This window comes from Artemia sp. Qi Xiang Cuo, chromosome 14, assembly GCF_049724085.1.
Source record: "Artemia sp. Qi Xiang Cuo chromosome 14, ASM4972408v1, whole genome shotgun sequence".
In the NCBI taxonomy this organism is placed as follows: domain Eukaryota; kingdom Metazoa; phylum Arthropoda; class Branchiopoda; order Anostraca; family Artemiidae; genus Artemia; species Artemia sp. Qi Xiang Cuo.
Window position 1 is genome coordinate 3262634 of NC_142807.1, and position 130684 is coordinate 3393317.

Sequence of the window (130684 nt, forward strand, 5' to 3'; positions counted from 1 at the left end):
ATTACGCATTTGGGGTTAACTTGACCAACTACAGCCCCTGGGGAAAGGTCTGTAATCATGATGTTTGCCCATTGTTAATGTATAGCATTTATTATTGGGAAGTATACCGAACCTTTTTTTTGGGGGTGGATAAATTTCTTCTTGGGGATTTTCCACGGGGAGAATTTTCTGTGGGGAGAGAATTTTCCGGGGCTTAATTCTCCTTTGGGAATTTTACACTCCGCAAATTTGCCAGAAGTCCTATACAAAATTATTTTGATTTGTCTAACTTTCTAATTGTCAACTCAGTTTGTATGCCCCCTGGGCATAACTTAAAACCTTTGCCCTGAGGGTTTTGGGGGATTGTCCTCCTCAAATCATATTTTCTATCTGTAAATCAACTACGCTGAACAAAATGGCTATCTCAAAATTTTGATTGGATGTGTTTGGGGGAGTTAGGGGTGTGGGGGGGGGGCTAGTTGCCCTCCAATCACTTTCGACGATTAAAAATGGCACTAGCCCTTTGAATTTTGAAGTTTCTACGACAATGCTTTCTATAAAAACCTTATATGCCCCCAGGGCATAACTTAAAACCCTTACCCTGAGGGTTGGGGGGAGTGTCCTTCTCAAAAACATATTTTCTATCTGGAAATCAACTAGCCTACGCTAAACAAAATGGCTAATTCAAAATTTTGATTGGATGCGTTTGGGTGAATGATGGACGTGGGGAAGGGGTTAGTTGCCCTCCAATCACTTTAACCATTAAAAAGGGCGCTAGCCCTTTGAATTTCCAATCAAATGAGGCCCTTTTGAAGTTTCTATGACCACGCCTTCTATAAAAACCTTATATGCTCCCAGGGCATAGCTTAAAACCCTTGCCCTCAGGGTGTCGGGGGAGTGTCCTCCTCAAAAACATATTTTCTATCTGGAAATCCACTAGCCTACGCTGAACAAAATGGCTATCTCAAAATTTTGATTGGATGTTTTGGGGAATGATGGGCGTGGGGGGGGGGGCTAGGTGCCCTCAGATCACTTCCAATCAAATGAGCCTGTTTTGAAGTTTTTACGACAACGCCTTCTATAAAAACCTTATATGCCCCCAGGGCATAACTTAAAACCCTTGCCCTGAGGGTTGTGGGGAAGTGTTCTCCTCAAAAACATATTTTCTATCTGGAAATAAATTACGCTGAACAAAATGGCTATTTAAAAATTTTTATTGGATTGTTTGGTGTAAAGATGGGCGTGGGGGGGGGCTATTTGCCCTCAGATCACTATTGACTATGAAAAAGGGCACTAGCCCTTTGAATTTCCGATTGAATTTGCCTGTTTTGAAGTTTCTACGACAACGCCTTCTATAAAAGCCTCATATGCCCCCAGGGCATAACTTAAAACCCTTGTCCTGAGGGTTGTGGGGGAGTGTCCTCCTCAAAAACCTATTTTCTATCTAGAAATCAACTACGTTCAGTGGCGTAAATTCAGAAAAATTCTGGGGGGGGGCAAACTTACCCCCTCACGCCACCTCACGGAAGAAAATTTGCAAATTTTCACTTTAACTTTGTGAGGACACTACAAAACTATGTTGATTATATTCTGTTAAAAAAAAAGTAAAAAAAAAAAGAAAAAAAGTTTGAATTGGTGAAAGTTTCTAATTCAGAGTGAGTTGACTGCTTGGAAAGAGCATTTCCTGCCGCGAAGTAGTGGATATTTCTGAAATATTATTAAAAATTGTATTATCCCTTATATTGGACCTCTTAGACTCCTTTTTAGGGAAGCAAATTACTTAAAAACAAATATTGTGCTGTGAAGGGTTTAAGCCAAAAAAGAAAATTTAGAATTAGGAAATGTCATTTTGTTTTGTTAAGAATTGAATTGAGTGAAGGCCTAGAACAGGGTTTTCTGGCGCGAAGCGCAGTGGCAGAAATGAAAAAAAAACTTGGGGAGGGGCAAATTGTCTCAATAGGCAGCCTCAAGTGGGTTGAATTAGCAAAAATCCAAGGGAGGGGGAAATCAAGCCAAATTAAGCGGTAGCCAACTTAAAATTCTTTGGATAACAAAGTTTAGAACACAATTCAATTAGATATACAAAAATTCAAGTACATAAACATAATTAAGCAAATAAATCATAAATTTGTTTGCATTACGACTGAAGTATCCAGAGAGAGCCACTATTCTAATGGGAAACGTCGTTGCTTCAGGGAAGCAAACTTGTCGACGGCAATGTTATAATCTATCTTTTTCGCTTTTTCCGGCTGGGTTGCTATAACTAACAAATCGCTAAGTCGCTCATCAGTCATGGTTGTTCTGAAATATGTCTTAACCCTCTTAAGCGTTGAAAAAAATCTCTCGTTAGAGGCAGTTGAAACGGGGAGCGTCAAAGCAATTCCGAAAGCTTCCGAGATGACAGCAAAGGCGTCTTTTTTCATGTAGAGGTAGGCAAGAGCTTTTGATGGGCATTCTGGTTTCATCCTTTGTAAATAAGATTTTGCCAAGGCTATCTCCGACTCAAACTTCAACTCGTTTACTAATAATGTAGGAAAGTCACGTACAAAGTCTTGTATTAGACGTGCATCCAGGAACTTCAGTGAACTTGGCTCAAACGCTTCTAAGCCTTGGATTACTGGGGAGTTTTCACCAAACCTTTGTCTCAGCTCCGAAGTTACTCGGTCGACTATGAAGTATAAAATGTCCGACCTATAAGTTTGAAAAATGTTACGATCCTCTTCTGTTCGATTTCTTGCTCTGGCACCGACAGTGGTTTCGACGTAAAAATTGAGAAGGCGTCTGCTTATAGCAACCGAGCGTCTAGGCTTTTCTATTTGGATTGAGTGCTGCTTGCATAAGCTTTTCGTTGCTTCAACCATCTTAAACCAACGCTCTTCAGATCGAAGCTCTAGAACCTGTTGTTGAACTGCTTGAAGCAGAGAATTTACGCCTGAAAGAACGAGGCTCTTGGACTGGAGTTGTCAGGATGCAATATCTATCGGACCAAGGATATTGCTCATTATTTCAAGAATGAGCAAGAATTTGGCATCAATTGTTGCCAGCAACCCAGAAGCTTCAGCACAGTCCTCTGTTGAATTGTCTTCATCCGAAATAACCCTTAGTGTTTCGAGAATAGCACCTAAACGTATCCGGATCTTCTGAATTGAGGAAAACCAATAGCACCATCGAGTGTTGGCTAACCGCTCGAGCTCAATCTTCTTTTCTCCGCGTTCTTGTTGGGTCGAAGGAAAAGCTCGTGACGTGGCGTACTTCGGCTGAGAAAGTCATATAATGCCTGAATGCAAGAAAAGAAGTTTCTAACCTCCGAACAAGAAGCTATTGACTGCACAAGCACAAGATTTAGGCGATGGGCGTGACAATGAATATACCTTGCTTGTGGTGCGAATCCTTTAAAAAAAGCCTGAACACCAGTACATGCACCGCCCATGACGCTCGCACCATCATAGCATTAAGCCACACAGGTGCTCCAATCCAGTCCGTGCTTTTCAACAAGATCCTTGATTTCATTAGCAACGTATGCTGCATCTAATTGTTCAAGATGTGTACTTCCGAATGTCTCCTCGCGGATGATAGCATTACTATCAATAAACCGAATAATTAAACCAAGCTGCTCTTTTTTCTACAGATCTTTCGTTGCATCTGCGCAGATTGCCCAATATTTCTTAATAGAGCATCTTGTTTGTTCTCGCAAGAGGTCAACCAGTATGCGCTTATAAGACTATTTTGGTAGTCGGGACTCAAATAGCTTCCATACTGACGTTTTAGTTTTTGCTGAAGATCCGGGTTTCCCTCTGTCATCATTTCTAGTATTTCTATAAAATTACCTCGATTGTGTGAGTCGTCGTGTTCATCATGACCTCGAAATGGGAGCACTTGGCGTGCTAGGGCACAGGCCACTTCTGCAAGTGTGACTATATACAGGCGATTTTCCGCTATGGCTTCCTTCCGATTTGAATCGAGAGTTGTAGCTATTGACTCAGATGTGCCACACTCAATTGCTTTATATTTGGTCCAGCTGCGATTTGCTTCGTTATGAGCTTCTGAAGCCTCGTGTTTTTCAATCCTTTCGAATAGCTTTTTCCAGTTATTCATTCCTGTGTCGACAAACACTACGTTATCAGAAGTATTTCCATGATTTCTTGTTAAAGAAAAGTGCTGAGAGCAAAAGCAGTAAATGGCGTTTTCTTTAATAGAGTATTCTACCCATGTTTTTTCCTCATAGGCTATACCAGAAAAACGGCGACCGCTTGTTTTAGAGTATTCGGCTAGCTTTGGCTGGTTGGGTGCCTCCCTCTTATGGTGGGAGGTGTCAAGATTGCCTCTCAATATCGTATCCGATGCATCGGCTACACTTCCACCCTAGAAAAAAATCCAGTGCTTTCGCTTTTAAACGTTTTAACTTTATTCAGAGACCGTTAGCTCTGAAAGAATTGTTCTCTTAAATAGGTGTCTAGGAGACATAAGGAATAATAGACTTTCTTAGTGAAATATTTCTAGAATTTCCAACGCTCCCCAGCAAAAAATGCTGTTTTCAAGCCATTTACTTCCATTTATACAGAAGCTTTCGCCACTCTAAACCTTTTTTCTGTCGGTACAGTTTTGCTTTTGTTGTAAAACTTTCGTAGTGCTCGCCTCCCCCCCACCCAAAAAAAAGTGATAGTGACGCCCCTGCTCCTAGCGTCTAATTAGCTTTTCTGCTACCGTTTAGTGTTATGTATTGGAATTTTGCCCTTAATAGTTTTCGTTTTTGTTATTTCATGATTAATAACATGGTGGTCTATTAAATAGGGTGCCTTTTCTCTCATTTATATTAATAACTTTATTTCCACCAAAATCGACGATAGCATACAAATATCTTTCGACTGATCATTTAATACGCTCTAGCATCTTCTGCATGTTTAAGCGCCTCCAACTGTTCAAATTCTCAGTTTTTAGAATTCGGTAAAATACTCTAAGCTAGTCAACTGAAATTTTAAAGGGTTAAAACATATATATCGTTTTTTGTCAGTTTAAGTACGAGTAGAATTTCGTAAATTAAACGATAACATAATCCGAATAAGAAACTTAGCAACTCAATATAACAAAATTCTCGTACTTATCTAGTTTATCAGCAAAATCTAGGAGGGCAAGTCGTAAATTTTGTTTTGGATGAAGCACGCTGACGTGAAGCGAATGCCTTGCAATAACAGCCGATTTAACTTTAAAAAGTAGAACTTTGTCACGAAGCAGCAATTTTTATTTATACTAAAACTGTCAAATCAAATGTATTTTAGCTCTTTTTCATTCCCTTTTTGCGCCATACCCAGTTTCTAGGCTGAGAATATAATAAGAGGTATAAATAATGGTGAGCGGCCGCCTAGCAAAAATGGCTGGGCCTTAGGAAAGCATTTAATGCCTTTTCATTCTCTTAAGCCCTTCCACAACTCGTTGCCATAAATTATGTCTGATAAATCCGGCTTTTGTCCCTCTAGTAATGTCTTAAGTCATAGCCTGCCCCCCCCCTCCTTGACTGACACCTCTATATATAAAAGTTTGTGTTATATGCTCGGTTATATGTTTTTCCCCACAAAATTTGCGATTTATACATTATTCCAAAGTTGTAGCGCGAAATTAAGATCTTACTTCTGTAGGCTAAACTTTAGTTCGCATGGAATTTATTGCATGAAGCAAAGGCTATTAGTTTATATTAGTCAAACCATAAATGGCAAAATTACACACCTCATTTGGGCCAGCTTCTGTTACTGCCTCGGTTGCTGCTACACTATCCACCTATATAGCTTTTTTAGCCGGTTGACTAGGTTTAAAAATATCGATTATTTTTCTCTGACTCATCGCACACTCTTATTCAACAAATGAATTCATGCAATACTATCTTTACTTGACAATGCTAGAGAAAACACGAGGCTCCGGGTTACACGTCATTTCGTATAAGATTTTATATTCGATAAAATTTGTATTTTTTATTCGGAGGAAGGATAAATAAGGGTATAATCTAAAAAAATCTGGGGGGGGGGGGGCAAAATCAGGTCGGGGGGGGGGGGCAAAACGAGGTCTTGGGGGGGGGGGGCAACTAGCCCCCTGCCCCATAGCAATTTACGCCCCTGACTACGTTGAACAAAATGGTTATCTCACAATTTTGATTGCTTGTGTTTGGGGGAAAAATGGGCGTGGGGGGGGGGGGCTAGTTGCCCTCCAATCCCTTTCGACTATTAAAAAGGGCAATAGCCCTTTGAATTTCCAATCGAATGAGCCTTTTTTGAAGTTTCTACGACAACGCCTTCTATAAAAACCTTATATGCCCCCAGGGCATAACCGAAAACCCTCGCCCTGAGTGTTGTGGGGGAGTGTCCTCCGCAAAAACATATTTTCTATCTAGAAATCAACTACGTTGAACAAAATGGCTATCTCACAATTTTGATTGGATTTGTTTGGGGGAATGATGGGCGTGAGGGGGGGGGGCTAGTTGCCCTCCAATCACTTTCGACTATTGAAAAGGGCACTAGCCTTTTGAATTTCCAATCGAATGAGCCTAATTTGAAGTTTCTACGACAACACCTTCAGTAAAAAACCTTATATGCCCCCAGGGAATAACTTAAAACTCTGGCTCTGAGGATTTTGGGGGGAGTTTTCTTCTCAAAAACATATCTTATATGCGGAAATAAAATATGTTGCACAAAATGACTATTTCAAAATTTTGATTGGATGTTTTTGGGGGAATTAGGGGCGTGGGGGGGCTAGTTGCCCTCTAATGAGTTTTGACTATTAAGAAGGGCACTTGCCGTTTGAATTTTCAATCGAATTAGCCTTTTTTGAACTTTCTACGACAACACCTTCTAAAAAAACCTTATATGTCCCCAGGGCATAACTTAAAACCCTTGCCCTGAGGGTTTTGGGGGAGTGTCCTCCTCAAAAATATATTTTCTATCAGGAAATCATAATAGGAATCTGCCTATGATAAGAAGAAACCGACGACGACGGTGACGGCAACGTTCTTCTGTTCAAAAGACACAATCACGATGAAATTTCCTACGTCGCCGCACTTCCCAGCAAGTTATTGTCTATTCCTGGGACTAGTGTGAATGCAGAAACCATTTTTGGTGTTAGGTCTGATAGTAACTATTATAGTGACGTAGAAAAGAAATGGCCTCAGTCCATACAGATTGGATAAGTTGATTTTCGTTCATGATAACTCAAGCCAGATCCTGCAGTTCTAATATACTTCTAAAGTTTGCTTGAAGGAATCTGTTTGAAGTTTTGTATATAGTAATTTTCGAGGAATAAAAATAATGCTTATTTTGATTATTAATTCTGTTACAAAAACATAGCTCTTAGATATTTCAACTATTCTGCAAGGATTCTGAAATGCCACAGCCATTTCGTTTTCACCAGATTTCTACTTCTCTTGATGAATAATGAAGAAGACCAGCGTCCAGCCAGCGACTCGCAAAGTTTCTACCTCATGAATAAGTAGAATATCTTGTAAATAAAAATTGGATTTGAGGAATACTGAAATCTATTCTATAAATCATATACAACAACTTTCTATATAAACCTTATATGCCTCCCGGGCATAACTTACAACCCTTGCACTGACGGCTCTGAGAGAGTTATCATCCTAAAAGACCTAATTTCCAGAACTTTCAACTATGTTGAACAAAATGGATATCTCAAAATTTTGATTGGATGTGTTTTGGAAAATGGTGGTCGTGAGAGGGGCGTTAGTCGCTCTCCAATCACTTTGAACTATTAAAAAAGGCAATAGCCCTTTCAATTTCCAATTGAATGAGCTCTTTTGAAGTTTCTACGACAACGCTTTCAATAAAAACTTTATATGCCCCCAGGGCATAACTTAGAACCTTTGCACTGAGGGCTCTGAGGGAGTTATCATCCTAAAAGACAAAATTTCCAGAACTTTCAACTACTTTGAACAAAATCCATATCTGAAAATTTTAATTCGATGTGTTTGGAAAAATGGCGGGCGTGAGAGGGGCGTTAGTCGCTATCCAATCACTTTCAACTATTAAAAAACGCACTAGCCCTATCAATTTTCAATTGAATGAGCCCTTTTGAAGTTTCTACGACAACGCTTTAAATAAAAACTTTATATGCCCCAAGGGCATAACTTACAACTCTTGCCCTGAGGGCTGTGGGGGGAGGGGTTGTTACCCTTAATGACATAATTTTCAAAACTTTCAACCCCGTTGAATAAAATGGATACATCATAATGTTGATTAGCTGCGTTTTGGGGAATGATGGGCATGGGGGGGACTAGTTGCCCCTCCTATCACTTTTTACTATTAAAAAGGGCACTAGCCCTTTGAATTTCCAATCGAATGAGACCCTTTTGAAGTTTCTACGACAACGCCTTCTATAAAAACCTGATATGCCCCCAGGGCATAACTTAAAACCCTTGCCCTGAGGGCTCTGGGGGAGTGTCCTCCACAAAAACATATTTTCTATCTGAAAATCAACTACGTTCAACAAAATGGCTATCTCAAAATTTTGATTGGATGTGTTTGGAGAAATGATGGGCGTGGGGGGGGGGGATGCTAGTTGCCCTCCAATCACTTTTTACTATTCAAAATGGCACTAACCCTTTGAATTTCCAATCGAATGAGCCTTTTTTGAAGTTTCTACGACAACGCCCTTCTATAAAAACCTTTTATGCCCCCTGGGCATAACTTAAAAATCTTACCCTGAGGGTTGTGGAGGAGTGTCCTCCTCAAAAACACTTTTTATATCTGGAAATCAGCTACGCTGAACAAAATGGCTATCTCAAAATTTGGATTGGATGTGTTTGGGAGAATTATGGGCGTGGGGGGATAGTTACCCTCCAATCCCTTTCGACTATTAAAAAGGGTACTAGCCCTTCGAATGAGCCTGTTTTGAAGTTTCAACGACAACACCTTCTATAAAAACCTGATATGCCCCCAGGCCATAACTTACAACCCTTGCTCTGAGGGTTGTGGGGGAGTGTCCTCCTCAAAAACATATTTTCTATCTGGAACAAAATGGCTATCTCAAAATTTTGATGGGATGTGTTTGGGGGAATGATGGGCGTGGGGGGGGCTAGCTGCCCTTCAATCACTTTCGACTATTAAAAAAGGCACTAGCCACTCCAATTTCCAGTCGAATGAGCCCTTTTTTAAGTTTCTACGACAACTGATTCGATACGAATACCCGGGTATGGAGAAAAAAACAAAAAAAAACACATTTTTTTATATATTGATTGGATGTGTTTGTTGAAAAGATGGGCGTGAGAGGGGGGTTATTTGCCTTCAAATCACTTTCGACTATTAAAAAGGGCACTAGCCCTTTGAATTTCTAATCGAATGAGCCTGTTTTGAAGTTTCTACAACAACGCCTTCTATAAAAGCCTTATATGCCCCCAGGGCATAACTTGAAACCCTTGCCCTGAGGGTTGTGGGGGAGTTTCCTCCTCAAAAACATATTTTCTATCTGAAAATCAACTACGCTGAACAAAATGGCTATCTAAAATATTGATTGGATGTGTTTGGAAAAAAGATGGGCGTGAGAGGGGGGTTAGTTGCCTTAAAATCACTATTGACTATTAAAAAGGGTACTAGCCCTTTGAATTTCCAATCGAATAAGCCCTTTTTCAAGTTTCTACGACAAAGCTTTCAATAAAAACCTTATATGACCCCAGGGCATAACTTATAACCCTTGCCCTGAAGACTGTGGGGAGGGTGACCTGCTCAAAGATATAATTTCCTGAACTTTGAACTGCGTGGAACAAAATGGCTATCTGAAAATCTTTATTGGATGTGTTTGAGGAAATCTTGGGCGTGGAAGGGGTGTTAGTTGCTTTCCAATCACTTTCGACTATTAAAAAAGGCCATAGCCATTTCAATTTCCAATCGAATAAGCCCTTTTTGAAGTTTCTACGACAACGTGTTATATAAAAACCTTATATGCCCTCTGGGCATAATTTAAGACCCTTGCCCTGAGGGCTGTGGGTGGGGGGGGGGGGGGTTGTCATCTTCAAAGACCTAATTTCAACTACGCTGAACAAAATGGCTATCTAAAAGATTGATTTGATGTGTTTGGAGAAAAGATGGGCGTGAGAGGGTGGTTAGTTGCCTTCAAATCACTTTCGACGAATAAAAAGGGCACCAGCCCTTTGAATTTCCAATCGAATGAGCCCTTTTTCAAGTGTCTACTACAGACATTTCTACGAAAACCTTATATAACCCCATGGCATAATTTATAATCCTTGCCCTGAAGACTGTAGGGGGGGTGTCCTGCTCAAAGCTATAATTTCCTGCACTTTGAACTGCGTGGAACATAATGGCTATCTCAAAATCTTTATTGGATGTGTTTGGGGAAATCTTGGGCGTGGAAGGGGTGTTAGTTGCTTTCCAATCACTTTCGACTATTAAAAAGGGCCATAGCCATTTCAATTTCCAATCGAATAAGCCCTTTTTGAAGTTTTTACGACAACGTGTTATATGAAAACCTTATATGCCCTCTGGGCATAATTTAAGACCCTTGCCCTGAGGGCTGTGGGTGGGGGGGTTGTCATCTTCAAAGACCTAATTTCAACTACACTGAACAGAATGGCTAACTAATGGCTATATATATATATATATATATATATATATATATATATATATATATATATATATATATATATATATATATAAATTGTCGTAAAAAGTAAACCCGCTGCCTCCTCAATTGCTGACCAGATGAAAAAGTTCCAACCTGGCCTTTTAGCCTCTGTTAAATCTCCCGCCTTCATCGGTGTAATAAAAGGCGTTCTGACAGAAATGAATGAAAAAGATCTAGAGAAAATTATTCCAAAGTGTGTCAAAGCTTTGCAGTGTGGCAAGTCACGCGTCTACAAGATTTATTTTGAACAACGGAGTGATCTCGATTCTTTTCTGAAAAATTCTGTGAAGGTGGGTTACGAAAAGTTAACTGTCCAGAATTTCATATTCATACCTAGACGGTGTTTCAGATGCCATCAACGAGGACATCTTGCTGTTGATTGTAAGAATGCAGAACTGTGCTCTCGATGTGGTTCCTCGGAGCATTCTTCCACAAGGGATAATCCAAGTGTTCGGAACTTGTTTTGCATTACATGTAAAGAGTTTAATCACACATGTTACAGTATCAAATGCCCTGGCAACGCTCAAACCCATAAATGGGCAGCTAAGTAGATAAATGGATATTCGTTTTCTCTCTTGGAACATTAATGGTGGTCTTATAAAAAAAAAAACCTGTTATTGAAAATATACTTCATAATCATGATATTCTTTGTGTGCAGGAACATTTCATGACCAACCACAGCCTTAGTTTACTTGACATTAGTGCCACTTTCAAAACTTTCTCGGGTCCAGCTAAACGTAGTGCTTCTAAAGGCAGAGCTTCTGGTGGTATTGCTACATATGTAGCATCGAATCTTAATTCTAGTGTTTTCTTTTCTTCTGATAGTTTTTTAGCTGTTCGAGTAGTTGAGTGCGTAATAATAAATGTGTATTTACCCACAGTTTACAAAGATGAAGATTCGGAGACAGATTTTGCTTTAGCAGTTAGTAAACTTAGCTCTTGTCTTTGTGATGTCCTTAAACTGAAAATCCCGTGTTTGATCGTAGGTGATTTTAATTGTGATTTAAATTGCAGGTTGTCTTCAGCTTCTATCCATGCTTCTTTACTATTAGGAATATTTGGTGATGATTTTAAAGTTCAACAGAAATCTGCTCAGTTTACTTACATTCATTCTTCCTCTTGCACATCTAACCTCGACCATGTTGTGTCATATAACCTTGATATACCTTGTGTTGAGGTAGTTTCCAATTTTCAAGTTTCAGACCATCTTCCTATTGCTTCTAGTTTCAAACGAGAAGCTTCTCAGATTCCAGTGTTACAGGCTTATACTGTTCACCGGCACAGGTGGTATACTTCTCACGATTGGAATAAAATTGACAAATCTCAGTACATCGAGATTTCAGATAGTATCCTAAACAAGATCCGAGTTCCATTTCATCTTCTGCAAAAGTCTTCTAATAAAGACATTAATGAGGTTAGATTAACTCTTGATATATATTCCGCAGAAATCTGCCATGCACTTTTGTGTGCTGAAAAAAGGGCAGTTCCTCTAAAAAAAATACGTGTTGGTACCCAAGTTCCCGGGTGGTCAGAAAATCTAGCGTTGTCTAAAGCTTGTAACCATGCTAAGTTTTGGTATAAATTATGGAGAGATCGCCTATGCCCCCGTCAAGGAATAGTCAATGAATTGAGAAAAATCACAAAAAAACATTCTGCTAAGGAACTTGCCCTTCATCAATCTAAAATGCAGACACTTTATTCCGAGAAGGTCAGGAATTCACCTGATCTTCTGTGAAAGCTATTACCCCATACTATCTCCTCCAATTTGCCAGACCCGAATGACATTCCTTTGTCCGAGTGGATATCCCATTTTTCAAATGAATTTTCTGAGCCTGATCCTGTTTTAGAGTCACAATTTTGTGAGGAGCTGTGCAAATTCATTGATGAGTCTACTGACCTTGATTTTGTTGTTACTTGTGACGCTGTTATAAAAGCCATTTCCCAACTTAAAAGAAAGCGTCTTGTGGGATAGATAAGGTGAGCACTCTACACATCATTAATGGAAGTTATCTATTGGTGCGTCACCTCAGCCTTCTCTTGCAAATGATATTTGTTACAGGTATTGTTCCATCCTCGTTCTGCATTGGTGATCTGTCTCCGATTCCCAAAAAAGGAAATCTGAGCTGCAATGTTCCTCTTTCCGTCCCATCACCGTATCTACTACGACATGCAAACTTTTCGAGCTTCTTTTTCTTGATGAGTTAAGACAAAAATGTTACGTTCCCCCATATCAGTTCGGTTTTCAGGCTTATCTTGGCTGTTCTCATGCTCTTACAGCAGTTTTTACTGCCCTCGCCGACGCTGAATCTTCGGGAGAAAGTATTATCCTTGCCGGACATGACGTTAGACGAGCGTTCGATTCCTTAATTCATTCGTCCATGCTTCTTCATATGGCAAGGCGAGGCGTAAACCGATCAGTTGTCCGTGTTCTCAGGGATTTATATAGGAGCCTAAAAGTGCGTTTAAAACTTCCATCCCGTTTTCCCTGCAGTCGGCTCTTCATCCTTCCCTATATAATTGCATTAATTGTCGTGTGAGGCCAAACTCTTCGATTCCCTCGAATATGCTTGTGAATCTTCAATACCCCATCCTCGTTAAGAAAGGGACTAGACAGGGAGCTATCACTTCCCCTACCCTGTTCAATAATAGTGTCCTGGAAGCGCAGGCAAAGTGTCTTCCTTCATGCATTCTTGGGAGAATAGATATGTCTCTTATTTGTTATGCTGATGACATCCTGAATCTCAGCCGTACGATCCAGCGCATTGAGCAGAATTTCAAAATCCTCAAAGATGAATATTCAAAAATCGGTCTGTCTTTTAATCCTGAGAAATCCGAAGTAATCCTTTTCAATTGGCAAAACCCCTCTACTTCTCTTATAAATATGGACGGTTCTCTTGTTAAACCCTCAGACCATATTACATACCTGGGCCTCCCAATTGGCACATCTATAGGCCACACACGTTGTTTGCTGATTTCTCACGTTGAGCGAAAAATTAGCATTTCTTACGCTGTAATCGTAAAAAGCAAACTACGTTTCAACCGTTATATTCTAGCATCCATTTATAACGCCACAGCCCTTCCTCATCTGCTTTACATTGCTCCTTTCTGGAGATTCTTTACAGTTACAGATAAAAAGCACCTACGATCAATCTTCTTCAGATTTGCTAAATATCTTTTAAATTTGCCCCCTTGGACAAGGAACCGTAAAATTATTCATTTGTATAAGCTAGCTGACCCTAATATTAGCATTAATAAATCTCTATCCCGTTTTCAAAGTAAGTTTAATCATCCATGGTCAACAATTTGTTCACAATAGTTTTTTTTATATTAATGTAATTCACATAGTTACTTTTCGTATTAATGTAATGAAGAGTTTTCTTTTGTAATGTGTTTGAATTTTTAATGTGTGGTTGTGTCCTTCTTTTTCTTTTTTTTTTTCTTTTTTTTTTTTTTAGTGATTAATCCGTATATTTTACCTTTTGTACCTTTTTTTTACGGGCAATAAATGAATAATAATAATAATAATAATAATATATATATATATATATATATATATATATATATATATATATATATATATATATAAATAGTAATTTGGTTGTTGTGAATGAACCACTGTCGACCAGTGTACATAGGCAAGTTACCCGCTTAAAAACAAACTTGACACAGATATTGGCTGTGAAATCTGTTTGCTTTCTCATCATTGCAAATGATTATCCCATTAATGAGAATGTTACCTCTATTTACTATGCGAGCGAGGGAATTGGGTATTTTTTCATCGTAATATTTGAATGATTGTCTGTTAGCACTAACTGATCACTGTGTGAAAGAATGCTTACACTCATGACAGTGTAGTTAAAACAGAAACAGATGAATGTTTTTTTTCATGGGGAAAATTAGATTGCTCTGAAAATGAGCAATTTGTTGATTATTCAAAAAACTAACAAAAAAGTAATATTTTTAGGACCATAACATTAAGGGTAACTTTTTATTTAAAACGCAACAAAAATGTTATGAACGTTGCCTCTGAGGTAGCCCTGGCTCGGTATTGCTGCTACTACTAATAACCCAGTGTAGCACCAAGCAGCATGAGGCCAACGCAGCTACGCAAACTCCTTCTCTGTCCAATCTATTCATAGCCTCCCTATTTACACCCTCCCAGGAAGTTCCTATTTCCCTTAATTCTTTGCTATGACATCCTCCCACCCCTTACGAGGAAGACCCACTTTTCGTTTAGCCCTAGACGGTTGGCCAAAAAGGACAATCTTTGGTAATCTTTCATATTTCATCCGCAGAACTAGCCCTAGCATCTCAACCTTTCTCTTATTATAGGCCTAAAAAGCGGGATTGAACAACACTTTTCGTAAGGCCTATTGTTTGAGACGATATCAGTCAGTCAGGTACCCAAAGCAATCCGTTGGCAATTTCTCCGGAAAATATCTAGCAAATTTTTCTCCGTTTTTCAGAGCGCCCACGCTTCAGAACCCTACTTGACCACTGTTCTTCTTCTTCTAATTCGCAGCAGGCGGGCTATTCAGTTGATACTATTTAGCCCTCTTCTTTTTGCTTCACTCTGTGGGCTACAGAGCTACTTTCTTGGTTGTCTCTTATTTATTAGATATTCTCAGATGTCTTTCAGTAGATCTTTTGACTCAAGGAGTTCAAATATAAGATGATAGATATCGATTTCTGTGCTCAGTGTGCAGGTATAGTTGGCTAGGCTAGGCTCTTGGCTGATAATGAGATTTTGTGGTGTTTGAAGCATTTTAACAGTTTACAAAGCAAGGTATTTTGTGCAGACGTCAGCATATTACATTCAAATAGGCAATGGTCAATTGTTTCATTATTCATATTACAATGCCTGCAAAGAGGGGACAGGGGAGTTGAACCACTTGAATTAGAAAAATTATATGAGAATGCAAGGAAATTTAGTCCATTTGTTCCAGAACGAATTCTATGATAAATTTTAGAAAGATACTTATTGGGATAGGGGGAAAGGATATTATTAATCTTATTAAAATTAATATCTGATATACTCCATCGGTAAATATCTCTAATTGGGATTGGTCTCCCACTTGGCTGGTCAATATTTATAGCATTTTTTGATATTTCATCAACCTGATGATTACCACTTATGCCAGAGTGGCTGGGAATGTACTGAAAATAAGTTTTTATGCCACTTGAAGCAAGATTATCAATAATACTGAGACAATGATAAGTGTCAATGTCCAATTTATATTGAGGAGCTGAGTCCAGCAACTCAAGGCTTGATAGAGAGTCGGAATATATGATAATATTATTTGAATTTGCAATCAAAGGTTGGTTTTCTTTAAGGTGTTCGAATGCCATGATTATGGCATTTAACTCAGCAGACATTATAGATAAATTATTATATAATCTCTCACCCATTGCAATTTTCAGGTGAGGAAGGAAAACACCACTGGCAACCTTCTCAGTCAGTTTTGATTCTCCACAATTGACCTACAAATTGTGTCATTAAATTTTTTGAACAAAATTTACATAAATAAAATTGGTAGTCTATGTACTGACCACTTTGCTATAGTTTGCTCCCTAAATGAACCTGCTGAAACTTTATCTCATACCTCCAAATATATCAACACTAAAGCAAATTGGTCTATGTTCCAAAATAAGCTAAATGATGAAATTACAAGTTTCACCCAAAGTGCATGCATTTCTAACACAACAGGTGACACACATGCTGAAGCCCTGACATCTTTACTAATAAGTACAGCTAATCATGCTATCCCCAGGACAACACCTAAGAAAACATTCCCTAAACAAATTCCTAAAGCATGGTGGACAAATGAGTGCCTAAATAAATGGAGGATAAAAAAGGCAGCTAGGAAAGAATTCATAAAAAAAACCATCACCTACTACATATTTAAAAAAATTACAAGCAGAATCTAATCTAAAAAGGATTATAATAGATGCTAAATATAAATACTGGAATAATTTTGCAAATAATCTCTCCAGAGAAACGCATGCCAATTATACATTAAGTCATAAGCCACTGTAACCTTGGTTCGTAGACTTATCTTCCTGTTCTTCCAAATTTTTTTCGAATATGAATAAAAACACCCTTGGCTAGTGCATTTTTAATATCTTCACTGTACCCACCGTCTTTGCTTATAATACTACCTAGCTAAGTGAAGTCGTCCACCTGATCGATGTTCTCGTTACCCAAAATCACCTTTCCATCTTCACTTATTCCTAGCCTTAGTGACTTAGTAACCTTAAAATTAATTTTCAAACCTATTCTTGCACCCTGGACTCGCAAAACCTCCAAAAGTTCAGTCATTTTACTAATACTTTCATCTAGGATGCTTAAGTCACCAGTATAATCTAATTCCAGGAGACTTTTTCTTCCCAATTGATTCAGTGTTCTCCCATTGTCTTTGCTGTGCTCATTAAGACAAAGTCCATAAAAATGCACCATATAAATGGTGATAGAACGCAGCCCAACTTAATCCCTGATTTATTACGAAACTAGCTACTAGCCTTATTTCCTAACTTCACCATTCCTAATTTCACAATTACTGTTATTTTTTCGCTAACCTCAGGCTTCTACGTATTGCTGGGGCACATGCTAATGTGTAAAAAAATAATAATAATATCCTTTTGTTTAAACTAAGCAGTATAGGGTGCTATGGAATGACATCTCCCTTCTTATTGTACAAAAACGTTTCTGACATTTATTTAAAATTCCTTTCCCTAAATTGATTTACTTCATATTTAAACAGTATTTAGTACAATGTACAGCATATATACAGTGTGAATCAGCTATTCTAAATGAGGGGCAGTGGGTCATTTTGTAAGCGGGGGATTAGGCACATACCTCAAAGAGTGTATTTCAGTGTCCAATTATCCTAACTCCCATTGAGCCTTCAGATAAATATAGAACGAAATTGGAGGAAGGGTGAAGGGAAGTAGCATTTGATATCTAATCCCTATTAATTCACAGGAATATTTTCTATATGCACTTTTATTATTGATGCTAGAGGAGCGGGAGATAATTGTGCCCCTCCCATTGTGAGTTTTTTTTTCTACGTAGCATAAAATATAACATTCACCTGACTACCGGCACAGAGATGGAAAAGGCGAGGTGGGCGTCATGAGCCTCGTCAGGATATTTCTAGGAGGAGGGGGGTGTTGACAAGTGCTACTATGAACGTTAATCTCATTGATTTAAAATGGTTACAATTTTTTTCCTATTTTTATGGTAAGTTTCCATATATTTAGGCAAATTTACACAATATATATAAATATTAGAGAACCCTATTTTTCAGGTCGCAAAGGCTTCAGTGGCATAAAAGATCGAAAGTCACGTAGAATTTTTACTCGTATTAGCAATAATACTCCCTTTCCGTCCATTCAAAATTCTGTAGTAAAAATATTATTTGGCTTATTCAACAAAGCTGCTGTTTATTGAAAATTGTGACTAGAAATTCAAATTTTATGAGCAACTTTTAATTACAATCCAAAATTTTAATTCTTAAGTAGAAATGATATATATACAATATATACGTTAATTGATATATACAACTTAACTTCAATAAATCGAAGGTTTATGGGGACCGGTAGATGACATAGTATTTTGATTAGGGCTGGAGATGATTTGAAAAGCGGTCAGAAATCAAATAAAAAACCACAGTTTTTTTTCAACTGAAGGCAACATTAAAACTTGAACGAACAGAAATTATTCCGTACATATGTGGGCATGTCTCCTGCTTAACCCCTCACACTTTACATTAAAGTTTTAATTTCTGAGCCAACTATATATGAACGACTTCTCAAACACAAAGGCCGTTGAATTTGAATGAGAAGTATTTTTCAAGAACTTTAAGAATTTAGCGTAATGAGCAGTGTATGGAGGAGGGGGCAACCCCCTCATATACGCGGTAATTTCTGGTTATTTTTAAGTGTAAATGCTGCTCCTTACCTTAAGTTGAAAAAAAACTTGTTTTTATTTATTTACTATGGGATATAAAGAAGATGCTTTGTTCAAAATGTGAACAGTTTGAGATTTTAGGAGTAAGAGCTATTGGTTTCATGCATTGTTCTTTACATTCCACTGTTGGGGTTATGCCTATGAAAACGTTGGGAAAAATTAACTGTTAATTAAATTACGGATGTTTGATTTACTAAGGATAGTTAGTAGTGATGCTTAATTATGATTTTAGTCGAGTACTTCAGACTTTCATTAAATAATTGTTGGAGCACATCGCCAAACAATAGCACGCAAGGACCAGATTCCAGAATATATATTTTCTTTAAAATAAATTCAAAAGTGTGTTACAACTTGTAAGAAAGATAGAGTCAAAATACAAGAACAACATAGTTGTGCCATTCATATTCATTTTGAATTGTTTCTTAAATCACAACATGAAAGAAGGTAAGATGTTTCTTCGTTACCTACAGTTTTCCTTTTCCTAGATTTAGATGGCGCTTCTATGTAAAATATTCATCGTAATTATCAATTAGCATTGCCTGAAAGAGGTAGGCAATGGTACTATTTCCTTAATTATGATGTCAATTTGTTGTAAAAGCTCGTGCTGATATTGCTCAATATATCTTGGGCTTCTAGTATATAGATCTTATTGCAGTCCAGTTTCTTTGTCTAAGGATTACAGGAATACTTGTCAGATATGGCACTATATATCTCTTGGTTTTTGTAGCCTTTATTATCCTTTAGTGATATTATGCAGTAAGTTAAATAAAAGTTGGTATTGCTAACCTGTGAGATTTGTATAGGCTATCTTCTCTAGGTAAATATAGCCCTATCTACTGTAGGCTAGTTATTATAGACTAAGAGCCTTGATGTAATTGCATTGATGCGGAATGCAATGATGTAAAGGAAAAATATGTTATTAGGGTTATAAATCAGATCATAAGGAGGGTGGGGGGAGGGTGTATGTTCATAGTTATGGGAAAAAGATAAGTAGGCTAAGTATTTGTGATGGTTTTATAGTAGGGCTAGTCTTAGAGTATTTTAGGGATGCCTTTAAACAGTTCCTATTCCTAAGCTCTCACCCAAACAGGTCTACCAAACAGACTTGTTTTGACTTTGATATAGTTCTTGCTGAGGGGCTTCTTGCTATCTTGGAAAGTAGTTAGAAAGGTGACTGAAACTTTCAAGAACAAATTCAGGGTCTAAAATAAACCCTAGGAAAGAGTTATCAAGCAACTAGGCCTATATCCGCCCTTTTGTTATTTGGGTGGCATAGAAAATTGTATATATGACATGCTATTGCCTATTAAAATTTATATAAGAAATTGCTTACCTTAATTTTGGATATTTAGGCTAGCCTATTGATTCTAGCTTTTGAGGTAAAGTTCTACCAAAGCATATTTTTGAGTTAGCCTGGACTAAAGTGAATACACCATTTGATGCCTTTTTTTATGCTGATTATGAATATAATAATCATTTCTGTTGGAAATGAATTTCAGCCCCCCCTTCCCCTATATATGCCAATTCAGAGTTAGATTAAGTAGGGTATATATAGGGGGGGGGAACTGAAATTCATTTCCAATAGAAATGATTATTATATTCGTAATCAGCATAAAAAAAGGCATCAAATGCTGTATTCACTTTACTCCTAACTCAATAATATGATTTGGTAGAACTTTACCACTTTTGAAAATACAATTCCATTATTTTAGAATTTCAATCCATATCATGGCATTTTCTTTAAATTTAAGGAATAGATTTACAAAACTATGAAACTTCATAAATTAAGATTAAATAAGGTATGAGGTTCAAACTCTTTCATTGTACCTCATTTGGCAGCAGATTTATTTCTCAAGGTTTTACTTTTATAGGATAAAGATTATAAAAGGTCAGTGTCCTTTGGAGAGGGAAAGAATTGGATAATTTTTTGTTATTTATATTATTGACTTATGACTGAAGTAAACATACTATTCAATGCTTTTTTTATGCTCTTTCCATATGTAAAAATCATTTTTGTCAAAAATGTATTTTACCCCCCACCCCTAGCCTATATACCAATTCTGGGTATATATTTGCACGTTAGGGGGGTGGGGGGAAAGTTTAAACTTAACTCTCATTTACATCAGAAATAGAATTTCACCCATGGCTTGCAAAATTGTTGCAAAATTCTTCTCTTTCTCAGCAGCCTAAAATATAAGAGCAAGTGGAGTACACTTTATAATTGTCAAGTAAATAGTTGGTTATACATGGTAATACATACACAGTTAAAACACTACACTTTAAAACCTGTAGTTTCCCATCTGTCATAGAATTCTGGCATTTAAATCCACACACTTTTTCTTAATTGGTTCACTAGATTGTCCTGCATTTGCTTGAATCACAACAGCCCTGTTAAGTGCTTGCTTGCACTTGAGGATGTCCAAGAACTTCCAAAGGCTAGGGTGATGAGCTGAAACTGAAGACTGCAATCTTCTATGATAACCCTCAACATTGTTGTTTATCCTGGGGAGTTCATCTTTCACTCTGTTGAATATATTCCAGACATGGGGTGGAAAGTTACAAGGCCCAATCAGCCCAAACACATTGTTCGTAAGTTTTACTACAACAGCTGTGAATTGTTGCTTGGCTTAGATCAGAACCAGGATGATCCAGATTTTGGATTGTCTCCAGAAGAAAGGTTGAAAAGAACCTTTCTTCAGACAGAGTGTGTACCTGTCCCAAGCTCTGAGCATGTTGCAGAAATAGTTGGAAGAAATCATAAGACACTTACCTGCAGATATGTTGACCAAAGACTGGGTTATGATCTGCTGCAGGGTTTCAAGCATCTCTGGTGCTTTCCTCTTCATCTGGTTCCAGTTCCTGTACTTGATAGTTAGACTGGTTGAGAGTATGTGAATGTTTGTTTAAACACCCAACCAAAGCACCATCCTCCACCTTGATCTTTGCCTTGCACTCACCTTGCCTTTCCTTCATCTGTTGTCTGAACTTGCATTCAAAACTGACTGCTCTAGCTGCTAAGTCTTTCAGTTTTGTGTAAACAAACCCTTTGAAGGCAATCTTGTCCACTCCATCCATTGATTTGAAATATTCCATTATTTTACTAAACTTTGTGTACTTCTGATGTGACACAAAAAAAAATGAACTGACCAGGTATGGCACAGCTTGGGAGCCTAAAGAGCTTTTGAATGGAATAATCCAGGGTGTTTAACTGTTAAGACATATTAATTATGGGATTTAATTAAGAAGATTAAGAGATTGAATTAAGAGATTTCAATTTCAGTCTCAAGGTCTCACAGACCTTGTGGAGCTAGGAGGGTCAGAATCTCCTACAGGGGGGAAATCTCCTAGACCCAAGTGGGACATAACCCAAAATTGGATAGAAACCACTGCTTGTTACAAAGTGACAAAAAAATGAACATAACACTTGTAATAACAAAGCAAAAAGTTAACAATAAACAGAGAAGACAATATACCATACTAAAACCATAAATGTTACAGTCCCATAAGCCTGTCACATTACAAAATGACAAAAAAGCTAGAGCCAACAGTTCTAGAAACAAAACAAAAGCTTAATAATAAACACAAAAATGGGCCCCTGTAACTCCACATATCATCATCTCAAAATTTGAAGATAACCTTTTTATCAAAGTTGGTTAAAAGGTAACAAAATGTACCTTCTGGGACAACATGACAAGTGCAGCTTCAGGGGGGAAGCCATAAATTATTCAAATAGCCTATAAAACAGAGGTGCCATTGATACATTTTAACATAAAATACTCCAGACTTAGGAGAGAAACTTTAGTATCACTCCTTATTTGTAATAATTTAAGTTTGGTTTCATTGTCCATTGTAATTTTTTTTTTTTAGGTTTCACATCTTATATAAGATAATTTCTGCTTCTTTCAAGCTTTAAATCTGTTCCCTACTTTTCAGGGAAAACTTTTTGTTTCAATTTAATATAATTAAAATCGAAATTCTGCCTGTCCATCATGTTTTTAATTCTTTCCTTTTTTTTTTTACTTTTACACCAGAACAAAGATAAAAGATTTCCTTTTGCAAAAGGGCATAATAAGTCAATTTTACTTTAAGGAAGTAAGAGAAATATCTGAACTTTTAACTATTCTTCACTATTTTGTTATGCCAAGCCAAAGATATAAGACAACCATTTTTTTTTTTTTTTTTTTTTTTTTTTTTTTTGCATAGGACTGAACTTATTATTATTATTATTATTATTATTTATTTTTAACCCACACTATACAGAGGTACAATACGTGGAGTATCACGAGGAAAAACACAAAAAATGCGACACAAGACAATATATAAATCAAAAATTACCAAATAACAGCATAACACATAATAACTTAAAAGAAACGAGAGCAAAAAAAATAAAATAATAACGTGAAAGGAGGGGGAAAAGAGGAAAAAAAAAAAAAAAAAACTGACAACATGCAGAATCTAATAAGCAGGCATTAATATTATCATTATTGGATTTTTACTCACTCTTTACAAATCTAAATTGTAGAATGACCAAACAGAGAAAAACAACTAAACAAAAAAAAGAAAAAGAAAAATAACTTACGACTGAAAAAACCTGATAAGGTGATGGTGCGGAGAAAAACGGATGCAAGCAGTATTTGAAAGTTTTCTGTGTAGTGCTTCCAGTTTTTCATTAATATTAGGAACAAGAAATTTATTAATAATTACCCGGTTTTTGGTCCAAGGTGGAAGAAACAACAAAAATTTACAAAATCTAAAATAATTAATCCAGATTTTTTTTAACTCAGTTTTCTTCAGAAGGAGAAAAAAGGGAGAAAAAAGGGATTTAAAAACTTAATTTTCCAAAAAAGTGCAGCAGAGGCCTCATATTTTTTTCTTGCTCATTGCCTTTTTTCTCTCTTATTGCTTTAGGCTGGGCCAAAGATATAATATGTATATTTTTTATAATGCATTTTTTAAAAAAGGTACAATTGTTCAAGAAAGCTAACATGTCCTTCAACAAGTTAGCAGGATCCCTACTAAGTGTTGTAAGGTGTTTTAGTACAAATTTGTAACAAGCAAAAATGGCATGACTGTCAACCCATGTCCTTCTCATGTGTCTGGCTTCTTGCAATTTGTCTCTTACTGTTATTAGACCTTAATTTGAATTTTTTTTTTGCATTTTTGTCTGTAGATGTGTGACAATAAACATAAATTACATGAAAACCTAAAAAACTATTTTGTATTATATGAGGGTTTTTGGTCTTGTCTTTTGCTCTAATAAGAGTAAAGAAGTCAGAAAAGGTTATCTTCTTTAATAAGTGACCTTAAATGCTCAGTTTGTCAATATTTCATACTGTGAAATATAAATAAATTCAACATACCTCTTGAATACTAAAAATCCCATTAAACACTTCTTAAAGCTACTGCTAAACAGACATTGAATTGTCAAACCCTGTGGTCCATCATGCAGACAATAAACAAATATAAATTCAATCTTGAAAAAAAAACCCTAAATATATGCTGAATTATACTGAAAATCATTCAAGTAAATCAGTTCCAGGTATGAACAGAGTTCCAAAGCTGCTAATAGCAGAATTTGACAGATTTCCAGAAGCTGCTGACACTTTAGCAGCACAACTTGTGTTTTGACTGCTTTTCTTTGAGCCAAAAGTATTTATATATTAAAAAATTGTATTTTTAGACAAAATTTCCAAACAAATTTGAAAACTGCCAAGTAGTATTGCTACTTTACTACCCCACTTTTTTCATGACAGATTGGTACTATGTTCTAAATCATAAAATATACCATTTGTATGGCTATTTGTAGATTGGGCCTAGCCTTGTGGCTTGTGATATAAACAGTAAACTAAAATTGACCTGAATTTGAGAGAAAATAGGACAACACTAGACCCAAAATGCAAACTAAAAAGCAAACACTAAAAACTGGAATTAATTATAGTAACACTGAGTCTTTTAAGTAAATTTATATATTTTTCAGAAATAGTATGACTAGCTATTATCAGGACAGTATTCATGGTGGTTCAGCTCAGTCATTGCAGATGTATGGAAGTGTTTATAGTAAAAGTTCAGCAAATGTGCCATACACAAATGGTAACCATGAAAATAAACATGGAGTTGTTGGCAATAATCTGAACAGTGATAGTTCATCAAAAGAGCAAGTGACTCAAGATGAAACTCCAGAAATTGACATTACAATCAGTAATGTAGTGTGTAGTTACAGTGTGAAATGTCATTTGAACCTCAAGTCCATTGCTATGACTGGATTCAATGTTGAATTTAGGAGAGAAAATGCTGTAAGTTTGTTTTGTTTTATTATTATCATAGTATTGTGTTGATGAATTTAGTTAGTTTCAATCAATGACTCCCCAAACTAACAAAATGAGTAAAGCCAGAATTTGCCTTCAGAGAAATTAAAAAATAATGGTCCAGAAGGACAATTTCATGTCATTTTAGACCTTGCCCCTGGAAAAATCATCTGATAAAAAAAACCTTTATACTCATTGAAATGCAGGGAAACATTTTACTTGTTTTTGTTGTTTCAGTAACAATGTTTGGAGGGCAATCTTGTTATTTTCTTGGGAGGGAGGGAAGGGGGCATTGAGCCACTCCTAATTCTTGTGGAATGAAATTAAAATGTGGAAACATTTTACTAAGATAGTGAAACAAAATTTAGCCTGTAATCTGGGTATTTCAGGACCTCTTAAAAAACCCTTTTCAATGGAAAACAAAGCAGGTTAAAGACAAATGCATTTTCTCAATAAGGAACTTAACATCCCATTATTCAATTAAATGGTGCTTATACAACCACACAGTTGTTCTTGATCTGTTGTAAAACCAGTTTCTCTGTGTGCACTTTGAGATAATTAGCTTAGCATTCAAGTTGGTTAGTTCAGCCTAGGTATTTAACATAATGCATTCTGGGCAGCCTGCTTTCCATAATTCTCTGTTGTAGTTTCTAATATTTTGTTACTAAAGTATTATAATTTCATTGTATTTTGGTATATTTCATTATGATTAACCTAACTTCACTTCTTGAGTGTGGTTGCTGTAATACACATGTACCAATTAAATACTTACAATCAGCCACAGGTAGTGTGTAAGATGTAAGTTACCACTGGGTATACTTAACTGGTAATGGTAAGTTTTAGGTCAAACTTACTGGTAAGTTTCACAAATGGTAAGTTGTTTTAGATGAACAAAAATTTTCTCAATTGAAACAAATCCATCCCTAAGAGAGCTGCCACTTCAATAAAATCTACTGAAAAAAATTTCATTCATAAGATTCAGTGCATGAGTCATACCCTTTTGAGCTTATGTTGATATTGCTCTGTTGGACTACCTCTTTGTCACTTCCTATATGAGTAAAAAAGAAAGAAAAAAAGGGATATGTGATGAGTCAGTCAGTCTGAATAAATAAGATGTTCATAGCAGAGGTCAATTTAATTTGGTGAGTTTTTGACTTGACTATTTTTTAACTGGCTATCTTTATCTATAGAATAAATTATCAGTGAATTATATATCCAGCTAAAATGTAGGTAGCAAGGCCTATTAATAAAAAAATATTCCTGTCCAATCTCTTCTAATCTAGCATTGCATTGGTGACATAACAACTAGGGCCCAAACATAAATCTTTCCCATCATCCCACTAGATTTTTAATTATTTCTGGATGAAGCATCATTATAAGGAGGTTTCCACAAAATCAAATTGAATCTTGTCTTTGGAATCTTAGTTTTCAAATCGATACTTGGTCCTGGTTTTTGCCTTTTTATCTTATTTTACAATATTAGTCAAGCCCACCTCAGTGTCTTTAGTTATTTGCCATGCTCTCTATCCATCCATCACTGCATATGTTTATGAAATGCTTCTCATGATTTATTGCATTCATTAGTATTGGGTAAAAAAACGCACATATTATTTTTGATTTGTTAAACTGCTATTGTTACCAGCTTTTATTCTGCTTGGTGCAAGTTAACCTAGAAAAGTGTTCTTTTTGTTATTTTTATCATGTAAGTTTTCTTCTATAAAGGCTATGCAATTAAGGTATCAAAAAGGAAGGTTTGGTATATAGGATTTATGAGTGTAAAATTATTGCAGCCTAGGTAAGATTACATGGTGGGTAAAACCATGCGGTTTTGAATAAATTGCAGAGTTTAATGCATGGATTTGAGCCAGAAAAAAGTCTAGCAATGCACAAAACGCTGCGTGTTTTTGAACAATTACCTATTCATTACAGATTTTAATGTTTCCAGCAGGACTTCCACTATCCCCGAATTTTCTGGGGTTTCCCCGAAATCTATGTGTCTCCCCCCCCCCAAAAAAAAAAAAAATTGGTTCCCTGATTCAAAAAATTCATTACGTCAGTATTGGCGTTAGATCAATCAAATATTCACTGGTTTGAATGTTGGATATGGGCTACTGGGTCTACAGAGTTTGTGGGCAGTTTTAGTATGTAACTAGGTAATCTTAGTCAAGTAATAAAACACAAGAAAACATGGTTTTCTTTAGGCTATTTATTTTGAAAGTGTAAATATTCTAAGTAGTTAACAAAAATAAAATTGGTGTCAGGTTTTCTTAAGATGTAGCTATGCAATGGGCTTTTAGCACACAGATTCAAGCAAAATGAAAAAAGGCAATGTGTTTCTGCTACATATTTGAAACTAAGTCAAGGTTTTAAGGTGTCGATTTTGAATGATCCAAGGACCTACATGATTGTCAACGTAAAAATATTCAAAGTATTTGTACAATTTGCATGGCAAAAAAATTTTTCAATTGCTTCTAATTTAGCTTAGATTTTTTATCATGAGTTCTGACCTTAGTCAGATATGCCATGGGATATAAATTAAACTGTTTCCCATCCTTTCAGACATTGTCATCTGTAGCCTAAGAGATGCCACAAAAGCAAGAACCTGTCAACAAAGAGTGGCTATATAAAGAAATCATTGTTAATGGTAATCATGTTACCAAAGCTTTTTGCAAGAATGGTGGTTGTTCATTCGTCAAAAATACTTGTTGCCAAAAGCATCACCTTTTGCAATGTGAAGAGGCACCAATTGATATCCATGAATATTATGATGCACAGAAACAATTCATCCATAAGAAATTTGCTGCTGCAACACAGAAGCACAAGAAGAAGGAGTTGCATGAAAGAGGCAATGGTGCAGAATCTGAAGATGTCAGTACTGATTCCAACAATTCAGACAAATGTGGCTTTAATCAAGTTCCAGTACTTTCAAATGCTTTGGCTGGAACAACATTGCTTCCCACTACCTCTAGGTCTACTGTTCCAACTCCCCTTGTTCATTCAAATTCCCTTATGTAACCAATGTGGCATGGCAACCAAAACTTGCCTGTATCTAAAAAGCGACAATAGAACAACAGGAAGCCTACAACAAAGCTTGGGCTTGTGCATTTTATGCATGCAATATACCATTTGCTGTCGTCGAAAATGAATATTTTGCAGAGGCAATAAGAGCTACGAATCCAGCTATGAACAAAAATTTCGGATCACAAAGTGCAAATAAAGTACTTTGAATGCTTTACTGAAAGCATGCTTGACATTAAACTGGAAATTCAGAACTACAAAACAACCAAAACACTTTGTTCCAATGGATGGACAAATATTAGATGGGAACCCATTGTTAACTGTGTCCTTGTCACTGACAAAGCTCTCTTCCATGGATCAATAGAAACTGGTGACAAGCAGCACACTGCGCATTTTGTAGCTGATCAACTGGAACTAGCTGCTAAAATTTGGTGCCCTGCTATGACTGAAGGCAGGAATGCAATGATAGGGATTCACGCCATTTGCCTTGATAATCCTAGTGTAAATATACTTGCTACCTCGTTATTGAAACAAAAATATCCCTACCTTCAACCCTTGAGGGCACCCCTCGCATTTTGAATCTACTTGTCTAAGATACTATGAAAAGCTTAGACCAATGTGTCAATAATATCTTTAAGGTCATCTCATTTGTCAGGTCTCATCACATGGCTCAAGTTGTCCTTAACAAAAAGCAGATTGCACTTCTTGGCAAAATTATCAGCCCAGAACTACCTATCCAAACTCACTGGGGAACTATCTACCGATATATGCGCTTCATGAAAAGTTCATGGGAACTTTGCAGTCTGTGTCAATCAATAGAAGGTGTGATATAAATGGGGGTATTCAGGATATCAGAAAAGCGCTTTTGATGATATGAAACAGGATCAATTAACAGCCTTTCTGAAATTCTTGAAGCCAATTTCACTTGGCTGCCCACTTCTTTGAAGGAGAGGAAGCTCTTGCTGTGTGTGTCGTCCTGTACTTCAATTTGTTGCAGCATCATTTCCAGGAGACTGCACCGTTGTTGCCAGTCTCAAAGGCCAAGGAAAGGAAAATCCACAAGTACCTAGCAAATAGGATTTTGCATATGATCCCCCCTGGCTGCAGCTACTCTACTTGATCTGCTTTTTGGTGCAAACTCATTGGTACAGGATTAGTTTACGGATGCAGTAAGTCAAATCAATGAGCTTGCTAAATTTTCCTACCAATTTCGGAAGGATGGTGATTCATTTAACAATAGATCTGAAGCTGACTTTGTTTGGGTCTTGAACCCAAAACTCTGTAGCTACATATTCAGAAGTAGCCTATTGTCCAAATCATTATCCTTTGAGACTGCAAAAGCTGTTGAATTGGCAGCTTGTTGGTGGTTTTTTTTTTTTTTTTTTTTTTTTTTTTTTTTTTGTCAAGTTGGTGCTTACGGGGGTGGCTGTAAAAATCTCAACAATTTCTGTTACTGTAGCCTCCTGCGACAGACTCTGGTCAATTTATGGACTAGTACAGACCCATTGTAGAAACCACACAACGACCAAACAGCGGCATGAAACAGCAACCAAAATTCTAATGGTTCGTCAGTCCACTCAATAGCAAAAAAAAAAATGAGCATTGCCGTGCCGCTTAAATAATGCCTGGAAATCGACGTGAAAGGCCGGAAGGGATTTTCCCGCTACCATCATGTCTTTTTATCAATTAAATAAAAAAAAGTTTTTTAACTGAAAGTAAGGAGTGACATTAAAACTTAAAAACGAACGGAAATTATTCCGTATATGAATGGGCTGTCCTCCACAACACCTCGCTGTTTACGCTAAAGTATTTTATTGTTTTAAAAAATAAAGTTGTTAAACGGAGTCAAACTTTAGCGTAAAGAGCGAAACGTTAAGGAGTGGACAGGCTCTTTTCACGGGTGGAACAGTTTATGTTCGTTTGTAGTTTTAATGTCACTACTTTCTTCTTATTAAAAAAAACTTTTTTTTTTTATTTAATTTCTGAACGTTTTTGAATTAATGCGGCTTTTATTTTGGCTCACCGGACATGAATAATCTCAAACGAAATTTGCATATTAATTTTACTTTTTTTTGGGGTAAATGGCTTTCTCGAAATTTTGTTCTGACGGAACTTACGTAACGAACTTCTATATTCGTATATTTTTATTGCGTATATTAGGGGGTTCTTTTCCTAGTCAATACTTCGCTCTTTATGCTAAAGTTCAAATTTTGTTCCAATTCTTTAAGAATGACCCCTCAATCACAAAGGCGGTTAATTAGAATAAATAGCTCTGATGAAAGCTAAAACAAAACCTTAGCGTAAAGAGCGAGGTAATGACTAGGGAGCGAACCCAATCACATACGTAATAATTTCTGTTCGTTTTAAGTTTTGATGTTGCTCCTTACTTTCAGTTTAATTTTTTTTTTTTTTATTACTTAATTCCTGATCGCTTTTTTTAAATAATGCTGGGAAATACGGCGCCCCCTTCATAGCAATGTTCCTTCCCACATGGAAAGATCCTCCCACCTAACCCCCCCCCTAACTACCAGAAAAAATCCCCCTGAAAACTTATGTATATTTCCCAATAACCAATACTATATGTAAACATTGGGCAAAGTTCATAACTTGCAGACCTTCCCCTGGGGATTGTGGGGGATTAAGTCATCCTCAAAGACATAGTTAATGTATTTTTCGACCATGCTGAACAAAATGGCGGTCTCAAAATTTTGGTCCGGTCACTTTGGGAAAAAATGAGCGTTGGAGGGGTCCTAGTCGACCTCCATTTTTTTGGGTCACTTAAAAAGGGCACCAGAACTTACAATGTCCGTTCGAATGAGTCCTCCTGCGATATTCTTAGGACCACTGGTTCGATACGATCACCCATGGAAAAAAGAAAGAAAAATAAATGAACACGCATCCGTGATCTTTCTTCTGGCAAAAAAACAAAAACAAAATTCCATATTTTTGCAGATAAGAGCTTGAAACTTCTATAGCAGGGTTTTCTGATACGCTGAATCTGATGCTGGGATTTTCATTAGAGTTCTATGACTTTTAGGGGGTGTTTTTCCCTTTTTGCGAAAATCAGGCAAATTTTCTGAGGCGCGTAACTTTTGATGGACAAGACTAAACTTGATAAAACTTATATATTTGAAATCAGCATTAAATCAGCATTTGATGCTTTTGATGTATCTATTGGTATCAAAATTCCTTTTTTTAAAGTTCGGTTACTATTGAGCCGGGTCGCTCCTTACTTACAGTTCGTTACCACGAACTGTTTGATAGTTCACTGCCACGTGATAGTGGAGATGGTCTGGTGGAAGATGATCTGCCAGACACAGTGTTTGAAGATGCACCAGATGAGGAGGAGGAGCAGGAACTGCAGCAGCTCTAGCTTATCTCTTATTATCTCTTATAAAGAATTGGTTGAAGCCTAAAATGCAATTTGGGTACTGGTGCATCATGCGGGCATCGCTATATACAGTATCAAAGAAACCAGTCACGAAACCCGTCAAACTGCTATTTCATTAGCAGACAACGGGTGATTTGCTAGATAAATTGATGGCAAAGCGTGGTTTCTCAATATTTAAACGATTGTTTTTTGGGGTTTAGGAGGGAGAAAGGTACCTAGGTTAGGTTACGTCATTAATTAGTGCTACGCTTTACTCCCCCCCCCCCCTAATATGCAAGTATATAGTCCAAGTTTGTTTCTAAACTATTAAATATTCATCCTATTTTATTTCATTGCATTAACCAAACTTGACTTCTTCGCAGTGCCCGCATAATGCACCAGTACCTGCAATTTTTTTTTATAATTCTTCCCCTGTGTAAACGAAATAGGAAATAAAGAAATAAAATGATGCAAAAATATTATTTTTTCTTATCAATCTGTGAGAGAAGAGAGAATATTGTCTTTTAAATTCATGAGTATTTGAAACTTACCATTTATGCGGTAACTTACGGTAACAGGGATGTATGAATCTTGATTTGGCTTCTAATACAGGATTTTTTTTTTCATCTGGATTTGAATCTGGAATAGTCTTTTGAATGCTAGTGTAAACTTAGATTTCAAACTCAATATCACAAATCTGATTTAGTTTCAGAACCAATTCCCTATATTAAAAAAAACAGGCTAATTTTCAAGTATTTGTATAGTTTGTAATTAGAAATCTATCAACCACCTAGTCATCATTCCATGGTTTCCAAAACTGATTGGTATACCTGATACCATTTGAGACACCTGGATCTAAATTATTTGCAGAGAGTAGGGGATTTGGATTCATCTTCAACTCAGGATTTGAACTCGTCCAAGCTTGGATTCATGCATCTCTTGTGTTAAAAAATTATTCCGTATATGAAAGGTGCTGCCCCTCCTCAACGCCTCGCTCTTTACGCTAAAGTTTTTTGTTGTTTAAAAAAAATAGTTGTGAGAAAGTCAAATAGCGTAAAGAGCGAGGCGTTGAGGAGGGGACAGCACCTTTCATATACGGAATAATTTCTGTTCGTTTTAAGTTTTAACGTCGTTCCTTACTTTCACCTAAAAAAAAACTTGTTTTTTTTATTTAATTTTTGAACGTTTCTGAATTAATGCAGCTTTTGATTTTGGTTAACCGTGCATGAATAATTAAAAAAAAATCTGCATATTAATGTTACTTTTATTTGGTTAAATGGCTTTCTCGAAAGTTGTTTAATTTTATTTACGAACGTTCTTATTAGTAATAAATATACGTGACTTACGAATTAACTTACGTAACGAACTTCCATATTCATAGATTTTTAATACGTATATTAGGGGGTTTGCCCCCTAGTCAATACCCTGCTCTTTAAGCTATAGTTCGATTTTGTTCTAATTCTTTAAAAAATGACCCCTTATTCACAAGGGCCGGTAATTAGAATAAATAACTCTTATGAAAGTACAAATAAAAATCTGGCTTAAAGAGCGAGGTATTGACTAGGGGGTGAACAAAATCATATGCGTAATATTTTCTGTTCTTTTTAAGTTTTGATGTTGCTTCTTACTTTCAGTTGAAAAACTTGTTTTTTTTAAAATTTAATTTCTGATCTTTTTCTTTAATAATGATGGGAAATCCCTTTCATAGCAATGTCCCTTCCCCCATGAAAACTTCCTTCGTGGAAAGATCCTCCCATATAACCCCCGACCTCCCCCCCCACCTACCTGAAAAACTCCCCCCTGAAAACGTCTATATACTTCCCAATAACCAATACTATATGTTAACATTGGGTAAAGTTCATAACTTTCAGCCCTCCCCCCGGGGACTTCGGGGAATTCCTAAAAGTCATCCTAAAAGACATAGTTATTATATTTTCTACCATGCTGAAGAAAATGGTTATCTCAAAATTTTGATCGGGTGACTTTGGGAAAAAATGAGCGTGGGAGGGGGCCTAGTTGCCCTCCATTTTTTTGGTCACTTAAAAAGGGCACTAGAACTTTTATTTCCGTTCCAATGAGCCCTCCCAAGATATTCTAGGACCACTGGGTCGATACGATCACCCCTGGGGTAAAAAGACGAAAAAAACAAATAAACACACATCCGTGTTCTTTCTTCTGGGAAAAAATGCAAAATTCCACATTTTTGTAAATAGGTGCTTGAAACCTCTACAGTAGGGTTCTCTGATACGCTGAATATGATGGTGTGATTTTCATTAAGGTTCTATAACTTTTAGGGGTCTTTCCCCTTTTTTTCCAAAATCAGCCAAATTTTTTCAGGAGCGTAACTTTCGATGGGCAAGACTAAACCTGATGAAACTTATATATTTGAAATCAGCATTAAAATCTGATTCTTTTGATGTATCGTTTTTTAGAGTTTCGGTTACCATTGAGCCAGGTCGCTCCTTACTTACAGTTCGTTACCACGAACTGTTTGATGACCAGCAAACCATTATAGCCTATATAATTGATATCTCTGTCTTATATTATTGCTTATTATGTAAATTAATATCTCTGTCTTATATCAAACTCAGCACAAGATAGACAACCTGGTATTGAGCATTGGTACTTTTTTTGGTTGTCCCATTTAATGATTTTTGTTAGAAGTCTTCTCTAGCTTACTGCTGAATCTGATTTACTTACTGATTTTGTCCATTGAATTTTGAATTAGCAATTTGGTTGAAGTGATGAAAGACTTGAAAGTCATTAGCTAATTAGAGTAAAGCCAAGAAAGATAGTCCCTGTGAGAGGCAAATCTGGCGTAACTTTCAGTGTTGTGTAAAAATGATTCTTTTTACTTCTTTATGATAGTTTATCATCCAACCTAGGGTAGAATTAAGGTAGATGGGTATACAGTAAGGGTAATTCAAATAGTCTTTCAGTTGTCTGAGCCTTTTGAAGGTAATTGGAGACCAAAAAATGATTCATAGATTGGAATCTTAATTGTTGTATTAAAATATGTTTTGCATTTCTATTAAATGTAGCTTGATATTTAGAGTTAAGCTATGACTGTTGCTGTAACTGGTCTTTTTTCTTCCATAGATTGCACCCTTTACCTCTCCCCAGCCCTGTTAAGAGACCCTTAGAATCTTTCATAAGTAAAGAAAATTCATATGGTAGTTTAAAAAATGTGGCAGAATGAAAAAAAGAAGGAATCCTTATATTACTATTTTATCTAGAATTACTGTCTCAAAATTAGGCACACAATTTAAACTCAATTTGATTCTGATTTTAATGGGAATAAAATGTTATCCCTTGACTGCAAACACAATTGTTGGGTAACCTTGAGAGGTGGTGCCCATTGACGAAGTTATGGCCTATCAAATCAACAAATCATTGCACTGGATTTTTAAACTTAGAAAATACCCATCAAGGAAATTGTATCCTTGCAAAGCAACCCATTAGTACACTAGATTTAAAAACCTAAAAAAAAAAAAATAGTATTACTGTGCAATTTAGAATTAGTATGTTTCTAATGTCTGGGGAATAAAATGTATATTGTCATTGTCTACAGACAAAATTGCTGGGTGACCTTGAGCGGTGTTGCCAAATGAGTATATCATAGTGTAGTAAAAGACACGCCATTGGACTGGATTTAGTTCCATTATAAGTTGCTTCCCCATTTTAGTGTAGTATTCTCGGGTGTCAATTTATAATGAGTTATAGATAGTAGGCCAGAGATCACTTATGCAGTATGCCAGGTCTTGTTAATATGTGTGCATCATCTAGTGTTGAAAACTATGTAATGACCAAGTTGGGTATAGGTTGGCACAAAATCTACATTCAACTTGAGGTCCTAGGGACTTCCAGTTGTAATCCATTCTTATACAGGAGAAGTGTTATGTGTAGGCGAGAGAAGGAGTTGTTGGTTGCCAAATTGTACTGGTGGAATTTAGCTTTTCTTGGGGCCCTAATGGTGTCAAGGATTTAAACAATTTGAAAACACAATAGGGCCGTTCTTTTGCACTAAGATCTTACATCTAAGATCTCGTATCTTTCTGCAAAGATTTCCGTTCTTTTAACTCATCTTTTTTATAATATCTTACAGCTCACTGATCTTAACAAAAAGTGTGAACGACGCCATCTTTCTGCCATATATAACAATGATGAGAGAACTTTGATGATATACTCATCATTGTTCTTAGACCGCTGATCAGAGCAGAATGATGAAAGACGTTTGCAAAAGAACGCTATAAGATGTAAGATCTTAGTGCTAAGATTTCACTTTTAAGCGTTCTTTGTCAAAAGACGTAAGATCTTAGCACAAAGATGAGTAAAATAACGGCCCTAATACAACCTGGAAAGACAAAGGCACATTACAATGTTTTGAACTGGATTGGTTTGGAGATTTGAAACCTTGTTTTAGTAGGCTGATGTCCATCACAGGGAGATTTTACTTAAACCAAAATTTTGCCAATGCTAATTTAAGGCAGTCAGAATTTTTCATCCAATCTAAAAACTGTATAAAAATCTAATTGACTCGATTTAGCACCAGTTAAATCCTGGTATTAGTGAAATCTCATATTGAATAGGCTTTTAGGAGACAAGAAATTAGGTAACAGAAAATTCAGTTATCCAAATATGAAGGTTAAAGCTTCTAGACAGGGAGTAGAATCAGAATGAAAAAAGAAACCTCCAAGTTTTTTTTTTTTAAGTTAAAAGTGTTTTAAGGGGATTTGATACCGTATAAATCATTTTGCGAGTCTCAGTGGCTGACTGTTTTAAAGACAAAGGACCCCTCAGCAAGTTTTCCCAGCACCACAGAGAATTCCAAAGCAGTTGTGGTAAAAATTGATAGGGGGTCCTAAGTGTGTCAATAGTTCGAAAAGCAAACGAAAGGCTAGTTTAAAATAAAGGAAACTTATAATCTATTACTAATTTTTAAGCAAAGCGATGTGTATTCGCTGTACATAGAGCATATGTAATATGCATCTTGTGTCAGCAAAGTTTTCAATTATGGCGGTTAGCCCAAGAGGGAACTCAAAGCTGTTAAATTACTCAAATTATGCAGGTATGCCACAATATTTTTAGGGACTGCCTTTTCCTGAACTTTAAAAGATAATTCTTACTCCATTAATTGGAAAACAAAAAATCATCCTTTCTAAGTATGTAAGATTTAAGAGAAGCGGGAACTTCTTGGGAGAGTGTAAACAGGGAAGCTATGAATAGATTGGGATGGAAGAGGAGTGCGCGTAGCTCTGTTGGCCTCATGCAGTTTGGTGCTGCAATGAGTTGTTAGTAGTAGTGGTAGCAATGATGTAAGTTTCATGAAGTCTGAATATCTCTATCTGCAGTACAAAACAGAAGAAGTTGAATGGTTTTTCTAAGACTTCCGGGAAAGTAGGTGTCAGCTTTTAGTTCCCTGTCGTTTATTTGGATCTCTTATCCTAGCTTTACAAGTTATTACAAAACCACCCAATCAAGTCTAAATAGTTTGGCCACACAAATTAAAATAGTTTATGATGGACTGGATGAGGTGATCTTTTAAGGTATTGAATCTCCTTAATGATAGAATTCTAGGGGTATGTAAATGCCCTAACAAGGGGAAGGTATCATTCATAGGGGTATGTGGAACCAACTGACTCAGACAGTAATGACTCAGTCGCAAAAATTTATGCACTGTTAAAGGAACAAATGTTTTCAATGAACAGAGTGTGTAATTGTTGCAGATCAAAAATGGAACAAAAAGAGAAGCACTGGAATCTTTTAGAAAATTAGTTACCTTGCTGTAAATCAGGGAGACTAGTTACCTTGCTGTAAATCTGGGAGACTAAGTTAAGATAACAAGGAAAAGCAAGAGATTTTCATATAAATTTTTGCAGGGGCTCATTTGGAAGCATGTCTTCTATTTAAAAACATGCTTTTATGGCTGCAGGTTTCTGCATGTTTTAGTGTCACATGCGTTATTTCAGAAATGGAAGGAGAAATCAATCGTTTGGTTAAATAGATTTTTTACGTGTAGAAATCTTCATGTGCAGAATGTCAGCTCTATAGCCCTTAACTCGAAGAGATGTGTCCTCTCTGTTTTTCAATTCTTATTGTGAACTTATATTTGTTTGACTAAAAACCGAATTGAAAACTTGAATAATTTTTTGTTCAAAAGTATATCTTAAGTTCTACAAACTTGTGTCACTCAGAATTTGATAGTAACAAGTGGTGATGCTAATGTGTCGAAACATATTATGACATACAAAAATGGAGATTTAAACTTTCTGTCGAAAGTAAATTTTAATTTCTACAGTCTTTTATCCTAAAAATTCAGTTTCATAAGTCATTGTGCCACTGATAAAAATGAATTACTTCAAGAATAAATCAAGACGGAGGTTCGAACACATGTTATTTAGATTTGTGTTGTCTATAGACTAGGATTTATAGAACCTTGGCTCTAACCCCCTCCCCCTCTTCATGACTAAGGGGCATGGTGTATGCAGGTTCAAGCCTGAAAAGAAATGGAAAGTGAAAAATTGTGTTGTTCGTGTTGTTATGGACTCTTTTTTTTTCTGAGCATCCAAACCAGTTTTGTTCAGTTTGTGTTATCGGAAATATCACATGAGTAATATGTTACTTTTTGGGGCTTCATTTTAAATTGTGAGAGAAAGTGCAATATTGCTTGAGACGTCTGAAGCATATCGACTGTGTTATGTTCTTTTTTTAGGAAGAGACATTTAATTAAGTTTTTAGAATTAAGAGCTTCTTTCATTCTTATCAATTTTCTATGGTCGACTGGACCGCCGTTAGAATCTCTGGACATGGGAGTAGTATATTTTGGGTTCTGGTAAAAGAAGGGTCGAACCAATTTTTAGAGTGGTGAGGAGTCATAATCCCGGAAGTGGCTGCATAGTAAAGAACGAGGCATTTACATAGTATGTTGACCACACTCAAGAAGTGAAGTTAGGTTAATCATAATGAAATATACCAAAATCTGATGAAAATTTAATACTTTAGTAACAAAATAATGGAAACTACAACAGAGAATTATGGAAAGCAAGCCGCCCAGAACGTATTATATTAAATACATAACCTAACCAACTCTAGGCATGAATAAACAACTATTGTAGGCACGAATACATAATGAGTCGGAGGTAATAGTCTCGAGACTGTCTGTGTAGGATTTCGACTCTTTTTGATAGAAGAGCATCGCCAAGTGCTGAAAACCATGTTGTGACCAAGATGGGGCCAGGATTCCACAAAGCCTCCATTCATGGAGGTCCGAGGGACTTCTTGCTGTCCGCGTCTAAGGCGTCTTAAGCACTTTGGTGTAGACTTGAGAAGATGTGTGATCCCCGTCCTGCACTGGTATCCGGGATCATTGCTTTTCCTGAGGCGAAAATAATTTGAATGATTTAAAGAACATGAAAATTGGAACTTGGAATGTTACGACGTTAAAAAATGACTATCGTATCGACATTTTGACTGACGAATTCAGACGATTCGAGCTGGACTTATTAGGGGTTTCAGAAACTCATATCCCAGGGGTAGGAAGCATGCAATTAGGTGCTATAGAATTTGTTTACTCATGTAGGAAGGATGTGGTACATAGACAGGGTGTAGGGCTCATGATGAATAAGGAAGCTGCTAAGTCTTGTTTAGGCTGGGAAGGTATCTAATAACAAAAGACTAATTGCTCATTCTATGACTAAAAAGCTCAGGGTATCAGCTATATTAGTATATTCACCCGTAGAACCGACTAACCGAGATACTAATGATTAAGATGAATTTTACTTACAGTTACAGGAGCAAATAGACAGGGTCCCAGGTAGAAATATGATGTTATTACTGGGAGATTTTAACGCCCAGGTTGGCAGAAATGGGGATATATGGTATCCTAGCCTAGGTAAATTTGGTGTAGGAAAGATAACAGTAATGAATACAGAGTTTTGTAATTTTGTAGGTATAACAATCTAGTTATAACCAATACGGTGTTTGATCATAAAATGGCTCATAAGTTAACATGGTATTCACGTGATGGTAAGACAACAAACCTTATTGATTATGTTATAGTAAACCGAAGACTGGCAGGATAAATACAAGATACTAGGGTATATAGGAGTGCCGTTATTGATGTTAAAAGTAAAGATCACCATTTAGTAGTGTCAAGGGTTAATTTAAAGCTGAAATATCGGAAGGGTAACTACCTCCCGGGAAGTTATGATGTTGGTAGACTCCAGGATGCGAATTTGAGAGAAACTTTCCAGGAACAGTTGAATACTAAACTCTAGAGTTTAAAAATTGATAATGTAGAAGATGGTTGGAATAACTTTAGACCAATAATTTGTAAAGTTGCAGAAGGTGCATTAGGGAAGAAAGATAGAACTACAGCTGAGAATATTAGTCAAAAAGCTTCAAGTTTAATAGAAAGAAGAAAGGACTTGTGCAAGAATTATCTGAGTGATAGATCATATGAAAACAAAAGGAATGTAAAGAAAGTGGAGAAAGCATTAAAATATGAACTCAGGAGATGTGAAGTGGAGGCCATAGATAAAATTGCCGAGGATCTGGAAGATGCAGTTAGGCGGCATAATAGTAAAATATTGTACTGACATATTGAGAGTTAACAAATTGAGAGGGAGTAGTCAATCCGGACTTGGCCCAGTTAAAGATAGGAATGGGGCCGCAATTAGTGATAAGGAAAGAACTAAAGAGAGAAGGGCAGATCGTTTTGAGAATTTGCTAAACTGAGATAAAGTTACAGGGAAACAAATAGAAGAAAATGAAAATCTTTTTGAGTCCTTTTACGAGCACGGAGATTTGTTTTGTAAGGAAGGATTAGCGACAGTACTAAAAGGATTAAAAAGTAATAAGGCTCCAGATGCTGATAGAGGGCTAAATGCGTATCTTAAATACGGTGGCTCTGAGGTTAGAAATAAGTTACTGAAGATTATGAATATGATTTTTGAAAAGGGGGAAGTACCTAACGATTTTAGAAAAACCTTAATTAAGCCACTTTATAAGAAAGGTAATAAGAGTGAGTGTGGTAATTATTGAGGCACTAGTCTGGTCTCTGTAGGTAGCAAATTACTTAATAATATGATACCTTTTAGACTGACAGATGCCGTAGACAAAGTTTTAAAAAAAGAACAGTGTGGTTTTAGAAAAGGTAGAGGAAGTGTCGACCAAACTTTTACTCATAGGCTAATAATTAAGAAGTGCCTGAGTTTTCAAACACTTTTGGTCCTCAGTTTTATAGATTATGAGCAAGCGTTCGATTCTGTTGATAGAAGAGCTTTAGTAAAGGTTTTATCCTTGTAGGGTATACCAGACAAATACATTAAAGTGATTAGTGCTATGTACGAGAATAACAATGCTACGGTTAAGGTAGGAAATGAGGTTAGCAGTTGGTTTTATATTAAATCAGTAGTTAAGCAGGGTTGTGTTCTATCCTCCTTTATATGGATTATTTTGCTAGAATTGGTTTGAAAATTAATGTGAGGAAGACTAAATCACTAAGGCTAGGAATAAGTGAAGATGAAAAGGTGACGTTGGGTAATGAAAAGATTGATCAGGTGGGCAGCTTCAAAACGTTGGTAGTATTATTAGTAAAGATGGTGGGAGCAGTGAAGATGTTAAAAATAGAATAGCCAATGCTCAGGATGTTTTTCCAGAGTTAAAAAAAGTTTGGAAGAATAGGAAGATAAGTCCGCAAATCAAGATTAGAATATTAGAAGCTACAGTGATGACAGTGGTCAAATTGGGAGCTCAGAAAAGCGGATGAAGATTTGCTAGATGTTTTCCAGATGTTTTCCAGAAACATTTGTTTGACTTTACTTGGGATACTTAAGCTTTGTAAAAGAGTCGAGCTTAGAAGTTCGTGTTAGGTTAGGACCTCCTTTTTTTCCTATTTCATCATAATGCCTCATAATGTCTTTTTCCACTTTTTCTTTGTATAGAGAAATACAATACAATTTGAAATTGTGGTGGTGTTTCAAGGGAGTTCTTTGGGGAGGGTTCAAGACTGGAAAATAATGTGCCTTTAGCTCTAAACGTTCAAATCGTTCTGGATAATCCTCCTGTATACAGTTATTGAACCTTAAGGTATAGATTAGAAGTTTTTTTGACGAAATTGATAAGAGTTCCAAATAGGGATAGGTCCTTTTATTAGACAGTGAAACAAAAATACAAACAAAGACTCTAAATATTTTGGTGACACAGTTGGTCATCATCAACAGTAGAGTTACTAACATATCCAAATTAAAACAAACTGTATTTATACTAAACAAAATAATCACTTCAGGGCCATAGTAATTTACTTGTCCATTGACTTAAAAAGTTCACTAACTGTTCTTGAGTTTTGTAATACTGTGTTGAATAAAGGTGGTACAATTTTCTTCAAAGTTGTTGGTCAAAGCAGGTTACCAGTCCATTGACTTAAAAAGTTCACTAACTGTTCTTGAATTCTGCAATACTGCGTTGAACATTCTTCTAATTAAAAATGAAATAATGTTGAATTTATAGGTGCTAAATTTATCATTTTATTCTTCTAATCGCAAGTGAATTGTTGCTGATTCTAAAGTTCGTCTGTCATCCCCATATATACGACGTTGTTGAATTCTGTAATACTGCGTTGAAGTTTTTTGGAGTAGGAAAGGTCTGATTCTTAGAGGATGAATCCCAGATCCAATCATCTTGATTTTATAATACTTCGATGAGGCCAATTTCTTATGAAAAGGTGTCATTGGAATATCTTTCTGGGTGGAGAGCCTCTCTCCCCTTCTGTACGAGCGGTTATGAGTATAGTGATTGATCTTGTAAACCATGTAATAGTTTAAATATATTTCACACAAGCTCATATAGCCTAGAGCAATAGAAGCAAGAACTTTTTAATTCTTTATTAATTTTAACATCGCAATGGGAAAGATCCAGCACTGTAGTGTTGTTTTTCATGGCCTGTATAAAAAAGCCTTTTGTCTCCAGTAAAACTGACTTATTTTTAGTTTACCTCTATTTATTAACGCTATTAGTATCGTGTCAAATTAAGCTTGAGAAATGCAATTTAAATTAAGAAATGAAATGTTAGGTTCGAACTTAATGAACTGTGAAATGTACTCATATTTGATGCTCAGTTTTTCCTAATTTTTGTTAGGTTAGTTACAATTTGATAGCATACGCACTAAAAATGGGAGTATTCGTGCATTAAACGTACTCTTTTATATACTGCTAAAGAAGTCAAGTTTGGTTAATGCTAATGAAATTATCTCTTATTTCTTATTATCTCTTATAAATAATTATCTGAAGCCTAAAATGCAATTTGGTACTGGTGCATCATGCGGGCATCGCTATATACAGTATCAAAGAAACCAGTCACGAAACCCGTCGAACTGCTATTTCATTAGCAGACAACGGGTGATTTTCTAGATAACTTGATGGCAAAGCGTGGTTTCTCAATATTTAAATGATTTTTTTTTGGGGTTTAGGAGGGAGAAAGGTACCTAGGTTAGGTTAGCTTACGTCATTAATTAGTGCTACGCTTTACTCCCCCCCCCCTAATGTGCAAATATATAGTCCAAGTTCGTTTCTAAACTATTAAATATTCATCCTATTTTATTTTATTAGCATTAACCAAACTTGACTTCTTCGCGGTGCCCGCATAATGCACCAGTACCTGCAATTTTTTCATAATTCTTCCCCTGTGTAAACGAAGCAGGAAATAAAGAAATAAAATGATGCAAAAATATTATTGTTTCTTATCAATCTGTGAGAGAAGAGAGAATATTGTCTATTAAATTCATGAGTATTTGAAACTTACCATTTATGCGGTAACTTACGGTAACAGGGATGTATGCATCTTGATTTGGCTTCTAATACAGGATTTTTTTTTATTCTGGATTTGAATCTGGAATAAATTCTTTTGAATGCTAGTGTAAACTTAGATTTCAAACTCAATATAATTTAGCCAGGGATGTATGAATCTTGATTTGGCTACTAATACAGTTTTTTTTCATCTGGATTTGAGTCTGGAATAGTCTTTTGAATGCTAGTGTAAGCTTTGATTTCAAACTCAATATAATTTAGCCAGGGATGTATGAATTTTGATTTGGCTTCTAATGCAGTTTTTTTTTTCATCTGGATTTGGATCTGGAATGAAGTCTTTTGAATGCCAGTGTAAACTTAGATTTCAAACTCAATATTACAAATCTGATGTAGTAGATCTGATAGAACAAAAAAAACAAAAAAAAAACATGCTAATTTTCAAGTATTTGTATAGTTTGTAATTAGAAATCTATCAACCACCTAGTCATCATTCCATGGTTTCCAAAACTGATACCATTTGATACCAAGATACCATATGGTCTTAAGAAGGTATACCTGATACCATTTGAGGCATCTGGATCTAAATTATTTGCAGAGAGTAGGAGATTTGGTTTCATATTCAACTCAGGATTTGAACGTCCAAGCTTGGATTCATGCCTCTCTTGTTTAAAAAAAAATTAAATAAGAAAAAAGTTTTTTTTAACTGAAAGTAAGGAACGACGTTAAAACTTAAAACGAACAGAAATTATTCCGTATATGAAAGGTGCCGTCCCCTCCTCAACGCCTCGCTCTTTACGCTAAAGCTTTTTATTGTTTAAAAAAAATAGAGTTGTGAGAAAGTCAAATAGCGTAAAGAGCGAGGCGTTGAGGAGGGGACAGCACCTTTCATATACGGAATAATTTCTGTTCGTTTTAAGTTTTAACGTCGTTCCTTACTTTCAGTTAAAAAAACTTGTTTTTTTTTATTTAATTTTTGAACATTTTTGAATTAATGCAGGTTTTGATTTTGGCTCACCGTGCATCAATCATTAAAAAAATAGTGCATATTAATTTTACATTTATTTGGTTCAATCGCTTTCTCGAAAGTTCCTTAATTCTATTTACGAGCGTTCTTATTAGTAATAAATATACGTCACTTACGAATTAACCCACTTAACGAGCCTCTTTATTCACAGATTTGTAATACATAGACTAGGGGATTTACCCCCTAGTTAATACCATGCTAATTACGCTAAAGTAAGAATTCTTTTCTAATTCTTAAAAAATGACCTCTTAATCACAATGGCCTGTAATTATAATAAATAGCTCCTATTAAAGTACTAAAAAATCGAGCAAGGTATTGCCTAAGGGGTGAACCCAATCATATGCGTAATATTTTCTGTCGTTTTAGGTTTTGATGTTGCTCCTTACTTTCAGTTGAAAAACTTGTTTTTTATTTAATTTCTGATCTTTTTTTTTAATAATGCTGGGAAATCTGGCGCCCCCTTCATAGCAATGTCCCTTCCCTCATGAAAACTTCCTTCATGGAAAGATCCTCCCATATAACCCCCGACCCCCCCCCCACCTACCAGAAAAAATCCCCCCTGAAAACGTCTGTATACTTCCCAATAACCAATACTATATGTTAACATTGGGTAAAGTTCATAACTTTCAGCCCTCCCCCCGGGGACTTCCTAAAGGTCATCCTAAAAGACATAGTTATCATATCTTCTACCATGCTGAACAAAATGGCTATCTCAAAATTTTGATCGGATTACTTTGGGGAAAAATGAGCGTGGGAGGGGGTCTACTTGCCATTTATTTTTTTCGGCCACTTAAAAAGAGCACTAAACTTTGAAATTTCGTTCTAATGAGCCCTACCATGATGTTCTAGGACCACTGAGTCGATACGATCACCCCTGGGGAAAAAACAACAAATAAATACGCATCCGTGTTCTTTCTTCTGGCAAAAAATACAAAATTCCACATTTTTGTAAATAGGTGCTTGAAACCTCTACAGTAGGGTTCTCTGATACGCTGAATATGATGGTGTGATTTTCATTAAGGTTCTATAACTTTTTGGGGTCTTTCCCCCCTTTTTTCTATAATCAGCCAAATTTTCTCAGGTGTGTAATTTTTTACATATAGACCATAATGACCAGCAAACCATTATAGCCTATATAATTGATATCTCTGTCTTATATTATTGCTAATTATGTAAATTAATATCTTTGTCTTATATCAAACTCAGCACAAGATAGACAACCTGAGGTATTGAGCATTGGTACTTTTTTTTGGTTGTCCCATTTAATTTTTTTTTGTTGGAAGCCTTCTCTACTGCTGAATCTGATTTACTTACTGATTTTGTCCATTGAATTTTGAATTAGCAACGTGGTTGAAGTGATGAAAGACTTTCCATTAGCTAATTAGAGTAAAGCCAAGAAAGATAGTCCCTGTGAGAGGCAAATCTGGCGTAACTTTCAGTGTTGTGTAAAAATGATTCTTTTTACTTCTTTATGATAGTCTATCATCCAACCTAGGGTAGAATTAAGGTAGATGGGTATACAGTAAGGGTAATTCAAATAGTCTTTCAGTTGTCTGAGCCTTTTGAAGGTAAGCGGAGACCAAAAAATTATTCATAGGTCGGAATCTTAATTGTTGTATTAAAATATGTTTTGCATATCTATTAAATGTAGCTTGATATTTAGAGTTAAGCTATGACTGTTGTTGTAACTGGTCTTTTTCTTCCATAGATTGCACCCTTTACCTCTCCCCAGCCCTGTTAAGAGACCTTTAAAATCTTTCATAAGTAAAGAAAATTGATATGGTAGTTTAAAAATGGGGCAGAATGAAAAAAAGAATGAATCCTTATATTACTATTTTATCTAGAATTACTGTCTCAAAATTAGGCACACAATTTAAACTCAATTTGATTCTGATTTTAATGGGAATAAAATGTTATCCCTTGACTGCAAACACAATTGTTGGGTAACCTCGAGAGGTGGTGCCCATTGACGAAGTTATGGCCTATCAAATCAACAAATCATTGCACTGGATTTTTAAACTTAGAAAATACCCATCAAGGAAATTGTCCTTGCAAAGCAACCCATTAGTACACTAGATTTAAAAACCTAAAAAAAATAGTATTACTGTGCAATTTAAGAATTAGTAATGCAAATTTAGAAGAATTCTTAAGAATTTAAGAATGCAAATTTAGAATTAGTATGTTTCTAATGTCTGGGGAATAAAATGTATATTGTCATTGTCTACAGACAAAATTGCTGGGTGACCTTGAGCGGTGTTGCCAAATGAGTATATCATAGTGTAGTAAAAGACACGCCATTGGACTGGATTTAGTTCCATTATAAGTTGCTTCCCCATTTTAGTGTAGTATTCTCGGGTGTCAATTTATAATGAGTTATAGATAGTAGGCCAGAGATCACTTATGCAGTATGCCAGGTCTTGTTAATATGTGGGCATCATCTAGTGTTGAAAACTATGTAGTGAACAAGTTGGGCATAGGTTGGGACAAAATCTACATTCAACTTGAGGTCCTAGGGACTTCCAGTTGTAATCCATTCTTATACAGGAGAAGTGTTATGTGTAGGCGAGAGAAGGAGTTGTTGGTTGCAAAATTGTACTGGTGGAATTTAGATTTTCTTGGGGCCCTAATGGTGTCAAGGATTTAAACAATTTGAAAACACAATAGGGCCGTTCTTTTGCACTAAGATCTTACATCTAAGATCTCGTTTCTTTCTGCAAAGATTTCCGTTCTTTTAACTCATCTTTGTTCTAAGATCTTACAGCTCACTGATCTTAACAAATAGTGTGAACGACGCCATCTTTCTGCCATATATAACAATGATGAGAGAACTTTGATGATATACTCATCATTGTTCTTAGGCCGCTGATCAGAGTAGAATGATGAAAGACGTTTGCAAAAGAACGCTATAAGATGTAAGATCTTAGTGCTTAGATTTCACTTTTAAGCGTTCTTTGTCAAAAGATGTAAGATCTTAGCACAAATATGAGTAAAAGAACGGCCCTAATACAACCTGGAAAGACAAAGGCACATTACAATGTTTTGAACTGGATTGGTTTGGAGATTTGAAACCTTGTTTTAGTAGGCTGATGTCCATCACAGGGAGATTTTACTTAAACCAAAATTTTGCCAATGCTAATTTAAGGCAGTCAGAATTTTTCATCCAATCTAAAAACTGTATAAAAATCTAATTGACTCGATTTAGCACCAGTTAAATCCAGGTATTAGTGAAATCTCATATTGAATAGGCTTTTAGGAGACAAGAAATCAGGTAACAGAAAATTCAGTTATCCAAATATGAAGGTTAAAGCTTCTAGACAGGGAGTAGAATCAGAATGAAAAAAGAAACCTCCAAGTTTTTTTTTTAAGTTAAAAGTGTTTTAAGGGGATTTGATACCGTATAAATCATTTTGCGAGTCTCAGTGGCTGACTGTTTTAAAGACAAAGGACCCCTCAGCAAGTTTTCCCAGCACCACAGAGAATTCCAAAGCAGTTGTGGTAAAAATTGATAGGGAGTCCTAAGTGTGTCAATAGTTCAAAAAGCAAACGAAAGGCTAGTTTAAAATAAAGGAAACTTATAATACTATTACTAATTTTTAAGCAAAGCGATGTGTATTCGCTGTACATAGAGCATATGTAATATGCATCTTGTGTCAGCAAAGTTTTCAATTATGGCGGTTAGCCCAAGAGGGAACTCAAAGCTGTTAAATTACTCAAATTATGCAGGTATGCCACAATATTTTTAGGGACTGCCCTTTCCTGAACTTTAAAAGATAATTCTTACTCCATTAATTGGAAAACAAAAAATCATCCTTTCTAAGTATGTAAGATTTTAGGGAAGCGGGAACTTCTTGGGAGAGTGTAAACAGGGAAGCTATGAATAGATTGGGATGGAAGAGGAGTGCGCGTAGCTCTGTTGGCCTCATACAGTTTGGTGCTGCAATGAGTTGTTAGTAGTAGTGGTAGCAATGATGTAAGTTTCATGAAGTCTGAATATCTCTATCTGCAGTACAAAACAGAAGAAGTTGAATGGTTTTTCTAAGACTTCCGGGAAAGTAGGTGTCAGCTTTTAGTTCCCTGTCGTTTATTTGGATCTCTTATCCTAGCTTTACAAGTTATTACAAAACCACCCAATCAAGTCTAAATAGTTTGGCCACACAAATTAAAATAATTTATGATGGACTGGATGAGGTGATCCTTTAAGGTATTGAATCTCCTTAATGATAGAATTCTAGTTGCATATTTAATGCCCTAACAAGGGGAAGGTATCATTCATAGGGGTATGTGGAACCAACTGACTCAGACAGTAATGACTCAGTCGCAAAAATTTATGCACTGTTAAAGGAACAAATGTTTTCAATGAACAGAGTGTGTAATTGTTGCAGATCAAAAATGGAACAAAAAGAGAAGCACTGGAATCTGTTAGAAAATTAGTTACCTTGCTGTAAATCTGGGAGACTAGTTACCTTGCTGTAAATCTGGAAGACTAAGTTAAGATAACAAGGAAAAGCAAGAGATTTTCATATAAATTTTTGCAAGGGCTCATTTGGAAGCATGTCTTCTATTTAAAAACATGCTTTTATGGCTGCAGGTTTCTGCATGTTTTAGTGTCACATGCGTTATTTCAGAAATGGAAGGAGAAATCAATCGTTTGGTTAAATAGATTTTTTACGTGTGCAGAATGTCAGCTCTATAGCCCTTAACTCGAAGAGATGTGTCCTCTCTGTTTTTCAATTCTTATTGTGAACTTATATTTGTTTGACTAAAAACCGAATTGAAAACTTGAATAATTTTTTGTTCAAAAGTATATCTTAAGTTCTACAAACTTGTGTCACTCAGAATTTGATAGTAACAAGTGGTGATGCTAATGTGTCGAAACATATTATGATATATAAAAATGGAGATTTAAACTTTCTGTCGAAAGTAAATTTTAATTTCTACAGTCTTTTATCCTAAAAATTTAGTTTCATAAGTCATTGTGCCACTGATAAAAATGAATTACTTCAAGAATAAATCAAGACGGAGGTTCGAACACATGTTATTTAGATTTGTGTTGTCTATAGACTAGGATTTATAGAACCTTGGCTCTAACCCCCTCCCCCTCTTCATGACTAAGGGGCATGGTGTATGCAGGTTCAAGCCTGAAAAGAAATGGAAAGTGAAAAATTGTGTTGTTCGTGTTGTTATGGACTCTTTTTTTTTCTGAGCATCCAAACCAGTTTTGTTCAGTTTGTGTTATCGGAAATATCACATGAGTAATATGTTACTTTTTGGGGCTTCATTTTAAATTGTGAGAGAAAGTGCAATATTGCTTGAGACGTCTGAAGCATATCGACTGTGTTATGTTCTTTTTTTAGGAAGAGACATTTAATTCAGTTTTTAGAATTAAGAGCTTATTTCATTCTTATCAATTTTCTATGGTCGACTGGACCGCCGTTAGAATCTCTGGACATGGGAGTAGTATATTTTGGGTTCTGGTAAAAGAAGGGTCGAACCAATTTTTAGAGTGGTGAGGAGTCATAATCCCGGAAGTGGCTGCATAGTAAAGAACGAGGCACTTACATAGTATGTTGACCACACTCAAGAAGTGAAGTTAGATTTATCATATTGAAATATGCCCGAATATGATGAAAATTTAATACTTTAGTAACAAAATAATGGAAACTACAACAGAGAATTATGGAAAGCAAGCCGCCCAGAACGTATTATATTAAATACCTAACCTAATCAACTCTAGGCATGAATAAACAACTATTGTAGGCACGAATACATAATGAGTCGGAGGTAATAGTCTCGAGACTGTCTGTGTAGGATTTCGACTCTTTTTGATAGAAGAGCATCGCCAAGTGCTGAAAACCATGTTGTGACCAAGATGGGGCCAGGATTCCACAAAGCCTCCATTCATGGAGGTCCCAGGGACTTCGTGCTGTCCGGTTCTAAGCCGTCTTAAGCACTTCGGTGTAGACTTGAGAAGATGTGTGACCCCCGTCCTGCACTGGTATCCGGGATCATTGCTTTTCCTGAGGCCAAAATAATTTCAATGTTTTATAGAATATGAAAATTGGAACTTGGAATGTTACGACGTTAAAAAATGACTATCGTATCGACATTTTGACTGACGAATTCAGACGATTCGAACTGGATTTATTAGGAGTTTCAGAAACTCATATCCCAGGGGTAGGAAGCATGAAATTAGGTGCTATAGAATTTGTTTACTCATGTAGGAAGGATGTGGTACATAGACAGGGTGTAGGGCTCATGATGAATAAGGAAGCTTCTAAGTCTTGTTTAGGCTGGGAAGGTATTAATAATAGAATACTAATTGCTCATTCCATGACTAAAAAGTTCAGGGTATCAGCTATATTAGTATATTCACCCGTAGAACCGACTAACCGAGATACTAATGATTAAGATGAATTTGACTTATAGCTACAAGAGCAAATAGACTGGGTCCTAGGTCGAAATAAGATGTTTTTACTGGGAGATTTTAACGCCCAGGTTGGCAGAAATGGGGATATATGGTATCCTAGCCTAGGTAAATTTGGTGTAGGAAAGATAACAGTAATGAATACAGAGTTTTGTAATTTTGTAGGTATAACAATCTAGTTATAACCAATATGGTGTTTGATCATAAAATGGCTCATAAGTTAACATGGTATTCACGTGATGGTAAGACAGCAAACCTTATTGATTATGTTATAGTAAACCGAAGACTGGCAGGATCAATACATGATACTAGGGTATATAGGAGTGCCCTTATTTATGTTAAAAGTAAAGATCACCATTTAGTAGTGTCAAGGGTTAATTTAAAGTTGAAATATCGGAAGGGTAACTACTTCCCGGGAAGTTATGATGTTGGTAGACTCCAGGACGAGAATTTGAGAGAAACTTTGCAGGAACAGTTGAATGCTAAACTTTAGAGTTTAAATTTTGATAATGTGGAAGATGGTTGGAATAATTTTAGAAAAATAATTTGTAAAGCTGCTGAAGGTGTCTTAGGGAAGAAAGATAGAACTACAGCTAAGAATATTAGTGAAAAAGCTTTATGTTTAATAGAAAGGAGAAAGGACTTGTGCAAGAATTATCTGAGTGATAGATCATATGAAAACAAAAGGAATGTAAAGAAAGTGCAGAAAGCATTAAAATATGAACTCAGGAGATGTGAAGTGGAGGCCATAGATAAAATTGCCGAGGATCTGGAAGATGCAGTTAGGCGGCATAATAGTAAAATATTGTACTGACATATTGAGAGTTAACAAATAGAGAGGGAGTAGTCAATGCGGAATTGTCACACTTAAAACAAAATTGGGGCCATAACTAGCGAAAAGGAAAGCACTAAAGAGAAATGGGCCGAACATTTTGATAGTTTGCTTAACTGAGAGAATTTCACGAAAAGATACAGAGTAAAATGAAGATGTTTGTGATACCTGGTTTGTGACGTAAGTTTTATTTCGTGATGAAGAATTAGCGACAATATTGAAAGGATTAAAAAAAATAAGGGTCTAGATGATGATAGTGTGGTAAACGAGTTTCTTAAATATGGTGGCTCTGAGGTTAGAAATAAGTTACTGAAGATTATGAATATGATTTTTGAAAAGGAGGAAGTACCTAACGATTTTATAAAAACCTTAATTAAGCCACTTTATAAGAAAGGTAATAAAAGTGAGTGTGGTAATTATCGAGGCATTAGTCTGGTCTCTTTAGGTAGTAAATTACTTAGTAATATGATACTTTTTAGACTGACAGATGCCGTAGACAAAGTTTTAAGAGAAGAACAGTGTGGTTTTAGAAAAGATAGAGGATGTGTCGACCAAACTTTCACTCTTAAGCTAATAATTCAAAAGTGCCTGAGTTATCAAAAACCTTTGGTCCTCAGTTTTATAGATTATGAGCAAGCGTTCGATTCTGTTGATAGAAGAGCTTTAGTAAAGGTTTTTTCCTTGTATGGTATACCAGACAAATACATTAAAGTGATTAGTGCTATGTACGAGAATAACACTGCTGCGGTTAAGGTAGGAAATGAGGTTAGCAGTTGGTTTTATATTAAATCAGTAGTTAAGCAGGGTTGTGTTCTATCCTCCTTTATATGGATTATTTTGCTAGAATTGGTTTGAAAATTAATGTGAGGAAGACTAAATCACTAATTCTAGGAATAAGTGAAGATGAAAAGGTGACGTTGGGTAATGAAAAGATTGATCAGGTGGGCAGCTTCAAAACGTTGGTAGTATTATTAGTAAAGATGGTGGGAGCAGTGAAGATGTTAAAAATAGAATAGCCAATGCTCAGGATGTTTTTCCAGAGTTAAAAAAAAGTTTGGAAGAATAGGAAGATAAGTCCGCAAATCAAGATTAGAATATTAGAAGCTACAGTGATGACAGTGGTCAAATTGGGAGCTCAGAAAAGCGGATGAAGATTTGCTAGATGTTTTCCAGAGAAATTGCTTAAGGATTGTTCTGGGTACCCGGCTGACTGACCGTATTTCAGACAATAGGCTATACGAAAAATGTGGTTCAATATCGCTCTCTAGGGCTATAATGAAAGAAAGGTTGATGTGGTTAGGGCACGTTGCGCGGATGAAGGATGACAGATTGTCAAAGATTGTTCTTTTCGGCTAAATGGAAAGCAGGTCGTCCCCGTCTGGGGTGGGAGGACGTCATAAAGAAAGATTTAAAGGAAATGAGAACTTCGTGGGTGGGTGTAAAAAGGGAGGCTTTGAATAGATTGGGGAGGAGGCGGAGCGTGCGTAGCTGTGTTGGCCTCAGGCGGCTTGGTGCTTCGGTGAGTTGTTAGTAGTAGTAGTAATCAACTCTATATATTAAATACTTAATTAAAATATACCTGTATAGTAGTTTATCTCAATCAGGCTAAGCTGATTATCACCGAGTGGACGCAGAGAAACCAATTTTAAGCAAATCAAGAACAACAGTGTGGTTGATATAACACGTAAGTACTAAGAACGATTTAGGGGCTGTAGTAATCGAAATTTAAGTATCCACATTCTGGAAGAAGTATATATTGACGAAAATAGTTGTATTTTTCCATTGAGAAAAGTAACAATTATTGTTGTACGCTTTGCACTTAAATTTTTGCTGCATTAAAACAAAGTGTATGTTCCTGATAAGGGAGTGAAAACTTGGTTAAAGGATGTGGGGCTTTAAATGAAAATGTTCTATTAGGAAACACCTTAACATTTGTTTGACTTTACTTGGGATACTTAAGCTTTGTAAAAGAGTCGAGCTTAGAAGTTCGTGTTAGGTTAGGACCTCCTTTTTTTCCTATTTCATCATAATGCCTCATAATGTCTTTTTCCACTTTTTCTTTGTATAGAGAAATACAATACAATTTGAAATTGTGGTGGTGTTTCAAGGGAGTTCTTTGGGGAGGGTTCAAGACTGGAAAATAATGTGCCTTTAGCTCTAAACGTTCAAATCGTTCTGGATAATCCTCCTGTATACAGTTATTGAACCTTAAGGTATAGATTAGAAGTTTTTTTGACGAAATTGATAAGAGTTCCAAATAGGGATAGGTCTTTTTATTAGACAGTGAAACAAAAATATAAACAAAGACTCTAAATATTTCGATGACACAGTCGGTCACCATCATCAGTAGAGTTACTAACATATCCAAATTAAAACAAACTGTATTTATACTAAACAAAATAATCACTTCAGGGTCATCGTAAGTTACCTGTTCATTGACTTAACAAGTTCACTAACTGTTCCTGAGTTTTGCCATGCTGTGTTTAATAAAGGGGGCACAATTTCCTTAAAAGCTTTTGATCAAAGCAAGTTACCGGTCCATTGACTTAGAAAGTGCACCAACTGTTTTTGAATTCTGTAATATTGCGTCGAACATTCTTCTAATTAAAAATGAAATAATGTTGAATTTATAGGTGCTAAATTTATCATTTTATTCTTCTAATCGCAAGTGAATTGTTGCTGATTCTAAAGTTCGTCTGTCATCCCCATATATACGACGTTGTTGAATTCTGTAATACTGCGTTGAAGTTTTTTGGAGTAGGAAAGGTCTGATTCTTAGAGGATGAATCCCAGATCCAATCATCTTGATTTTATAATACTTCGATGAGGCCAATTTCTTATGAAAAGCTGTCATTGGAATATCTTAATGGGTGGAGAGCCTCTCTCCCCTTCTGTACGAGCGGTTATGAGTATAGTGATTGATCTTGTAAACCATGTAATAGTTTAAATATATTTCACACAAGCTCATATAGCCTAGAGCAATAGAAGCAACAACTTTTTAATTCTTTATTAATTTTAACATCGCAATGGGAAAGATCCAGCACTGTAGTGTTGTTTTTCATGGCCTGTATAAAAAAGCCTTTTGTCTCCAGTAAAACTGACTTATTTTTAGTTTACCTCTATTTATTAACGCTATTAGTATCGTGTCAAATGAAGCTTGAGAAATGCAATTTAAATTAAGAAATGAAATGTTAGGTTCGAACTTAATGAACTGTGAAATGTACTCATATTTGATGCTCAGTTTTTCCTAATTTTTGTTAGGTTAGTTACAATTTGATAGCATACGCACTAAAAATGGGGGTATTCGTGCATTAAACGTAATCTTTTATATACTGCTAAAGAAGTCAAGTTTGGTTAATGCTAATGAAATAAAATAAAATAGGATGAATATATAATAGTTTAGAAACAAATTTGGGCTATATATTTGCACATTAGGGGAGGTGGGGTGGGGGGGGGGGTAACGCATACCATACATTAAATACGTAACCTAATCTAGGTATCTCCCCCCCCCCCCAAACCCTAAAAAACAACAGTTTAAATATCGTATACGCAATGAAAACTACTCTTTGTATTCCAATTCTTAATATCGATGTCTCGAAATAACCAGTCAGGCGGGTATCTGTCCCGGTATCTGTAGCATCTCCAATTTGACATTCCATATGCAGTATATAAAAGAGTACGTTTAATGCACTTGTACCAAAATGCAAGGCCGTACCCAGGGGGGGAGGTTTACCCGGTTTGAACCCCCCCCCCCCGAAATTTTTTGACCGACTCGAAAATAAGTCGAAAATTAGTAAAACCTTGGTAAAAATCAGTAAAATTAGTCAAAAACTGAGTCAAAAATTAGTAACCCCCCAAAAAAAGTCAAACATTAGTAAAACCCCCCTGAACAAAAATCCTGGATACGGCCCTGCCAAAATGGGTTTCCTATTAGACCATGAAATGAATAAATAGTACTTTGAAGGGGAATTTGACGTAAAACAAAAATTGTTTGATATGAATAAAGGTCATAACTTTGTAGTTTTGTGAAAGTATTGGTTGTTGAAGCACGGCTAAATGTATGATGTTCTTGCCACACATCCAACTCTGGACTATAATATAGTCCCAAGACAAAATTACAAAAACAAAAGGAGGTGAATTGTGAATTGGTTATCTAAACTCAAGGACTAAACATGTTTGTTTTAAAGCTTTTTATTTTTATCATTTCAACCTGCAATATTTACGGAAATAAGTATAAGGATTCGTGGGTGCAAACTAGGTTTAACCTTTAGAGTGGTGTATCAGAAGATATTTTTAGGTGTCCTTCCAGCCAATTTTGAGGGAATCCCACTGTTGATGCAAGTAGCTTATTAATGAATATGCTTATATTTATTAGTTCACTGATTTGTATTAGGGTGTTTCGTTTGAAATGTTTGTGGGTTAAGTTGAATGGACACTAACAAGGAGCTAGCATGGGTGTAGCTTAATGCGGGGTACTATTCCCCGTTGCCAGAAAACATTTTTCTCCCATAGGAAAATTCTCATTTGCGAGTGTAAATCCAAGTTCTGACGGAAAACGATAATTTCTTCCCCTCCCCCTCCTAGCTGGCAGGCTGCTCCCGTGGGAAGAATCCTAACTACACCCATGGGAAATAGTTAGTGTGATTATACTGGTATGCATGAAGAGGGGGCGGGTAATCCTCTTCTGAGATTGGTCCAACGGATCCCTTCTCGAATAATTGAAAAATAGTGTGCTAAAAGCACCTTTTCTTGATTACGATCCCCCAACTTTCTCCCGTGGAAATTCCTTAGCTACACCTATGGGTGTCAATCATTTTAGTAGTAATTTTCAGTATTTGGGTGCAATATTTATCCAGTTGCATCATTGCTAGAAACAGCCTGTAAATTTGCCAAATATAGACTTGTCCTTGACTGGAAATAATAAATGAAAAAGGTAATAAATAAAAATATTAAGCAATTTTTTTTCATCAGCTAGAAAAATACAATGCAAATTTTATTATTTGCATTTGCAGATATATGACTTAAATAACACAGGTGTTTCTAGTACAGTAACTAAGAACAAAAATAAACAGGAAATGAAGAGTGATATTAAAACAAAATGATATAAAATTACTTTGAATGAAGCATTTTTTTAAACTTTATAATAGAAAGAAATTTCTTCAAAATATATTTTGATTTCCGTAAAGCGTAAACGATACTAGTCTCTAAAGGGGTTGAAGGGGTATGGCAATGCCACACTGATTTCTACAATTTCCTTTCCTTAAGCTCAACTTCATCGCTTGGGGTAATTTCTGCTTGTTTTAAGCTATAATTTCGTTCCTTATTTTGTATTGAAAAATATTATTTTAATTTGTGTTCATTTTATTTATTTAAATAGTTTATTTAATTAATATCAGTAGCAATGTCTGTTAATAAGTGTTATTCATTAAAGCAGTTAGTGCTAATCATCATTAGTAGCACGGTCGTAACAGTTGTGGAGGGAATAGAGATGGTTGGAGTAGTGGATGTGGCAGCAGTAGGAATGAATATTTTCTGCAAAGGACAAAATTAAATTTAGTCGTGTGTAAGTTGACCAGTTCGGGAATTGTTCTTCTTACACGGAAAGTGCCTTGTAAGCGTGAATTGCAAAGAGCGTTCATCTTCAGGGGGAGATTTTAAATACCCAAGTACATGCTTTGTTTGTTGGTGAGTTTTTTTTTGAGGGGGTCCAAGTTTGGTTTGGATTTGAAGATAAGACATTATTTTCTGTCCATATCACAGAGTGGACTTGTCGAGAATCCTAGAATAGGTTCATCATCAAGCTATAGGCTTGATCTAATTATTCTACCTTTTATTCGTTTCTGATAATCTTTGGCAATTTTGGTAGTAGACACAGTGCCAAATTGCCTTACCATCAACTGCATCGTACATTGAGGTAAATCAATTTACGGATTCCTTGAAAATGCTGCATTGTTAGAAATAAGAACAGATTGGGTTAGATTTTGTACTTTGGGGCAAAAACTCAGCATTACCTTGTGTAATTGGTGCATTTCTAAAAGTAACAATATTGATTTCTTTCTTTTGAAAACTATCAGCATTGATTTCTTTTCAAAATAATTTGGTTTCAACTGCAAGGCGATATTCCTGGGGTCCTTAGAATTAGTTAATCTCTTGTCTATGACCAATCTTTATATTATGTTCGTATATTAGACATCCTTTCTATTCCATTCACCCCATCAATCAGATTGGACTTCAATCCCCTGACCGCTTGTACTATTACCTGGAATAGTATATTTTAACATTCCTACCTGGAGTTCCACCCGTTTAGTACCTTAGTTTTTTTTATACTTCAAAGCGATTTTTCCTTATTTTTCTTTTAATAATTTCTCTTTTCCCGGTATTTGTATTATTATGTTTTGTCTCCCCGTGCCCTCTAGCGTGGATGTCTCTGGCTTAGGAAGGTCACTCTGGCGTGACGGACGCACCATTCATTTTCTTTTATTCAGTTGTGGTTTTTTTTTCTGTCTCTCACTGCACTCGGAGTCTCCTGGGGTGGAATAAAATTGTAATTTTTATTTTTGTTCAGACACCTTTTTTTAATTAAGTGGGCTCTGAACTCTGATTGGCTGTCAGAAAAATAGATAATAAAATTTGCTTAAACGAAACACCATAATTTGAAACTTTATGGAACTTGTCACCGTGTTTTAAAAATGAAGAATCTTTTTAGGACACACAATTTTAATTGTTCAGGTGACGACAGCTACATCATTTAGTCGGTGACGAATAAACAGAATCCAAGTGATACTCACTTTATCTCTGTCTTCCTTTCTTCTCTCTATTTCGTTATGTCCCTTTGAGATTATCCTGATAGAAAGCATTTTAATTCAGCCCTGTTTCTATTATTACAGATGTTAACAATGAAGTTGAGAAAGCCCAATGTGACAGCTAGTATCTGGTCCTCAGGTCATGTAACTGTAACGGGCTCAACAAGTAACACAGAAGCGAGAATAGCTGCCCGACGGGTTGCCAGACTGCTCCAAAAAATGGGCTACAAAGTCAGAATATCGAATTATAGGATTGTCAATGTTCTCGGAAGTTGTACAATGCCATGGGCAATTAAAATTCAAAATTTCTCGGCTGAGTATCCAAATCAAATCAGGTAATATGGAGAACTATTCCTTTACTGTTAGGTTGTGTGGCTTAATATTGCTTAGAATATATAAATAATTAAATATTCTAGTGTCTAATTGCCAACTAAGTGCCCAATTGCCAACCAAGTTAATTTGTTCATTATTAGTTTTATTTATTTCCATTCTTATTTTTTTTTTATTGTTATTGCATTATTAGTCTATTTTTATTAACTTTAATTTATTAACTGCCAACTAAGTCATTGCTAATTGCTCAGTTCTGGCGTGTTGGCTTGTGTTTGATTTTGGATTTAGTGTCTAGCTATGTTTTACTGTTAAATTTTTAGGGAACTTTTTTTTTGTAGAGATGAGACTTGCTTAGTTCAATGCTGTCCCTTCCTACTACTTCTGCCAATAGAGAAAGACAAATTGAACCCCTGTTTTTTCACCAGGATTTCAATCAATTTGAGTACCAAGGACATCAAAATAAAAACTCATTTTGATCCCTGGACCCATATTCATCCTGTTCATACCTGAAAACTACCATTTTCGTCAATTTGTCTTTTGGTTCTTTAAAAACTATGATATTACTAGCTTATCCGTCGCGCGTTGCTGTGACCTCAAAAGAAATGAAATTCACACCCGCCCCTGGAAAATTTTCTCCCCGCGTATTAATAAGAATCGTATTTTTAAACTTAAAGTATTTGAATAATTTCCCTTGCGGAAAACTCCATGGAAAATTCACCTCTGCGAGAAACTTCTTCGCGGAAATTCTCCTCCTGAGAACTCCGCCCCCGCTAAAAATTCTCGCGGTTTATTATATAGCACGATATGATTTGTATTGGAAAACCAGAGGATTGTATACAAAAGTAGTGATTGCATACATCTAACTACAAACGCATTAAAATCGAAACCAAACGCTGTGTACTTCTAATTGCGACGTTTGTGTCTCACCTCCATCACTTTCAACGCAAAATTTTACTCCTTAACAATTTTTTGTGGAGCTGTTCATTTAAGAATGCAAAATTTCCATCCAGCCAATTGACCCTAGTTGGAGGTTGCTCACGGCACCTCAAGCGAACATGGCCCAATCCATCCTCCTCCGCATCACAGAGCGGGCAATTTTTTAGGCTCCGGTGCTTCCCCTAAATCTCCAAAAGTCCCCCCCCACTTGCAGACAATCTGCTCTCTACTGGATCCATATCTTTATAAATTTAACTGGAACATTCAACTTAAAATAAACTTCCATTCCATATTTAGATTTAACTTGCCTATATAGTACTAAACTTTTGGATAGACTTAATTCACACCACCATTTCTGGATTCTTTGCTCTTCTAGTCTTACTCCAATCATTCTTAAGAAACCTGTTATATCATCTCTTGAACCCATACCATAAATACGAAAAACCTGCCCCATCAAGAAGTCTTTTAATATGGAACGGTCAAAACGTCTTTTTCTCCATATTCCTCATACAGTGCCTTAGCTAATCAATCTATCATGCAGAGCTCTTGTCAACCTAAGGGGAAATAAATCAAGGTCTCCTTTGAGTACTAACGTTGGTCTCGTCGTTTGGAGACCGAGTACTCTCTTAAAGTTTTTAAGGTGGAACCGAGTATATCTAGTTGCTTGGCCTTCTCAAAGCCCCATAGCTCCGCTCCGTAATTCATGATTGGTAGAACTTAAGTATTAAAAAGGTGTTTTTGTATCCGTAGGTTCGCTGCTCCAATCAGTGTCTGATTTCGATAAAGGGAAAACAATGCCGCTTGTCCTCTAGCTGCTGCAACCAAGATGTGCCTTTTCCAGCTTGTGTTCGATAAATGTTAAATCTTTCTTCTTGGATAGGCTTTAGACGATATTGGAATATTAATACTTAATACTTTAATACTGTTTTTGTTGCATTGACTTTTATTTTTATTTTTCTTCTTAAGGTATTCTACCAAATTTCACAATATCTGTAAATCCTCCGCTGATTTTGCAGAAAGAACAATATCAGCGAATAATCATGTGAAAATTACAGGAATCCAAGTTTCACTGCTGGAGCCCACTTATTTTCCACAAATACCAGTAAATCATTTATAAAAATTGTGAAAAATCTAGGGGATAGAGTACTTGTTTTACACCTCATCGGTTCTCAAACACTATTGACAACCCCCTTTCCCACTACCTTAGCTATGTTTATTGGCCCTGTATACATCCCTGTTATTAAACTTACGAATAGGTCAGGCAGGTCTACCCCTAATAGGCTTTTAGTCGTAAGTAATCTGTCGACATTGTCAAATGCCTTCTGGAGATACAATAAAGCAATGAGCAGTTGCCCATTTACTTTACAATGCTTCTCCGTCAGTGCGTTTAAACCCATCTTTCTATCTGTCATAGAATATTTTTTTTTCAAGATCCTCCCCGTTCTTCCCTAATCACTCTACCTTTCTCCAAGCATACTTCTAGCCTTACGTCTAATATATGTTTTACAATTTTACTTATACTAGAAATAAGGTTTATAGATCTATAATTACCGTACACAACCTTATCTCCCTTTTCAAGCAGAGTAAGATCAAGGGATACTTTTGATGATGTTGACCACTCTTGTTCCGATAAATATTTTCGGAAAAATCTCAAGATCAGGGGCATTATAAATGAACACAGCTTTTTTGTATACCATCGCCGGGATGCCATCAGTTCCAGGGGTAAAACCACCTTTGGCGCTTTTAATTGCCTTTTCTATTTCTTCTTGAGAGATAACACAGTGAATAATCCTGTTCATTTAACGGGTACTCGACTTTCTGGGAATTAAGACCTGCTTCAGTAAGCAAAATCATCAGTACAACGTGTGCCGTCTTTTTCTTCACTCATAAAGTGATCCGGCCATACTTTCGGATCTGGAATTAGGTTTGTGCTATTCTCCCACTTGCGCTTTCTCTGTATTCCTCACTTTTCTTCCGAAATTCTCCCATACTGTACTCCTGGAAACCCTTTTTGTATCTATTTTGTTAATACGCTTCTATGTTTTCCTTTCAATCCTGTTTTGCTATAATTTATTAATTCAACCGTTGGTGGATAAATAATATCCAGAAAATGTGTCATTTGACTTGAAGGAACTGTCAAGCATTTGTGTTCAGGGGGTCTCTAATTTTAGTCAGCACGAAAAGTAAGTTTCTTGGCGATCAGATGAAAGGTGTGGTAATACACACAGGTAATACACAAATGCATAATGTGGAATTATGCATTTTGGCAAGAAAAGAGATCACGGATTCATGTTTATTTTTGTTTGTATTTTTCAGGGATGGTCATATCGAACCAGTGATCGTTTAAGGTCGGGAGAGGGCTCATTTGATCAGAAATCAAAATTTCTTGTGCCATTTTTAAGTGACCAAAAATACTGGAGGGAAGCTAGCCCCCCTCCCACGCTCATCTTTTACCCAAAGTCGCCCAATCAAAATTCTGATATAGCCATTTTTCACCATAGTCGAAAATCCAATTACTATGTCTTAGAGGATGACTCTACCACCCAAAGTTCCCAGGGGAAGGGTTGTAAGCTATGAATTTTAACCATTGTTTATATTCAGTATTGGTTATTGGGAAGTATACAGACGTTTTTCAGGGGGATTTTTCTGGTGGAACGAGGGGGTTACGTGGGAGGATCTTTTCATGGAGTAATTTTCCGTGGGGAAGGAAATTTGTAATGGAAGGGGGGGGGGGCGGATTTCCTAGCATTATTAAAAAACGATTAGAAATTTAATTAATAAAACAAGTGTTTCAACTGAAAGTAAGGAGCAACATAAACCTTAAAACGAACAGCCATTATTATTAAGTATATGAGGAGGTCACCCGTCCTCAATACTTCGCTCTTTACGCTAAAGTTTTTTTTAACTTTCAAAAGAGCTTATTTTTCTAATTAAACGGCCTTTGTGATTCTGTAATCATTCTTAAATAATTAGTACAAAAAGTCAAACTTTACCGTAAAGAGCGAGGTATTGAGAAGGGGATGACCCTCCTCATATACGTAATAATTTCTGTTCGTTTTATGTTTTAATGTTGCCCCTTACTTGAAAAAAATTGTTTTTTATACTTAATTTTCGAAAAATTGAATTCTCGATTTTTTCATTTTTTTAATTGACAAATATTGTTGTGTAAGTTTCCAGTTAACCAGTTCAAAGAACCAGATATTATTTTGACTGTCCTTGGTACTTCAAGCTCTTTCTACCCCCTATGTTCCATTCACAAGTTGTTGATGTGTTACTTTTCTGCGATCCGACGATTTTAGTGTTTAAACGTAATACTAAAATTTTCTATCGTTTGATTGCAGAGATTCAGCTTTATTCATCCGCCGAATTGTCTTTCTTTTTTTTGGCTTTAAATTTTTGTTTGATTGAAAAATACGTCAGGAACACGCAAATTTTTTTTTTCTTAAAGCGAATTTAGACCGCTTTCTATGAAGAAGTCTAATAGTACAGTCAATATAAGGTTTGACCGTAAACAAATTGCAACAGAAATGATTTTTACACCATCTTGTAGAGAAAAAAAAACTGTACAACATATCAAAAGTTGAGAAACCTAGCGGGGTGCAAAATTAGTGTTTTTTTAGCGTTTTGTGTTTTATTTTTCGGTTTTAAGCCTAAATTTTCGATTTTCTCAAGGCTTAGAGTTTACTTCATGGGAAACACATTTCTGATGTAGTGTTATGCGCTGAACTCGCATATTACATCAGATTTAAGAAACGGTGAACCAAAAGTGTTTCACATTCATCACCATTCACGATGTTCGCAATTCTATTATAACATAGTCGTTTGACACCATTTCTTGAGTAGTTTTATGCGATGAGCTAGAATATAACATCAGATCAAGGATATTTTCAACTGAAAGTGTTTCACATTCATCACCAAAAGGTTTCTTCAAAATAATCAATCATCTCTTAATGTATTAACTGACTGAAATCACAGGTAACAAAAATCACATTGGTAAAAGGCAGGCAACTTTTCAAATGACTTGCGACATTAATCACTGGCAGTGTAGTTTGAAACTTCGTCGTCGAGATCGTCGATGAGATCTTCTGATTTGGGAGAATTATCACATTCTGCTCCCTGACAAGTTTTGCACGCGAGAGTGCAAGACATGCCGTTTCTGACACAAGTGCACCGAGCAGAGATGCAGTTTGAACGGCAGGAACACTTAACAATCTTAAGAAGTTGGGGAGGTGCTGGGGGTAGGTCCGTAATTACAGGGTATAATGTACCATTTCAGTCCTTCCAGCCCCACTCTTGAGGGTCCAATTCTAGATTACGGTCGTTATTCCAGGCGTGTACCTGAAATTAAACTCTATAGCTGTGAAATGCTACAGAGTTGGATGTGGGAGGTCGCTGCTCTGGGTGAACAAAAGCCGTTGCTGTGACAAGCTTTCTTTCGAAGAGCTGCTTTCGAAGCTCGTTCAGATTTCCCCCCTTCTTTCCACCATATATTATAAGAAGTGCGTCTTCTCCGGCTTCCTTGGCTTCGATTTTTGTTGCTGCCTTCTTCGTAAAGACCTTGGCAGATGCTCGAAAACTTTCGTCTTCTATCACTTTTTTCAGGGTAAGACCTTTTCCGATGTTGTGGACACTTGATGTAGAATCACACCCAAGGAATGCATGGGCAAAGAGGATCAGACCACATACTTCTTGGCCTAATCTTTTTTTCATTTCATGAACATCCCAGCGCCTTCGCTCTTTATTTTTCTTTGGCTCTGGGGCGAAGTACACCTTGTTAGTGGAGACATCACAGTGGTAGCAGAGAACGACCAGAATATCCGTATCTTCTCCAATAACGGCAGTTACCTTCTGTTTAGCTGATTCGATAGCAGCTTTTACAATAGGCACGTCTGCATCACTGGGGGCTTGGACTACAAAATAGCCTTTTTGCCGGAGATGAACTGCAAGCGCACTAATGAATCTTGACTTGTTTTTCTTGTTCCCGAGAAATTCTTCTTTCTTAACTTTCAGACGCATGTCATTCGTGAAGAAAACCTCGCGACCAATACGAATGGGCCATATCTTTGATGGAAGGTCCACTATCATACCCATCGAAAAAAACAGTTGCACCAGGGTACTTCTATGAAATATACAGAGAGTAGCTCTGTATGATACTCGCATACGTGTCATTTTTTATCCATGGGACTGGGTGCAATAGAGATCCGCCATCAAGTACGTAGTGTGTCCCGTCGTTCAGCACACACGGAATTTCTTCGAGTTTGCATGCAAATGCAATGGCCTTGGTGAATTCGGCCTTGTTCGGTACTCTCGCCATAAATGAGCTGTCAAATAGAGCAGCGGGATACGAAAAAAGTTCGTACCAGAAGCACTCTGATTCAGGAAGTGTTGTCCTTTTGGCTAATGCAATGAAACGTTGGAATAGCAAAGCTGGATCCAGTCGCTTGTGATCTCCTCCCGCTGTTTGCTGTGGTGGTATCTGGACTGCCTGTTCCTTTCTTCGGAAGACAAAATCAAGGATTTTTAGCCCGACAGCCTTCGCACAGTCAACGTTTGCAGATTCATATGCAGTCAAACCGGTAGCAATGCTTCTAAGCTGGGTATCCCCTCCGAATGGTGAGCCATTTTCAAAGTACGTGACCATCGCCTGCGTATCCTTGAAGTCTCGTTCTTGTCTGGGGCCTGCGTTCTCCTTGTGCTGCTTGCTTGTCCCATAGAGAATTTGCGTCAGATCTTCCATTAGGAGGTTAACAGCAGAACAGGTTGGGCGTGCTAAAACCCACAGTGACCTCTGGGTTTCGGTCATGCGCGTACCCCTAGTCAGTCCACCTGCTGTTTTCAACGAGCGTATAAGCTCTTTTTCAATAACTAGATCCGTTGACAAGCCAGCCCAATAGCCATCAGATCGTCTGACGACGTGCATTCCTTGTTGGAATGAACTATGAACTGTAGGATGGGTTTCTTCAAGCTTCACCATCTTCTGAAGGTATATTCGGCACGATTTGGCATAGTTGTTGTGACCACAGGCCGCAAGAAAAGGTAGTATTTCAGACACAGACTTTAGGTGTAAGTCCCAAGGCCCCATCCGCTCAGCTTTGATGAAAGAACGAAGTATCCCAACCATATTCATAAGCTGAAACCACAGCTTTGAAGTTCTGTGCTGAGACTGATCAAGTATCTTCTGGTCGACGAAACCTTTGATCCGCTTGAGTGCAGGATTTTCTTCAACCTCCGTCATTGCTGCCTCTCCATTCATTAGCTTGCTGTATAGTGTTTTAAGGTCTGCAACTTTTTTGGTGCCTAACTTTGTTTCAGGTTCTGAACAGGGATCATCGTCAAATAGCTCGGAGAGCAGCACGGCATGTAGAGCACTATGAACTAGCAAGAGACCTCGAACAGCTCGTGAAATAGCCTTTCCACTTAGGAGATGGGGAACAGTGTTTGGGGCATATGCAAGTTCCAGGACTTCGCGGAGACCGGATCCTTCCATTGTGTATTCTATGCATCCAATAAAGCACATGGTTGTCTGAAACCCACCGAGTTTCAGAACTACTGCTGAGAGCTTACTTCCTGGTTCAGAAGCCTCAACCATTTTCATAGCTTTCCACCACAATGGCTGATCGAAGGCCACGACTGGGGCGACTCCATGGCGTTTAGCTTGGTCTGCGATGAACATCAAGGTAGAGTACACACAGGTGTCATCACTGGCAGACAGATCCATCATCGAGAGAAATATTACAGACGCTTTCCCCGGATGGTTTCCAACCATGACAGTCTGATGTGTCCCATTCCATCCCGACCTTGGAGTCTTCAGATACCACGACGAAAGCCAGAGAGTATCGAGACTAGCACTGGGATCCAGTGCAGTGAAGTCAGGAATACAAACGTATCTGATTTTTGAAAGAACACTGTCGTCACATCTGACATGAAGCACATGGATTTTGTATGCGTCTCTCATGTCTGCCGCTGACGGACTTGTTCGGGGAATTTTCCTCGGCAAATACTTGGGCGCGGGGGTTATTGAGGCGATGATCCCCATGCCATGGAAGGTGTTCCTGCCGTCAATGGTACAAATGTCATGGTCAACGTTGTCAGCGATGTGGTGGATGAATCCCTGAGACATCATTCCATCCAGGTCAGTTACTGCATGGATCGCTGAACTTCTTTCAAACATCGTTACTTCTGAGTATGAAGAACAAAGCCCAAGTGAGTTTAAAGTGTCAATGAGGTATCGCGATGAAAAATGGTGGTGCATTTGGACACCAAGACCCAATTGCAATGGTGCGATCAGCACTCACGGTCGAATTGCTTCGACAATGGCATGGCCGATCGTAGCAATTTTCAGATCTAAGCTATTCCCAACAAAAAGTTCACGAAGCACAATTCTGAGACTGTCAGGTACAAATTCTAGAGCATCAGAAACTGACGACACCCTTTCCAAAAGGTCATAACTTTCTTTGTTCGTCGGAATATCTTTTACGCCGCTTTTCATCAGCTTTGCTGCAGCAATCAGAATTTGTTCTTTTTGCCCCTTCAAATCTCCAGATTTCGACTTGGCATAATACTGTTGCAGAATATCTGCCGCATTTTCTCTAAGAGTAACAACATCTGGTTTGCCGTCTACAGTTGAAAAGACAATTCGAGATCCAAAGTGCTCGACGACCTTCTTTTTCGTCTAAACCTTACTGTAAGGTTCCAGATCTCCATACAGATTCTTGCGCATCTTTTCAACTAATTCACTAATCGTTATTTGCTCCTCATCATTCACTTCTAAGTACACCATAGCCTTTAAAAATGCTTTTGTTTTGACAACATCTTCTGGCCTGCCAGATCTCCTTTTCTTACGCTCAGGCTCGTTGCCACTTGCATCGAATGTACTCGGAAGAGCACGCGTTGTTCGAAAATTTGTACTGCAGATCTGATGGTAAACGGCATCAGCTGCATGGAGATCTGACACTGTGCATATTCTGCGAAACACTTCGACTGCCCATTCGTCACTTCTCATTTCACAGATTTCTTTTAGTTTTTCATCGAAGTCGACTGCTCGGACGGAAAAGATCTCACGGTTTTTCCTGTGTGTGGCCGGAAAGTCGATTACCGTCCGACAAAAAAAGCAGCAGTCCTTAAACATGAATGTGGAAGTGTCAGATCTTAGAGCACACTTTTCGGACGAGATCTGTGCAAGCCACTCTTCTTTACGATTTTTGTTGCCCCTTTCGATGTAGAATCGGTGGTTGTAATTCCGTCTGCAAACGATGTGGTCTTTTTCTCCAGCATTTGCAACGAGGGTAGTTTTCCGCAAGCGACTGGACCCATTGATAGCGGCAGCCCCAGTCTCTGTGAGTGTAGTATACTCAGCTTCTTCGTCAATCTCTTTGAGACATATCAAACAGCGCTCGTTTTCAGTCGCCATAGACCTGGAATAGAAATACAGACAGAGGTTTAAACCTATGTTTGCAAAGTGCCATCTCGTCGTCTGATCATCTTATTAATTTTACTCAGAAGATGACGCTGTACAAAAAAAAAATAAGAAAATGTCTGTAACCTTTTATTGTAATAGAAATTAGCTTCAGTTTAATTAGTTGTTTCTTACTATCAGTAGTAGGCTGTTCTACATTGCAAGTAGGAAATTTACTCACCTACGCTGTACTCTCAAATTCACAAGATGCTATTCTGCCGGTCATACCGACCTTAGCGAAATACGCTACGAAATTTTCCGCTAGATGGCCATATATGCTGTTAAACCTTAATGACGACTATTGGAGGCTCTTTGTGCGGGGTCACCACTTTTAAAGGCAAAACTGGCGCAAAGAGTTGCTATGCCACTTACTGGAGGGGGGACGGTCCCTCTTTGGCCCCAAATTAGTGGGATTTCCGTGGTTACTCCAACGGTTCCTTTATACTAACGTGATCGGGTGGTTTATGGCGTGAGATCTTTTCCGTTCTAATATGGCCTCCATATTAGCCTTTCTTTCTATTTTCCTACTTTTTCTATGGGCTTCACTCGCCCTTTTCGGTCTAGAGTTAATCTCGTCTCTGTCCGACACAATTTCAAAATTCCGTTAACTTCAAATTACCTCCTCAGTCTAAATGAAAATTATTCCGTTCCTCTCGCTCGAACTTCCGGTTCTTTCGCGGAAAATTGTTTTGACACGCAGCAATTTTAGCCTTATATTTTTGAATACTAATTAGTTGCGTGATATATTGATTCGTAAATTTTATTACTTATTATTATCCGTCTAAGCGCAGCTCAGATAAAAATTTCTATTTGCGATTTTTTTTATATATAGCCTCTGTAACCACAATAGGCTACTTTTGTAGGCTAAATTCCTTGTCTCTTCGAAAGCGCAAAATTCTTTTATTATCAACTCTGTTAATAATTACTGTTCTTGCTGCCACCAATGTTCGTAGTGCTAATTACCGCTGGCACCACTTATTGGGGTGTATGTGCGGGGTCACCACTTTTAAAGGCAAAAATGGTACAAGCAAGGTTGCTATGCCAATTACCGTAAGGGGAGAACCCCTTGTCGGCCCAAATGTTAGTGAGATTCCCGCTCTTACACCTAACGGCTCCTTTATACTAGTGTGATCGGATGGTCTGTGGCCACATTTAAAACCGAAGTTTACCGATAAGATTTTCTAATTAACTCTTTAGTCTCGGCCTAAGCTGAAAAGTAAAATAGGTACATAGAAAAATTCTTACTATATTCACAGTTACACGTATAAAAAGAACTGAACTGAAAAAGGACAAATTCTCCCAGCCCGCTAACCGCAGCACGCGGTGGGGGTTACTAGGGGTGGTAAATGAATATTTCCAACCAATCCCAGGGCTCATAATATACTGGCCAATCTCCTTAACTGCGCACTTTTTCCCTCGTGGTGAATTAAACACGTACGCAGTTAAGAGGACCCAAAATGGCGTCAAAAAATAATAGGAAAATTAACATTTATTACAAAAGGAAGGAAAATAATTAAGGGGCCCAAAGAAATGAATCTGGGAGGGACATTTATCTGAAAAAACTGGGACCAAGGGTTCCAACAACGACAATCTTAGAATGTACGGAACTTTACAAAAATATAGTATTCAGTCGATAGGGCGACGTTATTCCTGACTTCATTCGCCCCAAAGGACGAACAAAGGGAAATATGGCCACGAAATACGAATTTCTTGTTTGGTGATGAATGTGAAACACTAACGGTGGGACATAACTTGAATCTGATGTGATATTCTATTTCAGCACACAAAACTAGTTCAGAAACATGTCTCCCATGAAGTAAATGCTAAGCTCTAGGATAACGGAAAATTTCCGCTAAAAACAACAAAAAACAAACAGAAAACGCTAAAAAACACTTATTTTGCACCCCGCTGGGTTTCTCAACTTTTGATATGTTGTACAGTTTTTTTTTTCTCTACAAGATGGTGTAAAAATCAATTCTGTTGCAATTTGTTTGCGGTCGAGTCCTATTTGACGCTAGATTGACTGTACTAAAAGTAATATCTTAATTCTGCCTCAGAGAATGGATAGGTCTGAAGATAAAGTGCACTGATATGAGAAGGTAGAGAAGAGGAGGGTGCTGTATAAGAAGTATTTGGGTGATAGATCATACGAGAATAGATAGGTCATACGAGGTAAGCAAGTAGAGAAAGCATTAATATATGAGTTAAGGCGGTTTGAAGGGGAAGCCTTGGATAAAATTCTCGACGATCTGGAATATGCAGCCAGACGATATAATAGTAAAATATTGTATGTGCATGTTGAAAAATTGACAGAGAGTAGTCAATCTGGAGTTAAATATAGGAATGGGGTGTCAATTAATAAAAAGGAAAGTATTTAAGAGGAAGGGGTAGAACATTCGATAATGTGTTAGACCGTGAGATAGTTTCAGGAAACGATATAGAGAAGAATAAAAAAGTTTTTGAAAATTTGGAAGTGAAGGAAGATTTATTTTGAGAGAAAGTTCTCTCCCGATCTTCTTAGACCGTCGGTTCAATATGATCGCCCCTGGAAAAAAAACAAATCATCACACAAATAAAATATTAAAATTATCACGCATCCGCGATCTTCCTTCTGGAAATAAGACAAATTCCACATTTGTTTTAGGTAGGATGTTGAAAATCCGCAGCAGGGTTCTTTTATATCCCCAATCTGATGACAATTATTTTCATTAAAATCACTTGCCTTTTTGGTGGTGTCTTCCTCATTTTTCGGAAATCAAGCAAATTGTCTGAGGCTTGTAATGTTTGATGCATTACATTAAAGTTAATGTACTTTATGTATTTGGAATCAGCATGCTAAGAAAATCCATTTGATATGTTAATTGTTATCTATATTTCTGTTTTTGTAATTTGATTACTATTGCCCCGAGTCGCTCATTACTTACAGTTGGTTATCGCGAACTGTTTGAATCTACATTCCTTCTTTTCTTTATTCTTTTTCCTAATTTCCCTTTGGCTGCTCAATTTTACATTTGAGGATACTTCCAGGGGGGGGGGGGGAACGCCGAACCCATTCCCATTATGAGGCACAGGGGTCGAGCTAGTGGGATTAAGCATCTAAGCCTAATTCATAAGGTTTATTTTTCCTCATTTTCTATGCCAGATCCGAGGCCGTTCTTACTGATTTTACAAATGTTTTGACAGCCAATTATTCTCTGGTTTTCATTATCACCCGCTCAGTAGTGAATTAAAACGTTTTCCAGATGTCTTCTTGGACATCGCATTCCAAAGTCAGGTTGAATTTTTTGTCGATTTGGTCATATTGTAGTCGTGTTCATTTCGAGGTGCCCACTTTCAGACACCGTATACACCATAGTAGTATGTCGGAAGCGGGCCAAAGCGTGGTAGAACAAGTGGCGCTCTGACATTTATAAAAGGGGGGGGGGGGAGTATGTGACGCCTCGTTTCGTTTATAGGAAATATGGAGACTTGCAAAAGATTTCAATCAAAGAACCCAATAGAACGTAAATACATGCAATCTCTTAAGATTTTCGGACCTGAAATGGGTACCATGTTTTTTCCACTAGCCCCCCCCCCTCATCTTCAAATTTTCACATATAGACATGTTGTACTTCTTCTGACTCACGATCGTTCTCCAACTAATCCGGGAATGGTCCTAAACTATTGAATGTTGGTCTTTAAAAATCACTAAGGTAACAGTATGGTTTTTAAAAATCGAAACACACTAAGTGTATGTAAAGCAAATGATGTTTACCTCCCACCAAAGTTGGTATTCATGGATTTCTGTGCGTGTTAATTACAAATCTTAGGCTAATATTAGAGTTTAGAAGTCCAAACTCAATTGACGTAAATTTTCCAAAAATGTTTGAATTCCACCTTGGCATTTAGAGATTTTAGAGGGTGTTGAGCACACATATGACGGTGGTATCACACTTTATTGACATCACAGTCAATTTTCGAATTGTTTGATTAAGAGGGCCCGAAGTAGGATCTTTGGTAGGCCTTACATATTTCAAACGTGATGACTTATTTCCAGCAAAATCTGTCTTTGCTGATTGCAAATTTAGTCGAATATTGCAATGAGGAAGCCTAAATCCAAAGCATGTGTGGTATATATTTGATAAATGCTTGACTCGAATCAGTTGATTAGAATCACGGCTTGATTATCTAAATTTAAGGTCCATGAAGCAAATATTTTAAGATACAATTTGTTTTCTGCCAAAGTTGGTAGTTAAGTGTTTCTAAGCTTGATGATTACAAATATGAAGCTAATTGTGCAATATAGACGCCCAAAGTCACAATATGACATGCTGATATTTCACGAATGATGGACATGTTAAAAATTTCTGAGCGTGTTGATTATCAATCTGAGGTTATGTATGAAATTATAGTAGCTGCGTGCTTGCTTGCAGTCCCCTGAACAAGGGCTCAAAATTATGCAAATAGCCCATACAAAAAAATTCTTAGATAAGTTTTAGAAGAATTTGGTCATGTAACGAGCATAACTTGTTGAAACCTGAGCCATTTACTGATGTTGATGTACTAAATTGTGGGGCCATGCCCTCCTCCCTCAATCTTGTTTCCTTTACTTTGTGATTAGACATATTGCACCTCTTATCATTGTGGTTGTTCATTTAAGAAGTAATCTTAAATGATGCAATGACTATCCCAAATCAAATCATTTTAACTATACATTTCATACATGTTTGATTTATGTTAAGCTTGGTATTTGTTGGTTTTTGAAGTCACTAATTAATAGTATGGAGCTTAAATTGTAATTCTAGTCGCTTACGAACCCGCAGCCTCTATTACAAGGGCATTTTATTAGAACCATGGGTATGATATACATTGTGAAATCTAAATCATGAACATATTTGGTCTATATAACTGGATAGATATATTGCACCTATTTTGAGTAGCTGTGTGGTGAATCAAAAAATAGGCCTAAGCGATGAAACAAGTGTGAAATAAAAATCTAAGGCTAATATTAGACATTTTCATCAAAGCGTGTGTTTAAGGATTTTTCTTTATTACAAATATTAGAACAGTAGTGCAGTTTAGAATTTCAAAATTAAATGAAGTTAAGCGGATGTTTAATAAACAGTGTTTCATTTTCACTGAAATCAAAGTTATTTAAGCTCTTATTGATTTATGTCGTTGTAGATGCCTAATTTGGCTCATCGGTCCATAGACCCTCCAATTACCCTTCCCTCTTACCCTTGCCCTCATCACTTTTTGCACATATAGTTAGAGTATTTTGTGCCTCTTTTTACACAGGGTCTTTCCGGGATTATTCCGGGGATTGTTCTAAATGATTAAATAATAATCATAAAAAATCAGTAAAACCCCAGAATGGGGTCTTACACCAAGTACACCAAAAACACCAAAAGTTAAAGACGTTGTTTTCTCAATAAAATTGAAGAGAATTTAAAACCCAAAAACAAACAATAAACTCAAATTTAAGTACAAAAAAAAACAAGATGAACGCTTTTTTGCCCTCTGGACTCGTTATAGTTTGAAACCATATGAAATTCTTGATTTTCTAAATTTTTCATTCGGTTCTTTCAAAATTATGAGTTTTTTTAGGGCAGTACTGTATGTTGTCAGTGTTGCCACCTTGAGTCGTGAAAATAACTGAGCGAAACTATTTAGTTAAATTTGACAAAGCTTTTCGTCTGTAAATACTCAACCATTACGAATCTGCTGATTCTCAAAGACAATTGAACCTTCAAGATAAAGCTGTATCTTATTAAACTCTTTGGTGCCATGCCCTATATTTTTGGCTTGTTTTTGGTGAGTTGCCACCAACGTGGCTTTCTTTTTTTAGTTTTGCACCCGGTACTACCCAAGTACCGGTCTACCTGTAATATAGTCTTTTTCATAAAAAATTGGATTCCCAGCTTTTCCTAATTAAGCTCATATATGGTTGTGTAAGTTCCCACTTAAACAATTCTAACAATCAAATTTCATTCTTACTGCCCTTTGTACTTTAAGATAAGTATAGACAATAAGAAATACGCTAGTTGTTGCCCCATCCTCAAACCCTCCACAATTTTCGAGTGTTATTGCGAATGCATATATGTCTACTTTTTTTTCTTGTTATTGATTAAAAAAACTTTTTCCACAAAATAAGTTTTTCAAAGAAAAGTAAAGAACTCCATTAAACCAAAAAAAAAAAACCAAAAATGAGCAAAGATAAAATCAAATAATCTACCAAGAGTGAAACTCCCGCAAATCAGCATCGATAAATAAATAGAACCCAAAACGAACAGAAATTACATTAAATAACCGAGTCAAACTCAAAACGAGCAGAAATTTACACGAGTAGGGCTCAAAACACCTATGCCTTCCCAAGGCCAGAACATAATTTGCACTTTACTGAAAAAAATACAAATGAATGTGGATTGTCAGTTTAATATACATATACTGAATAATCAAAATGTTAACATTAATTTATTTATTAAAGTTATAAAAGTAAAAACATTTATATTTTTGTCAGTAAAGTGCAAATTATGTTCTGGTCTTGGGAAGGCATAGGGGTTTTGAGCCCAACTCAATTTAATTTCTGCTCGTTTTGAGTTTGACTCGGTTATTTATTGTAATTGCTGTTCGTTTTGGGTTTCATTTATTTTTCGATGCTGATTTGTGGTAGTTTCGCGCTTGGTAGATTATTCGATTTGATTTTTGGTTTCATGGAGTTCTTTACTTTTCTTTGAAAAAAATTATTTTGTGGAAAAAAGTTTTTTTAATTAATTTATGTCGTTTTATATTGACATGGTCTTTTCAGGGAAAAAGAAAATAATACTTTAAATTTTTTCGTTCTTTTAAGACTTTATAGTTTGGCCTGCTATTTGTATGCTGGAGATTAATTTTCAGCAATTTTTAACAACATACACCCTTGTAAAAATCTGGACACAAATAGTAGTGTTTGATTTAGTTTCATACCTCCTCTAGTTGACCTGAAATAAAAACTTGATACCAATCGCATCTGTTTACTTTCTTTGATAGCTTGGAATCACTTCCGCTATTTTGATTTGGTTAAATTTTAAGAACAGAAGTAGCCCCGAAAATTTGAATATAATACCCTCGGTCGTTCTTGAGATACTGCTGAGATGCCTTATTGAAAATTAGCATTAACACAGTGCATTTTGATTTAATCTCAAGGCAACATTTAGTTTTTAAACATAATGGGCGAATGGGAGGGTGAGCGTGGGAGGGGGATTAGTTGCCCTCCAATCATTTTTGACTATTGTAAAGGGTATCAGCCATTTCTATTTTCAATCGAATGAGCCCTTTTTGAAGTTCCTACGGCAACTCCTTCGATACGAAGTGCCCTGGTCTAAAAAAAAAAAAAAAAAAAAAATAATGCATTGTACCTACATCGATCTTTACTATAAAAATGTCAAGCCTTCCAATCATTTTCGACTATTAAAAGGGGCACTGGCCCTTTCATTCCATTCTTTCCAATCGAATGAGCCCTTTTTGAGTTTCTATGACAACGATTTCTATAAACACCTTATATGTCCCCAGGTCATAAATTACAACATTTAATGAAAATGTTAAGGTGTAAAGTTTGTGGTGCTGTTCGGGGACTGGGATATAGATAGGTTTTTTTTTATTATTATTGTTTTGTTATGTTAGTGTATTTTTGCCACCCCCTTTGGACAAATTTTTACTTCTTGGGGTGGCCGCTAAACTTACGTTAAATTGTTTGTTTGTTTAGAATAAATCTCTCTCTCTTTTTCTCTCTCTCTCTCTCTCTCTCTCTCTCTCTTGCCCTGAGGGCTGTGAGGGGGTTGTCATCCTCAAAGACATAATATCCTGAAATTTCAACTACATTGAAAAAAATGGCTATTTAAAAATTTTCACTGGATGTGTTTGGGGAAATGGTGGGAGTGAGAAAGGCGTTAGTTGCCCTCCAATCACTTTCAACTATTAAAAAGGGCACTAGCCCTTTGAACTTTCAATCGAATGAGGCCTTTTTGAAGTTTCTATGACAACGCTTTCTATAAAAACCTTATATGCCCCAGGGCATAACTTACAGCCCTTGCCCTGAGGGGTGTGAGGGGTTTGTCATCCTCAAAGACATAATTTACGGACCTTTAAGCCACGTTGAACAAAATGGCTATCTCAAAATTTTTGTTGGATGTGTTTGGGGAAATGGTGGGCGTGAGAGGGGGGGGGGGTACTTGCCCTCCAATCAGTTTCGACTATTAGACAGGGCACTATCCCTTTCAATTTCCAATCGAATGAGCCCTTTTCAAAGTTTCTACGACAACTCTTTCGATACGAAGTGCCCTGGTCTAAAGAAAAAAAAAATAATACATTGTGCCAACATCGTATTTTACTTAGGCAGCGCTATTGCGCTGCCTATGATCCTCAGAGTTCAAATTACTAGCAGGTCACAAAAGAAGGGAAGCTGTGAAAGCTATGTGTAAAATTGCATAAGCTTATCAATAGGCTTTTGTGAGTCTGGAGTCTCCCTCCCCCTCCATGGGTGAAAATTTATGTTTCGACAATTTGTATGAGGATAACCCACTCAATATTTTTTTTGTTAATATTTTTCTTATACTCCATCCGTTATTAATTAACAACAAATATGCCTATAAGATCACACCCTTCCCTGTCGCCTCGCCACTCAGGTTAGTTCTGCGACATCTTTGAAGGTTTTTGAAGACTTGGATTTTCAATCTTAAACTTCTTACCGTCTTTGAAAACTGTCCAGTTTTGCGATTAAATATAAAAAAAAAATTTTCAGCTGAAAATACGGGGTAACATTAAAACCTATAAGGAACAAAAATTATTCCGTGTATGAGGGGGCCTGCCCCTTCCTCAACCCTCGCTGTTTACGGTAGTAGGGTAAGAGATTCCATTTCTAGCAGACATATAGCAAATATCATGTTATTCTAGCAGACGTATGGGAAATATCATGTTATTCTACGACGCCCGCGTACAAACAGGTTCTTCTAGTAGTCCTATTCTACAGGAGCATTACACTCTTTGCCAGGGGAATGACGCAATTTAAAAGACTATTTTGTGTACGCCCCCGTACCAAACAGGTTTTTCTGCTAGGTAAACAGGTCATTACACTCTTTGCCAAGAGATTAAACCAGTATTGTCTATAACTTAATTTACGTAGGTTAAACTTCCGATGGTTAAGAAAGCGTAACAGGTAATTAAAGTATGAGAAATGGGATGCTATAATTAGAATGATTTTAAGTTGAAACATTGTGACGTAAAAATAACTCACTTATTTGCTTGCGTGTATAGGAATTCCCATGTTATTTGCTTGCTTGTATTTTGTGTTAAAATAAGTAGTTTTTATATCTTTTTAAAAGAGGTTTAAGGGGTTTGAGAGACTCAGTTGCCTAATTACGTGTGTTGTTAAACTTCAGATGGTTAAGAAAGAGTAACAGGTAATTAAAGTATGAGAAATGGGAATCTATAAATAGAATTATTTTAAGTTGAAACATTGTGACGTAAAAATAACTCATTTATTTGCTTGCGTGTATAGGAATTCCCATGTTATTTGCTTGCTTGTATTTTGTGTTAAAATAAGTAGTTTTTATATCTTTTAAAAGAGATTTAAGGGGTTTGAGAGACTCAGTTGCCTAATTCCGTGTGATTTTTCTTTTCTTGATGTTCATTAAAAACGATATTTTTGTGTTAAATAAGTAGTTTTTATATCTTTTAAAAGAGCTTTAAGTGGTTTGAGAGGCTCAGTTGCCTAATTCCGTGTGATTTTTCTTTACTTGATGGTCATTAAAAATGAAATTTTTGTGTTAAATAATTAGTTTTTTTATCTTTTAAAAGAGCTTTAAGGGGTTTGAGAGACTCAGTCGCCTAATTCCGTGTGTTTTTCCTTTTCTTGATGGTCTTTAAATAATTATTTTTTTTTTTTTATAAGTAGTTTTTTTATCTTTTAAAAGAGATTTACTGGGTTTGAGAGACTCAGTCGCCTAATTCAGTGTGTTTTTTTTTTACGTTATGCAAATTAAACACGAATTTTGTGTGTTACATAAGGTGTTTTTGTAAATTTTAAAAGTGCTGTACGGGGATTGAGAGTGTCAGTCGCATAATTCCATGGGATTTGTTTTTACTTGGTGATCATTAAAAGCGAAATTTTTATGTTAAATAAGTAGTTTTTGTATCTTTTAAAAGGGCTTTACGGAGGCTGAGAGACTCGTGTGGTTTTTCTTTACTTGACGGTCATTAGTTGTGTCTTTAAAAGAGCTTTACAGGGTTTGAGAGACTCAGTTGCCTAATTCTGTGTGATTTTTCTTTACTTGATAGTCATTCAAAAAGAAATTTTTGTGTTAAATAAGTAGTTTTCTGTATCATTTAAAATAGCTGTACGGGGATTGAGAGACTCAGTTGCCTGATTCCGTGTGGTTTTTCTTTACTTGCTTGTCATTAAAAACGAAATTTTTTTGTTATATAAGTAGTTTTTGTATCTTTTAAAAGAGCTTTACGGGGTTTGAAACACTCAGTTGCCGAATTCCGTGTGATTTGCCTTGACGTAAGGTTCATTAAAAATGTAAAATGTGTGTTAAATCAGGTGTTTTGTATCTAATTATAGATAACTAAGAGGTGCGAGAGACTCAGTAACCGCATTCCATGTAGTTTTCTTTAATTGATGGTCATTAAAAACTACATATTTGTGTTATATCATTTGTTTTGTATATTTAAAAATAGATTTACGGGGTTTGAGAGACTCAGTTGCCGGATTCCGTGTGGTGTTTCTTTACTTGTTGGTCATTAAAAACGTAATTTTTGTGTTAAATATGTAGTTTTTTTATCTTTTAAAAGAGCTTTACGGGGATTGAGAGACTCAGTTTCCGGATTCCGTGTGGTTTTACTTTACTTTGCGTTAATTAAAAACTTATTTTGTGTGTTAAATTAGTAGTTTTTGTATATTTTAAAAGAGCTTTACGGGGATTGAGAGACTCAGTTACCTGATTTCGTGTGATTTTTATTTACTTGATGGTCCTTAAAGAATAACTTTTTGGGTTAACAAAGGAGTTTTTGTATCTTTTAAAATAGCTTTAAGGGGATTGAGAGACTCAGTTGCAGTATTCCGTGTGGTTTTTCTTTACTTGATGGTAAATAAAAACGAAATTTTTGTGTTAAATTATTAGTTTTTTTATATTTTAAAATAGCTTTTATGGGGTTGAGACTCATGTTCCTGATTAAGTGTGGTTTTTTATTTAATTGATGGTAATTAAAAACGAAATTTTTTGTGTTAAATAAGTAGTTTTTGTATCTTTTAAAAGATCTTTAAGGGCATTGAGAGACTCAGTTTTACCTTGTCACAGTTACATTTTCATGATTTTGCAAAGTTCATTTTGAATTTCTTTCGATGAAATGCAAGAGTTGGAATATTTCAGTAGTGTTTGGTAGTGGTTTACCTTGTCACAGTTACATTTTCTTGATTTTTCAAAGTTCATTTTGAATTTCATTCGCTGAAATGCAAGATTAGTAATATTTCAGTAGTGTTTGGTTGTGTTTTACCTTGTTACAATTACATTTTCTTGATTTTTCAAAGCTCATTTTGAATTTCTTTCGTTGAAATGCAAGAGTTGGAATATTTCAGTAATTTTTAGTTCAGTTACATTTTCTTAATTTTTCAAAGTTCATTTTGAATTTCTTTCATTGAAATGCAAGAGTTGGTATAGTTCAGTGGTGTTTGGTTGTAGTTTACTTAGTCACAGTTACTTTTTCTTTATTTTTTATAAATCATTACGTAATTATTTAGTTGAAATGCAAGAGTTTGTATACTACGGTAGCTTTTGGTAGTGGTTCAAAATGTACCACTTAGATTTTCTTGATAATTAATATTTCATTTTGAATTTCCTTCGTTGAAATGAAAGAGTTGGAATATTTCAGTAGTGTTTGGTTGTGGTTTACCTTGTCACAGTTACATTTTCTTGATTTTTCAAAGTTCATTTTGAATTTCTATCGTTGAAATGCAAGAGTTGGAATATTTCAGTAGTGTTTGGTTGTGGTTTACCTTGTCACAGTTACATTTTCTCGATTTTTCAAAGTTCATTTTGAATTTCTTTCATTGAAATGCAAGAGTTGGAATATTTCAGTAGTGTTTGGTTCTGGTTTACCTTATCACAGTTACATTTTCTTGATTTTTCAAAGTTCATTTTGAATTTCTTTCGTTGAAATGCAAGAGTTGGAATATTTCAGTAGTGTTTGGTTGTGGTTTACCTTGTCACAGTTACATTTTCTTGATTTTTCAAAGTTCATTTTGAATTTCTTTCGTTGAAATGCAAGAGTTGGAATATTTCAGTAGTGTTTGGTCGCAGTTTAACTTGTCAAAGATACATTCTATTGATTTTTCAAAGTTCATTTTGAATTTCTTTCGTTTAAAATACCTAGTTTGACTATTTAATAATGTTATGGATGTTGTTTTAGAATTCGAATTAGATTAATCTAGAAAATTATTATTACATTTTGAATTTATTTATTTTTAATGAAAGAGTTGGAATATTTCAGTAATGTTTGGTTGTGAGTTACCTTGTCACAATTACATTTTCTTGATTTTTCAAAGTTCATTTTGAATTTCTTTAGCTGAAATGGAAGAGTTGGAATAGTTCAGTAGTGTTTGTTCGTGGTTTACCTTGTCACAGTTACATTTTCTTGATTTTTCAAAGTTCATTTTGAATTTCTTTCGTTGAAATGCAAGAGTTGGAATATTTCAGTAGTGTTTGGTTGTGGTTTACCTTGTCACAGTTACATTTTCTTGATGTTACATTTTCTTGATTTTTCAAAGTTCATTTTGAATTTCTTTATTTGAAATGGAAGAGTTGGAATATTTCAGTAGTGTTTGGTTGTGGTTTACCTTGTCACATTTACATTTTCTTGATTTTTTCAATGTTCATTTTGAATTTCTTTCGATGAAATGCAAGAGTTGGAATATTTCAGTAGTGTTTGGTTGTGGTTTACCTTGTCACAGTTACATTTTCTTGATTTTTCAAAGTTCATTTTGAATTTCTTTCGTTGAAATGGAAGAGTTGGAATATATCAGTAGTGTTTGGTTGTGGTTTACCTTGTACCAGTTACATTTTCTTGATTTTTCAAAGTTCATTTTGAATTTCTTCCGCTGAAATGCAAGAGTTGGAATATTTCAGTAGTGTTTGGTTGTGGTTTACCTTGTCAAAGTTACATTGTTTTTAATTTTAATAGGTCATATTGAATTTAATTTTAGGATGTGTTAGTTGGTCATTGTAACTGTTTCCTATTCTAGTTCTTAAAAATTTGATTTTTAATTTATTTCTTTGAAAGGTAAGAGTTAAAATAGTTCAGTAGAGTTTGGTTGTGGTTTACCTTGTGTCAGGTACATATTCTAGATTTTTCAAAGATCATTTTGAATTTCTTTCGCTGAAATGCAAGAGTTGGAATATTACAGTGTTACTTGACAGTTACATTTTCTTGATTTTTCAAAGTTCATTTTGAATTTCTTTCGTTGAAATGCAAGAGTTGGAATATTTCAGTAGTGTTTGGTTGTGGTTTACCTTGTCACAGTTACATTTTCTTGATTTTTCAAAGTTCATTTTGAATTTCTTTCGTTGAAATGCAAGAGTTGGAATATTTCAGTAGTGTTTGGTTGTGGTTTACCTTGTCACAGTTACATTTTCTTGATTTTTCAAAGTTCATTTTGAATTTCTTTCGTTGAAATGCAAGAGTTGGAATATTTCAGTAGTGTTTGGTTGTGGTTTACCTTGTCACAGTTACATTTTCTTGATTTTTCAAAGTTCATTTTGAATTTCTTTCGTTGAAATGCAAGAGTTGGAATATTTCAGTAGTGTTTGGTTGTGGTTTACCTTGTCACAGTTACATTTTCTTGATTTTTCAAAGTTCATTTTGAATTTCTTTCGTTGAAATGCAAGAGTTGGAATATTTCAGTAGTGTTTGGTTGTGGTTTACCTTGTCACAGTTACATTTTCTTGATTTTTCAAAGTTCATTTTGAATTTCTTTCGTTGAAATGCAAGAGTTGGAATATTTCAGTAGTGTTTGGTTGTGGTTTACCTTGTCACAGTTACATTTTCTTGATTTTTCAAAGTTCATTTTGATTTTCTATCGTGGAAATGCAAGAGTTGGACTATTTCACTAGTGTTTGGTTGTGGTTTACCTTGTCACAGTTACATGTTCATGAATTGTCAAAGTTTATTTTGAATTTCTTTCCTTTACAAGCAAGACTTGGAATATTTCAGTCGTGTTTTGTCGTGGTTTACCTTGTCACAGTTGCATTTTCTTGATTTTTCAAAGTTCATTTTGAATTGCTTTCGTTTAAATGCAAGAGTTTGAATATTTCAGTAGTGTTTGGTTATGGTTTACCTTGTAACATTTAAATTCTCTTTATTTTTCAAAGTTCATTTTGAATTTCATTCGTTTAAAAGAAAGAGTTTGAATATTTCAGTTGTGTGTAGTTGTGGTTTACCGTGTCACAGTTACATTTTCATGATTTTTCAAAGTTCATTTTGAATTTATTTAGTTGAAATGCTAGAGTTGGAATATTTCAGTAGTGTTTGGTAGTGGTTTACCTTGTCAGAGTTCTATTTTCTTGATTTTTAAAAGTTCATTTTGAATTTCTTTACTTGAAATTCAAAAGTTGGAATATTTCAGTAGTGTTTGCTTGTGGTTTACACTGTCACAGTTAAATTTTCTTGATTTTTCAAAGTTCATTTTGAATCATTCAAGAAACGTGATTAAACACGTTTTTAAACTACATGCTATTTGCATGCCTTCCTTAGCACCTTTCCAAACGAGTGGAGATTCCCCGCTGGTTCCTACACATTGCAAAAAGTGAGCAGTACGAAAACTCCACATTTTCAACCAGACTGGTTTTTAGACAACACACCCACAGAGATGACACACACACATAGAAACGAGACACGCACAGACACGACACACAAACAGAGTCATAGTGAGAGAGATATCCAAAAGTTGGGTTGACCTAGGTTCACTTAGAGTGGCGCGCCACTCTAAGTGAACCTAGGTTAACCCAACTTTTTGGATATCTCTCTCACTATGACTCTGTTTGTGTGTCGTGTCTGTGCCTGTCTCGTCTCTATGTGTGTGTGTGTCATCTCTGTGGGTGTGTTGTCTAAAAAACCAGTTTGGTTGAAAATGTGGAGTTTTCGTACTGCTCACTTTTTTGCAATGTGTAGGAACCAGTGGGGAATCCCCGCTCGTTTGGAAAGGTGTCAAGGAAAGGCATGCAAATAGCATGTAGTTTAAAAACGTGTTTAATCACGTTTCTTTAATGATTCAATATGAATTTTTAAAAATCAATAAAATGTAACTGTGACAAGGTAAACCACAACCAAACACTACTGAAATATTCCAACTCTTGCTTGTCAAGGAAATAAATTCAAAATGAACTTTTAAAAATTAAGAAGATTTAACTGTGACAAGGTAAACCACAAGCAAGCACTACTGAAATATTGCAACTCATGCTTTTCAACGAAAAAAATTCAAAAAAAACTTAGAACAATAAAGAGCATATAACTGTGACACGTAAATAAATTACAAAACACAACTGAAATATTAAAACTCTTTCAATTCAAAGAAATAAATTCAAAAATAAATATTAAAAATAAATAAAATTTAACTGTTACAAGGTAAACCACAACCAAACACTACTTAAATATTCCAACTCTTGCATTACAAAGATAGATATTAAATATTAAAAATTAAAAATAACAAAAATTAAACAGTGATATGGTGACCCATAAGAAAACACTACTGAAATTTTCCAACTCTTACTTAACGACGATAGCTACTAAAAATGAAAATTATAAAATAATAAGATGTAACAAGTGACTAGTAGAAAAATCGGAAAAAGCAACTGAAATATCCCAACTCTTGCATTTCAACGAAAGAAATTCAAAATGAACTTTGAAAAATCATGAAAATTGAACCGTGAAAGTGTGAACTAAAACCGTACGCCACTTCAATTTTACAACTATTGCATTTCAACGATAGAAAATAAAGATGAGCTATGAAAAATCACGTGGAATAATCTTTGTAAATTTAAACGAAAACCCAGAGCAACAGAAGATAAAATAAAAAAGATTAAAAACTAAATAAAAAAAAAATGAAACATTAAAAATAAAGAAAATGTAACTGTGACACTGAATTATTCCAACTCTTGAATTTCATCTAAAGAAATACAAAATGTACTTTGAAAAATCAAGAAAATGTAACTGTTACAAGTTACACCACAACAAAAAACTACTGAAATATTCCAACTCTTACATTTCAGCGAAAGAAATTCAAAATGAAATTTTAAAAATCAGGAAAATGTAACTGTGACATGGTAAAACACAAACAAAAACTACTGAAATTCAAAATCAACTTTGAAAAATCAAGAAAATGTAACTGTGACAAGGTAAACCACAACCAAACACTGCTGAAATATTCCAACTCTTGAATTTCAGCGAAAGAAATTCAAAATGAACTTTGAAAAATCAAGAAAATGTAACTGTGACAAGGTAAACCACAACCAAACGCTACTGAAAGAGTCCATATCTAGAGATTCTGCTACCGAAATAATATATTTACTTTGATCATTATAGAAATTGTATCTTTGAAAGTAAGAATTAAAAACACTCACTACTCGAATATTCCAAATCTTGCATTTCAGCAAAAGACATACAAATTGAACTAAGAAAATAAAAATAAATTGAACCTTTGAAACGGAAACAAAAACCAAAACAAAAATTAATTATACAAAATATTCCATTTCAACGAAAGAAATTCAAACTGAACTTTGAAAAATCAATAAAATGTAGCATCAAGAATATGTAACTGTGACAAGGTAAACCACAACCAAACACTACTGAAATATTCCAACTCTTTCATTTCAACTAAAGAAATTAAAAATGAACATTTAAAAATCAAGAAAATTTAACTGTGACAAGGTAAACCACAACCAAACAATACTGAAATAGACCAACTCTTGCATTTCAAAGAAAGAAATTCAAAATGAACTTTGAAAAATCAAGAATATGTAATTGTGACAAGATAAAACGCAACCAAACAGTACTTAAATATTCCAACTCTTTCATTTCAACGAAATAAATTCAAAATGAACTTTGAAAAATAAAGAAAATTTAATTGTGACAATGTAAAACAAACCCAAACACTACTTAAATATTACAACTCTTTAATTTCAACAAAAGAAATTCAAAATAAACTTTGAAAAATCAAGAAAGTGTAAATGTTAAAATTTAAACCACGACCGAACGCTAGTGATATATTACAACTATTGCATTTAAACGAAAGAAATTAAAAATTTACTTTGAAAAAATAAAGAAAATGTAACTGTGACAAGGTAAAACACAACCAAACACTACTGAAATATTCCAAGTCTTGCATTTCAACGAAATAAATTAAAAATTAACTTTGAAAAATCAAGAAAATATAACTTTGACAATGTAAACCACAACCAAACACTACTTAAATATTCCAAATCTTTCATTTCAATGAAATAAATTCAAAATGAACTTTGAAAAATCAAGAAAAAGTAACTGTGACAAGTTAAACCACAACCAAACACTACTGAAATATTCCAACTCTTGCATTTCAACGAAAGAAATTCAAAATTAACTTTTAAAAAAAAATAAAATGTAACTGTGAAAATTTAAAACACAACCAACAAAAACTGAAATATACCAACTCTTGCATTTCAATGAAAGAAATTCAACATGATCTTTGAAAAAATCAAGAAAATTTAGAAGTGAAAAGGTACACCACACCCAAAACACTACTGAACTATTCAAGCAATTCCATTTCAGCGAAAGAAATTCAAAATGAACTTTGAAAAATCAAGAAAATGTAACTGTGACAAGGTAAACCACAACCAAACGCTACTGAAATATTCCAACTCTTGCGTTTCAACGAAAGAAATTCAAAATGAACTTTGAAAAAACAAGAAAATGTAACTGTGACAAGGTAAATCACAACCAAACACTACTGAACTATTCCAACTCTTGCATTTCATAAAAAGAAAATAAAAATTACCTTTGAAAAAATCAATAAAATGTAAATTTGACAAGGTAAACCACAACTGAACGCTACTGAAATATTCCAACTCTTGCATTTCAACGAAAGAAATTCAAAATGAGCTTTGAAAAATCATGAAAATTTAATTGTTACAAGGTAAACCACAACCAAACACTACTGAAATATTCCAACTCTTGCATTTCAGCGAATGAAATTCAAAATGAACTTTGAAAAATCAAGAAAATGTAACTGTGACAAGGTAAACCACAACCAAACACTACTGAAATATTCCAACTCTTGCATTTCAACGAAAGAAATTCAAAATGAACTTTGCAAAATCATGAAAATGTAACTGTGACAAGGTAAAACTGAGTCTCTCAATGCCCGTAAAGCTATTTTAAAAGATAAAAAAAACTACTTATTTAACACAAAAAATTTCGTTTTTAATGACCATCAATTAAAGAAAAAACCACACGGAATAAGGAAAATGAGTCTCAAACCCCTTAAACATCTTTTAAATGATAAAAAAACTAATTATTTAACACAAAAATTTCGTTTTTAATGACCACCAAGTAAATAAAAACCACACGGAATCAGGCAACTGAGTCTCTCAAACCCCTTAAAGCTCTTTTAAAAGATACAAAAAATACTAATTTAACACAAAAATTTCGTTTTTAATGACCATCAAGTAAAGAAAAACCACACGGAATCAGGAAACTGAGTCTCTCAATACCCTTAAATCTATTTTAATATATACAAATCATAATTAATTAACTCAAAAATTTCTTTTTTAATGACCACCAATTAAAATAACACCACACAGAATCCGGTAACTGAGTCTCTCAAACCCTGTAAAGCTATTTTAAAATATACAAAAAATAATTATTTAACACAAAAATTCCTTTTTTAATGACCAACAACTAAATAAAAACCACAAGGAATCAGGCAACTGAGTCTCTCAAACCCCGTAAAGCTCTTTTAAAAGATACAAAAACTACTTATTTAACACACAAATTTCGTTTTTCATGACCACCAAGTAAAGGAAAACCACACGGAATTAGGCAACTGAGTCTCTCAAACCCTGTAAAGCTCTTTTAAAAGAAACAAAAACTACTTATTTAACACAAAAATTTCTTTTTTAATGACCATCAATTAAAGAAAAACCACACGGAATAAGGCAACTGAGTCTCTCAATCCCCGTAAAGCTATTTAAAAATATACAAAAAATAATAATTTAACAAAAAAATTTCTTTTTTAATGACCACAAATTAAACAAAAACCAAATGGAATCCGGCAACTGAGTCTCTCAATCCCCCTAAAGCTCTTTTAAAAGATACAAAAACTACTTATATAACACACAAATTTGGTTTTTAATTACTACCAAGTAAAGAAAAATCACACGGAATCAGGCAACTGAGTCTCTCAAACCCCTTAAAGCTATTTTAAAATATAAAAAAAATAATTATTTAACAAAATTAATAATTTTTTATTTACTATAATGAATAGAAAAACAACACGTAATCATGAATATTAGTCTCAAACTCAACATAAATATATATTAATAGATTAAACCAATACTGTATTAACAAAAAAATTTGGTTTTTAATTCCAACAAAGTAAAGAAAAACAACACGAAATTAGGCATCTGAGTCTCTCAAACCCTGTAAAGCTCTTTTAAAAGATACAACAAATGACCAACAAGTAAAGAAAAATCACATGGAATCCGGCAACTGAGTCTCTCAATCCCCGTAAAGCTCTTTTAAAAGATACAAAAACTACTTATTTAACACAAAAATTTCGTTTTTAATGACCACCAAGTAAAGGAAAACCACACGGAATTAGGCAACTGAGTCTCTCAAACCCTGTAAAGGTCTTTTAAAAGATACACAAACTACTTATATAACACAAAAATTTTGTTTTAATGACCATCAAGTAAAGAAAAACCACACGAAATTAGGCAACTGAGTCTCTCAATCCATGTAAATCTATTTTAAAAGATAAAAAAAATAATTAATTAAAACAAAAAATTAGTTTTTAATGACCATCAAGTAAATTAAAAACACACGGACTTAGGCAACTGAGTCTCTCACACCCCTTAAAGCTCTTTTAAAAGATAAAAAAACTACTTATTTAACACAAAAATTTCTTTTTTCATGACCATCAAGTAAAGAAAAATCACACGGAATTAGGCAACTGAGCCTCTCAAACCAATTAAAGCTCTTTTAAAAGATAAAAAAACTACTTATTTAACACAAAAATTTCTTTTTTAATGACCATAAAGTAAAGAAAAATCACACGGAATTAGGCAACTGAGTCTCTCAAACCCCTTAAAGCTCTTTTAAAAGATACAAAAACTACTTATTTTAACACAAAATACAAGCACGCTACTAGCAAGGGAAGTCCGAGTCACTAACGCACAGAATATAGTTATTGTTACTTCACTCTGAATAAAATTATAATAAGACCAATACTAGAATAACATTTCTCAGACAATATGTTCCATTTAATCGTTATTAGAAATTGGACCTTTAAAAAAAAGCGGCCTACTTCCCAAGTCTCTCAAACCCCTTAAATCTCTTTTAAAAGATATAAAAACTACTTATTTTAACACAAAATACAAGCAAGCAAATAACATGGGAATTCCTATACACGCAAGCAAATAAATGAGTTATTTTTACGTCACACTGTTTCTACTTAAAATCATTCTAATGCTAGCATCCCATTTCTCATACTTTAATTACCTGTTACGCTTTCTTAACCATCGGAAGTTTAACCAACGTAAATTAAGTTATAGACAATACTGGTTTAATCTCTTGGCAAAGAGTGTGATGACCTGTTTACCTATCAGAAAAACCTGTTTGGTACGGGGGCGTACACAAAGTATAAGGTTCTAGTCTTTGAAATTGCGTCATTCCCCCGGCAAAGAGTGTAATGCTCCTGTAGAATAGGATTACTAGAAAAACCTGTTTCTACGGGGGCGTTGTAGAATAACATGATATTTCCTATACGTCTGCTAGAATAACATGATATTTGCTATATGTCTGCTAGAAATGGAATCTCTTACCCTACTTACGGTAAAGTCTGAAAATTCTTTAAATATACTTCTCATTCAAATTCAGCGGCTCTTGTGCTTGAGCAATCTTTCTAAAGAATTGTAACAAAAAGTCAAATTTTTGTATAAAGAGCTAGGGTTGAGGAAGGAGGAGTTCTCCTCATATAAGGAATAATTTCTGTTTGTTTTAAGTTTTAATGTTGCCCCTTATATTCAGTTGAAAAAACTTGTTTTGTTTAATTTCTTGCCGTTTTTTCAAATCATTTCAGGGAATTCCCATATGAGTGAAATTTCCTGTGGAGACTTTCCTAATTAAGGACAATTCTCCCCCAAAAATGTCCGTATATTTTCCAATAATAACCACCAAATGTGAACAATGGGCAATTTGTGCAGCTTACAGCCCTTACTTCAGGGAAAATTGGGGCTATGTCATCCCTAAAGGCATAATTATTGGACTTTTCTACTATGCTGAATTAAATGGCTATCTCAACATTTTGATCAGATGTCTTTGGGGAAAAGGAGGCGTAGGAGGGTGGCGAGTTGCCCTCCAATCCTTTCAGTCACAAGGGCCCTCTAACTTTTGATTTTCGTTCGAATGAGCCCTCTTGAAGGCTTCTAGTACGATTGGTTCGGTAAGATCACCCCTAGGAAAACAAAGCAATAAAGCAAATAAATACGCATCCGTGGTCTGTCTTTTGAAAGAGAAAAAAATCCTCATTTTAGTAGATAGGAGTTTGAAAACCATTACAGTAGAGCTCTCATATGCTGAAACTGATGGTGTAATTTTCATTAAGGTCACTTGAATTGTTGGGGGTGTTTCTCCCCGTTTTCGAAAATCAAGCAAATTTTGTCTCAGACTCGAGCTTTTAATGGGTAATATTAAACTTATGGGATTTTATATATTTGGGGTAAGCATAGAACACCAATTCTTTTGATGTATCTATTGTTATCAAAATTCCGTTTTTTTAGATTTTCGGTTACTATTGGGCCGAGTGGCTCCTTACTTACAGTTTGTTACCACGATCTGTTTGAAAATCCGGAGGAAGGTAATCGCAGTTATTACTTCAGCCATAACTAGAGGTGGCACAAAACTTTTAATATTAAGGTAAAATGTGAAATGAAGGTATTTTGTATATTAGTAGCCTACCTTGTTGTAGTCTATATGCTTTATAATATGTGCGTAAATATAGATAAACTGGCCAAAGGCTTAAAAAAGGAAATGAAAATGGAGAGTATTTGTAAGCACCAGGGAAAAATTTTTTGCCCCTTCCCCCAAGCACAAAAGTACAAGTCCTCTTCCTCCTCTCCAAAAAAGAACTATCTGAAAGTTACAACACGATCCCCCAGCCGTGGGTCAAAACAGGGTAGTTTATACTTGCCAAACCATGACTTACGTTCATCACTTTAATGAACCCATTTACTCTATGCAATCTCCATCATGAGATATACTCGCTTGCTTTCAGGCTTGAGAAGCAAAAGGACCGTGTACTCTCTTTTAAAGTTTGCGAAGCCTACTGATGCTTTAGTTTATGTTACTGACTACTCAGAGACGTTTTGTGTGCCCTTGTCAGGTCACGTGATTGTTTCCGCTTTGTTAGTAGTTAAGGGTTCTTACCACTCGGTTTTTTTCATTCTATCGAAGTTATGAATTTGGCCCTTTGGAGGGGCTCGAGAGCTCTCCTAGCCTGCTATCCTATTGTCCTGCTGATGTCATTGTGGTGTAAACACTATGGTGGATAGGTTTCGACGAAGTAACGTATACCTTACTTCTTCTGTTCAGCATTCATTTTCATTATAGACTGGTTTAAGATCGTTTGTCTTTCTTTCATAGTTCTAAATTGACAATTAGCGAACCAACAGACCTTTTTTTTTCAATTGTCGTTTGAAAATCGTTTATGTCTGCAATATAATTTAATCTCTAGGAATAACGGAGATATATTCGCTGGAAAGGTTTCCATGGATTTAAAAAAAAAAAAAAATATGTAGTGGGATTCAACGTGAGTTGACGTCATAACTTCTGCACCATTTGATATTTTACAAGTTCATAGGGAAAAAAGGGTAATGAATTTGTCGGTGATAGGGCTGATATACGTCCATAAAAGTGAAGAGGCGGCGAAGATAGTTGTATGTGTTGGTACTTTTTATGTTTAAGTTTACCGTGTATATGGTAACTCCTTCAGCTATAGGCGTTTAACAAGTCGGAAGGCTAAAACTAATGAGTTCCTCAACCACTTTAAATGGCTAATATACGTACAAGTGTAACTGTTGCCATGTTGTAATTTTCTAACAATTTCTGGAGGGCAAAATGGGTTTAAATTTATCAATTTTTTTCGAATTTTGTAATGTTAAATTTATCGAATTTTTTAGATCAGAAATTGAATCTTGAGCTGGCTCAATCAACCCTTTGAAGTTGTCGAGTAGTTTTTGTCTCTCATCTAATGAAGCATTTAATACTGTGGAAGTTATGACTCATATTCAGGGCAGTATCTAGGTTTTTTTGCACAAAAGAAAAAACTTTAAAAAATGCATCAAAAAATTGTTTATATGGAGTTTTGTCACGTTTTTACAAGTCGGACGAGCATTCAGGGGGAGGGGGTCAAAACCCTCTAATGCTTCCCCCTATGTATAGTCTTGCGCATATCGCGGTCTTTTAAATCATCCGGTGATGAAAAAGTTTTTATGTACATGACAAACTTCTTCAGACGATGTGGCAACCTTTCCACCCTTATGTATGTCAGTCCTTAGAAGTCATTAACATAAAATGAGCAGAAATAAAGTCATATAGTAAGTCGAACTTATATTGGGCAGAAATCAGGATGACCGAGAAACTGGTACCTAAAACGAATAGAAACTTAAAACGAGCATAAACTCCCCCAATTAAGGATTGGAATGCTGCCATTCAATAGATTTCATCCTATTTGTGAAAACTAGACATGTTGCTCCAGAAATTACCAATTGGCCTTCTGAAGGTTTTATTTAGCTTCCAATTTTCTATACTTTCCAATGAAATGGTATTGAAAAAGCAAAATTGTGGAAAAATCTTTTTTTTTTTTAAAAAATAGTAAAACGAAATTAATTACCAAACAGTGTATTGATTCTAAAGATTGTTTGATCTTGTTTCTGGAAACTTCATTGATGTAGTATTGTTTTTATAACAAGTATAAGATTTGATAAACACTATTCGGTATACCCCTCTGAAATACACCTTTATCAAAATCGAAATCAGCAACCTCAGAAATCTTTAAATATTAACTTTGGCAAAAAAGAACAATTTTGTGTCAAATATCTGCTTATTATGTTTTCATTTTGAATTTCTACATTGTTTTATTAGTCCTGGATTTATAATCAAAAAATTCAGTAATCCTTACATGCCAGCTTTGGTGAAAGCCAAACACCGTTTGTGGAATATTCTCTTAACACGTTTTGATTTTGAACTTTTATGTTGAACAGCCTTAGAAACACTTAAATACCAACTTCAGTAGAAACCCTTTTTAAGAATCTGCACCTAGTCATTTTGAATGGCAGTATTCATAATGCGATCTTGATTGTATTTAATGATTAACGTTATTAACGTTAATTATTTAATTAGCGTTAATTAATTAGTTAATTAGTACCGTGATTAACTTTATTTATTTAGGAATTGAATTGGTAAAATATATCCGTATGTACAAAGTCGGGAGGCCAGGGGTACTGGAGGGGAAACGGACCCACAGTCTTCTAAAATGGTTCATCCGATCATGCAGGTTAAAAATCTTCACATGACTGATTTTAAATAAGTACAATATGCTCATCAGTTGTGAAATGTGTTCTTATTTACCAACCGTTGAGGAAATCATATATATTTGTGAAACATGTACTCACTGTCTTTTGCTTTCTGCAATCATACTGCAATGGTATTCAATCTAACTGCTCAATGAGATTCAATCATTTAAATTTAATTTTGTATGACCTTTCCCCAAACAATGCCTGAATGATCATGATTCGAAAGAAGTGCAACGTGTCTATATGTGCAAAGTTGGGTGATGTTTTAAGGGGCCATAGACTCATTTTGTGCTTTCTACTTCTAGAGAAAATCTGTTCATGACAAGCCATGCACAGATGGGAAAAATAACCGTTTTGTGCTAGTAAGAGTAGATTTGTTTTTAGTGTGAATGAACGCAAAATGTCTCTTATATTCCAACTGTGTGTAATGCTTCACCTTTCCACTACAATATTTATGAGTAACGGGCTAGTTGTATAAGTTGGGAGCCTCACTCCTGGTGCTGCGCTTATCATGGTGCCCCTGGAGCTGCTCTTTTTATACCTTCTTATCTTTCTTTTGTTGAATTAGATATATTGAACCTTCTATTCCACGCCGTTTTGGGTTTAGGGGACGTCTGGATGACTATGGGGCGTTGAAGGGTTTACAAGTTGCCTTCTGAGGCGTTTCGGTCCGTAAAAAGGGCACTAGAACCCATCCATGATGTATGTTGACACAAGGAGAAAAAAATGAATGGGAGGCGTATTGTTCGTTATGCTATGTTTTACAATAGTTACTATAGTCAAACAAATGTATGGTATCTTATTGACTATGAAGATCACTTGTAAATCCTATATTCTTATAAATTGGCGTTAACGTGTAGATCCAGTAAGATTCCCATGCCTAGACATGTATGCCAGGTTATGCAATTCCCTAGACATACAAGTTTAGCCAGGAATACATGTCAATGCCACTTTTAAGCGCAGATGATAAAAATATTGACAAAACAAGCTCCCTCATTGGTAGAATTTAAAATCCTAAGCACACAGTTGTAGACTCTAGAACAGGATGCTTAGCTGTAACTTGTTGCAGTCAATAAACTGAGTTTTATATATGAGTAGTAACTGCATATTGGCGTCTTGATAGATGATAGAAAATCTGGGATTTTAAAGGTTTTTTTTACATTATTGTCTTAAGGGTTTAAATATGAACTTTTATACACCACCTAATAAACACTGCTGTATTACAGTCCAGTCCAGTCAGTCCAGTCAGTTTGGTATTCAAAAGGGATTGTCAGCTATCTGTCGCACAAAATAGTGTGCTCACCAAAATGAAAAAGCTAAGAAAGAATTGTGGAAGTATTTTTAAATGGAGGCTGGATAGATCTTAACTCAGCATGTAAAACATTAACGCTTGATACGGCGATCGTTTCCCAGGCTGGCTGTGCTTTTGCTATATAAGCCTGTAGAAACTATGCTTGCTAAACACATTAATTGTCACATTGTGGCAAGAATATAGTTTAAGGGTCCAAACTTGGAGGGGGGGGTCAACTCTTAAAAAAAAGTGTTTCTGGACTTCAGAACACCCTAGACGGTCAATCATTTTGATCAAAAGCTTCCGTCAATCAATTGATTAAAGTATGACTGATCATCTAGGAACCTGTTTGACGGTTGAGTCAAGCGTTGGCGGTGATTGATAGAAATTTTGGATGACTCAATCGGTTCCTAGACGGTCAATCACGCATTAATCAATTGATTGACGTGAGCTTTTTATCAAAATGATTGACCGTCTAGGGTGTCGTTTACATATCACTGACGTTTTAACCTTTCTGCAATTTTTCTCGTTTTCTTTTTTTCCAAAATTTGCTGGGTTGTCTCTAGACAGTTTTGAGGATTTCCTAGTTTGTCTATGTGTACAGTTAATGAAGGCATAAGTGTACTGTAAAATATATTAGCTATAATTCGTGTTTTTATTTTATTTGTTTTTAGTTATGAACCAGAGTTACATCCTGGAGCCACAATGAAATTGACCGATCCCAAAGCAACACTCAAAATCTTCTCCACTGGCAGTATTACAGTTACTGGTAAGTGTTTTTGATTGTAAATTTATAGATTTGTTTGCAAAAGTTTTCGATTGCAGGCGCTTATACGTTATTTAGGTAAATATGTTTAATATCATAATTTAAGTGGTTTTGCTCTATTATAGATAAATATCAAATTTGTTTTATTCTCCTTTTAACTAAGATGGGGACGGGATGCTTCGAAGAGAAAGTACATGAAGTAGCTCTAGATGTACATAGGCGTGTTAATATAATAAACTACAGGCAGTGCGTGTTTTGGCGAGCTCTTCCATGCCATCAGCAAAGGTTTTCAAAGGTTTCGGAGGCTGGCAAAATCAGTTCTACAGGAGTACTTCTCTAATACGGTATTGCTGGATACCATTCTTGTTAGATACCTACTAACTGTTTAACTTCATAAACATCAACAAAAACATCTTTTCGCAAAACAGTGAAATTCTATATTTGAATGAATAACTCGACCCTATGTCCAATGGCCGTCCTCAGCAATACATAAATATATAAAAGAAAAGAGACTCACATTAAAATACGACCATTAAAACTAAAATGAAATTAATTAGACAGGAAGCCTAACGATTCTTGTCTAAAGGGCATAGTGGGTGAGGGGTAGAAGAGCTGAGTCAGAACACTTCTTAATAAAAAAGGAAGTTTTGTACCCGCTAAAAATTATTTTTACATGTTACAACCTGTGTTTAAAAAGCACTGAGAATATTTCACTAAAATATATTCATTTAAGTGACTCTACATCAAAAATACGTACAATCAAAACTTTCAGCAAAAGGTCTCTTAGGTTTCATTGCCGAATATTTAGCATTTCCTCCACTATTCATAAAACTAAAGATCTGAAGCTGGACTCACCAGCCATGATACAGACGAAATATTAGCAAATAAAGGGGTCTAAGGCCAGTGAAAAGGACGAGAAAAGAAAAAAATACCACAAATATTTCACCTCCATCAATACAAAGCGTCTTCAGTGCAGTTGAAAACCAAGAAACAAAAACAGGAGTAAATAAAAACAGTGGGACACAAACAAGAAGAGCTAAAAGAAATATAAATGATTAAAATTTAAAATAATAACAAATATGCAATTGCTACTCCCGAAAAATCCTAGTATTAAAATAATATACAGTTTGTGCTACCTCTGTCAGAGGTAGCTTTGTTTGTTTTGTTTTTGGGGGGGGAGGGGGTCTTCATCGTATGTTGAATTGTTTTGTTTGGGATTTTAATTGCTTTTAGTGTTTTAGTTTTTGACTTCTCTTCTTGCATTGTTTCCAATGTCTTGATCTCTGGACGATTTTTTCGGCACATTATTTATACTCCCCCCCCCCCCCAAAAAAATCAAAAACCTAGAAACAAAACATTCTGGGTCTATGAACCTTCTGGGTTCATAGCCTGGCTACCTTCACAGTTTGAAGATTTGAAGAGGATTCCTCGGGAGCTGCTAACATTTTCTTCCAAAGGTGATTAACCAACATCCTTTTATATTAGTTTTACTTTAGCAAAAACTCGAGTAGGAGAGAGGCTTAGTCAAGTGAGGGTTGTACGGCACTTTGGGTGGGTTGGTAGTCATGGTGATTTCCAGGTTGCATGTATAGCGAGTGTGGGTGACTCAATATTAGGAGATCTGTGGTAGAATTCTGATCACCATTTCTGGGAAAGGTCAAGCTTTTCAGAATAAAATACTGCTTTATCCCTGGAAACTCCCAGGCGGAACCCCTACAAACAAACACAATACATATCAAGGATGGTAAAATCTCTGATGGAAAAGAACTCATAAACCTCTCTTTTCCCCCTATTTCATGTTGGAGACCATACGTGCTGTTATTCTTTAGCACTTCCATGGTATCCTTCAGCGCCTGATTGATTATTACAAATATTTTATTAACAGCTTGCTTCAAGAATTCAAAGTTGTCACCGGTTTATCAGATTAAACGCACAGTTTTATGGTCATGGTCAGTGATTTATTTAGAACGGGGGGACTCCAGAAATTCCCAATGAAATTTTTAAGAGTTTAATCTCTTGCTCTCAGGAGTCTCCTTAATTTTTTGTTGTATACGAGTACTTTGATAATATATTGGAAGAACTGTACAGCAATAAAATTTCTCCCCTTTACAGGTCTTTTATATATCTGTCTAGGTCTAGATCCTACGGTTTTGAGATATCTCACTTCCTTAGCTGAGATGTATCATTCCATCCCTCGGCTCGAGTCTCCGGTAACTCTTATTTCATACTTCTTGTGATTAGGCTTGATCATGTTGAAAACTGGGTAAGCTTCATTGTCCGTATTTGACTCAATGTTCCTCATGCGATACTTCAAAAGAAAGTGAATGCAAAAGAAAAAAAAGTGACTGAGTGATATTTGAAAAAGAAAATATATTGACAGATATCATAATTTTTTTACTCCTACTGTTCCAGTTGTTGATGGAACGCTACAATGTACTCGTCTAATCCCGTTCCTGCCCAAACCATTCCACTCAAAGGGATTATTAATCCCTGACCTCTTTTTTTACTACACCTCTCCTCCTCCTTTTCCATTTTTCATGTTTTCCAATGTTCAATAAAGATTGGACCTAAAGAATGAAACAGATTAGCTTTATAAAAGCATTGCATTGAGGCTAATCATCCAGATCAGTTTCCTGTTGAATGTAGATCTACAATTATTTTCCACATTGTTGGCTAACATGAAAACCTCAACAATAGCTCAAATGCCTTATTGCACTTCAAATTCTAAGTGAATATTTTACTTGTAAATCCTAACCTTAGTAATACAATAACTTTCTTCAATACGTCAAAGAAGTTCAGAAATTCTCAAAACCCTTTATAGTTATAAAGCAGCCACCGTAAGTCCGGAACTCTAATGGAGAAGCTATACTGTGCAGTGGGATAGTTTCTTTGACAAAAAGTTTTTGTTAACATAGTAGTTTTATTAAATGAATATGTTGATTGTCTAACTGGTCTTCTTTCCACAAACTGAAAACACATAGAAATGGGAGGATTGTTTATTTTTTTGGGAAAGATGGGGTGAAATGAAGACAGATACAAAAAACTAGAGTTACGGTGGCTGATTTAAAACTACCAACTTTCTAATCTCAAGACACAAAAGAGAAAAAAACAGCTCACGCGGTTGTTGCTGGATGCTACCATCAATACCGTATGTCCTTGTTGAATAAGAGAAGAGGATTGACTATGAGCCAAGGTACGCAAGAATGGATTGTTAGACAACGATAGTTATATATATTTTTTTTTGTCCCCCTGTCTTTTGATGCCTGGGTTCCTTTTCCCGTTTTTTGAACTGAGACCTTTCTCCTAAGCCCTGCAAAGAAAGGAGAACGGTGACTGTGAAGTGGGCTCTCTTATCTTCTCTTGGAATTAGCGTAAGAATCAAATAAAATATGAAACATGGCTCGCAATTATGCAGCTGTAAAAATCAAAATTGCGGGTGCATTTCGAATTATCCGCTAAAAATGCGAAACATGTATTTACTCTAGTGCAGAACGATATCATTGATAGTATAGGCTATGTTATTCGGGACACAGTTTTGAATAGAGCCAAAAATGCGAAGTGTTTCTCAATATTGACCGATTAGACGAGTAATGTAACTTCAAAAGAGCAGCTTGTTCTTGTGATTTGTTTCTATAACCATCATCAAAAAGAAGAAAGGTTTTTGAACTTCGACACTGCAAATGACTTGATTGGAGTAGGACTGGCAAAGCAGATTATTTGAATGTGCTTAGAGTTTGGATTAGACTTGAACAAGTTAGTTGGAATTGGCTTTGATGAAAGTAGTAACATGTCTGATTGCACAAGGGCGCTTAAGCAGAGATACGAAAGTAGTGTCCACCTGCCATTTAAACGCATTGTGCTTTACATTGTTTAAACCTTACCTTGGCGAAGTGCTCCATACTGGACTTAATTTAAATGCTGTATTGATACTTGCAAAAGTCGTTTTTTTTTACTACTCCAAACGAACTGGGTCATTAGCTTCTGCTCTGCTGCATACAAAAAAGCAAAAGCTCTTTCACTTTTGCGACACATGGTGGACTGAAAGGCATGATAGTGTGATAGCAGTGATAGGCATGATCACTTTTCTGGAACTTTTCCCTGCTGTTGTTTGAGTTTTCGGAGCTTTGTCAACAACAAGTCTGTAGGTCGAATGGCAAAAGCCAACTCCTTAGTAGTAGCCATAACCAAATACAGCTTCATTTTACTTATGATTCTTGTTGAAAACGTAAGTTCGGTTCTACTCTCAACTTCTGTTTCTCTGCAGAAGAAAAATTTAGATCTACTTGCCTGCTGTAAACAAACCGATCTATGTAAGTCTGCATTGAAAGAGCTAGCGGAAGCGGAATTATCTTCTGTTTATGGAAAAGCAGTCCAGACACCCTAAAGTGTTGGGATACTTGCCTCAATACCAAGACGCCATTGTCGGTCACTCCCCTTGTAAGACATAAATTTCTTTACTAGGACTTTGTCTTTTCCCCTTACCTCAAGCAGCTATGTTAAGAATCCGATCTAAAATTTTTATCCACAGTTATATAGCATTTCAAATCCAACTCCTGTTCTCTCGTTTTATTGTTGAAACTGTATTTGCCGAGGTTCTGACGAAGCTGCAAAACATGTAAGCAGTTCTGTTTCTCTGCGACTAGGCTCCTTGCTGATCTGGGTGCCTGGCAAACCAAATGCAGGTTTGTAGGCAAGTCTAGTCGTTCCAATAAACTTTCTGAAACTCTCTGTGTGTGCAACAATCGCTTTTTTCGAAATGTGCGTTCACTATTAGCCTACTTTTGATTTCCACTTTCCCTGCTACCACGGTATCTGTGGAATGTTCATTTAGCATGTTAAAGAAGCTTAAAACATACCTCCAAAATCAGACAAGAGAGGTCAGGTTGAATGGTCATGTACACATGTCTATCAATCGTGATGTCAAGGTGGATATTGATGATATTTTAAGCGACTGTGGGAGGATATCAAGACGGATTAAAATGTAAAAGTATTTACCGTGAATTTTGTTGTTTTGTTTCTGAGTCAATGACTAGCTAGATTAGAGCTCTTCAATTTGGTCAATTGAACCTGGTGGCTTTTAGCTGGTCCCCCCCTACCCCCCCCCCCCCGAATGGAAAACCTAAATACGCCAGTGGTCATGGTGACAGGCAAGATATGCAAGATAAAAACATACAGTATATGTCAATCAGTGCTACATCATTCAGCTCGCGTTTTAATTTAAAAAATTCTTGAAGAAAAACCGTTCAAGGAGAAAGCTTAAAACCTCTATTTTTGTTCTTGTGTAAAATTATAAAAACAAGGTACTCCCTTTCAATTTGTTTATGACAATCTAGTCTCCTTCCTCAACTGCTTAGAACACCCAAACACCTATAACGATTGTAATTGTCTGGTTAAGAGTAAACTTCAAGATCTGCCTGTTTTTGTGTTCTTAACATTTGTATGGCTTTGGCTTAGGAACCATGTATATGTAATTTCAGCTCTAACCCGTATAATTGATTATGCAATGTGTTTGAAAGCAAAAGGGTGGCCCGAATAAATAAATTGTGCAGGACTTTCCTTAATCATCCTTTGATTATCTTGATCACTACTACAGCAGGTAGTGTTACACGTATTTGTACTTAGTGGGAGGGGGCAAGAGTGGTCTGCAGATTCCTCTTACAAATGAGTCGAGACCCCATTCTTCTTCATAAAAAGTCTCTTGGTCCTATACCCTTTAATTTTATTCTTACTCCTCTCCCTCCCCCCCCCGGTAATATGTATACGGATGCCCTCGTAACAAAGGCTGACAGCAAATTGATCACAATGCAGAACAAATTATATAAAATTAGGGGGAGGAGCTAGCTTTCAAACAATTTAAAAATATCAAGAGGCTGTTAAAATTATTATATTATACTTAGTGCATATATTAGAACTGACTAGCCGGGGTTTCAAAGTAAACACAAGCGTACATTGACTAGACGTAGTAGCACTGAGGTTGACTTTAAGGGAGAAAGTTGACGTTAGTGAGAAAGATACTTTATAGTGATCGACAGTTACTGGGCTTCAAATATTATGAACTACTAGAAGCAACTCGAAAAACAACTCCAAAAATAAAAAATTTTCTAAGAACTGTGACAGGAAGCTGGTCTGTATGTGCACCCAGCAGCGCCCCTATTGCAGGATTAGTCCAAGTATATTCTTCAGAGCGATGGGAGGCTAGGGAGGAACACCCTTCCAACCTCCCTGCATATTTATATGAAGGACTTCTTGTTTAAATTTGGAAAATTCAGGCATATAATTGTAATTTTTTAATCTTTTTAGGTATCAGTAATTTTTTAGGTATCAATGTTGTCTCCCTATTTCTATCCTTCCTTGTATCTTCTTCTATCTGCTATTATATATCTTCATATCGTGGCATATAGGTCTGTATGTAGGAGGCTTCTTTGAACTCTAGCTATATGTATAGGCTTCTAGTTTTTCCCATTTTCTCTAATTATTTTGTTGAGTTTTAAGACTTGATGAACATCATCCCTTTTCCCCAAAATAAATGTCTGTGAAAGTGCTTGATAATATGTTCATTTTATATAGAAATAGTTTTGATGGTAAAGAGAAGTATTAACTTTACACGCAGGTAAAGTTAAGTATTATTCTTTTTTTTTTTTTTTTTTCTTTTTTTTTTTGTAGAAATTGAGGCATCCAAGGATGTAACATGTCACTGCTGAAGGTCATATATGAAATAAGTACCAAAATCCCTCTTCTAAGCTGTTCTCAGAGGGATGATCAGTCATATCAAGTATTTTAATTAATTTTTTTTTAGCGCCATCTGTTGAAAACGTACAACGGTCCATTGAGCACGTTTACCCCATGGTTTACCCGTACAGAACAGAAAGGAGTCGACTTGATGTAGACAGATTAAATGCCGGCCTCAAAAGGAAAAGAAAAATTAGTGAAGAAGAAAGCGAGGAGGAAATAGAAAGTGAAGAGGATGATATTGATACTTATTTCAAATAAATGTACAAGCAAGTGGTGACTTTTTTTTATTAACTACATTGCTGGATTGACTGTACCTTAACAAAAACTAAGAATTTTTTTCGGGGGGGGGATATATAAGACTAGTTTTTTTTTGGGGGGGGGGGATCTAGTATGAAATATTAGTTCTTCATATTCAATTACTTAAAATGGGGGTATAAAAATAGCACACTTCCAGTTCTGAAGTGGATGTTGGGGGATTTTTCGTTGGGGGAGGGGGGATATTGTTGTAAAAAGGATGGACGCTACTTTTGTGTAGCGTCTGATACTTCTAAGAAGTGTTTCCAGGCCAATATGTCCCAAATTCTGTCAGACCCCTCCCCCAACAGTTTTCTCAGTTTGAGTTGGAACGTTCTATGAGAAAGGTAGTTATTCATGATTATATTTTTCCTAGCTTGTGATACATTTTTACGGAATAAAATATGATAATGTCTATGCTAGATTTTGGATAACACTCTAAGCAACTGTGTCAAATAAGTCTATGAAAAAAATGCGTAAAACTGTTCTACCATCGCTGCTACTAGCATTAATTTATTCAAACGTACATAAAAAACAAACATTTGTTAAAAAATTTGAAGATTATGACCCTAAAATGGACTTCTTTGATCAAACTTTTGTTTGATGTATAACTTTATTTTGCATTTGTTTTTTGAAGTAAATTTTAGGTATTGGCAAGGCTTCAAATTAGATAATAAGACGTTAAGTAAGACTATGAGATATTAAAACATATGTTTGAACATATGTTCAAGCATATGTCTGAAAATTTGAAAACCCTGACTATAAAGTGGACTTATTTTATCAGGATTGTGTTTGATGTATGGTTGTATATGTATGGTTTGATGTTGGATCACGCTCTGCCATTTTCTATCTTCTGTTATGGGACGAATCATTTCCAGTCACGATTTTTTCGCTTGTATCTGTACTTCCGGAATCCTCCCAGAGGTTCCAAGTCTTTCTACTCTGTGGCACGTTATGATTTAGTTTGGCCTCCATTGTGAATGGGTTTTAATTCAAGGGACTGGTAGGTTAGGTGCTCGCTTGGGCATAGCATAACGTGTCCAAGCCGTCTGAGCCTTCTGCTCTTGACGATAGTGGATAATAATGGCTTAAGAACGCAAATTTGCATAAAAAGGTCATCACAGTTTGAGGTGGCAAATAGCTCCTAGGCAGTTCCGATGAAAAGTGTCGAGTGAACGCTCTCCCTTTGCCTTTAGAGGCCAGGTTTCGTACCCATACAACAAAATGGAGTGAAAACACGCCACGTAGACTCAAATCTTGTTCTTCAGGTTGATCTCCCTTCTGGACTTTGATGGCTTTTGCAGTTGGTTGAAAGTACTCCATGCTTTGCTTATTCTAGCCTTGACTTCGTTCGAGGCCCCTTCCTCGATATCAGTTAGTGACCGAATTACCTGAGTTCTTGTACCTGTTCAAGCTGTTGGTCGTTTATGGTGACTGGTGAACCTTTAACTGTAGACAGATGCTTAGTTTTGGGGACACTGATCCTTGCCTTTTTATTTTAGCTGTCCAGAGTCATTTGAAATTTACACAGGTCATAGATACTGGAAAAAAAAATTTATTTTTTCTGTTCATCCTTCAGGGACTTGCACATGCTAAACTTAACACGTTCCGTCATTCCATGTAATTTTTCTTTGTCTTCTAATTGCAAAGTTCGTGCAACATTTTTGTTTACAATGCAGTGCGATTTGAGTTTTTTTTATTTGGCATGCTTCATAGATACTGAAAAAAATTCTCCTGGGGGGGGGGGGAGTGTAATTTGTATTCTTGAAATGTGCTCATAAATATGACGTAATATCGTTATTTTTTTTTTTTTTTTTTTTTTAATTAACGCTTTAAAACAATTTTTTCAAACTTGTGACCTATCTAGATAGTTTTTCAAGCCAGAAAATCCCAGGTTCCCAATTAAAAAAAAAATTATATGTGTATATAAAAAAATAGGGAACTGTTTTCAAGAAAAAATTTATGCATACATACACATATGCTCGTTAAAAGAGATAGTACCGGGAGCGCGGCGGCTACACCGCCGGACCCCGGCGTTGGAAACTACACCTGGATAAACTTCAAAAAACACATGGCAACTAGTAAACCTATAGAAAATACCCCCAAGTCCATATTAAAAAAAAAAAAAATATGGTAAAAAAAAAATTAGTAAAAGGAGAATCCAAAAAGAAAACTAGAAAACTCTATTGATATTATTATTATTATTACTTTTTAACTAAAGTTTGACAAGTCATTTCCTTAAAATGTCTTAAGATGCAACAAATATAGCCAGGTGGTAAGTTAAAGCATATTATTTGCCAACTCCGTTTGAAAACATTTGAACAAACAATTTTATTTTTTAAAGCAAATAAAACTTCATTTTGTTATCGAAGTAGTCATGCTAAATTTGAATACTCCACATCTAATGTATAATATCACAATATTGTTTATACAATTTAAGTGTTTTTCTTGGTTCAGAGCATTAATCTATGAGGCACTGACGTAAAAAAAAGTTGTCGAAGGGTTGAAAGTGGCAGCAATCATCCATCAGCATGAGGGTGACTGCGAGGGTCACCTTGCACCTGCGATGTGAGGTTCACGTGAGAGTCCCATAATTTTTTCTCGTTTTAAGTTTCCATTTTAATTGTTTAAAAAAAAACTTCTTTTTATTAATATAGCTAATGTTCGTTTTACGCATGATCTAAAAAAAACATGCATCCGTGACCTTCGGGGCGGAGGGCTGAGTCCTTATGTTGCCAATCCTTTTGCTTAGGGTGGGTGTCAATGGCGTGACTCTTCAAACTCAGGCGCTGTAAATCTTGGGAGGTTACAGATTTTCAATAAACATCTCTCACAAAACATCTGAGCTTCAGATGCCAGGCGAGGTGGAAAGTGCGGGATCCTGCAGCAAGTACAAATAACAGACAAGTGCGGCTTGGGAACTGGGATCTCCCATACATGAACCCAGGATATCAAGGATTTTGTCATGGGGGGGGGGGTACACAAAAAACTTTAAAGAACGCATCAGAAGTTTTGTTTGTTAAAAATTTTTCTTACGTTTTACGAGTCGGGCAATAATTTTGGGGGCTGGGTCAAACCTGATCCCCCTCCCCAACCTGGATGTGGCCTTGCATGAAACTATGTGTGAAAAATCGTGCCATAAAACCTCACTCTGAAATGCTTCAAACAACCATAACGCTCATTGGAATTAATTTTAAGCAAAGCTTACAATCATATAGAAATATGCTTAGATTTTCAGAAAGATGGTGCCACAAATCGGTGCCCTTTTAAACATGGTGCCACAGATGGTGCCCTTTTAAAGTATATAAGGCGCTAATCTCCACGTCAAACGACCATGAGGCATAGTACACGCCATGTTAACCTCCCTTTGGTATATTTTTTTTTTTTTTTTTTTTTTTTTTGTGTGTGTGTAATGTAATTTTACATAAACAAATAAGTCGCTTTGAAATTTGACCCCTCCCCCCTGGGCCGACTATGGAAAGATACTGCTCTATCTGAAAGATACATAAAAATTCTACCCTTATGTGAGTGGATTTTTCTAGTGTGGAGGGGGGGGGGGGCTACGATCAAAGCGCATTGTCAGATGCCGATTGTTCCAAGTTGTTTGGGGAGAAGGGTTCTTTGGACTAATTTTGGTGTATATCAAAACCCATCTTCTTCTTTCTTTGTGCTGGTGTGTCTACGATTGTCGGTTGTCACAATTGGCCTATGATTTTATATTACGTACTAACCGCCGTTTTGATTATATAATTTTCAAAATTCTTTGACACAATATAACAGTGATTTAAAACCCAAAACTAGGTATACTACCTTCCAGTAATATGGTATTCCATTTCCATTCTGTTTGTAATCGTGGTTAAGAAAATGAGTTTTTTGTTTATTTAAAGTTCAGATGAGCCCATATTGGGAAAAAAAGCCTCCGGCGTGTTCATTTATTTGATTGTTATAAGAAGCATTAAAGGACAACCTGCCTATGTTTCTATGCATTAGCCCAGTGATTCTCACTCTCTCTTTCTATCCCTCCCCTTCTCTCTCTTTCTTTCTATCTCTGTCTCCTTTTCTCTCCATATCTTAAGTGATGTGTTACATATTCTGCAGTTTTCGACAGTTTTAAGTAATGGATTTCTTTTTTAGGTTCTATTTTTGGAAAACGGTACAGAAGAATTGTTTTCTTTCTGAAGATTACATTTTAACCTAGATTTGCTTATAGTGAAAATGATTTGGGGAAAGAACTTGATAATGTTAGCAATAATCCTGGTGCTCCAATCACATTGTGCTTTTTGTCTCCTTTGCACCGTTTTGCTTTATTCTTCTTTTTGATTTTTTGTTTTGAATTTATTGCATTTTTTTTTACAGTGATCTGATTTCGTTTGTTTTGTTTCGTTTGAAAAAATATGTTTACAACATATTCATCAATCATATAAGACTATTGAATAATGAACGTCAATCATTTTTAATTGGTTGTGACTGATTGGAATTTGTGGGTATTAAGTGTTTGTACAGAAATGGAAATGCTTATAACACACTCGAATCAGGAACGTACACATGCATTTTTCTCGGTGGGGCCCAATACTGAAAAATCGTAATTTGAATGAAAATTACCGAAAAATCCAGAAATTTTTAGGATTTTGCGGGGCCTCCCCTCCGTGTGTGTATGTTCCTAACTCCAATTTTTCGTCAGATGATGGACTGCTTTTCGTGCTGAAGGTGAAAGTATCTAAGACATGCCATGGGACTGGCATCCAGAAAAGGTCCCAACGAGTCACATCCCTTTCTTGATTGAAAAGAAAAAACAGTGCACTTTCCAGTAGTATCCCTAACATCGTGAAAGGTTTCTGTTTCCTGAATTATTGATTGATTGCTTTTTATACTAATAAGTACTAATATACTAATTGCTTTTAAAAAAATTGTCAGTGCTAAACAAGAGGAATCGGGAGGCTAAATAAAGATGGGACCACTCAGGCAGAATAAGAGTATACCTCAAAATTACAGTACAGGACAAATTCCCTTCTCGCACCTCCCGACAACTAATAGATTATTGAACTTCCCTTAAAACTAGATTCCTATTTTTTGAAAAAGGACCATCATTTTTTGAAAAAAGACCATCAGGTTTCTAGGAAGTACCTAAACTTTTTGCGAGTCGTTTCCATGAGAGAAAGCGAATTTCTGCTGAGAATTTTAGTTGCAGAGGATTGGCCACTTCGACTAATACCCATTTTTACTTTTGTTTTTTCGCACAGCCCCCCCCCCCTCCAATTTGGGATTGCAAAATAGATTGATATGTTCTTTATTTACTTTTATAAAGTACTTTGCATGTTTAGTAAATGGTTAACAGTATTAGTAACACACTTCACTGCTGACTAACCTCGAATAATAGTTGTTACATAAATGAATTTTGCTATAAGTCATAGAAGGTTTCTTAAGAGCAGGATTTAATATTAATTAGATAGTTGTGTTGAATAATATTATTATTTAACCGTATTATATTTTTGTATTTTTATTATGTCCATCTATCCAGTTGCAACTTGATTTAAACCTCTGTTTTCTTTCGACTTATTTAACCCACAGAATGTGATTTTTACTATTGACAGACGGAATTTTCTAGAACGGGATACCTAAATGATTAGGGGATTACATGCAATTTCTTCTTGGTGTGTAGGGTACATATGTTTAACCTAAAGGTTGTAATTGACATGTTTAACAATGTTCAGAATCAAATTAAAAACATAGTTATGACCATCATGTGAATTTGGTCAGATTTCAAAAAGATATCAGTTACTGCCTTTTGGCATAACAGCGATGACACTATATTAAAAATACTCTCTTGACTTCTCAGATTTTCGATTGCCCGCCTAGTTTAGAAAATATCCTTTTTTTGTATCGTCATTAAAAAAAAAAAACTCTTGAACCCCCTCCTATATTTTTCGTGAATTGCCGCCCCTGGGTAATTCCTTATTCAAGTGCATAACGTACAAAATGTGTCAGTAACTACTTTTTGGTATAATAATGACGACCTTGTACCATATATTAAAAAGACTGTCTTGACCATTCAGATTTTTTTTCAGAGTGGCAAAAATTATTTCTTCAATGGGTTGTGACTTCTGCGAGTGTAGTCTGGAATGCATAATACCATGGGTATTAAAAAAAAATCAATGATGCATTAGGGCTTTTAAAACTTTGGCAAAAATTATCTCAATGTGAACAAAAATAAATAGAATTTTGCCATGGAAACATGTTTCCGTTGCAACTTCATTAAGAAAAGAATGTACACTTCAGTTGAATCAATGACTTGTCAGATAAAAAAAAATCAATGATTCGTCAATCACTTTGTTGTTGCTGGTTTTTCAGCAATTGGTTTTACATGTTGCAACTCCATCATCTAATTTTGCTGCAATCTAGAAAAATACTTGCGTCATATACGTACGGTCCATGAAATCTTAGGACTTGAAATTGTAGAACGACAGAGGAATAATCTTTATTCTTGGGTATATAGCCTGCTCCTCAAAGTTTTGTTTGGGAGGGTGGTTGAGGACCTTACCGCAGTTTTTAGGGAGATCCTCATTTTTTTTTTTAATAATGAATCTGCTGAAACAGTTGTAGCAGCTTAGAGGAATATGAAAAAGGTAATTCTACAAAAACTGTGCAGCTCAATCATTTGACGTCGCTGACCCTTGATAATCCTGCTTGTTGATAGTTATAAGCAATATTTTCAATCATAAAATAGTAATTCTTGGGTAGTAATCCTTATAAATAGTAGACATAATTTGCTTTTGTGATACGTAAAATCAGTAGTTTTCTTATGGAAAAAGTAACTAGGACACCGTAAGGGCTGAAAGGAACATGGCTTTCAAGAATCTTTTCCAGATCATATTTTGAAGGAAAAGAGCTAATGGCTTGGTATTCATAAAGATCTTGAAAACATTTGTCTAGTTTGCACATATGATGAAAAAAAGAGAGCTTACTGTTCAATAAATCTGTGTAAATATGTTCAAGACCACGAGAAACTGGAAAATATATTTAAAAAATAAACAAGAAAACAACTGAAGAATATTAGGCCAGTAAAATAACTGGTTTATGCCTCTGGGAGCATAGGCTGGTAAGCCGAGCAGACCGTATTTTATTGGAATTATATGAGACAAAAGGGAAGCAGTATTAGATAATATGGTGATATGAATGAATTAAACTGAGTTAAGGGCCTTGGCCTGGAAATTGTATTTAAAGTAGACAAAGAGTACCACACAGATCAACAGATATAAAAGAAAGGTCATCTTCTCTTGGTTCTTATAGCCTTAGTAAATAATAAAAAAGGTATTTTTTCTGTCGTATAAATCTCACAAATCTTTTAACCTTAGAAGGGTCAGGGCTTACCTTTCCCCTATTTACTCTTCACTAGTTCTTAAAACAATGGCTGGAATGCCATGGGAAAAAGTTATATATAGAAAATGCTGTCGACTTACTGATCTAAAAAAATGTCCATAGCATATGTCTTATCCCCTTTTTATGTTTTTCTAAATACTGTGTGTATTCATACCATGCATTTTCGTTGTTGATAGTTTTTGAAAGAAAATCGTGTAGTATAAGCGGAGGGTTTGGTATAAAAGTAGATCAAGTCCAGCATGAGGTATTTGAGGCTGTTTACGCGAGTTAAGTTGGAATTGACCTACCAAGAATCGTGCTCAGACAATCTTTAAGCCAGGAATTCCCCTCATCCCCCCACCTGCTTGTAGATCTGCCTATTGACTTAACAAAGTCAGGAGGAAGTGTCCGAATGAGAGGGTAGTTCATAAGTACAGTGAACGATATTGAGTCTCGGCCCTCTTGAAAATTAATAGTTTATAATTAAACATAATAAAATTAATAATTAAGAAAATTAATAATTAAACATAAATAGCCTTTATGACTGAACGCTTTAATTATTAATGCATGTTCGCAATTTGAAAAAAGAAGGAAATTAATGTTTAAACAATGTTTATTGTTAGCTCCCTGGATCGTTTCGGATTTATGTATTTTGTATATTTATACAACAGTAGATTATGGAGACTAAAGCCAGTTAGTATGCCGAAACTGACTACAATATCTTGCTAGAATCTTTTAGTTTGATTGACGTGTAATAATAATTAGTTAAATCTTTTTATATGTTTGTATGATGATAATGTGTGTATGTAAACTTGTTCTGTTTTTAATTTCTAACGTATTAGCTACAGATATAGAATTGTTCTCTAAAATTTAGTGGCAAACACATTCTGGTCCTATTTGGGGAAAAAAAGGAAAACTAATTTTTATGCCTAGCTGAAAAAAAGATTCAAGATACCCTTTTTTGTGTATTTGTGTATCAAGTCTTCAATAAGCCCCTTTCGTAAAAAAGAGATAGCCAGTTTTTCCAGGGTTCTGTTATATCTTAATTCACTACAAATTTCTTCAAAATATTGTCAATTTCAACTATAATTACAGTTTGTCGTATCTAAAGCCAAGAAACGGAAATACCAAATCCTATCGTCTCCACCATAGGCCGCCTCATTTTGGTTCAAGTATGGTGCAGAATTATTGTTCTGGGAAAAAAGTTTGCGATAGAACTGCTGGATGGGGTGGGGGTGTTGGAGGGGCCACAAGTTTTCAAAGATATTTAAAGTCTTACTGATTAAAAGAAAAAGAATGGCCCAACTAGGTCTTTGCATGTACAGTCTGTCAATTACTTGTGATTTTCTTTATTATTTTACTTTTTATTTTGTTTTCCGAGGTAAGAGAACTTTAAAATCTGACAAGAAATGTTAAGTTTTCTAATCTTAAAGTTTAAACTTAAATTATTTAAACCATTCTCTACTCCGATTTTTTTAGACTCTTTAATTTGTCATGACATGCAGTTGTGAACTAGAAAAAAAGTTTTCTTTGTGCAAGTTATCCCTTGTTAAAAATGAAAATAATTGCAATACTCCAGAATAATTTAGTGACATGTTTTAATGAATTTTTGTTTGGATTTCAACTATGATCATGACCGTATGTGTTCGTTAGCAATTTTTTTTTTTTTTTTTTTTTTTTTTTTTTTTTTTTTTTTGAACCGTTCTTAATATTCTTATGTTAAAAAAATTGTTAAATCGTTTTGTGGTAACATCTTTCGCCTAAGTTAGGATACTACTGGCTCTTAACGTGGGCGGATACCTACTAGGACACTCTTGGGCGGGGCTAGGACACTCTTGGGGCTACAATAACTCATAAAAAGAATATCGGATCCTCCCTTTAGTCTGTGGTCTCTTGAAGCAGACAGATACCTGTTAGAGGACTGTTGGGGTTATAGTAACTAAAAAAGGAAAGTGTCAAATATGCCTTTTGGTTTTTGTCCTTCGTTCTTTGGTTTCTTGAAGTCGATAGGTATAGAGGGGTGAACTTGAGCAGATTGAAACTGGTTTTTACAGATTTGTATTGCCATTGAAGTTTTAAAAAGGATCCCCTATTGTAAATAGCACCTTATAAATCAATCACACAGTTTTTTTGCGTATGTTTAATTTATTAGATTGGTTTGCTCTGTACCTTGTATTTGCTCTATATATATCAGTATATTTTTGTTGTTGTATCTTGCAGGGGGGTGGAGGATTCTACTCTGCTTCTTAGCTATGGACACTGTTATGCCAAAAGGTCATGTATCAAAAATGTGGAAATAGAGAAAGGAAAGAGATAACGGCAGAGAATGGATATAGACTATAATCATCAATAATAGACCATGTTGAGGCTGTCACATTTCAGAATAAGATCAATATCAGTATTAAATAATCTTCTAGACTAATGATAATTGTATCGTTTGTTTTTCTATTCAAAAATGTTGAATGCATCCGTTTTTGGCCAGTATAGATCTCTCACAATTTGTTATATACGTTATTGGTTGTGTATTCGTCACATACGGCACTTCCTTATTAACGTGTATCCTCTGTTACATATCATAATTACCGTCTTGAACGTAAATCCAGTCAACGTCTAATCGCATGTCAACTCATTAAAAGTTGACACCATACTTAGTATTTCTTTATGTCATTGTTTACAACATCAAAATAGCCTAATTTGGGTATGTAGCTATATTCTCCATTCCGTATTCCATGCCCGCGTAATGAAGATATGAAATGCGCGCATCCTGGCGTATCTTTCTTTGACTCCGCAATTTTGATTCCGACTTTCCCCTCAATTTGTTTAAAAGTTGGATTTTGTTGTCCTTTTTAAGCTTAACAGTGCCTGATATTCAATATATATCTATAATTTCGTTTTCGGAATTTCTTAATTTTTTAGAAAGATATGTAGTCAGTTTGCTTTTGACAGTTTCTTTTCATAGGTATCTAGTCTCCTATTGTTAATTCTATTTCAGACCTTTCATTTTCTTTAGTAATATATAATTATTTTATAACTTCTTTTGTTTCTCTGAAAATATTTCAGACAAAAATTTGTTTTTAGTTCTGTGAAAATGTACTATTTAAAATAAATTCGTCAATAAATCACCGAATAAAGATAATGCAATCTTATTTATTCATTTTTAAGGACACGACCATTAGTTTGTTTTCAGTCAGGGCTGTGGAGCTGGTGAATTATAAATACCAGCTCCGACTCTACTTTCAGGAGTGTGACTTCTGTAATTTATCGAACTATGACTAACTTCTTTACCAATACGACCCTTGATTCCTCTCATTTTCCAAAGTACAATTCCTACTTCTTTGAAAGGTATGACCCTGACTGAATCCTTTATTAGTACGGCTTCAACACCTCAAAGGCACGACTCTGGCTACCATAATTTTATTGGTCTGACCCTTAATTCCATTCATTTCGAAGCACAACTCTGACTCCTTTAAAGGTATAGACCTAATTCCTATAATTTACAAAGTATAATTCTTGACTTATTCATGTTTAAAAGTACGACTTCGACTGCCTTAAACGTACGGCCCTACTACTACTAACAACTCACGGTAGCAACAAGCCTCCTGAGGCCGACAAAGCTACGCACGCTCCTCCTCCATCCCAATCTATTCAAAGCCTCCGTCTTTACACCCTCACAGGAAGTTCCTATTTCCCTTAAATCTTTCTTTGACTTCTTTCCACCCTAACCGTGGACGACCTGCTTTCCGTTTAGCCTTAGATGGTTGGCTGGAAAGGACAATCTTCGGCAGTCTGTTATCCTTCATCAAACAGTTCGTGGTAACGAACTGTAAGTAAGGAGCGACCCGGCTCAATGGTAACCGAAACTCTAAAAAACGTAATTTTGATACCAATAGACACATCAAAAGAATCAGATTTTAATTCTGATTTCAAATATGTAAGTTTAATCCAGTTTAATCCTACCTATCTAAATTTACGCGCCTGAGAAGATTTCGCTGATTTTCGAAAAAAGGGGGAAAGAACCCCTAAAAATTATAGAACCTCAATGAAAATCACACCATCATATTCAGCGTATCTGAGAACCCTACTGTAGATGTTTCAAGCTCCTATCTACAAAAATGTGGAATTTTCCATTTTTTGCCAGAAGAAAGATCATGGGTGGGTGTTTATTTTTTTGTTTTTTTTTTTTTCAGTGGTGATCGTATTGACCCAGTGGTCCTAGAATATCGTGAGAAGGCTCAATGGGACTGAAATTAAAAGGTCTAGTGCCATTTTTAAGGGACAAAAATGGAGGGCAACTAGGCCCCCTCCCACGCTCGTTTTTTTCCCAAAGTCACCCGATAAAAATTTTGAGACAGCCATTTTGTTCAGCATGATCGAAAATACGATAACTATGTCTTTTAGGATGACTTAATGCCTCGAAGCCCCCAGGGAGAGGGCTGAAAGTTATGAACTTTACCCAATGTTAACATATAGTATTGGTTATTGGGACCCGGCTCAATGGTAACCGAAACTCTAGAAAACGCTTTTTTGATACAAATAGATACATCAAAAGAATCCAATTTTAATGTTGATTTCAAATATATAAGTTTCATCAAGTTTAATCCTAAGCATCAAAAGTTACGCGCCTGAGAAAATTTGGCTGATTTATGAAAAAAGGGGGGAAGACCCCCAAAAAGTTATAGAAACTTAATGAAAATCACACCATCATATTCCGCGTATCAGAGAACCCTACTGTAGAGGTTTCAAGCTCCTATCTACAAAAATGTGGAATTTTGCATTTTTTGCCAGAAGAAATATCACGGGTGCGTGTTTATTTGTTGTTTTTTTTTTTTTGTTGTTTTTTTTCAGGGGTGATCGTATCAACCCAGTGGTCCTAGAATATAGTAGGAGGGCTCATTGGAATTGAAATTAAAAGTTCTAGTGTCCTTTTTAAGTGACCAAAAAAAATGGAGGGCAACTAGGCCCCCTCCCACGCTCATTTTTTTCCCAAAGTCACCTGATCAAAATTTTTAGATAGCAAAATTTTCAGCATGTTCAAAATATTATAATTATGTCTTTTAGGATGACATAATCCCCCAAAGTTCCCGGGAGGAGGGTTGAAAGTTATGAACTTTACCCAATGTTAACATATAGTATTGGTTTTTGGGAAGTATACAGTACAGACGTTTTCTGGGGAGATTTTTCCTGGTTGTGGGGGGGGGTCGGGGGTTATCTGGTAGGAACTCTCCATGAAGTAAGTTGTCATGGGGGAAGGAAAATTGCTATGAAGTGGACAGCGGACTTCCCAGCATTATTTAAAAAAAGATCAGAAATTAAATAAAAAAAAAACAAGTTTTTTAACTGCAACAGCAAAACTTTAAACGAACAGAAAATATTACATATATGATTGGGTTCACCCCCTAGTCAATACCTACCTCTTTAAGCAAGAGATTTTTTAGTACTTTCATAAGAGCTATTTATTCTAATTAACGGCCTTTGTGATTAAGCGGTCATTTTTAAAGAATTGGAACAAAATTCGACCTTTCGTTTAAAGAGCAAGGTATTGATTAGGGGGCGAACCCCCTAATATACGTATTAAAAAATATATGAATATAGAAGTTCGTTACGTAAGTTAATTCGTAAGTTGCGTATATTTATTACTAATAAAAACGTTCGTAAATAAAATGAAAGAAGTTTCGAGAAAGCCATTTAACCAAATAAAAGTAAATTAATATGAAAATTTGTTTTAATTATTCATGTAAGGTGAAGTATGATATAATGCTGCATTAATTCCGAATTGGAACAAAATTAAATAAAAAAAACAAGTTTTTTTTAACTGACTGTATGGAGTACGATTAAAAACTCAGACAAGCCTTCATTTCTCCGTATGTTTAAAGGATTGTCACCTCCGGAGTGTCTCAATCCTTACGCTAAAGTTAGACTTTCTCAACTCTATTTTTTTAAACAATAAAAAACTTTAGCGTAAAGAGCGAGGCGTTGAGGAGGGGACAGCCCCTTTCATATACGGAATAATTTTTGTTCGTTTTAAGTTTTAATCTCGCTCCTTACTTTCAGTTAAAAAAACTTGTTTTTTTTTTATTTAATTCGCAGACCGTGCCCTAGTCATCTCAACCTTTCTCTCATTATAACCCTAGACAGCGGGATTGAACCACACTTTTCGTACAGCCTATTGTTTGAAATACGGTCAGTTAGCCGAGTACCCAGCAGTGTTTCCACTTCTCCCGATTGTTTGGGAGATCTACCGAATTTCTAATCCATCTCCCGACAAAAAATTAGATACCGAATCTCCCGAAAAGTTCCAGAAAACTCAATTCCCGTAAAATTTTACTTTGTTGTCATTCTTTGTTGTTTTTTTTTTGTTTTTGTTTTTTTTACCTGGCCGTTGTCTGTGGTCTATTAGGGATTTTCCCTAACCTCCCAGGCCATTGAGGCTACACGATTTGAATTTATTGACATATGTATGAACATTGCCCACTATTCATTCCACAGTGGTTGCATTGATTTTCTGTTTTTGATCATTTAAACACCTTCAAGGTTTATAATTAACTGATTATTTTCAATTCATAAACTAACCACAGGTGTCGGCTTGCACCAAGAAGATGGGAACTAGCACTATGTGGGTAAAGCTGATTCAGTGGGTTCAAAATTGTCCAAAGTTACTACAAATTTAAAGAAATATGACAAAAATCAGACTTTTGTCTGCAGTTGCTCTGTAAAACTGAAGGGGTTTGCATCAAATGATCCAGTACAAAATATTAAGACAAAAGTTGCACCATTTTGAAAACAATTTACTATTTCTTCTGGTTAACAAGTTAATCCCATTCCTGAAATTTATGCCGCATAAGAATAATACTGATAAAGCAAGACTGGGTAAGCAGAAAGTGACGAATATAGTCCGCCAGGGCCTGCCAGTGTATTATAAAACATAGATCGCGAAGAAAGGATGAAAACAAGGACAATTAACAGCCAGTGAAAAAATTGAAATTAGTTTTATTGAACCCGAAAAAGCTAAGTCACTAAACCCACCCACCCGTGGCCCATATTTAAGACGCTACTCGTTGTCAGGGTGGTTGAGAAGTGCCACTGACAAAGAGTGGCGGGAACATTCCGATAGTGCCAATGATGATGAAACAGTAACTCTGACAGCCGTGGATTACTGGAAATCGGCTTTGAGTGCGAGGGACCTCCGTTGAAACCACCGTAGAAACCAAACTTAGCAAAGTTTGTACAATACTTGTTTTCCCGGCCATTTTCGAACGTAGCTTCAGAAAGACTGTTCAGCTTACACAAGGATGTAAAGAAAGACATAAGGAATCGTTTGGTAACAGTAACTCTGGCCTCCACAATTCAGACGAAACTTGGAATGAAACGAGCTGGAGTTACCGTAGACACACTGACGGTTGACCAGCCCCTGAGAAAGAGGCTAAAAGGAGTAGTAGCGTCCGCCAGCACAGCTGAGTTACTGCATGATCAGAGTGGACTACTCACAAAAAAAGCCATGCGATAGACACAGATTATGAATGTAATGTGGTATATGTGTCTGAAAGTTCTGCTATTTTTTTTAGTTATATGAATACTAATGAGCTGCGACTTTGCGTTTTCTCTTTATCATTTGTGAATAACTCTGGGGATGGTGATAAAAACAAATAATCCACTTAACTCAGACTCAATGGTCAAAGGCCTGGTGTCCGTAATTCGTCCAGATTTTCCTCAACTTAGCGAGCCTGAAAGGACAAAAAAGTAGGGGTCGATGAAGAAAAATGTCTTAATTAAACAGCTTTCGAGTCTGAATGAAATATAACTGCACTTAGTTTCAAAATTAAATACATTTCAAGCTTCTAGATGCTTCCTTTTGTTATTTTTGACAAAGTTGATCGACAAATTTTCTTTCCGGAATTACAGCTGGCTCCAGTAAATCTGCACTCTGAACTTTTAGAATGTGGCACTTCATTCGCTAATCCCTCGAACACCTCCAAAAACTTAATACAAAATAAAAAGATTCTTATTGAAAATTCTACCGAATACTGAAATCCATCTCCCGATTTTCTCCCGAATCCTGAGAGCCATCTCTCGATTTTCTCCCGAAAATTGTCAAGATTTTACAGACTTTTTGAAAAGATAAGTGGAAACACTGGTACCCAGAACAATCTGTAGGCAATTTCTCTGGAAAACACCTAGCAAATCTTCATCCACTTTTCGTAGCGCCCACTCTTCAGAACCATATTTAACCACCGTAATCATTGTAGCTTCCCATATTCTAATCTTGGTCTCCAGACTTATCTTATTATTCCTCCAGAATTTTTTTTACTGTGAAAAAACACCCAGAGCCTTGGCTATTCAACTTTTAGCATCTTCACTGCTCCCACCTTGTTCTCCTAATAATGCTACCGAGGTAAGGGAAGCTATCCACCTCATCAATCTTTTCGTTACCCAACGTCACCTTTTCATCTTCAATTACTCCTAGCCTTGACGACTTAGTCTTCTTAACATTAATTTTCAAACCTATTCTAGCACCCTGATCTCGCAAAACCTCTAAAAGTTCATTCATTTCCTCCCCGTTTGATTCCGTGTTTTCCCATTGCCTTTCCTGTGCTCCTAAAGACAAAGTCCGTCAAAATGATCTATATAAAGGGGGATAGAACACAACCCTGCTTAAATCCTGATTTAATATGAAACCAGCTGCTAACCTCATTTCCTACCTTAACTGCAGCAGTGTTATTCTTGCACACAGCACTAATCACTTTGATGCATTTGTCTGGTATACTATACAAGGACAAGACCTTCACTAAAGCTCTTCTATCAACAGAATCGAACGCTTGCTCATGATCTATAAAACTGAGGACCAAATATGTTTGTAATAACTCAGGCACTTCTCAATTATTAACCTAAGAGTGAAAAATTGGTCGACAAAATCCTCTACCTTTTCTAAAACCGTACTGTTCTTCTCGTATAACTTTGTCTACAGCGTCTCTCAGTCTAAAAAGTATCATATTACTAAGTAATTCGCTACCTACAGAGACCAGGCTAATGCCTCGATAAGTACCGCACTCTTATCACCTTTCGTACACAGTGGGTTGATTAAGGTTTTACTAGAATCGCTAGGTACTTCCCCCTTTTCGAAAATCAGACTCATAATCTTCAGTAATTTATTTCTAACTTCAGAGACACCATATTTAAGAAACTCATTTACTACACTATCAGCACCTGGAGCCTTATTATTTTTAGTATTTTTAGTACTGTCGCTAATTCTTCCTCACAAAACAAATTTTCCTTCACACCAAAGGTATCACATGCTTTTTTATTTTCCTCTATATTTTTTCCTGCAACTCTATCTCGGTTTAGCACATTCTCAAAATGTTCTGCCCATCTCTTTTTAACTCTTTCCTTATCACTAATTGTGATCCCATTCCTATCTTAAACTGGGACAATCCGGATTGACCCTACGTTAACCTATGGGCCATTTTATGATCAAACACTGTATTGGTTATAACTAGATTGTTATAATCTAATATACCTATAAAATTGCAGCAGTCCATAACTGTTGTTACTTTCTTTTCCTACGCCAAATTTACCTAGGCTAGGATGCCATCTATCCCTATTTCTATAGACCTGGGAGTTAAAATTTAATAAAAACATCATATTTCTATCTCGGACTCTGTCTATTTGCTCCTGTAACTGTAAGTAAAATTTGTCTGAATCACAAGTATCTCAGTTAGTCGGTTCTACAGGGGCATATACTATTATATCTGATACCCTGAACTTTATAGTCATAAAATGAGCGATTACTATTCTATTATTGATACCTTCCCAGCCTAAACAAGACTACTTTAAAAAATTTTTAGTGACTCCTATAATTTTCTAAAATAAAACCCTAGACTTTTTTCATTCTCGAAAGTATGACTCCGAATCCTTTAAAAGTACTACTCTGATTCGTCTAATTTTGTGAAATACAACCTTTGACTCTTCATTCTTGAAATTCGAATCCTTTGAGAGTACTACTCTGATTCGCATAATTTTCAAAATACGACCCTCGGTTCTTTTTATTTTTAAAAGTACGACTTTTGACTCTTTTCATTTTCGAAAGTACGGCTCCGACGCCTTGAAAAGCAAGAGCCTTGACTCCATTCAATTTCAAAAGTAGACTCCCGACTTCTTCAAAAATATGGCCTTGGTTTCTAGAGTTTGACTCTCAACTCCTTGGATTTTCGAAAGTACGACTCCGAAACGTCTTAGTAATATTGGGTAACACTCAATATTATTTATGAAAGTAAGAAAGGTGAAAACATTTCAAACGTATTTTGTTTTCAATAAAGCGCAGATTGTGTTCTGGTCTTGAGAATACATGGGGGTTATCAGCCCTACTCGTGTTAATTTTTGCTCGTTTTGAGTTTGACTCAGAAGAATCGGTTTTTTATGCTGATTTCAAATATATTAGTTTCATCAAGTTTAGTCTTACTTAGTTTTACCATCAGAAACTTATGAAATATAAGTTACATATAAGACATGATATTAAATTCTTTAATACACTAATTTACATTCAAAGACGATCATTAATAGAACATTATCCGGGTTGCAGCGGTAGCTAGTAACCTAGTAAGAGACCATCACGCTCCATAGTAAAAAAAGAAATAGGTCATACCTCCTAAAACTAGAATCAGATCAAAAAACGAAGTACACTATTTTATATTAAAGAACAATACGGGTTGCAGCGGTAGCTAGCAATCTAGTACGAGACGATCACGTCCCATAGTAATAACTACAATAACCCATAACTCCTAGAAATAGAGCCAGATCAGAACAAGAAGTGCACCATTAGAACCGTCTTGTCCGAAACCCTATATAGAAAACATACTATCTCCTGACTTGAACAACAAGGAAAATATATCGGCTTGAAAAACAAGAAAAAGTGGCTGCAACCACGCTATTTTGCATATACGACATATTTTTTCTTTTTTTTTTCTATAAGAATGCATAGTATGGGTTGCTATTTTTATGTTGGAGAAACTTTTTCAAAATTTTTTAATCCTGACACAAAGACCATAATTTTTCACTTAATTTTTATAGCTTCTGAAGTTGACCTGAACAATAAAACCTAATTTTATTCCCAAAAAATTATGTCTATGCTCTTAGACAACCTGGATATACTTACACTCTTTTGATTTATTTAAAGTGTAAGAGCAGAAGTAGTAATAGCAGTATCCCCAAAAGTTTCAACTTAATACCCCAGCCGGTCGTTCTCGACATATTGCTGAGGTATCTTATTGGCAACCATAAAGACAATGCCTTTTGATTTATTCTAAAGCAACATTTATTTTTAAAGCATAATGAGCCAACTGCATAATTGTGGGGGGCTGATATACCTAATATGTCTAAAAACATAGTTGCTGGACCGTTCTACTATGCTGAACAACATGGCTGTCTCAAAATTTTGACTGGATGCGTTCGGAAAATGAATGGGCTTGAGAGAAGGGCTATTTGCCCTCTAATATTTTGTTACTCTTAAAACGGCACCAGACACTCGCGCTGTAATTGGAGTGCAAGGGGTAGGACTTCCCCCTTCATATATCTAGTAAAAACATTTAAAGAACCGAAAACATTTTAAATTTATTTTGTTTTGGGTAAAGCGCAAATTATGTCCTGGTCTTGAGAACGGTGCTTCCATTTCTACTATACTTTAGAGTAGATTACTTTATTTTGAATGTTTCTCCTCTAATATTTTTAGACCAACTTTAGTGCTTTTTTTCTACTTTAAATTTTGATTTTCCACCTTTTTCTTCCTCCGAGCCTATGGATTTTTGATACGGAAATAGGAATTTTGAATACAACGGCGGGATTTTGACAAAAGCGATTGACAAACGTTCTTGTTTTTGTCAGACTTGGATAGACCCGCGAAATTTGAAACAAAATAACCAACGGGGAAGGAGTGAAGGTTTGATTTTTGGAACTGGGTGACATCCATCAAGATGCCATGTGGAGTGCTAAAGTTCACTACCTTTCTTCATGTCATTCGGTTTATTTCTGGACTTCCCTGCTCAAATATCGTTGTGGAAAGACTTTTCAGCGTTCTGAAAACAGTAAAAAGGGAAAAGAGGAATGGGCTCAAAAATGTAACTTTAACTGCGACGATTTCTGTCAAGTATTGAAGAAGAAGCGTAAAGGCCTACGTTCACCGAGAGTTTAAAGAAAAAAATAAAGTCTGTGAAATCCGAAGCGACTGCGTCCCATTGCGTTAGTTTTTTAAGGATTAGGGAAAGACAATGGGGATGGCGACGACAACGCTGACTCGGGGTATTAATCTTAATATTTGGTGTTTTCTCTTAAATGTTATTATTTGGTAATTCTCATTAAATTTTTCTGAATACAAATTAAAGTGCTTCTACATTCGGCATTTTCTGGAATAGTGGGAGGCAGGTAGCAGTCTACACTAGTTAAAATCGAATAATTCAAAAGATCAAAATGCAGGTGCTGTCCTTAAATCAAGCTTTAAGTGATTCATTTTTTCTACTATTATCTGCTTCAAATTAACAACTCAATATAAAAAAAATACAAACAAAAATAATGCGTGAAAAAGCGACTGATAGGAAATTATTCATGCCTATCCTTCGTACCAATTCAAGTAAGAACGAGGGTGACGCAAAAGTAGTGATAGAGAAGGAAAAAATAATGGCAAAGAAATACGAATAAGTAAAATATATTCATAAGGCCCAGAATCTGAGATCTGGACCCGGAATCTATAGATCAAAACCGAACTTAACTAGTCGATAAATACAAAGCAATGTTTTAAACGTCAAAAAAAGATATTTTGGTACATGTAAAAGGTCTTGCGTTGCAAAATAAGTCGTCTTGAACAAATGCTATTAAAAGTCAGCCTAATAAGTCTTTCCTTGTAACTTGGAAAGAAGTCAGAAAATAGGGAAATTTTTAGGAATTTTCGTATTGAAAATAGGGATTTTCCACCAGTCTTTTAGGGATTGAAAAAAATTGAAGTGGAAACACTGGTAATATAGCGTAATAATCAATTTTGTTAAGATTCCTGTTCAAATAGTAAGCACGATAACATACTTACTTCCGAATTGTGTCCTACTATGATTCTACTCTTTTTTTGGCACTTAAATACTTTATTTCCACATTAGTGGAATGGAAGCACTGCTGGAGAAGCTATGGGGGTCTTCAAAGACATAATTTTCAGAACGTAACTTTCAACTATGCTGAACAAAGTGCAAAATTTTGATAAGATGTATTTTTGGAGCTGATGGGCGTGGCGAGGGGGGGGGGCTTGTTGCCCTCCTATCATTTTGAATAATAAAAAGGGCACTTGTCCTTTCAATTTCCAATCGAATGAGCCTCTTTCGAAGTTGTAACGACAACAAATAGCCATCTCCAAATTTCTATCAGATGCATTTCGGGAAAAATATGAGGCGTGGCTGGGGTATACACCCTCCGGTCACTCTGAATCTTAAAAACGGGACTAGAAATTCTTATTAACAATCTAACGATTCTCTTTCGAAGCTTAAACAACCACCTCTTTATATCAACCTTATATGCCCCCAGAGCATAACTTACAACCCTTGCCCTGAGGGCTGTGTGTGTGGGGAGGGGGGGTGTCATCTACAAAGACATAATTTCCGGACCTTTCAATTACGTTGAACAAAATGGCTATCTCAAAATTTTTAAGGGATGTGTTTGGGGAAATAGTGGGCATGGGAGGGGGGTTAGGTATCCACCATCCTATCACTCAATCTTAAAAAGGGCACTAGAACTTCTGATTACCAATCTAATGAACCCCCTTCAAAGTTTATAAGATCACCCTTTCTATATGTACCTTATATGCCCCCAGGGTATAACTTAAAACCCCTGCCATGAGGACTATGGGAGGGGGGGGGTCATCCTCAAAGACATAATTTTCCGGATCTTCCAATGACGTTGAACAAACTGGCTATTTCAAATTTTGATTAGATGCGTTTGGGGAAATGGTGGGCGTTGGAGGGGGGTTTGTTGCCCTCCAATCACTTCCAACTATTAAAAAAGGCACTGGCCCTTTCAATTTCCAATCGAATGAGCTGCTTTCGAAGTTTCTACGACAACAAATGGCCATCTCAAGATTTCTATCAGATACATTTCGGGAAAATACGAGGTGCGTGTGTGTGTGTGGGGGGGGGGTATCCACCCTCCGATCACTCTGGATCTTAAAAAGGGCATTAATGAGTCCCCTCTGAAGTTTATACGATCATCATTTCTATATATACTTTATATGCCCCCAGGGCAGAACTTACAACCCTTGCCCTGAGAATACGATGTGTGTGTGGTGGCGGGGGGGGGAGAGGGGTTATATACCCTCTGATCGCTCTGAATTTTAAAAAGGGCATTAGACCTGCTGGTTACCAATCCACTGAATCCCCTCAGAATTTTGTAAGATCACCTTTCTATATAAACCTTATATGCCCCCAGATTATAACTTAAAACCCTTGTCCTGAAGGCTGTGGGGGGGGGGAGGGTGTCATCCTCAAAGACATTATATCCGAACCATTCAATTACTTTGAACAAAATGGCTATTTCAAAATTTTGATTGAATGTGTTTGGGGAAATCGTGGGCGTGGGAGGGGGTTTAGTTGCTCTCCAATCACCTTCTACTATTAAAAAGAGCACTGGTTCTTTCAATTTCCAACACAATGAGCTTTTTTCGATGTTTCTAAGATAACAAATGGCCATCTTAACATTTATATCGAAATAATTTGAGTAAGTGCGAGGTATGGGGGGGGGGGGGTATCCATCCTCCGATCTTAGAAACGGAAAAAATTGCTTTTAGTTGATTATAAAATAGGCTAATAGGCAGAGTATATGGTTGTTAGTGAAATTGTTCACCTAGTAAGGTCACCAACAGGATAGTACTTTTCGAGAACAAAACTCTTCCAGAAGAAGTTCTGAAAATTCGTGCAATAAAACTTACAGTCTGAAATGCTTCCCACAACTCTAACGCGCATTGAAATTAATCATTAATCTTATGCAATGTTTACGGTAATACAGAACCATATTTAGATTTTCAAAAAAGATGGTGCTACAATCGTAAAAACTTGAGTTTTGCATGACAAGGCACCTGTTTGTCCCTAGAGTTATTAACACTTATACTAAACAGATTGTGTTTATACTTCGAACCGATCATAAACAGTGTTTTACTATTCAATAGACTGCAGTCTTATACGATTTAAATACTATTTTTTCTCTTAGAGGTGTGCAGCGTTTAAAAACTCTGCCTTATCGAAAACTCACTTAGCTCAAAACTTTTAGTTTAAGTAAGGAAACCCCACGTGCTTACTGGAAATTTTTTACTTAGGACAGCAAATTTTTGGAATTTCAAAAAAGAGTCCAAAACCCCTCGAAAAGAGGTGAGATCGAAATAAGAAATACATCATTAAACCATAATTCTTGAAAACCCATAACTGGAGCTTTACAGCCACCATCTTGAAAAACAAGGAACATCGCTTTTTTGCATGGGTGGCACTGTGTCTCCTTTTTTTCCTTCCCTTTTTGGCTACGCTAGCATTTTTTTCCCGTATTGATAAAGGCTCCCAGACGTAAAGTCGAAATATTCGGATGTTTATTATTTAAAATTTTGGTGATGTTTTTTTTCTTTTGTTTTGTTGCACTTTTTTATTTTAATTATACCTTTTTTCTCTCTTCAATTTGTAAATAGAAAAGCAGTGCTGTCTAAGAAACTATTTTTAAAAATTTTGTCTTAGTGGCACCAGAGTAAAGTGCCATATGACACCAAAAATGTGACTTTTTAGTGCCGTTTTCCGGGTGCAGAAAATATGAAGCTTACAGCATTGAAATCAGAATAGCTGAAAACCTTTATCTGCAGATTTACAATCTTTCATCATGCCTCCAGCAATATCTGCAATTAAGTAAAGAGCAAACCGCGACTCATTTAAGAAACGCGTATTCAAAGAAACTGTCCAGTGAAAAAAATCCCATTGACACTGATTCCAAAATAGTAACTACTATACGAATCACACCGAGTAACAATTTTTAATTACATAATCCAGCTTCGGAGAATTTTGGTTGTAGTAATGGTGCAACCTAGCAGAGTGACCCACAACCAGGGGCGTAATATGCTATGGAGCAGGGGGAAATTGCCCTTCCAGACCCCAGTTTATCCCTCCCCCCAGACCCCAGTTTTCCCCCCCCCGACTGAAATTTAGTTTCTTCAAATATCTTGTCAAAACGAAAATAAGCGTGCATAAGTCAGGGAAACGGGTCAATTTCCTTCAGTATTTCTTTGCATTTATAGTACTATATGGCTCATTTTTCAATGTTATTCTCACTTGATCTGGGAAAATTTGGTCCAACTTTACCCCCCAGGATTTTCACGAAATTATACCCCTGACCACAACCAATACTAACGGAAATTGAAAAAACTTATGATTTCCAAGAAACTGTCAACTGAAAAAAAAACTCAAGCTGATCCTATTCGAAAACAATAGCTATAATACGGTCTTAACAGAGCAATAATTTTGAAAATAATTTGTTGAAATTCCGAAAGAGCCTGAAACAATTTTAAAAATGACATCAAATCAATATAAAAGTATTACAGTGAAAACAATGAAAAGCTTAACATTAGTAGATTAACAATGAAAATTACTTTTTACATAGGTAGCAGTTTTGTCTTTTTTTATCGCAACGAATAATCATACTCAAATAGTGGCTGTAGTACATTGGAAAGGTGCTTATTTGAACAAAAAGTAAATATCTAATTGCATATTTGATTGACAAAATAATTCGCGCCACAATAAAGCGCCTTCTTCGTGCTTCTAAACATCAATTTAGAGGAAATTTTACCAAAAACCTGGACATTAAAAAGTCAGAGTACCCAATCGAAGGGAAAACTACTTAAAAGCTGTACATAAAATACATCCCTCTCTAAAATCCCCTTGATTTTTCTGCACGTTTTTTTGGCTTCAGTAAAGCATTATTTTTACATCATCCTACCAGTACAGGCAAACTAGAGTTTGACCCCAAACGACAGAAATGATTTTTACACCGTGTTGTAGAGAGAAAAAGCTGAACAACATATCCAAAGTTGTACATTCTAGGCTGACGCAAAACTATTTTTTCTTTTTTTTGCATATTGGGTCAATTTTCTTAATTTCCTAGTAAATAAATTAAGTTCCGTTAATTGTCCGTTTTTCTTAAACTGAATTATTGTTCCGATGTAAAAAGACGATATGAGTGCGAAAATGGAATCAAATTTGGTTTACGGTATATAAAAAAAGTTTCATAATCATCAATATTAGATTTTTACGCTTCTCGTCGTCGTACTCCCCTTTTTTTTATCAAACAATCTTTTGCTGGCTAAATTGTCGGCTTTGAGATCTAATAATTAGTTAGCCTGAATCTGATTGTCGCTGGCTCCATCACCTGATGAATCAGCCTAAAAAAAAGTGATTGCAAGATGTTTATTAAAGCATGAAAATATTAGAAAAGTGAAATTATATATGAAACTAGTTTTTAAAATCCCTAAAATAGGCCGACATTTAAAATCCCTCTTAGAATAAACTATTATCAACACACTGACTAGTCCTAAAAACTGATAAAATTATCGAATCAACTTCAAAAACATTTGGAAGACATAATCAAACTCCGACTAGTATTCACAACTTATACTTTTGATTCAGATATCTCAAGTTTGACGTTCTCCTCGTTGTTATAGCTTTTGATTCTTGGAGAATTAGAACATGCTGTCCCTTTGGACGTTTCACACGCTGCAGCGCAAGCTAAGCCGTTTTTAAAGCAGCTATATCTCGCTGAGCTACATTCCAGTTGACAGGAGTACTTCACGATTTTCAGAAGCAGACAAGGGGCTGGTGGGACGTCAGTAGTCAATGGATACAAGAAGACATCTTTATTTTTTCAACTCCATTCCTCGGCTTTAAGTTCATAACCAGGATCTCCACTCTATACATGAACTTGGTAGAAGACCCTGTAACTGTGGAATTTAGTCGCATCAGAAGATTTAGCTTGCGCTGCAGCACAAGCAAAGCCATTTTAAAGCAGCTACATCTCGCTGAGCTACATTCCAGTTTACAGGAGTACTTCACGGTTTTACAAGAGGCTGGTGGGACGTCAGTAGTCAATGGATAAAAGAAGACATCTTTATTTTTTCAACTCCATTCCTCCGCTTTAAGTTCATAATCAGGATCTCCACTCTATACATGAACTTGGTAGAAAACTCTGTAACTATGGAGTTTAGCCGCATCAGAAGTTGGTGATAACTGTTAAGGGTGGACGAGCGTGCTAGCAGTAGTCACCTTCTTCTTAAAAACTTCTCTGCGGAGTTTATTCAGATTTTCCCCTTTTGATGAGCCATACATCATGAGCAGAGCGTCTTCTCCAGAAACCCTTACTTCTTCCTTCGAAGCTTACTTCAGCATGAAAACTTGTGCTGATTTAGGAAAATCGGTATCTGCCATTAGCTTCTTCAGAGCAAGGCCTTTTCCTACACTGTGGATTCGTGAAGTAGAGTCACAGGCTAAGATGGTGTGAGCAAAACGAATCAGGTGGCATGTCTCTTGGCCCAGCTTCTCTTTCAGTTAGTGAATATCCCATATTCGGCGAGCTTTGTTCGACTTTGGTTCAGGTGCAAAGAATAAGTTTCTGGCTTGATAGGTCACCGTGATAACACAATAGAACCAAAATATCAGCATTATCTCTAATAACGGCAGTGTCGTAATACTGGAAAGAATCAACAGAAGCTTTGCACAATTGGGACATCTGCATCATCTGGTGCCTGGACTAGGACGAAGCCCTTTGATCGGAGATAAAGAGCCAATGTGCAGATAAACGTGGCCTTGTTTTTCTTGCAGGACAATAACTTATCCTTTTTTACCTTCAGCTGCATATCTGCTGTGAAGAAGATCCCATGGCCGATTATACGACTTCTCTTTGACTTGGCTATATAATTTATGGTAGCTCTCCCATCGTAGCCGTCATAACCAAAAGTTGTGAATAGATATTTTTGGGTGAGGTAAGCACCATAATGGTCAAAAACATTACAGCGTCGCTCGCTTTTGGCCAATAGGCTCTTGAAAAAATGTTTTCAAATGCCGAAGGAATCTCGAATGCCTTTGAGAAGGGGATAAGAATGCTACATGAGATTGCAACCCACTGCTTCAGCCTTGGCAAACTTTTGCTTGTTTTGAAACAAGAGGAGGCAAGAACGGTCAAAAAGTGATGCCGAGTAGGAACACAGTCCGTGTTGAAAGTACTAAGATTCCGTAAGATTGATCCTCTTTGCTAGCATGATGAACCTCTGAAAAAGGAGAATAGGGTCCAGTCTTTTGCAATCTCCATCTAGATTCTGCTTTGTAGTAATTTGAACTGCCTGTTCTTTTCGTCGAAACACAAGATCAGCGACCAGCTTTTGAGACATGGAATCAATGATTTTTAAGCCTGCATCTCTAGCAGAAGCAACGTTGGCAGATTCGTAGGCTGCCAGACAGTTGGTGATGTTTCTTAATTGAAGATCCCTAGTGAATTGCGATCCTTTTCCTAGGAAATCAATAACGATCTGGGTGTCTTTACAGTCTCTTAGCTGCCACGGCTCGGACGTTTCCTTATGTTGTTCACAGGTTCTATAGCAATCCTGTGACATGCCCTCCGTCAGAAGATTTAGTGCAGAGTGTGCACAGACTGACCGAGACAGAACCCATAAAGACAAAAAAAAAAAAGCTTTTTTTTTTAGAAAAAAAGCGTTCGATACGTCTAGCCACGAGGAGATTCTACAGTCCATGACCAATTTTCACGAATTCCTGAGAAAGATAGTAGAAAGCTTCCTTTCAAAACGGAAGCAAAAAACAAGGTACAAAGGCGAACTGTCAGACTCTACAGACCTTACATGTGGAATTCCTCAAGGAACAAAAATAGGTCCGACCCTTTTCCTGTTGCTTTGCAACACGATAGCTAAATGGCACAGAGACAGAGCGAAGTTCGCAGACGACCTAACAATGATGCTGCTACAAAGACTGTGTGAAATCCTTAACCTAGAAGAAATGGTCGTGAAGCTCGAACGGGACTACCTAGAAAGAAAACTCAGCATCAACAGGACCAAGTCGGCAATAATGAGAATTTCCTTCTTAAAGCACAGCGTACCGGCCTTGCCTGACGTCGGCATACCGGCAGTTCACAAAATGAAGATCCTGGGTGTTATCTTCAATGATAAACTGACTTGGGATGACCACTTAAATCACTTGCTGTCCCAGGCTATGCCTCTGCTTAGGTCACTGACAAAGCTACGTCGCTTTCAACTCAGCAAAAATGCCCTGGTCACCTACTATAGGAGCCACATGCTACCGATCCTATAATATGCCTGCCCTGTCTGGCATCCTGGTCTCACAAAAGAGCAGAGCAATAAGCTCGAAACAATTCAAAAGAGAGCCTTGCGCATCATTCTAGGAGACAGCCAATTGCCCTATGAGGAATGTCTGGCGAAGCTAGAACTCACAACACTTGAACAAAGAAGACACGAGCTCCTCATGAGCTTTGGCCAGTCCATCTTGACTTCCCCCAAACAACGCGACCTTCTCCCACCTGATATCAGACAAGATAACCGACCAAAGACCCGCCACACAAACCAACTACAACCAAGCAATCCAAGTGCCACGAAACGCTACAAAAATTCATTCCGACAATACTTCACTGAAAATTACAACAAATAGTTTTCATAATTTTTTTGTAAATGCGACTATTTATCCGTTTTGTGATATTTCGTATTAAATTATCTATCTATCTATACCATTTCCATCGGTAAGGCCACCAGCCGTTTTGAGACAACGCATGAGCACCTACTCAATGACAAAATCCGTGGAGGGCCAGGCCCAGAATCTATCAAAACATCTAATCACATGCATCCCGTTCTGGAAGGCTTGATAAACGGCAGGATGGGCTTCTAGGAGCCAGATACGGCTTTATCCGAGAAACCACTTGCACAAAACGTGGGACGAAACGTTGATATAATTTATTGCATACAAAGGTAATGAAAGTGGTGTAGCTGCCTCCTGTCGTTTTCTGGTCTTCTAAACGAGTCAACCATAATTCATTAGCCAACTTATTTTTTTTTACCAACAATAGACAAATTGGTGGACAATAAGTGATAACAGAAACAATCCAAATAAAAATAAAAAAGTGCATATTGATCAATATGAAACGGGTTTTCTAGTAGACAATATGTCCGGTTAATTTGATTTTTTGGCTCAACTCATCATTTTATGTCAGAATAGTTGCCTTCTGATAGTATGATAAAAAGAGGTCACAACAATGCGAAGGGTAAAATCACATATTGATGAATATGAAACTTGTTTACGGTACATTGTACATCAAATTTGTTTTCATTTTCGGGTTCACATTTTATTTTACATCGGGACGATACTTCACATACAGAAAAACGAACATTTACCGATAGTTCATTTTTTTTTTAGAAAAAGCTGAAAAAATTGACACAAAAAGTAAAAAAAAAAAGTTTTGCGTCAATCTAGAAT

The 130684-nt window shown here is 36.0% G+C and overlaps 2 protein-coding genes across 3 annotated transcripts; one reads left to right on the forward strand and one right to left on the reverse strand.

The window, feature by feature from the left end:
* Positions 1 to 2144: 2144 nt before the first annotated feature.
* On the reverse strand, positions 2145 to 2840 carry LOC148944045 (uncharacterized). The gene has a single exon (XM_089100596.1). It carries the CDS (start codon positions 2838 to 2840, stop codon positions 2145 to 2147), a length of 696 nt encoding a protein of 231 aa, XP_088956722.1.
* A 16317-nt stretch (positions 2841 to 19157) lies between these two features.
* Positions 19158 to 106959, forward strand: LOC148944046 (TATA box-binding protein-like 1). 2 transcript variants are annotated; one of them, XM_089099767.1, is made up of 6 exons: positions 19158 to 19339; positions 24561 to 24876; positions 58249 to 58499; positions 94684 to 94778; positions 101572 to 101773; positions 105936 to 106959. In XM_089099767.1, exons 1-5 carry the CDS (start codon positions 19335 to 19337, stop codon positions 101763 to 101765), a joined length of 861 nt encoding a protein of 286 aa, XP_088955893.1. In that variant the 5' UTR covers positions 19158 to 19334; the 3' UTR covers positions 101766 to 101773; positions 105936 to 106959. The 2 variants fall into 2 exon arrangements, with proteins under 2 accessions (XP_088955893.1, XP_088955894.1); XM_089099768.1 differs by having other exon boundaries at positions 101572 to 101767.
* Positions 106960 to 130684: the final 23725 nt, after the last annotated feature.

Bases quoted from the DNA above. Each gene is read 5' to 3' on its own strand.
- LOC148944046 (XM_089099767.1), top strand. The intron at 58,500-94,683 runs GTAATATGGAGA...ATTTGTTTTTAG, and splicing joins GAGTATCCAAATCAAATCAG to TTATGAACCAGAGTTACATC. The intron at 94,779-101,571 runs GTAAGTGTTTTT...ATTTTTTTTTAG, and splicing joins TGGCAGTATTACAGTTACTG to CGCCATCTGTTGAAAACGTA.
- LOC148944045 (XM_089100596.1), bottom strand. From the start codon at position 2,840: ATGGTTGAAGCAACGAAAAGCTTATGCAAGCAGCACTCAATCCAAATA.